The sequence below is a fragment of the Anser brachyrhynchus genome (genome assembly GCF_964034855.1).
Source record: "Anser brachyrhynchus genome assembly, chromosome: 11".
Lineage (NCBI taxonomy): Eukaryota > Metazoa > Chordata > Aves > Anseriformes > Anatidae > Anser > Anser brachyrhynchus.
Window position 1 is genome coordinate 2,065,074 of NC_137706.1, and position 105,936 is coordinate 2,171,009.

At 39.7% G+C, this 105,936-nt stretch overlaps 2 protein-coding genes and 1 long non-coding RNA gene across 10 annotated transcripts; 1 reads left to right on the forward strand and 2 right to left on the reverse strand.

Moving 5' to 3' along the window:
- The first annotated feature begins 27,548 nt into the window (after window positions 1-27,548).
- On the forward strand, window positions 27,549-74,145 carry TNFAIP8L3 (TNF alpha induced protein 8 like 3). The gene is made up of 2 exons (XM_080607136.1): window positions 27,549-28,412; window positions 71,076-74,145. The coding sequence occupies exons 1-2, from the start codon at window positions 28,223-28,225 to the stop codon at window positions 71,636-71,638; spliced, it is 753 nt and encodes a 250-aa protein (XP_080463262.1). The 5' UTR covers window positions 27,549-28,222; the 3' UTR covers window positions 71,639-74,145.
- On the reverse strand, window positions 28,419-60,096 carry LOC308200802. 2 transcript variants are annotated; one of them, XR_013955817.1, is made up of 3 exons: window positions 45,384-60,096; window positions 30,221-30,299; window positions 28,419-29,524 (listed from the first exon to the last, which is right to left on the reverse strand). It is a non-coding gene; the product is annotated as an uncharacterized lncRNA (long non-coding RNA). The 2 variants fall into 2 exon arrangements; XR_013955818.1 differs by having other exon boundaries at window positions 38,327-60,096.
- Window positions 74,146-80,101: 5,956 nt separating the features above from the next.
- AP4E1 (adaptor related protein complex 4 subunit epsilon 1) lies at window positions 80,102-103,376 on the reverse strand. 7 transcript variants are annotated; one of them, XM_080607101.1, is made up of 21 exons: window positions 103,170-103,376; window positions 102,771-102,842; window positions 101,814-101,937; window positions 99,536-99,609; window positions 98,117-98,238; window positions 97,415-97,574; window positions 96,729-96,895; window positions 96,050-96,123; window positions 93,272-93,394; window positions 93,077-93,186; window positions 92,650-92,789; window positions 91,422-91,534; window positions 91,165-91,283; window positions 89,777-90,079; window positions 88,946-89,060; window positions 87,697-87,832; window positions 86,337-86,592; window positions 85,007-85,582; window positions 83,436-83,620; window positions 82,552-82,709; window positions 80,102-82,114 (listed from the first exon to the last, which is right to left on the reverse strand). In XM_080607101.1, the coding sequence occupies exons 1-21, from the start codon at window positions 103,311-103,313 to the stop codon at window positions 81,954-81,956; spliced, it is 3,432 nt and encodes a 1,143-aa protein (XP_080463227.1). In that variant the 5' UTR covers window positions 103,314-103,376; the 3' UTR covers window positions 80,102-81,953. The 7 variants fall into 7 exon arrangements, with proteins under 7 accessions (XP_080463227.1, XP_080463228.1, XP_080463232.1 ...); XM_080607102.1 differs by having other exon boundaries at window positions 102,608-102,842; window positions 103,170-103,246; XM_080607106.1 differs by lacking the exons at window positions 102,771-102,842; window positions 103,170-103,376 and adding exons at window positions 100,349-100,384; window positions 100,932-101,049.
- Between the last annotated feature and the right edge of the window lie 2,560 nt (window positions 103,377-105,936).

Here is a 105,936-nt window from a genome sequence, read left to right on the forward strand (position 1 = left end):
GTCTACTATTATAGTAAACTCTAAACTTTGAGGCATTAAAACAGTATGCAGAAATAACCTTGTTTTTGTAAGTCCAATGTTTCTGAACATAGACCTTTAGTTTTATAGCATAGATAAGATATCAACAGTTCTACACACAGTATAAATAATGTCATTCAAATGCAAAAATGTGTTAAAAAATCTTACAGAACTGATCTTTTTAGAGTATATGTTGTGAACTACGATCACCCTTAAATAAAACTACTGCTTTCATAAAATGAGATGATGCTACATTGTTCATATATGTGCTATCATCTCATTAGCTGCAGATAACTTTGAGTACAAATTTACTTAAAAGATCCATGAGTCAACATTGCGCTCTGAACAGGGTCCAGCAGATGGCACACACAGAAAATTTATTCATGCAACAAGAACAAATTCACATATTAGCAAAGTCCCTGTTGATGTACAAAAGCTAAACACCAGACTTCTGTGGTCTTATTCAGCTACTAAACACTTCTACAGGAAGAGGTGGAGTCCTTCCAAAGTCATTGAAAACGTACAGGTGGAGACAAAACTAACCACCAATAATGTGGACAGACCTTACTAGGATTATTCCAATCAGTACTGCCATTAGAGCATTATTTTCACATATCAGCTTTTACTAAAACAGTTCTCGCAGTCTGCCTGAGCGAAATCTATATTCATCATTTGGCACCAAGGTTGATAGAACCCTGCTTAGTAAGTTCCAAAATGATTTCTGAGAAACTGCAGAGGTCTGTTGGGGTTTTAAACATAATTCTGCCTAACTGAATTTGATGTCTTTCTACTATTTCCCGTTCCCTTAATTTGATGTTTTTATATGCTATTTTACTCTGTTGCTAGGTAAATTTAATTTAGTGTCTCTATGACATTCTTCCATAGTCCACAGTATAACAGGAATCTCTAATGAAACAGAGTCTATGAAGGAAAGTTGATTTTTGTGTATTGATTGATCCTTCAATATGTAATGCAGGTCCTAATACTTCATGTGGCCTCACCATGCTTATACAAGTAGTTACAAGCTTATCAGCCCAAGAACTCACCAGATCTTCATAACAACTCTTTATTCTTTAAACAATGGCTGGACAAAATCAAGACCAGTGAACTCAGCTGCAAAAAAAGGGTACATTTGGCACAATGTGCACAAATACATTAAGCTGCCTGATTAGCACTGAAAATACCTCCCATAGGATTTCAACCATTTCATTCCTCCTTAGTTTTAGAAGAGCTGATTAGCATCTCATTCAATGCTTTATAAACTTATCCTTACCTTATAATGATATGGAGATGGAGCTGAATTTCATTCTCCGTTTATCAGTCATTGAAAGACTCTTGGCAAGTAATTACATATCTTAACAGCTGTATTCAGAAACTGCACCTTCTAACAACTGTAAGCATATTTGTACTTCTATTCCCCCTTATTCACTCAGCAAACATTAGAAGAAACTATTATTCAACACTGAAAAAATATAACAGAGACATGGGAAGATTATAAATCAGTATTAATATAATATTAAGTATGGTGTTAACTGCATTAAGAAAATTGCCACTTACTTCCATTTCAGAAAGCACATAATTAAATTTTGTAAAAGGATTAGATCCAGCTACTGCATGAATACTAAAGCAGCTGCAAATGGATCTTTTTGTGTTTGATGTGAACAGAAATGTTTTCAAATGAAATTTCATCAGCTCTGATGCATAAATAAAATTGAAATTATATTCATTGATCTCATCTTCCTTCTTGCAAGAAGGATAATGCAAAGAAGATAGATTCATACCATAGAAATGTCATCATTCCATTATATTATTTCACCTTAGGGTTTCAAAGCACACTCTGAGTATCAATTAAGTCTTCAAGACAGAACTGACTTGCTAAATGCTCTCCAGAGAGAAGTTATAGCAAAAAACAATAGAATAGGTAACTCAAAAGCTAAATGCTCGAGGACCCCCTCACTTAGCTGACAAACTTTGGTCAAAACCCTAGGACACTGGGACCATAACCCAATTAAAATGCCTTTGCCTAGATGCCAGGATATACGGCCAGAGTCTGCATCTATGAGGTTGTACGCACAGTATGAGTAAATAAGATTATGTGTACAGTAAATATTTGTCTAGCACCACATAAATTGTATGATCAAACAATTTAACTAAAGGAAATACATAATCCACAACAATACTTCAGTTAGAACATATAGTAAGGCTTGATAGCAGAATGGTACAGAGTGGGAGAGAAGAAAAAAGAAAAGCAAGTTGATTTATTGCAAATGTGTATATGTGGCCCCAGGAAACCTACAGGTGAAGCTGACACCATCAGGATCAACAGCTCCTTGTCAGAACTCAGGACACTAATGTCTTGTAACACTCCACCTAGGGAAGAATAACCATCAACGTTGGGTCTTTACACATAACTGAGATGAGAGGAAAACACTGCAAGAAGGGTATATACAGCTTGCTAAAAAGTACCAGCTGCAACTCATTGTTTACTTATTAAGTAGATTACCAACAAAATATTGGATCACACCATGCATTTCCCTTCATAGCTGGCAAGTATCCTGCTTAACATAACTAATGCAAGAACATCACATTTTATTTTTTTAACATCTACTTAAAACTGCATCAAGAAATTACAACTCCTCATTTTCAGTTCTAGCTACACACTAAAGCTCTTTGCCATAGCAGATGAATGTCACCTAAAAATACAAAAGTCTGTTGAAGTTTTCTTAAATTTGAGTCATTTATCGTCAATCAATTCTGAAAAGCACTGTAGGAAATGTATTGCAACCCAAAAAGGATACATTGTTCTGCAGAACTATATCTTACAGGGTTAAAAGGTTTTCATGCAGTGTGCTAGTACAAAACATTGTCATGAGACCATAGAATCATAGAATCATTTAGATTGGAAAAGACAGTGACCTTTGCAACTCACAGAACAAGGAATTTTATACAGACTACACAAAGACATATTCCCTAGCGAGCAGTCCCTCCTGAGCTTGCTCTCTGCTCTTTGGAGACCACACTCGTCCTCAAAAGCCCTGTGGAAGAGCTGGATTTTAAGAAGACCAATGCGCTGAAATTTAGCTGTCATCACTAACAATAGGATCCGAGTTCAGATAACAGTGTAACCATATTTCATGGAAGAATTGGTAATGATGCAGTAATGATGTGTAGGAATAGTCTCCAAACATTATAATCTATTGAAGGCCCAAGTTTGCAATGTTCTTTAAGTTATGAAGCTAAAGATTATCAACTTGTGAGCTTCTCAAAGCATACTATTAGACCTGCTCAAATTTAAATAATAATATTAATAAAATTATTGAATATTCTGTTTGAAGTTTGCTAACATGAATCTATTTTCACAGTTCTTTATCGGGTGGTGGGGCAGGAAGAGATAGATATTCATCTGAGAATTCAAGGAACTCTCTGTAGAATAGAGCATAGGGACAGAACATGAACAGAGCAATAGAAGATTAAACCAATTCAAAATGCTGTTTCAGCATTTGGCTTCTGAAGAGGCTGATTAATTAGCATGGTGTATTTGTGTCACCACAGTCTTTCAAACAAAATACCACAGACAGGACTTGGATCAGAGTAAAAACCCATAATGAATATTATTGCAATGGAGCCTTTGCAAGTCCAATGACTGTTTATATACGAGTCCACAGTTTGAAAAGTCAAAAAATAAACTGAAGTGTGACATTTATTCACCAAGCCTTTTTAGAACTTGCGGTTTATAGCTGTTGATTTCAATATCCTGAGCAAGTCTAATGAACTGTAAAGTATAAATCCCACTGACTGCATAAATGCTATGATTTCTTCTGAGAACAAGGAAAACTTAATTCTAAAAATATTTTAGAGTTCAAAAAAATTAAGATAGCAAAGGCATAATATTATTCTAATGTTAGTTAGAAATGAACAGCAGTATTTATGTACAGCCTAAATTCTAGAGCAAGTTTTCCTTCAGCCTGTTACCTAGTTTATGCTTAACCCCATCTGCAAAGCAGTGCCATTATTACTTTTCATAGTATTTTAATTCTGAAATCTTAATGCTGTACTTTGTGCAATCTGTTTTTGCGCACCAACTCCAAACATTTTCTAATACTTTTGCAATGATTATTCCATTGTAATACATATTTTACTATTTTATAACTACTTCCTATTTGCAGATTTGTTGTGTTATTTCATTACACTGATCATCTATTCTTCTGCAGCATTCTGAAACTTTACATTTACTTATCCACCCAATTTTCAGTAACATTACAATGGAATACAGTTACAACAGCTTAACTGATTTATCAAGGAAGACAGTTTCCAGAGCAGTCTTATGCTGCATACTATATAACATTTAGACTTTGATCTCTTTTAAGTTCCATGTAGAAATCCTGTATCATAATTATTGCATTTTACACACACTTTTTTCACTAGTAAATATCTGAAGCAACACGACTGCTGTACTGAAGGCCTCCAAAGCAGTGTGTTTTTATAGCATAAAACTACATGAAACCAAAGGTTTTAATGCATGCTTTGAGATAAACATGAGGCCACATGAAAGATTCAAGGCCTGTTGGCATAGGTTAAAAGAGCGTAGAATCAAAAATCAAATTTGTTAAAGTAAGTTCCAATAATAAGACGATATATTTCACCAAGGAAATTTTCACCTAATTGACTGCATATGACCTCAGCTGGCTAAGCTGTTCAGGAAGACTTCTTTTAACAGTTAACCAGTTCGCTCTTGAATTCCTTCAGATAGGAAGTCTGAGCACCTAACAATGTGCCTGATTAGCATTTTGAAATCTCATCGTTCTGATTTTTCTTCATCACCTTGTCATGTACAAATTCATATGCGGACCTACCAAGTCATCAAAACTTACTTCATTCTCACAAGTCCTTTTTATCTTCTGTTAAAATCATCACCTCCTGTTTTGGCCTGCTTTCCTGTCTCTGCCTGCAACCAATGCAATTGCACTTTCCCTCCTCTGCTGTTCTCCACTATTTTCTTTCACTTTTGAGGCTTTCCTTAACACACCTCATTCCACCCCTATTCTTCTCCACTTTCTCTGGATCGTGTTATTTTAAACAGTGAAAATCTTCTATATGGTAAGGACCAGAATTCCTCTGTATTCTGTTGCTATGTGGTAAGGAAGAGAATTCCTCCATACAACCATAACTAAGTTCTGCATAGATTATGTTAGGTCTTAAGTAAGGTATCGAGATGCTTCCAGTAAATTTAAGAGGGATTTTGTTTGAGTAAAAACACCAAATTGAAACATCTACTATTGTTACCCTGTTCTTTGAAAGACGCCAGATTACTACTGATTCTCTGACATAATAGTCTTGCTAGATTTTAAACAATAAAAAAAAAAAAAGCAATATTGAAACAGATTAAATTGTTATCTTTAGACTGAAATTCACCCTTGCTTGTAAGGTAAGTGCTTATTTCCACCCCATCTGAATCTCAAGGAAAAAAAATCCATTTTAAAGGACAAAATAAAGTGTAAATTTTAAGGAATTCACTGAATTATATGGGCCTTGCATAGAAATAGGTTCTGAAAGTTAATTGAGCCTTCTTCAGTCTGAAGCCAAGTACAGAAAAGTCTACTAAGTTCTGTAAATAGCGCTTTTTTTTTAATTCTATTAAATTAGATTTCTTGAATAATTTTCTTCAGACATGCTAAATAAGTTGTAGAGAATTTTTTATAGAATTTCAGAGAGCTATTTCATAAATATTCAGGATCAATAAGAAGTGTTATATGCTGAAATAATTTTGTACCTTACTAAATAATTTTGGTTATTACAACTATTTAAAAAAATAGAAGATTAACTAGGCAGTCAAATGAGGAAGGGCTAACTAGATGACCTGAATAATGCAAACCCATACACCGTAGTTGCTAACTTCTACCAGCTCATGCTAACGTTTTTTAAAATGACTGCCTTGGACCTTTTAATAACAAGTACTGGGATGAATACATGCATTAATATCATCGTCTACAGTAGTATTCCTTTATTTTCTTATTATTTCTAGATAGCAACATTGCTTGCATGCAAGCTATACGAGGAATTACTTTTTTTTTTTTTTTACAAATACTCTTAATTGAAAATGTTTGCTAAACTAAACAAACCAAATACTCTTAATCGAAAAGTTTGCTAAACTAAACAAACCAAACTACACATATTCTCCAGCTCTTCATTCTCCAGCTCATTAAACAACAGCAAGAATAGAATTAATTTAACACCTAAAATAAGTTTCCTTGCAGTTTGGGGAGCAGGGCATAGCAGAGAGGAATGTGACATTCTGTTTGTGCAGAACAGCAGTCCTACTCTCTGGAGTCATGGGACTTTATGATAATCTCAGCCTTTTTAGGAAACAAAACTTTCCAATTCAATTTTGCACAAAAACATTTAAAAGGAAGCAAAAGGTCTCTCTCTCTCTTTTTTTTTCTTTTTTTTTTTTTTAAGATGCAACATTTATAATTTAAAATGTCATTTGATGCATTATATTTTGGAGAGGGAAAACAGAAAGCAAGACTGATTTTGCGTTGCTCTAATGTAGTACTATTACATGTTGTACCTCATTCATTTCCAGTTGCTGATATGTTAGAAGAAGAAATCTCTGGTTTTTGAATGGGATAAAGAGTAAAATAAATAAATAAATAAATTCATGCTATCATAATCTACACCCAGCCTATGGACAAAGCAAGAACCATTGTTGTAAAGTACAACGCCAACTCAAACCCACAGATCTAACCATCAATAAAACACATTTTGAATTCAGTGTCAAGTTAGGCTTTGAGGAAAAAAAGTCACTCACATTTTAAATGAAAAAAGTAACATTAGACCATAGTATTTACCATAGGTACAGAAAAACACATAGGATCCCTTTATAGTCTGCAAGTATGGAATGCTAGATGAATCTGCATTTCTTTATTTGTACAAAATAACATGGCAGGCAATAGCAGAGAAGTTCAATAATTTCATCCTAAACCTTACTTATTAACAGTTATGACAAAATACACAACATCAAACTTTGTGCATATAGGTCTCAGAGTGAAAGACAAAGGTAAATTGGAGATCAAGAATGGACAGAAATCTGGGAAATCAAAGTTCCCAAATCGAGGCAGGATTTTTCCTTTTAGTCAGAATATATTTTTCCTCTAAGGAGTTGAAACCTTGCCTTACTAAGAGAGATTCCTTTTCTTTGCATGCCATCATATGTTTGAATACATGTAGTAAATCGAACTGCTTATTTGCAGTCATCTCCTTCTGCTCATGCATCAGAATTTATCTTTTCAGTATTAACTATTTTACAAGAAAGACATCTTGCTGTTCTCTTGTCTTTTCTGCTAGATTAATCTTCTTTTCACCTTTGCAACTGTTATTAGCTGAGAATAAACAGGGAGCTAATTTTACATGAGACATCCAGTTCCAAGGAAAGTCTAAACCATCTGGAATGGATGTGAGAGGATTCTTGACACTCAGTTTTATTAGGCTCCCATATGGTCCTGAATTATTCTTTTTTTGCAGAATAGCAAAGTGACAATATACCACAGCAAGATTTTCTGCATCAAAGCTCATTTCCCCCAGCATTATTGTGTTGTACTATGAGGTACATGACCTACTTTGTTTATTTCACTTTATCTGGTCAGCCTGTTAATGCCACTACAGGATAAATAGGCTACTGCTAAAACAAAATGATGTAGTGTCACTTCCTGCCAGGTAAAAATGAAAATACCTCACACTGGCAGTCTCAGTTTCCCTCAAGAAATAAGGGAAGTCAAATGTAGGTCACTTAAATAAATATCCCATCACAACAAACTAATGCTATTACTATCAAACTACCAAGTCCGATCCATTAGTTCTTTTTAAAGACCTGAATAATTGGGTGGTGGAAGCATCTTCTTCCAGAGTTAACTATTTTTTCTGCTATCATTTGGAGTCACATCTTAAATTATTTTCTTCCAGCCTCTCTGCATCTTGATTTCAGGCTGATCAGTAGTAACAGATGTTTTAAAAGAACATTAGGAACAGGGATACTTTTATCTTCATCTTTTTAGAGCCTAGACTGATCTATAGTTCTACTGTTATGGTCTAGCACAAAGTGATTCAGAAAAATATCTATTAAAAGACCAATCCTCAATCCACACAATATTCTAAAGACATTTGTGTGATAAATTTTCCAAACTAGAGATCAGATATAGTAACGTCATCAGATTGCTATTTTCTTGTCCTTTGCTGTTACAGAACACACCAACCATGACAAATGAAAGCCATTCAATAGTAGAGCAGTATGTCAGGTTCCTGCTTTCCAAAATGTTTGCCATTGGGGGGGGGGGGGGGGGAGTTGGGGGGGAGAGAATCCTTTTACACTATACTAAAAAAAAAAAAAATGTGGAAATCATTTCAATGGAAAAAGCAGCTTCATTTCCACATCATCCTATCCTTATATCGCTTAATATTTCATTGCCACACCTGAATGAGCTGTATGTTTACAACAAAGACTGGAGAATTAATTATGCTTTTAGCTGAGAACAGGGAAAAAAAAAAATGTTACCTGAAACATAATCCTAAGTAAAAGCAAAAGCTTACAAACAATAGCTTTAGTAGTACAACCGGAGATCATAAATTCCATCTCTAATGACCCTTGTTCTTTGTAATCGAGTACTGATGACTACAGGACTTACATGAAGCCCCTTGAAGGCAGAGAAAGGTTTTTCTTTCATGCACTTTAGCTCAAGCTTTTTATGTTTTATAAAAATTAAAAAAGACTGGTCAGTGACAGGGCAAAGTAAAAATGGAAAAACGTATCAGACTGAAAACATTTAGAAATCTGAATCCTTCCTGCACTACCAAAAGCATTTTAAAAAGCCTGAACGAAATTCCACCATCACCACTGTGTTGCTTGCAGGAGCAGGCACCTTAACATCATTTACTGCAGGAGCAGGTTGCTCTCCTGATGCTCCCTGTCAGTCTCAAGAACCAGCAGTCTAACTTTCATCAGGATCTTTTCCTATTTAACACATGCTGTTGACACAGAAACCTGAGGGTCTACTACTTTATGTCCCATCTACGTTTTGCTTTGTTCAAGTCAGCTAGCTGCCTGGACACAATGGCTGGCTTTAATAGTACTAGGAAGTCTTGTGGAGTGTCCTCTTTCCTCTCTTATCAAAGTTCTCCCTTTTGCCACTCTGACATTTCAGACACTGTAGTTCTTAAAACTAGGTATCACATAGGACATATTGTACTGATCTCAAAGTCAGATGGCAATTGGAGCTATTACATCACCACAGCAAGCTTTGAAATGTTCTTTTATCAAAATTACAGTTGTCCTTTATGAGTCCTATTGGAACAACATGGCCTAATGGTCCTACAAAACAACGAGAAAAAAAAATTCGTTCTCTCCTGACTGCCTGTTCCTACTCCATCTCCATCTCTTGAGAAGTTTTTACGGATTGTACTCCTTCCCCTTGCTTTTCATTTAAGTTGGTATATGACTGTTCAAAAATCTTTTGTCTTGCATCAAACCTCAGAGACTTGCCCCATCGCAGCAACAAGTAATAAGTGACTACATTTCACATAATTCTCCACAGTGTTTCACTCAAACTAGATGTAGAATTCTACAGAATCCAGTAGACAAGACAAAAAAAATACATAGAATTCATTGATTAGACTATGGAAATTCTTGATGAAACATGTACAGTAGTCAATAGGTTCTCTCTCTGCCACATCTATTAACATATTTGTCATAACATGGAATTATTTTGCCTTAAAGTTGAAGGAAGTTTTTGTAGTGGGGAATATATTTTTTTCTGCCAAATACTACACTTTATTTAAAAAAAAAAAAATCAGACCCTTTATTGCACATAAGTGACAAACTCTAATGCATACCTTATTAAAGTCAAAGTTTTACTGAAATATAATGAATCAGACCATTAGTCCACTGCATTTTGATCGAAATTAAAGGCTTATTGAAATGGTATTTAATTTTTAGTGGGAATTTTATGCATTTGGCATTTTTGCTCTTTCAAAACTCCCATACTGTATTACCAAATCACTCTTTCTTTCTTCCCAGCATTATATACTTCCTACTACTCCATAAGGTTTCAGCATTTTTTTCATAATACAATACAATTGTATTATGTTTTAATCTATTTTATGTTTATATTAAGGTTGTCTCTAAGGATTAAACAGGGAATCGATATATATTTAGTTGCCTGCTGTATTTCCACTGCTCAATAGATGTCAAAGTACTACAGCTATATTCAATGTAGCTGAAGTTATGTATGATGCACTGAGCAGACTAATATTTCAGTAGAGGTTTTTCTGGGAGTATAAAGGAGAGGATTTTCCTTGTCCAAGGCCTTCACTAATGCATGTTCATATCATCTTATAATAATCTACAAAATCACTACAAAATAATAATGAATAAGACTTAAAACTAGTATATATTATATAATAGCATTCTAGACTTGGGGTTATTCTCATGCTGTTCAAGGTCATAGCTGGCCATTAGCCACCTTTGCAGCAAGGGCACTTTGTTGGCCCCAGGTCCTTTTCTACAAGGCTGCTCTCCAGCTGGGCAGCCCCCAGCCTATACTGATGCATGAGGTTATTCCTTTCCAGGTGCACGACTTGGCACTTCCCCCCTTGTTGACTTTCATAAACATAAGGTATCCCTCAGAGGAAGCAGATTCCTTGAGGAACAAAGCTTGGCTGCGGGCAAATGTTGACAAGGGAGAAGGGTGAGTGATTCACCTTAAGGGGGAACCTTAGAAGCATTTGACTGAGTACAGAACACCCACCCCATACCCCAAGACCCTGCAGTAAGTCTCATGCACACCTTTACCATTCTCGGATCTTTAACTAAGTGACTGTTTCTATTGTAGCAAATTCTTTTAAATCATTGTGTTAATTGACTAATACTTAAATACTGACTAAGAGCTGTTAAAAATCATACAATCTGATCTTGTTATTTACCATAAAAGTATATAATAAAGCCTTAATTACTGCTACATTAAAGTTGTGTAAAATCAACAAACTCGAGGGGTAAATTATGTGTGCATTAGATATATGCTGTTCAGCCATGCCTATCTTTTAGTTAGCCTGAATCTGTCGTTTCCCAAGCCCTACTCAACAACACTTTCCCTAAGACTCAAATGCAATTAAAACCTATTTTAGGAAGGAAGAACAACTAATACTTGGCACTCACAAAAGGAATCATAATTTTGGAGGGACTGGAGGGTAAATCTCCAACAAACTTTGTTTTAAGAGCAAAATCTTTATAAAGTCAATTTTAAAATATAAAATCTTTACATTACATTCCTGAATAATCTGCTTAAAAGAATTTGTTGTTTGGTCAGTCATCACAACACAGTTACCATGGCATTTTCCTGCCTACCAAATACAGCTGAAATACCAGATTCTCAGACTAATGTCTAGTTAGACAACCCATGAAGTAGAAGACAAACTGTAAAATTCTGATATCCTGGACTGTTATATGTAAAGAAGAATTTATTATGAAGTGCCAAATTAAACACACTTTCTTGACCCTGCAAGTCCAAAAGGGCTGATATGCAACAATTACTTTGATATAGAGGCCAGAAACATTAAATCAACTCTCAGTACCTACTGGGCAGCAAAATAACTGGTCAGCTGGGAGTAATTCAGCAACTTATATATATATTTGATTAATTCACCTGAAATAATAAAACTTGTATGAGAGCTTTCCTGCATTTCAGAGAGAGTTCTGACCTGAGAGCAGTCATTGGTTTGTTGTTTCTCCACCCACAAATGCACATGCTCACACGTGCACACCAGATCAACCAGTTGACAAAGATCTACACATAAAAAAGAAGAAAGGACTTCTTTTGGCAACTCTTCTGATGCACTGTGTTGTGACACTGCTGCCTTGGAATAAGTCAAGAAGAAGAAATTTGGATGATAAATATACAGTATGGATTTATTTCTGATCTGTGAAGAAGGTGAAAACCTGTAGATTTACAAAGCTATTATGTGTAATACTACTCACAATTTTTCTGGGACTGGATACAATGGACTTGATTTGATCCTGATTTCTCTTCTTTGCTTAAAACAGAACAGGCCAAACATGAAATCACTTGTCTAGTCTTCCAAGCCTTGTTGGGTTCAAACAATTTCATTAAGATAAAATATTAGTGATAGAATAATGTCCCAGGGAAAGATCAAAAGTTCAATGTTCTGGAACTGGCACTGGGATTATGTTGCATCCTTTCATACACTGCATTTAGGCAATTGACAGTTGTGCTTCAAAGATTAAAAGTGATCTCAATTCATTGGCAATTATGCAAAGAACATGGATCAGAAAATGAAACTCTGCTACAGGATAAAAATGAACACATCGATTGAGTTTTGTTTTTTTAGTTAATTTGTTTTGTTTTCTTTTTGTTAATCTGTTTCTATTTTTAGTGTTATTTTCCTCTCTGTTCAATAATGGAGGGGAGGGGAGGGGATGTCGGCATCCAAACTTGAGCCCCTGTATGTAGAACTGAGTTTCCATTGCTGCACGTTAGAAAACTGGGTGATAATTTTTTCCAGTTTTATTTAAACTTTGCCATGGGACATCTGTTCTTGTGTGCTGTGTTATATTATTAACAATTTCTGCATACTTTTACAGGACAATCATTTTGAAACAATGTTCCTGCTTTAACTTAAGTATTCTACAACGTGCGTTTTAAAAATCAAAATGCCAGCACAGCCCTCTCCCTTCATTATAGTAACAGCTGGGTTTCTATTTCTAAATTGAGGATGTAAGAAGAAACCAGATGTAGTGCTATTACTAACTGCAGTGACAAACTTAGGTACTTAACGGTCTGTTACACAGAACAAATAGGAAATACTTGCTCCCTGCTAACTCTCTGGAATTGGTGAATGATAAATGGGATCCAGTTCCAAATCATTCCAGATACTTTCTTTTAAGAGCCAAAACCCATTTGCAGCACTCTTTCCTATGGCAAGATCAGCCCTTGTTCTCCATTTTGTACAAAAGGGAGATTGGCCAAGGGTGGAAACAATCATTCCTTTTCCAATCAAATTTCAGTGAGTTTATGTAATTGAGGCTGAACTTTGGAGAGCTTTCATTTGAAGCTTTAAAATTAACACTGTAAAGACAAGCTAATCGTTTAATCCATCATACAGCATTAAGTCAATATAACATTGTATTTGTAGAGCCGGTTGTGAATTTCTAATAAAATATCTTTTCATCTGAAAATGCCATTTGCTGAAACTGAACGTTTTCCCCAGAAGCTATTTTCTGCCAAGAAAGTATCCACAGGCCGACAGCACTATTTGACAGAAGGGAGAGATTAATCCCAAAGGTAAGATTGGTTTATTTAAAGCTGTTCTTTCTGTTGGCAGAAACTTAGGTTGAAGCCTCTACTTTAATGAACATTTCCATTCTGTTTTATTTCACAGTTTAGGGGAGAGAAAAAAAAAATAGAAAGAAAAAATGATGTAAAAAAGTTTCCAGACTAACACAAATTGTGCTAAAATTTAAATCATGGTTAAAAAAAAAAAAAAAAAAAGAGCAGCTTAACCAGATTCCTAAATGCTGCTATAAAACTACAAGCATAATTCACTGAAGAAATCTAGAAGAATTGAATTAGTAGCTGAAACCCAAGGTTGTGTGCCAAATTAAATGAAATGTCCTTACCAGAATAACCACTGTAGATTTTAAAGGAAACACAATAAACACTTGAAGCATTTGCACTGTACTGTTGCCATTCATGCCAACTTCAGCACCAGAACCTTGGGCTGGTATCAAAAATACTGACTAGTGGACTAGCGCTTTTTAACACTAATTTGTCATGAGGTAACAAAACATTTGCCATCTGAATGATACTCCGAGGATTAAGAGAAGTCGTAATATTTCAGATTTTATTTTCTGAAAAAGCCTTAATGTTCAGACCAACAGAATGAATAACTGCAGAAGAAACACCATTACACTTTAAAGTAACTTTATTTTTTTTTTCCTCCAGAAAACTGAGTGGAAAATTGACCAATATTCCACTGAATTAGATTACTACCTCTTTGGCAAAAGCTCATCCTTGTTTCATGTGTTGTAATGCCTCAAGACACTATCAATAGTTACCTAAAAATGTAAAAACATACATTTCTACTACTGTGTCAGATATGATAAAAATGTGGCAGTGAAGTCAGTGCAGTATGTTGGCTTAAAGCATACATGGCTTTAAAGCACAACAGCTATTACTAATAAGCAGCCTCTGTAGACACTTATTTTAACACATATTTACCAAAATGAATGTTTGGTTTTTTTTGAAGTGTCTAATGTGACTGAAAGAAAATATAGAAAGTTATTTTAAAATGTAAGGAGCAAGAAAACATTAAAGTTTTTTTTTTATTAGTTTCAAACATTTTTAACAAGTGTAAAACTCAGCAATGTACTGTATAATAATGAAATTGACTGAATTAATGCACTGTCTGGGGCTGAAGGAAGAAGAAGAGACCGGAGAACAACTGAGAACTTTGGGCCACGGATGTACAGAATGAGTGCTAATCCTCTCCACCAGATCTCTGGATTGATCAATCCAGTGTAGCAATGATACAGGGAAGGTGAAAAATGGAGTCTGACCCATAAGTCATGGGCTTGGTTATCATTCAAAATAAATTACAACTTTATGACACAAACAGCACATAGAGCTTTCTTGTGACACAAAAAATGCTAACGAGCATTCCTTATTGCACTACTTAGTTTATAGATGATTTGAACTGATTTAAAGTGGATACAGATCTAATGCAATTGAACTTACTTCATCAGAGAATACCTTTGTATTGCTCATTACCGAAACAGTTTTATTTTAGCAACTAATACTAAAAGCAAAAGCTTGGAAAAAATTGGAAATTCTCTTACACTAAAAAAATTTTTTAAAATAAATAAGTTAAACTGTCAAACCTTACTGGACTTTGTTCACCTCTGCTACCAGTCTGAAGAATTAACATTTCCACTGGGAGACCTTCATCTGGGAGGAAAAAAATAAAATAATCAGATATACTTTTAAACTTGCTACTATGCCAATAATCCAGCTGTGTTACTATGGCAGACAATGCAATGGGAGTGACATCCCCATCATAATAAACAGCTAAAAGAGAGACAATTTCATTACAAACTAAAATGAACATTTTGTCAGCTGTTACTATAATACACAAATGCTGAAAATAGGGTCTCACAAATAATGATAAATATTCATTAGGACATCATTACAAGGCTATGAAAAACATGGCTCAAATTGAGCTCACATTGCTTGCATAGCTGTATTACAAGTCATGTAACCTTCTCTTTAGATGCTAACTCTTAACTGATTCAGATAAATCATTTGCCCTAAATATCAGTAGGCTATGTAGATGTTCAGGATTTCACTGCAGAATGTTAGTGCCTTGCAGAACTGAGCTTTTTTAAAGAGTAACAAAAGGAGAAGAGTACAGGCAGATGGTAGGCAGCCAGGGAAAAGTCATGCTGGGTTGCCTGAGCAGCTAAAAAGAAACAGAGGGAGATAGTCCGGCACACTCATTGTAGAGGAGAAAAGGGGAAAACTTGGGGGGTATCATGCACAGTTTGCTTCTGTTCCTCCTGTTCCCTGAAGTGCAAGAGGTCAGAACAGAATGAAAGTTGGCAAAGGAAAAAATGGCAGCCCTAGTCCATTCACATACCAACAGCACTTGACACAAACACCTCTTTCCTCACTGCCGTTGTCACTGCTTAGGCTGTAAGCTTGTCTAAGTTTCTGTACCGAAGTTATTTTAGCCATTCATGGAGTAAGCAGATAACAAAATAAAGAAGAGAAATTACTAGGCCAAGGGTGCCTTAAGAGATACTGTCTCAACACATCTCCATTTGACCAGGTATAACAATGTTCTTGAAAAGCTGTGCACGACAAGTCAACTTTCATTATAGGAGAACTGCATCTGCTGCTGTACATCTCACGTTCAATTGTTCAAGGAACTAAGACAGCATAGACCTATTCACTTATTTTGGCAAGCTATATTTCTGTCATTTTAGCTCTCTTCACTGGCTCTTGGGAGGAGAGGGTGGGTCAGAATCGGACAGCACAGTGTCAATAAGGACAAAAGCCAAGCTTCAGCATTTACAGAGAGGCAGAGGAGAGGACAGCCAGGCCTGCTTTTTCCAGTGACATGAAGTCAGCTCAGCTCTGTTACCAATCCACATCCTACATGCTGTACATGGAAACCTCATTTATCATGGTGAATTACACTGTTCAGCAGCTACCCAGAATGGAAACAAAAAAGGCCACATACCCTCACATTGTGTCAAGCTTAGCAGATATATTTCTGCTATGGACCCTCTGAGTTGCCATGATGTTAGAAAGAAATGTGGTGTCTCCAACACCCTGACTGTGCAACAACCACTTGGTTTCTAGGGGCTGCTAACGCCACCACCCACAAAGGTTTACAAGTCAACAACGGAGATATAAATCATTGTGAAGAAAACGTAGTCTAAATAATCATAACAAGAACTCTCTTAAAATATCAGTTTTACTTTGTAAATAACACGAAGCATCAAAACTATGAAAACTTTCAGCCGGTTTGTGTCTGCCATGAATTGACAAATTACAGTTTTAAGCAACTAGTACAGCCCTCCACCTGCTGGCTAAACTTAGCGTATGCAGCGTGCAAGGCCAATACAAATTTTAAGTATGAACACTCATTGTCTCAGTTTAGTCCGATTACAAGATAACACACCTTTGCTCATACTTTATTCAAGGAGATTTTTATCAGCTGGTAGATTATAAAAATTAAAGGCTCGAAGTTATAAACAACGCTGCTCCGTATAAGAAAAAAGTGCTGGAAAATTGGATAGACCCACCAATTTAAAAATCAAGACGTAAGGTACTAACAAAACTATTTGCTCTTTTCCCTATATTTTTTACATAAGCACTCTGCATTGTACCCCATTTGGTTACCAGTTTACCAAAGTAGTCTGGCAAGAAAACAAAATGAGAATACCTATTTTGAGAATATGAAATTCATGAAAGGCATATTTCTCTTGAACTGTACCTAAAAAAGCACTTTAATAACAACAGGTGAAATCTGAAAAAGAGGCTAGGCAAAAATTCCCCATTATCTTGAGTGGATTTGGGAGTGAGAAAACAAGAGCCAAACAAAAACAGACCACCGCCTACAACAGGAGGTTGAATTTTTAACGATCAAGTATCTGGAATAATTTCAGGATTATTCCAGGAAACGTTACATTTCCCACTCAACCCTGGAACTTCACCTATCTAAGGGCACAGGAAAGGAGAGAATTTCTTCATAAATCAGAAATAAGAGAAACAGTGAATAAAGGCTGAGTCATCATAACCAAAACTTCAGCTTCCACCTACACCTCTTACACATGCACATACACACACAAGATGAACAGCATTGTTTATGAATACTGACACATCTTAATATCAGATGAGTCATTATAGAAGGTATTTCAGGATTCATTTTATCACAGCATGTGACAGGGATATAACAAATGGACTGCTTAAATCCAGCCTACGTATGCTTTGTCCAATGCTTCATAAGGTTACCTTTTTCCTACAGTATATATTTTTCAATAACAAGAAGATCTCATTTAAACAAAAGTCCACTTCTGGAACTGAACCTGTTTTCCTAAAGTAAGTTGGACTAGTGTTCAGCGTGATCCTGTTTTCTCTACAGTGGTAATTGTAGATATAAGAAATGCAAGAGTGTATATTTTCACTTCTACCTCTAAAGTCCATCCTTAACTTTGGAAAAAAATTAAAAAGTTACATAACCAGTTAACTAAGGATTGCATCTCCCTACTAGTTCCTGTAGTTCACACCAGGATTTGATTGCAACAGTGCCTCAACTGAACATTTGGATCAGTCCTCATTCCTACTCTGTGATGCTGTGGGGAGGTGACAGCAACACCACAGGCTCCATGCCTCCTTCACAGAGTTAAATGCTGCTCATTAGAACTCCTGCACTCCTAGAACTCGTTAAAACAAAGAATACTTAGTCCTTCAGTAAAAAAACAGGATTAGCCAGGTCCAGCATTACCCCAGATAAAACATTTTTAATTCCAGGACATCATCATCTACTATAGATCCTTCTCTTGAAATTCATACTACCCCATTAGAAGTGCATGTTAGTACCTGACTTTACCAAAGCCCTAAAAAGGTTTAATAGGGACATGTGGTCTCATTAATAGGACTGAGGTTTGTTGTGCATGATTTCTTGGTAACTATGGGGTACAGTCACAGTTCATTGTCCTTTAAAGTGATGTGAATTTTATTCCCTTACCTAATCAACTAGTATGCTTGCTTTGGACACCGATGTTCTCCTGCAACACTGAAGTTTGCAGACCTTTTGATGTCTTTACACTTTCCTTCGTATTCTTTCATTATAGCACCTGTTGTAGCAGTTGATCTGCCCTTAGGCTTGTGATATTCACAATGAATCTACAGTGACTCAACTTGCCACACATTTTAACTGTTGATACAGAGCTGAAGCATTGTTATATAACCAACTCATGGATGCTACCTGAAATGTCATTTTGCTTCTGATCTCAGTAATGAACTGGGTTTCTTAACCTTGCACAGAGAAAGAGGGCTTAGATTTTTACATTCTGAAACACACAGTGATGTCTTGTCTGATTTTGCTCACATGCTGCCAGTCAAATCATACCAGGCCATGAGTGCTCCACATCAGCACTGTTCCTCTGCCAAAGGACAATTCCTTTATGGTATTCAGTGCTTCTGATGAGATGCTGAGCCTCTGCTTCTAGCTGCTTGCCCTAAAGTGGGAAATGTTCAGCCCCTCCTGTGCATGGATCTTTATTTGGTACTCATTTCAGATCCACCAGACACTGTAATTTTAATCTGACAAGATGCTTGGTAGAAAAGTTATAGTAACGGCTGGGTTATCTTTGACTTGAAACTGCCTTGCAGATAATGGAACTCATTCTCCCTTGCTTACAACTTCGTGTCTATTTTTTTCCCCCTCCCCAAAACAGGAGCATAACATGCCCCTCTGACAAACATTACATCCTCTTTTCTGTCTTTAGCATAGACAAAGCTTTGGCATAGTTCTGCTTTGAGTGGGACAATGGAGTGCTTGAGCTCCAGAGGTGCCTTCCAACCTGAAATATCCTATAATCCTAAAATACTTTTCCTATTACAGATTGTTCAGGCTGATTGGCAACCACAGATGCTACAATAGTTAATTGTAACACTGTTGTAATATAATGCATTGTATAAGTGTTTTATAGGTCCTTTTCTTTGTACATCTTTAACAAATTAAGCAGTGAAAGAGTAAAGCAAGCCATCATGCAGTGAAAGCAATTTGAGACTTGAAGCGTATTACAGTTAAGTTTCTGCACTGCAGTTCTGTTTTCAAGCCCCACCTCACTATAGGTCTTTGGCATGGAGCAGTGAGGAAAGCCAGGAATTCAAGGTATTTTCCTTCGCTTCAGAAAGGACATTAGGATTTCTTTGCACTGAAATAGCAGAAACAGCAGTCACGATCTCTTTGTTTCCCTCACACAAATTACACTCATAGCAGCAGATAAGTAACAAACAGTTCTCTTTTCCCCAATCACATCCAGACATGAGCAGCAAAAGAGAACCTACCAAGCAAGACTCAATAGTCAAGATTTCTCTTTCCAAGTATGTGTCAAAACAGCTGATGGCATTCTTCTACTGCCATATGCAAACACTAGTCTTACAATACTTGTTCTAGTCCAATATCCACATCCCAGAGCACTCTCACCTACCGAAGTTGTTTAGAATTCATCAGGTTTTAACCAAATACCATTCCCTAGGATACGCTCTTCCACAGCCACGAGCAAATAAGTTGAGATTAACGCAGCACCCTGCCCTCCCTGCCTCACCTTTGAGCAAAATACACTGGGAGTGTAATGCAGGAAACTCCACATGCTTCTCCACTAGTCATGAGCCAGATGGAGCTGGTAACTGCACACAAGGCCAAAGCAAGAGCGCAGCATTTCTCCCAATCCAAGGGCTTTGCAATGATGTTCCGCACTCAAGGCAGGCTTGATAATAGAAAAAGTACCAGCGAGTCTTTCCTTCCCTGTCGCTTCACCACCACTGGCCTAGGTGACATGGTAATACGACCCAGCAGACCATTAGTTTTTAATCTCAGCTGATCAGATTTCATGAAAACTAAGAGACCCTCTCCCAGTGCACCCACAGATTAATGCATGAAATGTGAGGGAAAGAGGGCTTCAGTTGTCCTACTTGAACAACATGAAGTCATCATCTCTGTGTTGCTTTTACGTCTCTGAAATGAAATGGAGGCCAAGCTGAACTCTCAAAGTGTTCATTCAATGTAGATACCAAGATTTCATCCTTAGAGTGATTCACTGCATGCTGAAAGGCTCTATAGGTCTGCTTTAGAGTTCAAGATTGTTATTTTTTTTCATATTCAAGTCATACTAAAGCACAGACTTTCCATGTCTTATCCAAGTTTTTCCATAAAATCATCTGTTAAGGAAAAATTGTTGTCAGATGAGTTGTCAGATGAAGAAATGATTCTGCCTAAAAACACATAGCCATCATGATTGCAGGAGCAGCTCTACTTCAAAAAAAAAAAAAAAAAAAAGAAGGACACAGTGTGATAGGTTTCCTTCGTTTAGGGGTTGCTAAGGGTAAATAGTCTGTTGTTCACTGGGAGACTGGGGGAATTTATCACAGTCCTTTAAATTCTGTTTCCTTCAAGATCCCAGCAGTACCAAAAAGGCCTTTTATGCATATTCTCGAGCCTTCCAGCCCTGCTACCTTAGCTGCAAAGCACAGAGGCCCCAACATCTATAATCCAAAAGTTTAATCATACAAAAGTAAAGGATGCAGGGCTATATATCTACAGGCAAATCAGTACAGTCCAAGTTGAATTCAAGGCATTTGTATATTGTATTTAAGGGTACAGAGTCCCTCAAACGTGTGCAAGAGAAATAATTCACCCGGAAGTGGTCTGGACAGCAAGTTTCTAAGTAATTTCATTCTCTTTACTGGGAATGTTGTAGGACTACATGTAATCTAATTGTCTGTGTTGCATGTTCCTAAGACTACCCATAAAATGCAATATTATGTCTGGGTTGATGATATTTGCTTATTTATAGGTAGGTGGCTAGCAGAATGCCTTTTGCCATGCTCTTGGAAATGGTCATGAAGTAATGGCCACACACTCTCAGATGAGGATGTTTCCATACTGTCCTAAAAATCACATCAAGCTCTATAGAAACCATCACTTGTAGCAAATTCCGTGGATTTTAGTGAACTGTTCCACAAAAAAAAATAATCCGAAAGGCAATCATAGATGGCAAAATATGATTCCCTTTAGTCCAAAGGGCGCTACAGTGTTTAACAGAAGTTCTGTACCAAGACTGATCTTGGCTGCTGTTTCACTTCTTCACTCACAGGTGTATCACTCCTGAATTGAAGTCCATTCTCTTTCCAATGTCTAAATAAGTCATATGGCTCTAAAACAGGAGTCACAACATCCTGCATAAAGGAGCACCAGATCTAGTCAGCTGCAAAACACTGTATACTTTTCCTAATAATACCTAATTTGAAAAATTCTACTAAATTAAATGTGCAGCTCTTTGTGGGCCTTGGTATTTTCCATTTGTAAGAAAGCATGACCTACCAGATCCTAACAATTTAGGATGTCTAGGCAACACTAGGATGTGAATAAATATTAGCCTTCAAAACTCCACAATATGAAGTGTACGATGGGTTGTTTTTTCTGTGTTGGAGAGGAGAAGAAAGAAATACAGAAAAAAATACAAAAATAATTTGTTATGCACTTATGTATACCACAAAAGTCATGACTATAAACTACGTGGATATTTGCACAAAGAACAGAACTGGACACATTAATGAAATAACTGATGCTAACTACAAAACCACCCTGAAGAGACAGCATGGTGTAGGTCCGCCTCAGTTTCCTAGCAACAAGATTTTCTCTGCTTTCTCAGAGTATCATGAAGTTGTGGAATCCTCCTCCTACACATAATCTGAAGACAGGGATGACCCATCTTACAGACTAGAAGCTGAAAACACTTTCAAAGCCTACTGAAACACAGCTCAGTAACAAGCAGCATCTGTTGCTGGTTTAGCTCTATTTTACTTGCATCTTAGCCATGGTCAAATACTTAAATGTAGCAATCAGATAATCAGCCCTGGTAAGTAATAACACAATCCAACAAAACATGGAAAGAAAAAGAATGGGACATTAGAATAACTTCATTGACCACCCCAAAAATGAAAAGTAATTAAGTAATTTCCAGATAGAGTAGTAGAGGGGAAAGTGGTTTCAACTGGCAGCTGTCCACTAGCTTTCTCTAGATAGCATCAGAATGAGGTCAAACCCCCCCCCACCCCCCAAAAAAGTCAAAAAAATTAAAAGCCAATTCCCTCATATATCCTGTACTTTACAGTGACTCCTACAAAAAAAAACATCTTCATTTTCCCAGCGCAGAACAGAGAAAGGAGGAAGAAGATTCATGTTTTGGCTAACTGGTCTTATCCTTTAATATTATTAGAGTCTCACCTGTAATGAAATTTAAAATTACAGGTAAAATAAGCAACTAATTTATTAGAGTTTTAAAATAATAATGCCTCACTCCCTGCTCATTAAAACATGAGAAGATCATGGCCTTACTCATTAAATTTCTACACAATTTCCTCAGAAGAATTTTTCCACCAACAGAATTAATAGGTGCATTGTCACTTCTAGAAGACTGCTTTCATTTCCTCCATTGCTTAGAATTGCAAATTCTTGCATTCATAACATTGTAATCTATAGCAAATTGCATACACAATTTGCCAGCTGGGCATCCTTCTAAGCACAGGACAAATTACTATCCCCAAAAGAGTGGTAAAGTATCTTTAAAATAATAATAATCACTAAAGTAGTACAAGACTACAAAATGCTCAGGCAGTTCTAATTAATGCTCAATATGGAAAACCATATTCTACAAGCAAAATCCTATTTTCTATTTAATGGAGTAGAAAAGTAACACTCTTATGGACAAAGTCTGGACATGAACATTTATGCCATTCAGCTCTGATGGGAGTCTTGTTTCTATAAGGTGAGAGGAAACAGAATAACATATTACTTTAGGGAAGAAGGAGGTAAAAACAAAAAAGACAAAAAGCGGGCACTAATCATGTCGTGCTGGTCTCCTAACCCAAAATATAGATGTTAGTAAGCTTGCCTCCCAACTTAACTACACCTTCTTTGACCGTTGCCTTCTTTGTACTGTGTTGCATCAGCACAATGAGAAAAATACCTATTGCTCCTTCTTTCTCTCTTAGTACAAACAGTCAGAATTTGGATCAGATTTCTTAGTTAGATCAGTTTCTTACTGTTCCCAACAAGCTTTTCTTTGCTAGTTAACCCACAGTCACAGCCTATTTTAAACTGGTTAAAAATACCAACACCTGACAAAACTATCTTTTCTGATAACCTACCAAGAGTAATGCATTTCAGCATGGTTGTAAATTGGACAAGAGTACGGTTTTTTAAACCTATTTTATTTCTTTTGGGATAACTGAAGCTAAATTTCAGTCCTTGCTTTAAATTTCATACACCAAAAATATCACAGTATAGTTTAGCACCAGGCTGCAGTCTCAGTTTCTGACTGCTTCCTCAGCTCTTCTTTAAGAAAAGTCCACACCACAAAGACAGAAAGCAATTCAGCAAGTCCAATGGTTAAAAATAAATCCATATGAGAGTAACTATTCAGAACTGATGTCCTACCACCCCTTACTGTAGCCAATATATATATATATAGCCAAAATACTGCAGTATTTCATATTTATCTCCCCAACACAGGATACACATGCACTGCCTAAATCAGATGATTCAAAAACCTAGACCTTTGAATATCTACTGGCACATGAGTTAGAACTGAAGTAATACAGACATCTCATTCATTAGTTGAATTTCAAATCACATATGAATAGCATTTGTGGGTCACCAGCAGATGTATTATTGCAAGAAAACATTATTAAAAATGCATGCAAATGTATATACACGTGTGCCCTGTCTAGCTTCTAGACTTTGGTAACATTCTCATAGCTCATGGGATGAAAAATTTGCTGACATAGAAACTACCGATCCTTGATATTGGTTATTCAAGTTTTGTCAGTAAGATGCAGATAGATTTTAGATTTTTTCCTAGTTTCTTTGTGATGTCAGCATACATGTATCTATTATATGAAGATAGCTATCACAGTACTTTTTGTGAGTACACCAGCCTGTGGGAGATGCTGCTCTGTTGAATACACACAGTATCAATAGCAATTGGTTATGAAAGACAATACCATAAATTGTGAAGCAAAACATTAGGGATCAATTTTAGAAACACTACATCCGAAGGTAGACACAATGTTTAAATAATGTTAAAAAGTGATCTGTGAGATCAAAAAATACGATCTCTATTTAGAACCAAAACAAAGATGTAATCCTACCCATGAGCATCCACAGTCTAAAACACACAGGTCAAACACAAACATGGTAGTGGAGAGGAGGGTCTGTGATTTAATAGTGGAAAGAAATGAGAGACTGCTTCATGGGATAGGCTTTAAGGCTAGTTTGAAGGAGGAAAGGATAAGTAGCAAGGCACAGAGGCAGCTTGCCAGTCTTTTACTGGGCAGAAACAGAAAACATGAGTTCAGATAGGGCTCAAGGTAGGGATCAAAATATACAGATAGAAGTCTGTGCTTCACATTTGACTTGAAAAAAAAAATATATAATACCATTCGTCTTATTTCACAATAGCCCTGTATGAATAAATATATTAGATACAGATGCTATCATAGCTGGGCTACCTAAGTATTTATAATACAGTGAAACTGTATCCGTATGAACATACAAGCATAATTTACAGACAGAACAGTGAAAAAAAGCATGAAACCTAAAAGCTCTCACAGGCAGATCTCCAGCACCTGGTTACAATGAGCAGGCAAAGACGGATTTCAGATAAGTTCCATATGGAATGAAGATCAAGACCAGATGGAGCTGAAATGCGAATGGAGGGGCCATACCACGATGTAGCCACTACTGACAGCGTCATGTAACTGGGAATACCCACCACGCAGGGGGCATTCCAGCCGACTATGTTACCAGCTCCCCTGGTAAGTCATATTTGTAGAGCTTTGCTGGCAAATGTATTAACTGAGTCTTGAGAAAAAAAAACATTCTCGTTTCTAAATATACTAACAATCTTTACGTCTACCCTGGTAATAAAGAAAACAGTCACAGAGCTACAGTCGGAGCTTTAGCTTATAACAATGAGTATGTAATTGCACAATTTATACTAAATGTAAAAAAAATAAAGAAAAAAAAGAAATCATGAAATGTCAACTTTCTCCATGTGGAGTTTCATTTAATATGCATCTAGCTAGTACATATATTGCTGTTAATAAAGCTTTTGTGTTCTTCTCTGCACTAGTATTGAGTGGAAACTATGAAACTCAAAGCTCCAAGCATACGGAACTTTCCAGGTCACATGTTAAGCCAAGTGCTGGACTCTGCTGGGCAGACAACATTAAGAGGGAAAAAACTGAATTCTAACCATATGTTTTGAAATGAAACAATATACTAATTCTGTTATAGCTGAAGACCTCAGTGTCTGCTTTACAGTTAGCAGCAATAAAGAGAGAAAGTAATATTGAAATAGCATTTGCTGTGGAATAGAAAGTAATTACAGCATAGAAATGAGAATGCCCAATGAATATATCACAAGTCTGATGCAATACAATATTAAGTTATACCATTTCCATCACAATATTTATTGGTTTGCTTATACAAGAGTAAAAAAAATAATAAAAAAAAATGACAAGAATTAGAATATGTGGGATTCAGTTTTCACGTCAGCTATTCCAAGCCAAGATTTTCATGTTTCAGAAGATCATGAAAAACAATCTGTCCTTTTACCAACTGAACTACAATCAGAGAAGTAAGACTATTGAGAGTTTAACATTTAAGCGCAATTATAGTAAAAAGTCCACACAGAAAATTGGGTAAAGCTAGTGCCTATAATATCTTGGAAGTGCAGATACAGCTGCATTGTGCTAAGCTCATTACATGACACAGAATACATCGTACCAGGCAGCCCTCTTGGCTACTGGAGAAACAGGATGTGCTCCACTGCACACATGCCCCTGCAGCAACCATTTTGTTTTTTGCTTGCCGAATTACACTGATTGTCATTAGAAAGTCAGAATTTGTTCAGGTTGGAAATTACCATTAGAATTTCACACAACCCAAGACAGTCCAAAAAATAAATTGAATTTAAATACAAACTTACTCTTCCCATTAGACTTAAACCACCATCTTCTTTTATTGGGGAGAGATTTTAGTTTCAATTCCTACTGGTAAAAAGCAAATAAAGAAAGCAAGAGAGACACAGATTGAACTCTTTCCAGCTTTCAGATTCTGTTCTTGGTGCAGAATTTGGGATTAACTTTTGTGACTGTTAAACTGTTAAGCAGCAGGTGTTTTCCTGCTACTGTGTCATTTATATCATGCGTGTAGATTCCCTGTAATCAATACATTGTGCACAACAATTCAGATTTTGCATTTGTTCTTCCTCACAATGGAATCACAGATTCACTAAAATTTAAATGTTATTTCTCATACTAACTTATTGGATTTTAATGAGCAGTAATGCCATTTAAAATTTAATGAAAGCAATTACAAACAAAAGTCAAAGTTTGTTTCCATGGAACTGAAAACAAAGGCACTCTCTTAATACTACAGACCCAGTATCTGACAGCAACTTGCCAAGTTGTTTTACATCTACTTTCCACTCTAGACATTGAAGGTTTTTTGTCAAAATTTGCTAAATAAAAATATAAGCAAATGGAAACTAAGCCTTTTATACCAAGTTAAGTCTTGCAAACTGTCTAAATTCAAGATACCAGGGTGTATTCTAGAGCCATTCTAACCATTTTATAGTTATTCTAGAACTTTCGACGTCCCAGTGTCGAAAGTTGCGGGTGTGTTTTGTTGTTGCTTTTTTGTTTGTTTTTGTCACAGTACACACTAACAGAGAAAGTCTTTACATTTATTAAGAATGTTAGGCATAGTCTGATGACAATAGATAACTTCATACGTGCAGCTTCAAAGCAATGTCCGGGTATTACTGTCTCCAGCAACATGAAGATCTGCATGTTTTCTGGTGAGAGGAGTTACAGAGTAAAGAAAGAAAGAAGGATCTGTGGTCTACAACTACAGGAATAAGCCTCTGGTCTGCAGACTGGGGTAGTCTACAGACAGGTCACTGACTAGCTCTCATGACATGACATACCTGAGGCTCAGATAAATCTATGAGGCGTGTTTTAGGGTGACATTTAGTTCCCAGATAGAAAAGTTGTCTTGCTACTTTGCTGGGACTTTTGCATTAGAATTAAGGTAGAAAACGAAGTAGAAAGAAAAGTAAGAAGTAGAAAGAAGAGCAACCAGGGACAGAGACCTACCCAAGCTTGTCAGAACTGACCAAGTGGCCTCAACCACCTGAATTAGGAGATGGCTCAGGGCTGTAGCAGCCTGTGGGACATGTGCAAAGTGTGTCAGGTCTAAACTATAGAGTTTTCAGACTCAGAGTTCAAAACGATCTTCCAACATAGCCTTTATTTACCAAACGTTGCCAGCAAGCAACAGCAAACTGGCAGCTCCAAAATTCACTTCAATATTCCCCTGGGCACTTGCTGAGTGCTACGTATCTGCTGGCCTCCACCGCTCTAACGACAGATTATAAAGAAAACGGAGAGATTAAGGGGAGGGAGCTGTGAAGAGAGAAAGCAATGACTGAAGGTCGGGGCTATGCCCACAGGAAAAGACAGCCCGTGTGAAGGACTGTCACTTCAGCCTTTCTCACACCCCTTAGCTCTGCCTCTGGAGCCTACCCGAGCCCACAAGGGGAGGCCACAGCCGCCGGGATGCCTCCGGGCAGCCCCACTCCATGTCCCTGAGGCGGCAGCGGGCCCGAGGCCGCGGCCACAGCGTTAAGTCCAGGGAGCCACGGGCGGCTCCAAACTTGTGTAACAGGCTGTGAGACGAACCCGGCTCTCCGCCGCGCCCCCGCTGCCTCCTCCCCTCGCCGGAGCCCGCCCGTCTCCGCTCCCCCTTGGCAGCCAATGGCACTGAGCGAGGTGGCTGCATGTGTTGGCGCCGACCCAGCGCCCGGGCTAAGAGGAGAGGAGGAGGCAGCAGGCGCTGCTGGTCGCTCGCTCCCGCCTCTCCTGACAGCGGCGGCCAGCCGCCCCCTCGGTCCCTCCGCCCCGCCGGTACCCGCAGCATGGACTCGGACTCCGGGGAGCTCAGCGAAGGCGAGCTGGTCTCACCAGCAGGTAAGGGGGGAGATGCTGCCTGCGGGACCGCTGCCGGCCGGCCCCCGGTGAGGCTGGGGCTGACTGAAGGAAGGGGTCTCCCGCCCCGCCGCCGCCGCCTCGGAGCATTTCGCACGGCAGCTGCCGCGCCGGGCTGAGGGGCTGCGCGCGGGGGAGGCGACGCCGCCGCCGTCCCGCTGTGGTGAGTGGGCGGCTGCCGCCCGGCACCAGCCACGCCAACCGCCCGACCTCTCGGGAAGGCAGGGACCGGGCAGAGGCGAGCAGCCTCCCGCCGCCCGCCAGCCCCACTCAGGAGGGGTCCGGCCCGGCTCCTCTTTGCCCCCGGCAGCCTCCTGCCCCGGGTAGGGGAGAGAGCTACCCTGCAGCTCATGCAGTTCAGGCATGTCGTGCCAGGCGGTTGAATTAGCAGCGTTGGCATCAATCTGATCCATTGTGCCTTATGTCCAGAGGCTGCAAAGTTCTCTGGGTTTGGCTAGTTTCTTGCTGCCGCTGCGGGACTCCAGCAGTTAGCCTGTGTGCAGGAGGGGGGACTGCTCCTCAGAGACCAGGCGTGCCGGGCCCCCAGGCCGCTCAGCTTCTGGTTTCAAGAGTCCTAACTTGTCACCAAAAAACCATAAAAATGCTGCTGTTCAGCTGCAGCCTGCATAGTTCTTAGATGAGACAGAAGGAGAAAATAAAAAAAATCTCTCTGCCATTTCCAAATCTCCACATTCCTAAGTCCTACGCAAAACAGCAGCAAACCGTTGCTGATGTGCTGTAATCAAAGGGTGTCCTGCGTAAGCAGTAAACGGGGCCAAACTTGCCTCAAGCCCTGTATGTATAGAAGTATATTTGTGCTACCAGCACAGCTGGCCCACTGGCAACCAGCTCAGGGCCACCCTGTACCCCTTCACGCATACCTTCAGTCGGCAGCGTTACCACCGTCGGGATGCAGGCTGCGGCGGTGTCACACGCAGCTGGACGTGACAGGCACTGGGCGAGGACGGGCGCAAGGTGCGGGAGGGACATGCATGACCCCAGCTTCCCACGGGGGAAGTCACAGGTACCTTCTCTGAAGGCGTTTAACTGGCAGGAGACAAGCAAGCGCAACTGGAATAATGTCAGGAGCTGTCCTAGAGATCATCGTAAACACAGATAGAAAGTTACTGTACTACATCATGAGATCATCTTTGAGAAAAATCAAAGCTAGCCAGATCATGGTGAAAATGTCATTTTATCCCAGCTGTCATCTCCTCCTCCTCTTCCTCATCCCCTTCCAAGAAAAGGTTTCTACACCAAACATTTTAACCAGTAAAAAAAAAAAAAAGTGCCAAATAATCTGTGAAATCTTTTAACTGTCCTGTTAACACAGGAGTGGTAAACAATTGAAGGAAATCATGTAGGGAACCTGCTTTTAGCAAGGGGGGTGGACTCGATCTCCAGAGGGCCCTTCCAACCCCTACGATTCTGTGATAAAATAAATAGGTGTCTTCTCGTCTAACCTAACACAGGCTTCAGACCAATTCAGTTTTAACTACTAAAGGTGTTTATTCTTGACATTATTTTTTTTCTTACTCAAAATCTAAAGAAATTAGACTTTTAAGAGGTTGTACAGCTCCTTATGTTCGTAGAGGTCGGTTATGCTGAAGGTACTAACAAAGACCACCAACAGTTGCACTTCTCATCCAAATATACAAAGCAGTGCACGGAGTGTAAATTACAAGCATTACATTTATAGAGAAATTAATGTGATATAGCTCTTGCCAACAACTTGCTCCTGTTGCAAATAGATTTTTCTTTTAAATAAATTAAAAATAACTATAGATTACCGTGCTTTTTATGTCATCACTTGCTAGCTGCCAAGAGCTGATGTTCATCGTTCTTCTCTACACCTTTTCCTTCCTTGTACTAAGAGAAGAAAAATTTGGTATTTTAACCATACATGGCACGTGCCAATGCAGTAGAATAAAACTGGAACAGAGTGAGAACTTAGTGGTTTTGTCTTAATGGCTTGCCATCAGTCTTTCCTACACTAAAGAATTATTACATGCTGTTTGTATCCCCCATCATCCTCTTCTGAGTTTTTTGTTTTGGATTTCATTTGGTCCCTTTTCTGTACTCTGCCATATGTGCAGTGCTGTATCTCTCTGGCCGTGGGTGTTCAGGCATCCTGCTGTCAGTCACTGCTGCAGTCACAGAAACAGAGGGGCTGCAGCGTGGGTTTCAGTCACCACCTTGCTCAGGGAACTGTCATACCCCACAGACCCAGTGACCAGAGGCATTCTGCCTGCAGATTAATAGGGCAAGCAGAGAGCATTGGATAAATATTCAGGATGAAGTCCTAGTAATGGTCTGATTATGGCCAGTGATTTTAGAACAGCTAGGGTTTTGTACTGAAAGTGACACGTCAACTTGAACATCTAGCTTATTCTCCTTTACCAGCCTCCACACTCAAAGAACATAAAGCAATGACTTCACCTTGCACAGCTATAAGCCTCTTATGGCCACTGCCCACTTTTCAAGTTGTCCAACTGTTCAAACCCAGCACGATAATTTCTCTCTAGGGCTTCACGATGCTAATGCAATACAGATGTTTAAAAGCACATCCCACTTAAGGGCTTGCGTTCCTCCTACAGTACGTACTGAGCCTTCTGCTCTGTCCTGCTGGAACAGCCCCTCTACCATTGCTGGGACTCGGGCAGCGTGAACAGGACAGGACAGCAAGGTTCCTTGCACACCCCCACCATCTGCCACACGTGCTTAGCTTCCAAGAGCCAGCTGGAGTCTTGCTCCGAGATCCCAGCAGCCTCATTTCCTTTAATAGCCCACTTAAAGCTGAGTCTCCAAGGAAGCAGAAGTATTTTTTCCCCGTCTTCTGAATCTGTTGTCACGATAGCATCTTTATATTTCTTTGGTGCAAGCAAAAAGCTCCTTATATGTGAGTATCTTAAGATACTAGCTGTACTTAAAAACAACACAAAACCAAAAACCCCACACCTCAGCACACAAGAACATCCAGCTCCACAACCTTGGCTTCCATCAGACCAGACTCCTCACATCCATTACTGCTTTGTATTGAGCTGGCTGCATAGTCAAAGATTACATTTTTTCCCCCACAAAAAATTACTCATGAGATAGACCCCTACTAAAAAAAAAAAAAAAAATCAAAATAAGAAAAAAAATATATGCTTACTAGCACTACCTTTGGTGAAGTTTCTCAAATTTTATTCTATGACAGTAGTGTTTCTTGTCCTAAAGATAAGCTTTCAGGATATGAATGAGTAATCCTAGAACAGAACATTGTTCACATTTTATGTCCACCTATTCAGAGGTGTGGGATTTCTTTTTTTCTTTTTTTTTCTTTTTTTTTTTTTTAAAAAAAAAGTTCTTAAGAAGAGCAATGGATTTTTTTTTCTAGTTCTTTCACAGGCACCCTACCACATGAAAGTATGATTCTATGTGCCATCTTTTAGACTAGCATTTCACAAAAATCCAGGTCATCTCCAGCAGCAATCATTTAGCAGTGGCTCTGAGGATTCTGCATGCAAGTGAAAGGCAACAGACCTTCATTTGGTGTGCATTGTCTTAGGTTCCTCAGCTAAAACAGGCAGGAATTCTGCCATATAGTTCTAATGCAATATTGCTTTAAGCCTTTCTACAAGCTACTAGGTCAGAACATAGGTTTTCATGCTTACTTAATGAACTATTATGCTACACTAGCATATGATATCTAGATGCTTAAGTGCCTGTATTGTCTCTGCAACAATATTGTTTATTTTTAATAAGTTTACCATATCCCAGAGAATAAACTGTTGCCGGTGCCTTCCTTCCCACTGAAGTCAAGAGAAATTTGGCCTAGGAAAGAGAGCAACTTGTGCTCCAAGTAGAGCTGTAAATTGGTGATAGGATTTTTTTTTTTGGAACATTAACACTGTGGAGCCTACAGGTTTGTGTGATGCCAGGGAGAACAAGATGAAAACAGCCTTATCACCAGCCTGGCATCCATGAAGACAGTGGGAGTTTTATATTCTTCAGCAGGGCCAAGATCTTACCCTGTGACTCCCAGCACAAAAAGATTAACACATTTTAAATTTGATAAATTATCTGAACTCTACCCTGAGGAATAAATATGCTCTTAGTAAAAACAACAACAGATTTAAATATTATTTAATGCTGTAAAACAGCCACGACAGACGTGAATAATGTTTTTGGACCTGTAATATTATTTGATTCACAATGCTTAGCAAATAATGCTTTCTGGAAATTATTTATCGTGATATATAAACTGACTGCACATTTGTGATACTAATCTTTTGAGCCTTTTGCATATTTTAACACCATTTTACACAGCTAAATGCCATTGAAGTGCTAATATACTCTTGTAAATAGAAGATTAATTAGAAAGATATAAGGTGTCCATAAGGTATGTGGCACTATGCAAAAACTGTTGAAGACATTGCATAAGTGCAAGTAGGCATTTTGTAATTCTCTTCACAGTATCTTGCTGGTCTTTTTTTTTTTTTTAAATCATGACAAAGTATACTTTGCCCGAGGGAACGCCTGTGTCTTTGAATAGGGAGAATTTTAACAAAATGTTTCACTTTTTATGTAAAAGGTCCAAGTCACATATGCAAAAAAAATTTACTGGACTTTAGACAAGCAGGCAGAAGTGGTAGATAACAGCATGTTGTAAGTTTTGAAGCTAGAGGAAAAAACAACACTATTTTTAGTAGAAGCTGCAGACTCTACTGAATGTTTCTGAATTAAGTGCTTTCTACCAGCTAACAAAGGATTCTCCCTTCCCTTCTGCTGAAAAAGAAAAAAAGCTAGTTGAAAAGAGATGGACGGACAAGAACTAGCATGTCTGAGGGTCCCATACCCTAAACCCTCTTAAAGAGCTTGGATCAAACTGCCAACTAAGGCAAGCATAGCAGAGACACTCAGATACAAGACAGAGCAGGCAAGAGACACCTCAGGATCATAAGGCAATTCCCGCGAAAGAGCAGCGGCCAGGGCAGGCGCATGACCTGAGAGCCTGACTGGGTAAGTTTTCTCGGACCATTCTGCTCTTCCCTCCAGGAAAGACATGGGCTTTCTGGGATTTACATACAGACCCCTCCTTAGCAAAATGACCGTCAGACTGGGAGTCTTATCCAACTGAAAAAAAAAAAACACTTCAAAAGGCAAGACTCCACTCGTGCTGTGTTGGTAGTACAGACCATAAATAATCCTATTTTTGTTAAGCTGAATAGACAATTTGGTTGAGTAGGTCAACCTCTTCAGGCTTCTGTTTTTTAAAATCAAGTGGAAATAAGAACTTCATGAAGCACTTCACTGAAACCAAAGGTCACCTGCTTGAGCATCTGTGGACCAGACTGCTAAGCAGCAGCAGTGGATAGATAGCATATGAAATAATACCCTTTTTCAGTAGCTTTGATGTGCTCCAGTAGGGAATTTGTACCTTAAGAAAAACTCAACCTTCTTGCACTTATCAAAAATGAAAAACAAAGATCAAGATTTTCCTCCTACATTTGACAGGATGGCATATCGAACCATGTGGTCTCAGAAGAACCAGTCATCATGAAGAAGACTGACTCTCGGGCAGTGAGAACAGGCACATGAAGGATCTCATGTTATCTTACTGAATAAATATTTGAGATTCTTAATCAGATTTACTCACTTTCAGGGCAGAGCATGCTAGTGCCAAACACAAACAAATGGCAGACAAAAGCCAGCCATGACTTCACCAAATCAGAGAGCTCCTGTTTCTCAGGCACAGAAATAGACTTTACACTTAGATGAATATATGAAGGGCCCTAAACTGAGGTGTTCACACCTGAACATATGTTTCTAGCAGTCTAAACAGAAAGTCTCTACTTTAAAAAATAAAATAAGATTAGTGGATATGGACAAACCTTGGAGCAAACATTTGACGCCAGTTCATAGATGGGAATATGAAGCCGTACCCTGTCACAGCAGTCAGTGATTATTCCTGTCTGCCCTGCCAAAAGCCTGGAATGACAGTGAGTTCCATTTCATAGGACATTTTGGCAATAGCATATGTGCTGTATAAAGCTATATATATGTCTCCTCAAAAATAACTCATACTTTGAAGAGATGTGTCTTTCATCTTTCTTTGCATCTACACCAAAGACTAAAAAGTCATGGCAGGAAGAGTAGGTCACTTTTTTTTTTCGTAAAGAAAGGAAAAAGAACAAAGCTATAAGCCCTAGGTAAAAAGGAAGATGGTAGGCCAGGTGGATTCACAAGTACATCAGCCTAGGTGGTAGGGAGTTCTAAAGACCTGGCCTTCCTGAGAAGCCATTTTGCTGTTTGCATTTTACTCGGTATCACTTGGGGTGACAGGCCCTGCCAGGCCCCAGGAAAGCAGGTGAATCCTCTAGCTTCCTAAAAGCACTTACTGTCTTTTCTAATAAGCTAAGCAAGGCCTGGCTGTGGGCCCAAGCAGCGGTACACTAAACTGTTCATCTATTAATATATATTTTGTCACTGTTCCAGCCCATGCCAGATAGCCTCCCACAAAATGTCCTGGCATGAGACGGAAGATAACAGTGGCCAGTATGAATTAAACAACATTTGCAGTGTGGGAAAAAATTCAGCTTGCATCCAGATGGCAGTACTCTGGTGTGTACAACAGGTTCTGTCCCAGTTTACTTACAGGTGTAGACCCAGTGGTCAGAGCAGGCCGCAGCCTTTGCCATGACAGTGACTTCTGGTGCACCACTCGCAGGTGCCCAGGCTGGCAGGTTGCTTGTGGGTCTCTCTCAGAGCAGCTGCCTTGGGTTAAGACCAGGGTTTAGAGCCTTGCCCAGTCAGAGTTGAGTTATTTGCCGTTTCCCTGCAGAAATCTCTTTGCCAGTTAGCTTTTGGGAAGGCATCTTATAAGCTGACAGAAGTTTAGTTCAAGGAGACCTATGGAAAGCTGGGCCAAAATTGCTGTGGTAATTATGATTTAGGTCTCTGGTATAAAACTTCCTCTTGAGAAGCCAAACTGAGCTCAGGCCCTGCCTGGTAGCCAATGATTTTATACTCTTAAGGGCAGCCATCTTTTATGAAATAGACTGCAAAGAGCAAAAGTTACTTCTCTGTCCTTTCCAGTGGACATTAATCCCTCTTTGGTAGAGATTCTGCTGTCAGTCAAAGTTTGGTAGTGCTATCTAGCCTCCCTAGCCTAGGTTTGATTAACATCTATCAACATAATAACAGATGGAAGATTATTTAAACCTATGATATGAAATAATCATTTTGCCATGAAGACATTCCTCTGGTCTTCTTACTGGTGCTGTTTAATATGAAATGTAATCTTCTGAAACACAAATACTATAAATTAGCAAAATTTACCTCATTACCACCAAAAAACATTTTATTTCTGGCATTAATTTTGTTTATCCAAGCAGCTTGTGTTACAAGGAGAAAAAAGAAAAAAAAAGAAAAAAAAACAAGTTTTCCTCTCTTTGAAGACATATTAACACTATTACTGTGTCACTGTTTCCTCTCCAAATAGTTTTCCATTTGTTTCTACAGCATTTAATTTATGTGGTGAAATCACTGACAGATGCAGATCAAAGAATTGCACGTTTCTTGGACTTTTGAAAGTGAGGTTCTTGGGGAGGTTATTTATTTTAAAGACAACCATCTTTCAGATGATGTTTCCAATAAAAACTTTGTACCACAGTGTTATGTCAGATGAATGTCGATGCTTTTTGTTTGCTTGCGTTTAATTTTAAACTTTGTGTATTTGTGCACTATTTCTCCCTCACTCTTAAAACAGAGGGAAGTAGGCAAGAGGTATCAGGAATGACCTTTGTGGTCACTTCAAAGCAAGTTATAGTTGGTGTTGCACTATTTTGATACTTACTACTGTTTTGATGCATCTTTTCTTTAAAAGCTTCTCCTAACAGTGGAGAATATTAACCATAGATGCAAAAATAACCAGTACAGTCATGACATGCAGCTACTGGATTTCTTAGAAAATAAAGAATCAGTGAGGGGAAAATATTAGCTTGGATTACAGATTTAGGAATGGAATAAAAAGTTCACAAGCCTAAATATATGTGAAGACTACTTCCATGAACTCTGTGGAGTGCCAGTATGCCCTTTCTTACCAACTTAGACTAATTGGTGCCCTTTAAATATACCAGGCACTATAACAGTAAAGAAGGAAATGTTTGTTCAGCGATTGTATCCGGTCTCTATCAGAAGCCAGCTTCTACCGTGGAAAGCTAGCCAGAGAGAACTCCTAGCCAGGCTCAGGCTTTTTCCTCATCTGTATTTGTTTGTGAAAGCGTATTTCCATGTCAGTTCTTAAAGGTTGATGTCAGGTATCACCCTGCATAAGAAGGAATGACATAGCACTTTGTATCCTCAGAGCAGATACATCTGAGATTTCACTCTTGCCAGCCCCCTGCTTTCCCCAAGAAGAGACCAATATGTTCATCCAAAACAGTCACCGCTGGTATGTCTCCACAGAGTACTTCCTTTACAGAAATCATACAGAATTGAAGGAAAGCCAAGAACAAATCATCTTTTTTAAGGACAGATGAATACCAGCGTTCACCATAATTCCATGATTCAAACATTAAATTTTGGATTGAATCGGATTCCTAAGGGCTTAGAGCAGTCCCAGCACTCAGTTTTTAATCAGCCAGTACCCTCCAGACCAGGATACCTCTTGCAGCCCAGAGGACTATTTCCAAATTGTGAACTAGGTTTCTTTTTAATGGGTTTTTATCTCGCCCAACAAGCCTAAAAGAAAGTTTTGCTGATTTTTCTCAGTGCTAAGTGTTTAAAAAAGTATTAAAGAAAAGCTAGAAAGTAGCTACTTTCAGTGTTAAAGTTGCTACTTGCAATAGCTTGTACCAGTAAAAGGGGATGTTTTGACTACACTAACAACAGTGAATGGAACTGCTCCCTGGGAGGATATACAGGGCTTGAAATAAAGCTCAGTGCATGCAGCCTGCTGTGGCACGCAGAAGGGAAGGAAGGTCAAAAGCCCCCTTACACCCACCCTTTCACTGCCACATGCTACTGAAGAGGTTAAGTCCTTTGTACAAATGGAAAAACAACCTTTTGGATATTTTCTCCAACTTCTAACCTCTGGAATCTTTTTTGCTTTTCGCACATCCTTGCCTCTTGAGCTAACATTTTGTGTTCCTTCTCCAAATACCCACATCTTTCTAGCCTTACTGATCTCATTTCCCCTGTGCATCAGCCAATACACTACTTTCACAAACCTCAATTGCTCCAATCTCAATCCGATTCCTCATGCTTAACTCATTTCTTTTCAAACATTCTTGGATTTATGAGTTCTGCCCCTATGAAATAGGACAAACACTGTTCCCTCCATGAAAGGGAAAACTGATGGGAGTAGGATATCGTCTTGTCTTAATTACAGGTATTAGAAACAGATCTGCTATGCCAGAACTAACCTGCCTCCTCTGGAAAACAAACAACCCAGACAGTGGGCTTGCAAATAACATAGGCATCATCCTGATTAACAAGGCACGTCAACTAAAGGAAAGTTTGATCTTGAAATATTGGAGCAGATAAATAAGACATTTGCTAGAAAATGAGAATACAATAATACCTCCACAGGAAACAGCAGCTTCTCTCTTACTTCCAGAATGCATTCTGGAACACCTACTTGGAGAAACAGCACTCTCACCCCATAAGATCAGATCACTGGGCTTGAACAGCAGGTCCAGGGGCAGAATTACATTTCTCTGCAGACAGCAGACTGTGGCTGTCACTGATCAAATGAGGTCAAAGGAGGACACTGCTTTCTAGTGACATAGCTTAATTACAAGGAATAAAGGAAGCAGAGCAGAACCCCTCCCATGTTTACCAACATATTCTCAAGTGTTTTAATGAAAAAGTTTGAATGAATAGATATTGTGAGAGGATTCAGAAGTTACCTCCAGGAAGCAAGCAGAAACTTTCAGCAGCTGCTAAGAAGCAGTGAAGGCGAGAGATGCTTATGGAAGCAAAATTATTCTGTCATCAAGATGAGGAGAGTAAAGACAGACACAAGGGATGTATTAAGGAAAGGTGGTGTAGCGGGGAAGTTGCCAAGGAGGAGCAGGTTCACCCGAACACCAGCATAGCAGCTGCATCCACTTTTCCTCTCTACCACTGATCTGGCTGAGCTGAACCAAACTAGCATCAGCTGAATCTGTCCCTTGAAGGGCCAGCAGCCACCCTGACACCTAGTCTTTGCCTTCAGCAGAGAGGAGTCGCTCACTCTTACTTTGGAGACTGCCTTATCTTTGTGGTTTTCCTTTGCCTGAGACTGAGTTTGGAGTAGATGTGACTCCTGACAGGTTAGCAAAGTTTAGCACGCATGTACAGCACTGTCAAGCACAGAGACCAAGGAAGCTACTCTGTCTCCCACTCTTCCAACGCAAGGGTGATTTGAAACAGAGTCCTTATCTTGCACCGGGGTATCTCTCTGGATCACGTTCCTCAAATGCCAGACCCACCCTCATTTTTCCTCAGTCAGGAGCATCTTGCAAGTGACCTGCCAGCACACAGGAGGATACCTGATCCTACCCAGCAGGCAGGGAGAGCACAGCTCTGCTCTGGGGCAGCCCCACACAGCATCTCTTCCCTGTTTACATGTCCCAGCACAACACAAAGGTTGCAAAATCATATAATGTATTCATATCTTCAGATCTGTGCAGCTTTGAAACTCCCTCAAGAACCATGTCCACGCTTTCCCATCCATACACAGAAGACAAGTAACAGTTGCTCTGCCTTGCTTAGAGCTCTGTATAATCACCTTTTGGATCTTCTCTCGGAAAATATTGCCTTAGCAACAGCTGAGCAGTACTAAGACAGCGATGTGCAGGAAGGGAGTTTAGGGTGATTGGGAAACCACTGTTCTATGAAAATGTGAAAAATATTGAATAGAGTTTAATTTCCTTGAAGTTACTGTAGTCAGTGACAAGGAAGTAAAAAGCTACACATGAAATACCTCTGGCTGTGCACCATGAAGTTTGACTAGACATACCAAATAACCAATGCAGGCAGCCATGACTATAGGAGGGTTTTTTGATTATATACTCATCACTGAAACAGCTTTTCTACATTTATAAAGTTCCTTTTTCCTCATAGCCACATTTGAAGGAAATTCAGATAGCATGTGTGCTGTTATACTAAACACTAGTTGTGGAATGTTTCATTTCTTCCCTCACTTCTACGGAAGCTAAAGCAGTAGTTATGTTTCCTAATAGGGTTTATAATTTAGGGACAGCTGACACCTCTTAGTCAGTTTATCAGTGACCAAAAGACAATTCTGTTTGCTCATATGTTATTAAAGAGGTTGAAAATGAATCCTTAAATAAGTACTTAGCTTGCTTTTAAAGCAATACCACTTCTTTACCATGAAAGTCATAAAAATACACATGACATCACAGAACTTAAAGGTTCACAACTTTGGTTGTTGAAAGCTTTACAGCTATCTGCTTTGATTCATTTGGTTTGAAACTTGGCTTGGTCTAAAACTTTTTGAGGCTAAAAACATTTTTTTATGGACAGCATGCGACAGAGTATAGCTAGGCCTTTTTTTTTTTTGCCGACCTTAGAGTGAGCAAAAGTGATTTTCTTCAACTACTGAAATGCTATATGTAGAAGAAAAACTAAATAATTCCAAGTCACGGGCTTCAATAGTTCTTTATTTTGCTTTTTACAATAAAGTCTAGAGAGGAATGCAGTAAACAATATAAAAGCAATCTCCTTCATAAAAATGCATACAGCATCAGAAGCAGCTTAGTAGTTAAAGAGAACAGTGATCTGCAAAATGGAAGCCATTCTTCTGTTGGTTCACGTTTTTTCACTCTAATAATGATCATACTCTGGGAGATGCACATCAGTAAATCAGATGTTTAAGACAAGGTTTAAGTACTTTTTAACAAGTCATTAGACCTAAATAAGGGGTAGGTTCTTCATCTCTCAAGAGGTACAGTTGGAATAACAGCTCTGGGGAAGAAGAGAACGTTACAGACCATTTTTGTGCCATCAAAATTGTACCCTTCTGGTGGGGATTAATCTCTGCCTCCCCACTCTTGCCTCTGAGGAGCCTTATGGCTGGGAAGCTGCCTTCCTGGGCAGCTTCCAGGAACACACAACACTGCTGCTATGCCACGGAAGTCCTGCACCTTGACACTTTGCAACTATTTCTCAGGCCTTGAGAGACTGAATTCTGCCAGGAGTTAAAGTAGACTCTCGTGGTGAGTTGGGTTTTTTGTTTTGTTTTCTTATTTGGTGGCATTGTTTTGTTTTTAGCAGATAAGTATTTATACACATGCAAACGTATAATATAGGTATTTGAAATACCAAAGAAGTGGCCAGTTCTGCAATACCACAGTCAGCCACATACAGAGACATCACAGATGAAGCATTAGATGGCTACAGGTAAAGGGTGTAGGTGAGATACTCCCAGGATACACACAGATGTCAGATCTCAACAGTTGGGATGCTGATTTGTGGTTTACATAATTTAGAGTTGTTCTAGCAGAGTACACATTGATACACATGTGCAGAGTAACAGGAAAAAAGGCAATATTTAAGAAACTCCACTGTCTTTCATTTGGAAAGAGAAGAAAATATTTATGGCCAAGATTTTCTTTTTTGTTTTTTCATCATTAAAATTGTGGCAGGATTCCTTTCTTCATGTAACATCCCAGTAGGAGTGTGTACTAATGATACTATACTCACATTAAGCCTGGACTTTAAAAAGATATTAACTGTTTGGCTACCAATTTTATGCATTGGTGGAGATAACTGTCATCTGTATATCTTCTAAAACAAGATTTGCTGCTTTAGTTTTCTAAGTAACACTTTCCTGAATTTCAGTGAAAGGGATTTGAAATTTAAATACATGTATTAACATACTGTAAAGATATCAGTATACTTTCCCTTTGAAAAGATATCATATGGGAGGTTGTGCATACGGATGATAAATTACTGGACTGACAGCAGGGTCTTAATCACACCCTTAGGGAAGTATTTCAGTTGCATCTTTCTCCTCCTATTTCTGGTCTGCTTCATCCATTTACCTTTATCCTTTTTAGGTCATAAATATTTTTTGTTATGAGTCTGTGCAGTAAGGATCCCGATGGTTTATTAAGAGCTAGTAAAAACTAATACCAGTGAAGTTCATGGTCACTGCAAGTATATTTACAGGTATCTAATGAGAAAGCTTCAGTCCCTAAGAACACCTCTGAAGTTGAAAACTTGAATATGAAAAATACATATGCATTCGACACTGTCTTCTAGAAATGTTTTATAAGAGGCTGCAGTTTGAGAATTAATTTCTTAACCACACTTGACTTTGTTATGTTAAGCAGATGACTGCAATTTTACTTTTTTTTTTTCTTCAAACTAATGCTACGGCATGGCATGAGACAGTAAAGGAATGTTACAAACCAAAGTAGAAAAACCTTACTACATTTTTAGCAATTTAGCTAGAGAGAAAACACTCATGTTCTTCCTCAGCTTTTCATTGCTTCCTATTTAGACCATCTAGCTCTCTGGCAGTAAAAGCATGTGTAGAATAAAAATAGCTCCAAATTGTGGGTTCCGTTGAGTAGTAGTGTTTCTCCTCCCCCTCCTAATACATGAACCTCTTACTGAAATGAAGAAAGCCTTTCACCCAAAGAAAATTTACCAGAACAAAAGAAATCTGCCAAAATTAATGTGCTCATGACTGCTGGCATAATTTCCAGTATAATTTTTTCAAAATACAGGGTGGGATCAAGCACAAAAAAGAGATCACAATCAGCAGTGGTAGGATGTAGGCTTTCTTCCATGACTGTGATGCACACACCATGGTATAAGTCCGTAGTTCCCCCGAGAAACCCACTCTAAGTCAGAACAAGAACTGTTTCCCAGAGCACCTAGATTCATTCTATTTTCATAACCTGAGCTCCTCACAGTGTTCTACCACAGTTTGAGTGGACTTCTCATATAAAACCCAAGGTCCACCTACAGCATAATAAAAGATGAAAGAAACTTCTCTGGCCTACTGGTCTTGTCTCAGAGAAAGGAATGCATTATATGACTGATAACTTCTTTCAAGCTCACATTTCTCTGTAAAATAGATACTGAAACAATACACAGTGATTCAAAGCCTAGTTCAGCAAAGGAAACAAAGATTTTCTACACCAAACCAAATTGTTATCCTCACTTTACTTTTTATATGAGCAGACAATAAGTTTTACCAAAGATGTCCTAAACACCTCATTTTCAAAACTGGCAGCCTGTTAGATACAAGCTCCAATCTTTCTGAAAAAAGCTCACTACTCCAGTTAGTATCTATGTAGATAGCCCATCAGTCCTGACAATGGCCAAGCAACCCTTGCTGGCTTTAACTTCAGAGCTTCTGAACCTTGTTGGTTGATCAGTTGCCTGAATCACCAAATTGCAAGTGATTTTAACACAAACATTGATTTCCAAAACATAAATACAGACAGGTTATGTGCATAGGCTCATCGAGACACAGCTGAAAAGAGATTAAGGAAAACCACTTGATTCTTTTCCTCTAAACCAACCCAGAGATTTGTCTCCTCCTCTGCAGCTAGCTTGAAAGCTATAGACTGTGTTTAACTATGAAATCAAGCGTGCATCCCTTGTATCTTATGCTATCAGGCCACATTCATATGAGTTTTTAAATACATAATCCATTCTGACCTCACTAGATTCAACTGAGATTATTCCCCCTTCTCACTCCCAACACCACCTCAGATATTACTGGTTCTTAGCTGATACAGAAGGCATTGCCCTATAGACTGCCTTCACGTGTCCAGAAGCTAATGTTCCTTCAGAAAGCCAGGTGCAGCCACCTTCTGTGCCAGCTGGCTTTGGAAGCAGAAAAAGAGCTCATCTAAGTCATCAGCAAACTATACCTGGAGGTCTGTCGATAACATCTTCTATTTGCATATTATGTAGCCTTGAGCATAAGAGCCATTATTGACAGCTAGATGAACACACACACTTTTAAATAAGAGAAGCCTATCTTTCTATAGGTAGTTGTAAATGAAAATTGCCCAGTGCCTAGAGACACTTTGTGGGTGTAAATTACACCTTTAAAAAGAGAAATGTGTTTTTCTACTCAATTAGAAGTACACCATCTATTCCAAGCCTAGAGACTGATTACATGTTGTTTTTACAGCATAACACTACAGTGAGGCCAACAGGCAAATTAATACTGAGTGCAGTTGCTGAGGAGCAGATACACTTTCTGGCAAACCTGAGAGTGTCATTTTATACATTAAACATCTGTTTTGTCTTTTTTTTTATGATTATTTTCATCTTGTTACAACAAAACCATATATGGTAGGAAAAAGTCTTACTAAACAGAGCTGTTCCTGAAGTGACTCAAGATGGATGGTCTGTTTAGTCTATCTTAGAAATCTGATTTTCAATGAAAAAAAGGAATGTTAGAACTTATGAATTATACGTAGCCTTACTCTTTTGTGATACTGCTAGAAGTCTCCCCTAGAAAGGAGTCCTGTTGTGAATGCCAGCCTCATCCTGACCCATATGGGAAACACTTGGGACTCTTCAGCCTTACTCCCGCAGACTTTAGTTTCCATGCAAGTAAGGGAGGTGAGGTCTTGCAGGTGGTTGCTCAGCTGAACACTCCAGGGATCAGGCCTTGAGGTGTTCTGCTGAGTCTGTAACCAGGAATACCAAACCTTTAATTTAGTTTTTATGAAGTCAAAATATGGCAAGGCCAAGAAGGCAGCCTCTCGTAAACTCTAGACTACAGAAGGAGAAAGACACAGGCTGCCCTGGGGAGAGAGGACACCAAACCAAGTAGTCTTGCCTTCCTTTTACCTGCAAGCCACTCAATAGGTGCAAAAGATTTGGACCTTCTGAACACAAAGATTCTTAAGCTTTATCATATGAGGGGACAAGGAGGAACATACTTATCCTCTCAAAGTCAGCAGGCTACAAAGTCAACGTGGCTACGCAAGAAGAGTACCATAATTGAAATACAATGCATGAACAAGACTACTACAGAAGGCAATTGGCATGATGTTCAGCTATTCAGCTGCCAGAAATAAACTAATCAAGCCTTGATGATACTCATTTGAATACTAGGGGGGTTAGACATTCATCTGCCTCTTAAATCAAAATGAAATACCTCAACAGAAAGCAATTAAAATATTACATGACAGTACTTCAGGGAGCATTTTAGCTTACAGTACCAGGGAACATTCTTTCACTGAACACCACTCAAGCATGAAGCATGTACTTGTTTCTACTGGTTAGCGGAGCAGCTTCCTCTCTCTTACCTCTGCTTCCCCCACCACTGCTAAAGAGAACCTTCAGTTGAAAAAAAATAAAAATTAAAAAAAAAATCCTTCAAATACGTAATTGAAAAGTTTAGTGGATGTGTTACCACACATAATGTCTCCAGAGGTCACTCCTTGGTTCATGCAGGACTTTGCAGAATGCCCTTCTGGATGCTGCTATCAGTTTGTAACTAAAGAATTACAGCTTGAAGTTTTTGTATGTTTAGGTTGGCTTCTTTCAGCAAAAGCAACAGCTTACATAGTCGATCGGAGCCTTTTGCAGTTCCATGAGATAATGAAACAGAGCTATACTGGCCACCCAAACACTAGCTCCACCTGTACCACTTGGCTTCTTCTTTTGACCCAAAAGCCAGAACAACATAGCCAGACCACAGAAATCCTATACACATGCACTGCTTCCCATAGCGCTGCAAAGTCACTCTGTCACAAACATTTTCAGGGCAGGCCCCAGTAGCCATTCTGGGCTGCACAGAACACACACCAAGTCAGACCAGGGCCCCCTCCAGCCCAGCACCAAACACGAGGACAGAAACAGCCCCAAGAACATCATGCTTCCTGCACAGAAACACTCACACAGTCTCCAACAACTAAGAGACCCAAAACCTCCCAGCTTAGACACCACACCAGTAGCACTAAGGACCCACACACCCACCTCACAAGTTGTGCATCCCAAGTGCAAGTCTTCCACGGCCACCTTCTCCTCCCCACTCCCACCCACCTCTTCTATTTCAGGCACCAAGTGCAGCTGTTCAGTAATGCCCTTGTTGTGCTGATGGGCAGCACCTTGTACTATGGTCGGCAGCAATCCCCTTTGGCCCAGACATCCTGCCCCACTGCAGAAAGAAAGCCCTATGGAAGATAAATGCCCTCACTGCATACTGGCCTCACTGTTCTTCCCTCTTTCTGTGGCAGAAACTCCATGAAATCGGAGTGCCAGCTGTCAGACTGTTTTTTGAATTCTGTTAATGTTTTTGAAAACTAGTCACACCATTGTTTGTCTTGCAGTGTAAAATTACTTAATATATAAAATAAGTATCTTCAGAATACAGTAAAACAATTTAAGTGCTCAAAATACTTTATTAACATCATGAGGAAAGACACAGTTACTAATTTTGCTATTAATAATTACTTTTTTCTTGTGTGGTATTGGAACAGGGCCTGACCTTGCAGTTTTACTTTGGTAAAAGTGAGCAGTTAGTGATAGACGAGTCATTATCTGAGAAGAAAGCAGAAAAATACTTTTCTAATGAAATTTTACAAGTTTTCTGGAGTGACAAGTAGCTAGCAGATATTATCATCTCAGTGGAAATTAAATTCTTAAGTGCTATCTCGGACCGTACAAGTCACACTGTTGGAGCCTGCAAAGGGACATAGCAGTGGAGCAGGAAAATGGAAGTCTTAAATTAATTGACTACCACATTAGCAGGTAATCTAGGTGGAAGTTTTCAATGTGGAAATGATGCTGTTTGGGTCTCTCTTGCACATCTTTCACCATATCTTTGCTGGTTGCTAAGAAACAGCAACGTGCCGGCACAGCAATCAGTCCTCCTCCATTCTCAGTGGTGGTTAATTGGCCTCTGTGCGAAGCTGGCTTCCGAGCATGAGAAAAACTTTGTGTTTACATACAGAAAACAACTGGAGAACAGAAGGTCTGTGCTAAGTAAAATGTTCAAATGGCATAAAGCTTTGGAAAGTTCACATTTACCGGAATATTTTATAATACTTGTGTCTAACAAAGGAATCGTGATTAGCTGTGTCCCAAAATCTGTCCTTTTGCAAACTTTAATGAAAATTCCCAGCTTGAGTGTGAAATCCAGTGGCTACAAAGACAAAGATTATGTGACTGGTTAAATTAAAAATAATGGGGGGTGTTCTCTGAGGTGGATAGCAGATATAGCATAAAGAGGTTTACAGCTTAAGAGAAGTAAAAGATGCTGCTGGTATTTTTTTAAGAAAATTTGAAGGTATAGTTTTTGTATGGAAACAAAGAATCTGGTACAAATTATGTGGGGATACAACTGTTTAGGTTACATAAATATACCTGTTTATTCTTGTCATCTGCATTTCTGATTTGTTTGAATAAATGTAAACATCATGGTATTGAACAGAAGTCTTAGCTTTTTCATTTGCTAGGAAATTTTCCGCTACTGCTTTTGTTGTACATAGTTGTAATCAAAGGATTTTATCATTTGATTTCCAAGCATGAGGGATAACTTTGTATTTCGTTATGAAAGAAGAATGAACAAGTGCCTGCTATTTTAAGGCTCAGGACAGATTTCTCATTATCTTTCTAAAAAACTTGTGGCAGCAGCAGTACTACTTTTATACTAAGTCAAGTAAGGGAATTCTAAATACCTCAGAAACCGGTTGCCTTTAAAGATAACCATTAAGAAGACATATACAGTGAATCAGACTTTAGGGTCTATAACCGTAATACTGCAAAAAAAATACTGAAACTTGTCTAATGAGATCCTGCTAGATCCTGCGAAGTGAATAGCTGCTTGTGGGCCAGACGGATTTCTGCCTGCAGCACCCACAATGGACTACCTGGGTGTCTCTAATGGCATCTAAAAAGAGGGATAAAGAGTGTCAGACTGCTACTGGCCAGGGAGATTACCAAATGAGAAAAGTTAGGTGTTGTACATGAATGCTTGTAAAGATAGATAACTTACTTTCTAAAGTGACTGTGGGGGAAATCCAAAATACAGGTCAGAATCACTTCATCTTGGATGTTATCTAAGGACAATCCTATAGGAAATGTTTTAATTAGGACATCACCTTTCCAATGCTTGAGAAATTGAAATGTAGAAGAGGCAGGTAGCTCTGATTCCAGCTGTGATATCAAACAAGAAATCCTGCTGTGTACGATTTTGTATGATTTTCATAACTTCTGCTTGGGGGAGGAGGGAGGTCACTTGTTTATGTTTCATTTTTCTTTTCCTAATGAGCTATTACGGAATGACATTTCTAACACAAATGCAGTGGACTTCTCAGTTCTCACTGAGCAGAGATTCAGATTATCTAGGTGCTAAGTGTTAACATTAATAGCTGGCTAGGTCTCCACTCTGTTAGATAGCCTTCATTTTAGTGGCTATCTACTAAAGCTAACATGCTGTGTGGTGACAGCTTTTTAAGCAGGATGCATTCTGCAACCAGAAATGAAAGCTATCTGTGGTCAGTATGCTTTGAAAGCTTTCAAATTATAAAAATGTAGAAAATGTTTTAAATCCTTATTCTAAAGTTATCATTCATTATCAGTCAAGCCTCTGTTTTCTTTCCTCTCCATAAAGGTACAAAGATTGATACATCTTGTAAGAAATCAATGATTATTTCATTTTACTACTGATTGGGATGTCAAAGGGCTTTTCAGATGTATTGTAAATAAACAATTTGACAGAGGCCACATTGGCAGTGACCCAAAAAGAAACTATGATAATTTTTGGAGCTGCTGAGTGCTATTTTGGAAATTAGCTGAAAAACTAGCTGTTGTCAAAGCAGCAGAGGAAGGTAAAACCATACAATCAGTGGGATGGCTGCAGCCCTGATGTAGCAGAGAAAGATATGTTGCACAGGCCCAGCACATAATGAAATGAGTGAATTGAGCAGAACTGGGGTGAGAGGGGGATAAGGCTTTCCCTCCTCCCACTCCTTCCTCTATCTTGTCCCAGCTGTGACCACGAAATTCATAGGGGTAAAAAAGGTTCTCTGTTAGACATGCTTCAGTAAGGACCTAAGGTCCATATACTAGTAAGGGCTTAAGTTGGCCTTAAGCAATTTGAAGTTTTGCAGGGATTCTCTACATGTTCCATTACTGCCAGATAATACAGTATTAAAAATAAAAATTGAAAAAAAAAATAAAACCTTCAATTCTACCTATAAATGACTATTTGTGGTTGATCTTGGTTGGTAAGAGTTTTATGGAAACTTGCTGGCTTGTGAGACCGCAGTTTGAAAAAGCACAGTGGATGTTCCACAAAAATCCATTTAAGGGCATGTGTTTAAACTACATGGAGATGTATTTTAATGTCATTGCCCTGTGAATGTCATTGTGGAGCTGTAGTGAGGTGTGGTGCAATTCAATGGAATGGTGGGTTTTGCTGCTGATCCCCAAACCTGTGCATCACTTGATTGTAAGGAATGTTATCTGGGGGACTGACAGCCCTAACGAGCCTAACGTAGTGGCTTTAATGTATCTTTTGTGATATTGATCTGTGAGCAAAACTAACTATGAGTCAGAGTAGCTCAGCTGCAATAATTATAGGCTCATCCACTGACTTAGTGCTAATTGGTGATACCTGACAGACCGCCTGTCTTCTGGCTTGCTCCTAAGCTCTTTTAGAGTAAGAACTACGTTCGTAGGGAACAGCCACAGTTCTTGCCATCCACATGCAATATAAGGGAAAAGTAGAGATGCTCTGCACATGATCAAGATCCATGCCCCTGCTCAGGGTGCGTCCTTCATGACCATAATTCCATCAATCTCTGCAAGGCCTACCAACTTACAATCTCCGCATAGAAACAGTTGCATTTTTATGAAAGCATCAGTTCAGGTGGTAGTTCTATGCCCAGAAAACTTGAGGGACTGAAACCAACCTAAAAAGCACATGCTGAAAACAGTAGATTGTTCAGTGAGTGCCAACCCCGTAATATATGGTCCCACAGAACAGCATGAGGGTATAATTCCAGTCAGTAGGAACTGCAGTTTGGGTAAACCTGTGCGCTGCCTGCACGTCCAAGTGCTGTTGAACATTGTTTCAGGGAAGTTCTCGTAAAGGCTGGTGGAGATGTGGATGCATGACAAATGGATTTGGCTTCCTGAATCCACTGGCTAAAACTCCTATGTATGGTGCAAGCAACGATAGCCGCTGTTACAGCACATGAATTGTCATAGCAGAAAGGGAGGAGCTGGCAGGACATACAGACACTAGGCAAGGACTGCATTCCTGCATTCCCAGTGGCATTTTTTGGCAGGTCTCTGTGGTCCAGTGTTTCAGCTTTCAAAAGGAGCTTTTGGAAAAAAGGCTATGGAATAGCCACTCGGTTTCCAGACAGAAAGCAGCAGTTCAGACCCACCAATTGCAGATTCTTTTTAGAGAACAACCCTAGAAATGAGTCAGTGAAAAGCAAAGCACAGAATAAGCTGCTGTTTCAATGGACAACTGAGAAATACACTTGTGGTGGGTTATTTCTGTCATTCTTGTACAAGAATTGTTTCCATCATTTTAAATCATTTTTCCAAGTAACACAATCTGGTTTCATTTTCCAGCTAAATGGAGGAGAAACCTTTAACTCTTGAAAACAATTGTCAGTAACTAGATGCAGCTAAGTAAATGTGCCAGGTACCCACGTAAGCCTGCTATCTACTCCAAAGTGCTGGAAAAGGGAAATAGTTATCTGAGGGGCAAACTTAAAATAGGCAAACCCAGCAATACAGACAGTCCTTATGTACTCCAGAGGAGACAAACTCCTTCAGCTAGAACAAAGATCCCTGTAGCAGCAATGACTATAGCCAGCTATGGGAAGACTGATCTGCCAAGGAGTAAACACATCCCAGTTCTCTACTGCAGTGATTTTCAATGTTTTGTTTCATTTTTGCAGATTACTTAACCTTTCTTCAGCTGAGAGCATTTACATAGTAAAATTAAGCCAGTAATTGGCTAGGATTTCTTAATTACCTTTTTCACTGACACCTTGGAAAAGGTTCATGAGCTGCTCTGGTCTGGGTATGTCCACTCAGGTCTACAGTCTAGGACTACCTAGGTAAGTAACTTTCTTTAATAGTTTTTACTGAGAAAATAAACCTAAACCTCTGTAGAGGGTTATGATTTTTTTTTTTTTTTTTACTCTGTAGAGAGCTGGTACAAGTGCTATATAGCACATGTGCTGTGATGCATAGGTGATGTAAAACCTCTCTGTAAGCATCTGAACTTCATCCAACACAAGTGGGAATGGAAGTGCTTTGTGGTTTAATGGATTTCTTTTTTTAACGTTTGGCACTTTTGTTTTTAATTAATTTGTCTTTATTCCCCTGCTAATAAATTAGGTCATGGAGTTACACCTATTTCCTTCCATAGCTTAAGCAGCGTAGGTGCTACCACAGAGGTCAGTGTTTTCTGCACTGCTCTGTTTTCTGCAGTTTTTTGAACACGGTCATTATCAAAGGCTGAACAATGCAGATATAAATGAGCCATCAGAAGTTATAAGCTTTGAAGCTCTGTATAACTGGTCCTAACTAAAAGCAAGAACTTAAGCATTACCAGCAGCAGTTACATGGACAAGAAAGAAACCTTTTATGTAGAGAGCGCCTACAGAGAGACTCCTACTGATCACCACTGCATGAAAGAATACCAAAGAGGAGATGTGTGAGACTTCTGTTGCACAAGGTTAATACATTGTCTACTTGAATCATGAACAACAGAAGAACAAACACAGAACACTGAGAAGTTAATAAGGAAAAGTCAGTCCGATTTAATTGGAAAGCATCACTTGGCTAGCTTCTTTAGTAATTGTTGGAAGCCATCCCAACTCTTTATATATTTAGAAGTGATGTAATTCAACTCATAAATAATTTCTTAATAAGCAACAGTTCTTCCAAAGTATGTGATTTAATCTTGCAGTATTTGAGAAATAGGACTATATTTAGTGCTTCCGCCATTTAGAACATTTTATGACAACAATAATTTATCCTTTGTTTATTTTAGAATTAGGGTAACCCAATAAATGCATTTGGTATCCTATGAGGTGACAAAGGCTTTGGACAGTGGATAATAAATGCTGAAGGAATTAATACTGTCAATCCTGTGGTGGCAGAGAGATGAAGTTATAATATGATTATGGAAATCTACAGAAGTGTTTGCAAGATTAGACACAGTTAAAAAGCAAAGTCTTTACACTGCTGAAAAACTGGCAAAATCTAATGGTACTATGTTCTGATTAAGAATGAAAAGTTTCCTGAGAAAATTTAAAATACACATGTGTATGTATATGTATGTACACATGGACAGCTTTGTGTGTGTGCCAGAAGGGCACTGAGTCCTCAAACCAAGGTCAATATCAGCTCTGTTAATTTGAAGAGGAGCAAAGAGCTGGATTCCCAATTGCACAACAGGAACTCACTTTTTCAGCCAAAATCTATGCAGCAAAGCTAATGCAAACAATAGGCACTGGAAGAAAGGGCTGTCTGACAGCCTGGGAGAATGACAAGAAATCCTGTGGAATTCTGTCCAAAAGACATGCATTTCCAACAATATGTCAACCCTTCCACATTTTCAAAGTAGTTTAATAAGAAAGTTCCCTGCTTATATTAAAGCTAGAGATAGCCTGTAATTTATGAATTTCCCTCCGCTCAATTGAATAAGTAGTTACAGCCATAATGTATGTCCAGTTTCAAGTCCTTTTAGGTCCGGAGTAATTACCATTCTTCAGTGAATCTATTAAAAGTCTGATGAGGGCAGTGCTCCCTCCCTTGCTATACAAATGTAGTGGTTTATCAGCAGAGATGCAAGCATGCCAGTTTACACCAGAGGACTTGGCTTCATATTTTAGGATGAGCAAACAACAGTTTCAGAGGCTGGAACTGCACCTTGGGGCAGGAGAAAAGGAAAAACTGCAAACGAATTTTGATTCAGGAGTTATGTTTTCCTACGACTTCAGTGCAAATTTCAGCAATGCTCTGACTCATCTTTGGGATATTAGTCAATATGACAATTAAACATTAGCTTGTATGAACAGAGTTACCTTTGTGCAGGCAAAAATTTAAGACACATTTGGAAGATATGGGGGGAAAACAAATCATTTTTTTTAATTCTATTTTACACTAAATTCTACTCATTTCACTCAGAGTAACCTATAAATGACTAAGCTATTTACATGAGTAAGTTTAAGCAGGGCTTGGCTGTGAAGTCCCTCGCTGTTAAAGCAGTATGTTTTGATTAGTTTCAACTTTCGGTTTAAAAAAGAAAACAAATAGTACTGAAAATCAGCGAGGTGCCAAGGCTGGAAACCTGGAGTCTCCTGAGCCACCAGTCTTTCCAGTCAGGGCACTGCTGCAGAGCAGGGTTTTAAGAGCTGTTCTCTGGCGCTGGAGAAAGAAATGGCTTTTCATTCATTTTCTTCCCACTTCGGGGGGGTTAGTCAGGACTAACGGAGTACAATACGTTCATTATTGTACCTGTTTGGAGGAGAAGGATTCTATATTTCCACGTGCAGGTGGCTTTGCTGGTGTTACTAACCTCTTGCAGTTAGTCAGGGCTGCAAAAACATCACTCCTTGGTTTGCCCCGCTCACGCTCAGCTCATTCCATTCAGTTCTGCACATCTCAATTAGGGAAAGCACACCAAACAGCTTTACTCCGCAGAACTTGGTCATTAACAGCATGCTGCTGCCGAATGTTGCAAACTCTGCAATGAATCAGAGGAATTTTTTTCCACTGAGCGTTTTAAAGGCTCCACACAGACATATCTTGCCATAAAATTGAGTTGAGCATTGTCACTTCCCCAAGTAAACATCAAGTCTGAAACATTCAGGCAGCGGTGGCCATCTTAAGCTGTAACTCCAAAAATACAGCAAAAGTCAGCAACTAGAGGTAAATGACACTTTGGGAATTGTTATAATTACAAATGCTTTTGAGGGGAAAACCACACACTCTGTGTTGCATGAGAAAGAAAGATGAAGCTGTTAGAGGAAAGTGATGACCCTTCTGCATTCAGAGCTGTACTTCCTTGTTAACCCGAGGATGGAGGTTGCATCTATAAATCTGCTGTTTCCCATGCCAACATTTCCGTACAGGTTCCTTACCAGTAAAACAAAGCATTTCCTTACTGTGACAGTGACCAAGGTACAAAAGTGTACCAAGAGCCCCATTTGTTAAATTCTGTGCAGTCTCCCTATCTTATCTGAAGCAGCCAATGTATTAGTGCTTAAATGGCATAAGGAGGTCCTCATGAAAGATACCTTACTGACAAACCTCAGACTGCCCTGTATTTAGCTGCCAATTACCAAAAGCAGTCCCTGGCCACTTGAATTGACCGTGGCCCCTGGAGCAGTAGCACAGCCCACTCCTGTGGCCAGAAGAGCAGCAGCTGTGGTGTCAGAGTTGTAAGCCCACCTTGGAACTGTTTCCACCTCTGCGCTACTGCTGCTCAGGTATCGGGTATCGTGGGATGAATCAAAGCTGAAGCAGGGGATTATGTGTACACTGAATAATTAATATTAAACAAGCAATCCAAAAGAACATTATTTTGTAGAAAGCCTGTGGGAAGAAGAAATCAATTTAGCTTGCATCTTTGCAGCTAAAGAAAATAAAGCAGGTATGTTTTGCAAAGGGGATGAATAAAACAAGAAATGCTTCTATTAATGCAATACAAAACGTCTATTCAACAAAGAGCAAGCTAATGCACTATGTGTTGTTCAGTACTGTCTAATCTTTCCTCATCCAAATAGGGATGGTTTTTGGTTTGTTTGCTTTTACGGTGTTCCTGGTCAAACAAATATCTGTGTGGTCGTACAATCAAGTAGGAAAATAAAAAAAAATCACATTGAACTCCCTACAAGATACTGAATTTCATAGAAATACACCCTTATTATTTGGATCATGCAAGACATTGTAAGAGGTCTCAACTAGCTTTGGCACTTTTTTTTTGGTAAAAAAGTCTATTTTTTTTCTACAACAAAGAAAGAGGGGAGAAGATTACACAAGTAGGACTTTTAGAACAGAGTGTGATTACGGTCACCCATATTTAACCAGAACACATTAACTAGCATATGGGATAAGAATGACAGCCAAAAAATTACATAGAACTAAGAGTTCCAGAGATCTTATAAATCATGAGAGCTTGGTGGAATTACCTTATATTATTTCAAAACTTTGTTATTATGGTGTTGGGGTTGTTTTTTGGTTTGGTTTGGTTTTGTTTTGTTTTAAATCATCCACTGCAGACATTTCTTCATTTGTATCTCTCAGGCAGTTTTCTCATTTGCTGCTGTTTTGGTGACCCGTGCCTTTTGTCCCTTCGCCTTTAAAACTAAAGGAAGGACAACAACATTGAAAGTCACTCTTAATCCAGCTACTGATACAAGTGATTTATAGTCCTGTATTCCAGATTAATTGCATTATAATCTTATGAAAACAAGAAGGAAGAATGAGGCAAGAACAAGCACAGTAAAATTTAAGATTGTTCTGTTTGAGAAGTTGTCATAGTAAAAAGTAAACATAACTAAAGGAAACCAGAAAGTCCTTCTCTGTGTTTACTGATCCAGTCCCCAGTCTGGAAGATCAGAACCCAAAGATGCCAAAGACAAGCTTTTGGAATTCAGGACATTAATTCAGGCAGAAGCCACTGTGCAATGCATGGTTACCCTCTGGTAGCTGTGGGAAATTAGAATGATAACACCAAATATCTTGTACAGAGATGATAGAGTCTGAGAAATATGGTGCAGTGAATCACAAACACAAACCACACACTGGTTGAAATGCCGCCTCTTTAAATAGCAAGTTCCCTCTAAAAAAATTAGGGAAGAGCACCTGCTGGGTATTAAATCAGTCATGGATGAAAAGTAGTTGGAGTCAAGCCTGAGCACACCATGGAAAATAGGGAAGCATCCTTGGAAAAATAATCTGCCTATTATCATATATAATATCAGAATTTTACATAGCCACCTTAGGATATTACCATTGACATGAGCAAGCACTATTTCATGAAAGACTGAATACAGCAAAACAATTCTGGTCTATGCAAAAGGAGGTGGAATGATGTCCTAAAGTTCCTTGTTAGTTTGCAGCTGTAGAATCTACAGGTATTTCAGAAGCAGATCCTCAGAAGCATTTCATCCAGCAAGTGCTGCATGATATACAAAGAAACTTTGTAAAGAAAATAAGAACAAATATTTTCTTTAAGCGTTCTGTTTTCTGTAGTTTATCTGAGCAGAAATCTAGATAACTGTGTTATCACATCTTAGCCATTTATTTCCATTTTCCTAAAATTATCTTTATAAAGAAAATGAAGGACAGCTACCTCCAGATGCATATAGTTTCATTGATTCTTATGTCAATAAATAGGACTACATAATGCTTGGGGAGTTGAGTTTTTCTTTTTAAATAAAGGTCCTTTACATGTAAATGCAAATAGGGTAACTTAGTAACACAAGAATGCATTATAGGCCTATCTAAACATTCAGGTGTATATTTTTCCAGTATTGAAATTTGCCAAATTATTTTATGGCTTTGGTCTGTTTTTTTTTTTTTTGTTTGTTTTACTCTGTGTTAAAGCAGGCAGCCATAGAATTGCCAAGCAGCTCTGGAAGTTTCTGGACCATACTCATCACAATGTTAGTGAGATTTATCAGCCTGCATTTGTCCAGTGTACAAAGCAATGCAATTAATGCAGCTGTCCAGATTAAGAAAATCAGTGCTGCCCCAATTAAATTCTTGGAGTATCACATTTATAGATTTGCTATAAACAGCATTGATATTTACAGTTAACCAAAAGTCACTGGGTACATCCCAAGACAGTAACTGAAGGGCGGTTTGTATCCTATGTGCAAATTCCAGGTGAAAAAAAAGCGTCAGCCAACTCTGAACACAAACGTGGGCCAATACTTAAGCAAAGACAACTGACTTGGTTCTTTTTAACCCTCACCCCAAGTGACGCCGTTTGTCAGAAATCTCACAAGCTCTAACGTGCTGCTTAGATTTCACTGTGTAAGTCTCTCACCATGTAAGAGAGCACATTCTGTCATTGAGCTTTATTTCTTTGATAAAAGCTTGCCACAAGTTTTTTGCCACACGTATGTTAAAGTCAAGTGTCAACTGATGCAACATTATGCCAGCACCACTGGGCTGTGCTTAATGAGAGTTCACACAGTGGGAGGCTAGTCTGAGAGGCTCATGGGGGTGCCCATTTGCCATAAGAAAATGCGCACTTTAACATTTATCATCACATTAGGGCAGGCTGTTACGGGTAAAGCAGTGTGGAGAGCTTTGCATGCATTTTCTGTGTAAGATGGAGCGTTTAACATCTGGGGAAAGGACATTGAAAAGCAGGTAATGGTAAATTGATTGCAGGCTTTTGGCTTGAGGAAAGGCCAGGCAGTCCCCCCAAGGGATGGGGGAGCACCGTCGTGGCAGCAGCACCCCAACTAGTCGTGAGACACCTGTAGCTAGGGAAGGCATGATGCTTCCAGCAGCCAAAATGCAGGTGAAACGAGCTCACCCCAAAGGCAGAGATCCTCAGCAGCTCCACCAGGCTTGGAGGAAGAGAACAGACTGCTGCAAAAATAAATTATCTGAGTAGACTTGGAAGGTGACAGGGGGGATAAAAATAAAGCACACTAGCTCTTGAGTTTAGCAGCCAATATAGCCGGCCTCACCTTAGTGGAGCTGAGATATACTTCTGCTCAGCGCTTTGCCGTGGGAAGCCTCAAGTCTATCGCAGGGTGGGAAACAATAACATCACACTAGCAGCGCAAATTAGCAATAATTAAAATGAAGAAAAAAAGGGCTTCTATTACACACCAACATTAAACTCGTAATGTTGAATATATAGTGTGCTGTATCTGTATGAACAGGGCAGCAAACTTCTTTTTTGGCCTGTGTCATCCTAGGAAGTTTCTTTAACTTTCCTAGCAATTGTCATTCATTTAAATGATATGTTATATTTCAGGATATCAGTCAACCTGATTACTCAATAGAGTTTATTTAAATGTTACTGCTAACATTTTATTCCCTATGAGCAATATAGAAATATTTATATAAGTGGAGCACAAGAGCTGGATTATTCTTTTCCAGGATTTGTGGTACAAACAGGAAACTCTTGAGATTTTGGCATGAGAATTCATAGTGACGAATGACACCTATGTGGCCATTCCTTCTTAATGTTCCATTCATCATTTAAAAGCATACAAATATATCATTTGATTGAAGGCTCCTCAGGCGGTGACTGCTTTCTGCTCCTTGTTTATGTAATTAGATTTGCATGGCCTTGGATCACACTATGACAACCACAGGAACTACAAAGATGCTGTTTCAGGAAAAGCTGAAACCTACAAAAGCACATGAACATGGTAGTCTTCTTTCTCTAGACAGGCAAATCATATGGATCCCTAGACCCTCCTGCTAAAAAGCATCAGGCCTTTTGTCAGAATTAGGGCCCACATGGTCTGGCCTATTCTTACCTGACAAGAGTCCCCCTAGGCAGGGTGCCTGTACGCAGCAGTACAGAGCAGAACCATGAAATCCCCTCTTCAGGAAAGGCAGCAGTATTTTTCTTCATTGTAGAGAAAGTTGATTGTGAAACATGAAACTGGACAGAATCCAGTTTGTTTCTACCAGCTGGGTGAGAGATAAGAAGCAGGGCTTGCCCCACTTCTTCTGGCAGAATGAGCCCTGGAGGCAGCAGATCCTTAAGAGAACTGAGAAATGCCAGCTTAGGTCTCTAGGAAAGAAGGACTCGCCAAGTCCCAATAGCGGAAGAAACCAAGTAGTGTTTCCCTCAGATGACATCTGGGATGTCTAAGGAAGCCCCACACGGGGTGGCCACTCTGAATGCTATACCTAATCCAGCAGAGACCAGGCAGGTCAAACATACTCAGCAGCTTTCTAGGCCAGCCTCAAGGAGGTGCCTATGCTTAGAATCACCCAGGAGGAAAAGCAGCTTATCCTTGGTTCTTTAGTTTGTTTAGAAAGTCTTGGTTTCTTTAGCATGCACTGGAGAATCTAAAAATTTTGGATATTAGAAACAGCAAAATAGAACAAATACCTTCAGAGGTAGCAGTTGTTTTGCTGGAATTAATTACTTGAGAAAGCACAAACTTTAGCAGAACTGAGGAATTGTTATTCTACTTCTTAACCAGATACAGAGGCAGCAGCTCTGCTGGCATATGAAACAGCAAGATGAGAACAGCACAGGGGCTGTGCTACATTTTTCTCCTAATATTAAGCTGGGCCTCATTCAGGATATGTAGTCTCTCTAGAGACTGTTGTGACTGCTGTATTCGGAGGTAACATTCCTGCGTGATACTGGGTATTCAGCAGGATGGTTTTAGTACATGTGTAGTTATCAGCACAAATAATCTCAGTACGTGTGTACTCAGACTCCACAGAACTGAAGTCTCATGAGGGACAGCATTCTGCATAGCTGTGTTTATTAGAGGCTTGTCTGAGGATTTTCTTTGGGTAACATAATCAGTGGATTTTTCCCTCTGCAAATTGAACCCCAATTCCATATAGGTGCATTAACGTATGAGAATACATAGAAAGCATCACTGTTAATTATGTTCCTCATCAGAATGAGACAGACCTCCTAAGAGCTGTCTTGAACATTTCAATACTTCTCTAGCATCTTTTCCCTTTCTGCTCTCCTGAAATAAAGGGTTGCACTTACAGTGAACCTCTCCACCATGGGTGGTACAGCTACTGCTGTTAAACTGTTATTAGAGTCTCCTTGATGACAGAGGAAGCGTCCCTGTTATCAGGATGTTCCTCCTGGCTTGATGTTTTACAACATATAAACAATGAACAAATTAAAAGCATGAAAACAGATTACCACCATTGGCATTTATCCTCTAAAGGAGCTCTGACTGTCAGATACTATTTATGTTACTTGGGTCAATTACATAGCTGTGAAAGTATCAATGCCATGCTTATCACTTCAGTTTAAAGCTGTAACAAGAAAACCATCATCTGTAGTCTAGTTTGTCCTCCCACTTTTTCCAGTACAGCCTCAGGATTTTTCCTTCATTAGAATAAGACAAGACACTAGCTTTTGGTAGATATTATTCATGCAGATTTTGAACCAAGGAGGAACAGAATCAACATATAAATCCACCTTTTTGAGCTTTGTATCCTTCCACAGAAAATAATCTTTTGCTCTTCTTATTGTTAGATTTGGCTTTATATTCATTTGGGTATACTAAGGTTTTCATGGTGTAACAATTCACATCCTTTACATTAAAGAAAAGGCTGGATAAAACTGGTCTTTATAACAGGATTTCAGAGAACAGTTAGGAGAATTTAGCAGGTGGTCTAGTTCATGTGGATAGATACATAACAGTATACATTTCTACATGCACACCCCACAAGCCATCTCCTATTCCATTTCAGTGCTTTGTGCATCTTGACAGGGCACTTGACCCATGCTGCGGGTGAGCAGCACAGAGCAGATCACCCAGAGGACACATCGAAGTCCAGATCAGACTTCATCTAAAAGGAGAACAGGATTATAAATCACATCTGAGGCACGCAGCATTGTGGGCTTTCTTCCTACCAGTAAGTCCCCAAACGTTTGCACAAAGACTTGTAAGAGATGGAGAGTGTGATGAATCCCAGCTGCATTGCATTGACCAGTATTAATTTTTCCTTCAGGCAGAAGTTTTCCATCCAGAATCTGGGTTGGCCATCTCCCCAGCAGCTAGTCTTCTCCAGAGACAGTTTAAAAAGAAAAAAAAAGTAAAGGATTCCACAAAGCCTAATATTCTGTAACAGTAAAAATACTTTTAAATAAAAAGAAAAAAATGACCAGGCAAACAGTGGAGTATTGTTTTAAGCACTAAGTAAATGGAGAAACTTCTAGATCTGTTGTCCTTTTGGGAAAGAGAGTAAACAGTCATAGCAGCTTCTCTTTAAGCATTCATGTCTTTTGACTTTTCAATTTCAGCTCTGCTGTTGTTAAGAAATACTTTTCTAAAAGTTTCAGTCTAAAAACAAGACATTGATTTATCCCTGAGCTGACAGTATTGAAAGATTCAGTTTAGATCTTACTTTTAAAGGTATGCATAGTGCCTTGTGTGGGCAGCTATTTCAGTATAATGTGCTTAATCTGGTCTCAGCTGAAGGAAAAAAAATGAACTAAAAGGAAAAGGAATTTACTCTTAGGCTTCTCAGCCAGGATAAGCAGAGGACTTTTTTTTTTTAAATTGCAACACTATTGGCTCATTTGTCACTATACCACTGAACTGTCATTAAAGATGAACTTTATGCTATCAATCCTGAGTAATGTAATGATGTAGCAAGCAGGTTTTGTTTCAGCACAGGGTAGAACTCTAAGTGAAACTTCAAACTTTCAATACGGGGGAAAAAACACTTAATGAGTTAAAAGAAAGCAGACCGGCCACCAGTCAAGCACTGATATTATCAGTTCTCACTCAGAGAGGGAGGGTGCCCTCAGGTCTCACAGACTTGCAAAAGCAATATTCCCATCTGGTATTGCACCTTTGTTATAAAGCTACAGCACACAACATCAGCTAATTGCTGCTGAGCAAAATAAAACTTTCTGCTTCAAATAGCAATGAAATTTCTCCGCGCAGTTTACGAGGGCAGAGCATGGGCTGATGTCTTATAGCCTATTATGGTAAAGCATAGGTTAGAGTAACCAAGGCAAAGCACTCCATCCTGCAGGCACCATGAGTGGGAAACTGGGCAAAAACCAAGAGAGGTTCTGCAACCAGGAGGGTCACTACAACAGCGAGCAGCCAATTAGCTTGGAGCACATGTTCACCCTGAAAAAAATCACATAGTTACAATAAAAAAAAGCTAGAGAAGTTAAAGTCCTTTTCTCTCCCTGAATATTCCCAGACTAGGGATTAAGATTTTTGACTGCACTTATTAATACATTAAGTATCTTTGCAAACCTAGGCCTTCACATTCTTGGAAGGAAAAGCTTTTATAAATACACAGACATAGGCAGCACCCACATACCTTGTAAGTAATGATGCTGAGACATACAAAATACTATCACTAAGCATGACTCAAGGTATAGGTTCAAAAGAATATTTTTCTTAATTGACTTACACACCTGCTGAGTCAATTCTAACAAAGCTATTTATTTTTTTAATTAAAAAGCCACAGGAAAAACTTGACTTCAAGCTCCTTCATACCCCTAGCAAGCCTTAACACTTGCAGCAGGTTTAGCATCCTTAGTTTTCTTTAAGGATAGGTCTCATCATGAGACGTCTGTTCCAGCTGTATGACTCAACAGTTTTAAATACATTATGATCAGCCTGGAGTGTCCGCTCCTATCTTGGGAAAGTTGCCTGCTATCTTCCCCTCATTTGACTTTATTTTAAGCAGAGTTTGGAAGCATGGCTGGAGCTAATTGTGAAAAAATCAACAGTTTCTTTGGTGTTTTATTTAGAGAGCCACAGTATTTTCTCCTCAGATATACCACATCTATGCCATTATTTAATTTCCCTCTTGTCCATCACCTTCCTAATTCAAAACCTAGTTATCAAGCAGTTATGAAGGAAGTAAAACAACAGCATATGGTGTTCACAAAAATGTCTTCCTCATTCTCCAGATACGCTGACGCCATTCATTCAAATCAACCCCAAGCTGAAGCAGCTTCCCTTGGCCTCTTCCCATTTATGCACACACCAATGTTCAGTGTTCCTCCTGCCCATCTGGGGTTTGCACTGTGTCAGTGTCCTCAAAACATTTCAAGCAAACAGGACTGCCCAAATATCTTCAGTTTAAAAATAATGAATTACATTTTGCCTCCAATTGCTCCCCTTACGTGGGACAAGGTGGGCTATTTTGGATGCCTCTGACCAGCATGATGGAGGACAGTGACGAGAACCATATGCTGTGCAGAGCTGCTGCTTCAGTTCCGCAGGGACATGGTGCCATCAACGCACCCTCACCTCTCCCTGGGGAGCCTGCTTGGTCAGCAACTGCTTGGCACCTTCTGCAGTCACAGCCTATTGGGTTTTAATCAGTTATTCACTTTGACCTTGTTCAGACATACTTTTTCCCCCATTTTCTTGCAGCCTCATACCACACTACAGAGCAATGCCATCTTTGAGTTTCACAGCATCCTTGGACCAGCCGTCCTTGGGGTCCTGATTGCTTGCTTTCTCACGGAATTTTGTACATCCCTAGAGCGTAGATGTAGTTATTTTTCATGCCATTCTTAATATATCAGAGTCAAAAATAGAATTACTCCATGTAAAAGGCAAGGGGATTGTATCTCTGGAGAAGGAGCAGTTACTGCAACAAGAAACAGCTTCAAGCACAAAAATAAACCCTCAGTTTTCTTCCTGAGCACATGAGAAATGGGGGAAAGAAAAATCAGTGAACCAGAACCCAATAGCCTGTTTAATCACACATACTGCAGAGGCCTCGTTTAATATTTAGAGATGATATTGCAAAGCCTTGCTCTCCTAACATATTACTATATTCCTACCGAGAATCAGTGGCTCCCGTGTGATAAAGAGACTGCTGGGGAAGGAATAAAAAGCATCTGAGCTACAGATGCTCTGCAAAGCCTACACCTCCTGTTAGCCAGGAGCTATGAGTGTGGTAATTACTGAATGCAAACACCACAAGATCCCAAATAACTCCATAGCCCTCATCTTCGCTCGCACTGCCAGTGGAGGATATTAAAGAACACGCAGGAAAGAACCTAAAGTCATTCATGAAATCGGGCTGGGCTCCCTTAAGACCCATTACAAGCACCACAGTGTTCAGAGGTGAAAGCAGGGTGTAGCTGCTCCCAGGCTCCAAATCCTCGCCTACACCAGGAAAGCAGCCAGAGGTTGAATCAGGAGGTTTGCTTCTGGGCCTCTGCAAGCAAGTGCTCAGAGCAGAGACCCAAAAGGCATAAAGCACCTGCCACACTGCTCAACGCTCTCAGTCCTGGCTCCATTTCTCCTTTCCTCCTCTTGGAGGGGCAGGCTGTTTGTTTTGAAGAGATGAGTTGTCCCTGCACTCCAGCAGCAAGAATGACTGTGTATTGAACACAGAAAGCCTCGACAGCTTTAGGTGAGGTCATTCTAGCTCCTGCATCTCCTATGCTTGAATGATGCAGGCAGGTTTTCTATTTTTCAGTGCTTGCAATTTTAATTTTCCCCAAGTTTTTGCACAAAATGGAATCTGCCAGCCTGGAAACTGATCATGAAGTAGCACTGCAAGCAAGTTCTGCCAGTCATCTACAAGGAGTTGCCACAATAGTTGCATCTATGTAAAAAAAGGGTAGTTACAGATCTTGAAAGCTTTATCATGGATTATAAGAGACTCAGTGGCAAATAGTACCTTTGCAAGAAGATCTTTTCTAGGTAATCATTACATGTGTTGAAGAATATGTTGGTCATATCCTTCTAAACAAGTCTGGCGTGTTTTTTTCCCCTTAACAAGAGAATTGTCTTACTGTTCCTTATATGTAAGATGTTCTCCCAAAGAACATGTCCTGTCTAAGCAGGAAGCAGTTTCTTAGCACATAAGGAACTTATTACTGTCCTGTTATGAAAGTCACATGTCCTGACATTAAAACAAATTTAATTTTCTATAGCAATAATTACTTGTGTAATTAGACTTTTAAAAAATAAGGTAATTTTGTGATTAACAAAAAGTACATCACCTTTAAAAAGAAGAGGGTGTAGGAGTCACAGGAAATGTGATGAATTGTGGGGAAGATGCAATTAAGCACAAAATATTTCAGAGACTGTAGTAAAACGCTGAGTTGATGCCCAGAATTTACAGGATAGCATATATTAAAAAAAAAATCGCAGCTTGAAGGTGAAAAAAATCCCCACTAATTCTAGATGTCCTCTACTGCCTGCACAGAGCTCTCTGCTGGTTTCCAAGCTATCCATATCTACTGAGGAACCTGCTCTTGTGTTGTGAATACATCAGCATGTTTCTCTTCTCTAAAAGGTTTTTGGTTAAAGTTACCATTTAAAGAAAAACATTGCCATTATAACCATAAATTATTTCCATCTCAAAATATAGGAATAGGATCAATGATAATTGATGATTGCCACTCCTCCTGCACAGCCAGACCTGAGCTACTCGTATGCAGGGCTGGGGTTTCCCACTAAGAGCAGTTTCCCCCTACAGTCCCCTTCCCTAAAGCTCAGCCCCAGCAAAGTCTTGGTTTGTTATGGCACCATCTGCTGCAAATACCCCCCTTATCGAAGCTTGCTGTCAGTGTGCAAGTGTTTTGTCTTGCAGCATCAGCCAGAGTTAAACTTTGTTGAGTATGGATGTTCAGTCTCTTTGATGTATTTTGCACTTGCTATTAAAGTGAGTAACATTGAAAGACTTTAAACCTGTTTATAAAATATAGTGATTAGTTTATCAAAAACTTTCAGTTGTATAGCAAAGCTTAAACACCACTATTTTATTAGCACTTGTGGCAGTGAGACTTACTCATCTCTGCAATACCTGAGCATTTCCAGATAAGAAAAAGCTTGTTCATAGTCTGTGTGCAGCACCCTGAGGCTCACGCAAGACCTTTGCATTGCTTACACTTGCCAGAAGTCAGCCAGACATTTGCTGCCTTGCCACAGCTTCCCTGTGTGTCACCAAACAGGAGGCGCAGAGCTTAAACCAAGTGTTTGAAAATCAGTCCTCAAAGGTACCAACACTGCAATTAGACGTTAGCAGCCTGCTTTAGATCTTGGTTCTGATATATGTTATCAGATTAGCAAAATTAAGGGTTTGGCAGCCATTCTCAGAGGTGTGACTTGGCTGCCCACATGCCTTGCTTGTCCTCTGCAGGCTGCCCCCAGAGACACCCCTGCAGCAGCATGGTCACTGCAGCATCCCTCCACTTGGGACACAGCACATGAGGATGGTCCTCACTGAGCCTTTTTGTCAGGGGTTGGCTCCTGCCTCACAAGCTATCAGGACATGACTGGGGCGAAACACCTCATTTGTCTGGAGACACAGCAGCTGTGCAGTCACAGCACCGCACCAGCTGCCACGTAGCCAGGGCAGTTCCTGAAGGCCACCACACAAAGGCCCAGTTCCAGCCACAGGACAACACTGTTATCCAGACTCCCCTTGCCAGCTCCTGCCTTTAGACACAGCAGCACAGACTGATTCACATCCAGCTTCTGGGGGGGCAGCAGGAAAAGCACTTGGCCAGCCCCAGCGGATCAGGTGGAAGCAACAACTGAGCTGCTCCTCCCTGGCTGCAGCCCGGAGGCCAGGCAGAGGCGCTGGCAGCAGCTTGGCTGCTCTGTCTGCACGGCTCTTCACTGCTGAAAGAGCTCCTCAGCTCCTCTGCCAGGCACTGAAAGGCTCACTCCATTATGCAGCAACATTATATTAGTAAAGTATTTCAGCAGCTGGCTTGTGTTTTGAAAATAAGATTATCACTAGGCATCTCCAGTTCTGAGGTCCCCAGAAAGTGCCTTTTTTTTTTCTGTGGAGTGATTGCTACTTGCACGAAGCAAAGTGTTCTTTCCCCTCCCCCCCCCCCCCCCCCCCCCCCTTCCATTCAGTGACATTTCCTCTGTACGGGGCTGTTGCTGCCATTTCAGCCTGACTTCAGAAGTTTGGGTACTGGTATTTGGCCCCAGGGCTGTGTAATTATCACTCCTGAACCTCCCATTCCCCTGCAGAAGTGAGCAGCCCCCTTATGCTCGTGGTAACCATTAAGAAGTGCTAAAAGTTCGAGCGCGCCGGCCCCCTGTGCTTATACATGTTTAAATTGGCCCTCCCTGAAGGCTGATATATTCCATCTGGTCTATTGGATTTCTTGGCTTAAAGTTACTGGAAACACTGAATGTTTCTTCTGCAGTGATCCCATAGCTGTCCAAGAGCAATACACATACTTACAGCCAGCGAGCTGTACTAAAACACTGTGGGAGAAGTACTTCTATACTTTTTTCCCCTGCCTGGTCTTAGAGCTATTTTGAAATCCCAAGTTCCACCATTTGCTTTTTCTAACCTATCTTACGGCGTAAGTGATACATGAAGGATAAGTACAATGCGCAAGTTTGCTGCTTGCTACTTCTAAATGTTTTATCTGATGGTTGCACACTGAGCAATAAGAGGTTTCTGTTATTTATTTTACATATTCTTCTTTCTAAAATAGCACTAGCTTGTTCTTGTGTTTATAATTTTACCTAACAGGTTAATAAAACTTCCTGCTCTTATTTTCCACAAGCATTATTTATGCTTTGTAAACTATTTATGTCAAGAAAGAGACAGGCGACCAGGCTATACTTAAACAAGCTGTCAGCAACAGCAGCAACGTTTGATCAGCCATGTAGTTATCCACTGCTCATTTAACACCCCATAGGAGTGGTATAGAATCATCTAGTTTGGGAAAGCCTTTAAGATCATCATGTCCAGCCATCGCCCTGACCTACCAAGTCCCATCATTAAGCCTCACCTCAGTGCCACACCTCATGATACAGCCTGCACAGTGCTATGGCTTACAATACCACTGCCTCATTCATTCTCATCAGCACCTGCACTCCCTAGGCTCTGGGGCAGGTGTAGCACTATCTTAAGACACACAGATGCATTCAAACTGGGTCACATGAATCACTGAGGTCATGAACACAGCACATCCCTTTTGTGCACAGGTGGGCCCATTCCCCCAGCAATTTCCACAATACAGATCTCTCTTACAGCAGCAGACTCAGAGGGTATATCTGTCCTTTGAGTTAGTCCATCTCCCCCAGGCCCGAGCACTGCTAGCAGCTGGATGGATGCCCACATTTCCAGCAGCTTTGCTGACTCCTTGAAGCCTGCTTCTTGCTGCAGATGCTGCATTGCATTTGAAAATTGAGGATTCAGGAATATTAAAAATAATTCAGCCTCTTCATCATCTTTGTTTTCTTATGTACTTCTCTCTTGTTCAGTTCAAGGCACAGCTCTTTGCTAACTTAGAGGACAGCTACAGCACCGAGGCAGGGACCTTTCCTGACCCTCTTCTCCCCCCAGCCCCTCAATGCCCTCAGCCCCCTCCTGCAGCTTATGGCAGCCCCACTCACCTCTGTGGGACGCATGCAGGCTCACCAGGTGCCCCACAAACATGCACTTCAACACAGACCCAAAAGCACAGCACACCACCTGCTGCCAGAGGCTGGCAGTGTAACTCAGCATGGTATTATACTCCTCGTTTCAATGGGCAATAACACACACAGCTGTCATTGGCTTTAGCTGAGGTGGAGTCAGCAGCCGAGCTGGTTGATGAACTGGCACAAGCTGCAGCAGGCACCGTAGTAACAATTCCCAGTGTCAGACAAGCAAACTTAACTCCACAGGTGGGACAAAACCAGATAAATTGCTTCATATCCCCTTATCTTCAAAGCAAGCCTGTTAATACACTTAGCAGAAAATCTGCAGTTGGCAAACTCTACCAAATCTGAAGATCAGCTCCTTCCCCGCAGATTTTTACCTGTGAACAAGCCCTCCCTCCAGAGCTCACAGCAATACATCTTTCAGCCTCTTGCCAGGGAGAAAATAGCCTGGCTGCAAGACTTTTTTAAGGCTTTGGCTAAGGGAGCTAAGTGAGAGTGAAATGGATTCATCTGCTCAGGGTAGTTGTTTCCACGTCCACGTCATTGCTTCCAGAAAGTCAGCCACACTCTCTCCCATGCTTGTACTGTCTCTGCTGTCATGTATATACTGGATGAATGGCTATTTACATGAAAATGCAGTCGCTGAGCATTTAGTTCTAACCATTTGTACTTGGCACAGCCATCGTTTTGAGAATATTACAGATGCTCTTGCCTTTTAATCTCAAAAACTCTGAAAATACTTATAAAACTCAGATATCCCCTCTGTAGAGTCACTGAACTCTTTCCACACTTCTGCTATTAGGCAATCCTGTTATTAGGCAAGCCTGTTATTAAGTTTAGTGGATGGAAGGCGTCCTTGTCCCGCTCGGCATTGCGTGCAGGAGCTGGTCCCAGCCAGTTGAGTTGAGCACGGTGCTGACTGTGTGCCGCCAGGCCCTGCCATGCCAGCTGTGGGGAGCCCTCCGGTCACCCCGGCTGCCCCGGCCTGGCGCCAGAAAGGGTTTGGTATCGCCGCTGTGGAAATACGGGTCTGGGGAGGTGCATTTTCTGAAGGGTGGGAGATTGCTGTGGGATCGATCCCTTCGCATGGACTTTTGGAATAGCTTTTATCATATACGACTCTTCAGATGGTTTAGAGATGAGTGCAAATCTGGAGGCAAAACCCATCCCTGCTTTAGTGAAAACTCTGGTGCCAGGATTTCTGTAACAGAGGCTAACCACTACCCAGCGAAGTGGCATGCTTAGGGGATGCATTTTCTTCTTCAGGTTTGGTGTAATGTTCCTGAAGCTAATGGCATCTATAATGCTGTTGCTGATCTGTTTTGCTACAAAACAGAAAACAGAAGTGCTGCCTGTGGGAGGCAAAGACGTTTAAAGGGAAATGTGCTGCTGGAAGAAAAGTCTTCCACTGTAAACCTGCAGTCCCCACAGAAGCTAGACCTTAATGATGTGGCTAACCGCCTGTGGGCTTTGAGAGCCCGCTGGTGGCCAGGCCACTGCCGGCCCCCCCCCATGGACGCCCTGGTATCCGTGTGTGGGGCTGGGTGCGTGTGTGGGGTCTGGCCAGGCCTTCAGGCCCTGCTTCACCTCACGCCACAGCCCAGCAGCATGTCAGCACAGCTTTCGTGCTGTGAGGGCCGAGCACGGAGGGGCCCAGCCGGGCTGGCGGCTGGGAAATACAACACAGTGGCTGAATTAGCATGAATACCAGTCAAATTAATATTATAAAAGCTTACTGCAGTTATTTGCAGGTTCTGATCAAAACAGATACTGAACAACCGCATCCACTTGATTAATAGCAAACACTTGCTACAGAAACAGACACTAATACTAATCTTCCATTTTACTGTGTTTAGCGCACATAATTATTCATCACAGATACTATTTATATACCCCTGTACTGCAAAGTGAAAGAAAGCTTTTGTCTTGTTTTTTATCATTTTGAGATTAAATCCAAGTTTTTCTATTTCCTCCAGTCAGCAGATCAGGCCCACAATTTTCTCTCCAAATGACAGGCAATTCTTTTAAGTGTGTTGAATTATTTTTTTCCAGGTGGTGGTTCAGCTGAAATTAAATGATACTCTATTCTGTTGCTCAGTAGTACAGCTGTAGCACACAGGGAAAGATGACAACTTTAACGTGACATTCTAGCGAACATGGAAAACAGTTTTTAAACAGAGGACTTTAAATTCTCGGTGCTACTTACTGCTGCCTCATGCGACAATGTAGGAAGCACCGAGAGGGAAGGGAGGCTGGGGTGAGAGCACAGCAGCATGAGCAAAGGTCATATAGAATGCTGTGATACAAGCACACGTGTAGAGTGCAATACCCCAGGCTCTACCACAACCACTGACGAATCCCTGCTGGACAACTGAACTGCAGCACGGCTGCTGCAGGCACGCGTTCATGCCCTGATGGCTGGAAGGAGCCTCACGAGCTCAGCCAAAAACCCACTCAGGCTCCAAAATCCAATCAGCACAGGAAGGTTTGATTTTATTTATTTTTTTTAATCTCTTAGTGGTCCAGTTCCCCAGCAGCTGGCAAAGGGCACAATTACTCCATTCCCCTCACATCAGACCAAGCTCCCCCAGCTACACTCGTCACTCGTCACTGTTTTGGTACGATGACAAAGTGCCCTTGGCTCCTACAGGGACTCCACTGCAGCAGTACTAAACTGGGTGATTATTTCATATGAGACGTTTCTGTTTCCTTTAGTCTGGCCACATAGGGTCAGTTAAAAAACTTTAAGGTGAAAAGCAGAGGAAGGTCAAATTAAGCTCTACCAGTATTTATAGAGCTTCGTTGGATAAAGTTCATTAACAGTAGCCACATGCTCCAAAGGAACTATGTGGTCAGGTTCTATCCTGAGTGGAACCTGCAAAGATACGTAAAAGAGAGAAAAATCCAAGATATTTACGTTTATTTGACAACTGTCCAGCAAATAGCTGAGGTATTTTCATCTGGCAGGAACTGCATGCACTGAAGCACCAACGTTTTGCAAAAATCACAGCCTAGAGTTTTGTAAATTGGTAATAAACTGGAACTGTGGAGATGAAAGCAAAAGAAATGCCCAGCTCCGATTTACTAGCCTTTATATGCCGCTGCTGTCTGACCACGGAGCAACAGTGTCTCCTAGTGGCCAAAAGAATAATTCTTTCAGGTTCACGCATGTGTTTGCGGGTATTGTGTTTTGCTTCTCCGTGATAGCTTATTTACCTTCATAAGCACCTCTCAACGAATCTCTCTGCCAATAAAGCTTTAACATTGAACTACGGAATAGAAAAGGCTTTGCTATTGAGCCGGTGACTAGAAAAGAGGTGGCATAGGTATCCCCCACCACAAAATCCTATTCGTCACTTGTAAGCAAAAATCCTCAATGACAAGACCTGAAACATGGATGTCTGAAAGTCCATGGATATACTTGGGAATTCAGTGTTGCAAATGTTCCTGTTACTGCAAATCATGACCATACGTAACAATCAATTAAATAAGCAACACCTCAGTTAAACACGAGTACTACTTTTCTTACCTGTTTGTGAAAATGATTCACCAAATAAAATTAACATTTTCTCTTTTCTCTGCTATCCCGAAACAGGTCCTGATTGTTTCAGTTCCAAGAATCTTGCACTGCAAGCCCAGAAAAAGATCCTGAGCAAAATGGCCACTAAAACCATGGCTAACATGCTAATCGATGACACAAGCAGTGAAATCTTTGATGAGCTGTACAAGGTAACAAAGGAACACACCAGAAACAAAAAGGAAGCCCATAAAATTATGAAAGACCTGATTAAAGTGGCAATAAAAATCGGGATCCTCTATCGAAATAATCAGTTCAACCAAGAAGAAATGGAAATCGTAGACAAGTTCAGGAAGAAGCTGAACCAAACTGCCATGACAATTGTCAGTTTCTACGAGGTAGAATACACTTTTGATAGGAATGTTCTTGCAGAACTTCTGAATGAGTGTAAAGACCTTGTGCATGAACTAGTAGATCGACACCTGACACCGAGATCCCATGGGCGTATCAACCACGTCTTCAATCATTTTGCAGATGTGGAATTTCTAACTGCCCTGTACAGTCTCGATGGGGATTGTCGGCCATACCTCAAAAAGATCTGCGATGGCATCAACAAACTACTTGATGAGAAGATCCTCTGAAACTACACTCAGAAACAAGAAATCAACCAAAAACTTCTGTGTAGAACTGGCCACCCTTCATGAGCTGTGGTGAGCACGTGAGCTTCCTTTCTACTGTTCTTGCTACAGTCTCCAGCAGGAGCCTGAAGGTGCTCACTTGGCTCAAAATGAAGTGGAACACCTAAATCAGAAAGCTATCAATGTTAATGTTTTGTTCACAGATAATTGAGTCTTCTCCAAGGAGTGGCATGAACAAGGCTGCTGACGTGTGTTGTTCAGAAATAGATTGCTATACATCATGATCTTACTAGCTTTGTGGTCAAGGCTGAGCATAGGAAAGAAAGTAAGCTCCAATGCATGGCTGTGTAAAAATAAGTGATGGAAAAAGAGCAATGCATGGAATTTACCCCCCAGGCTGTCCTTGGTGTGTATGTTTTTATTATTCCCACACTAATTGAAAAGGCTTAGACAGAAGGTAGGGCTCTCATGGATTAAGCTCTCTCCTTTCGAATGGATCAGGAATCAATGTGAGAATGCATCTCTGATTTCACATGGTATTTAAGTCTACTAGGGGATAACAAATAATACAAATTGAGTAGAAGTGGTAGAAAATTTAAAGAGCTGTTCCATGAAACAATGTTCTCATTAGAGATTTTTGGTTTATACCTTCTAATAAGAGAAGATTTCATTTTAATTTTGAAAAGCAGCTCAGTGTTTCAAGCTCAAAGGTAATTAGAAAATTAGACAAAGTACTACAACATTGGTACTCCCTCTCAGATTTTGGGTATTTGGTAACATAGCTGAGTTTAGGCTGAAGGTTATGCTGCTCTTTGTGCTCTTACTGTTTTGCCTGGCAGAGCAAAACACTCAGCAAAGATTTTGAAATTGCACTTGTGAAGAAATCAGTGGATCTATAAAGCAATGTTAACATCTCATATCCTCAAAAGATAACATTCAGCCTAGGTAAAATGGTTTACCATACCCATGATGTGAATTTGTGCCTACAGTAAAACAGAATTGTGACAAAAAAGGACCTCCATCTGCTATGCTTGCAGTGCCATCTTAGTGCAGAATATCCACAGCCTTCTTAAATCCAGTGACTCTGGTGAGTTTCATAAACAAGCTATTTGTTTTGTTTTTAAATGAAATATACAGATGTCTTGAAACCAAAAACATTTTGAAAAGAGATACTGGTTTCTTGAAAGTTTTGTTGGGATAAAGGGAGAACCAGAGCAGAGCAGATACTCCAGCTTGCTGCTTGCAGGATCTCGCAGCTCAGATGATGGTGCTGCCTGTCCCTAAGTAGGGGGAGCATGGGCAGAAATCTCTCCTCTCCTTGCTTTCTGCGTCTTATCCCACAGACTCACCTCAGTCTGCTGAGGCTTCAATGTCACATAGCATCTCCTTTACTATGACACAGAGCAGACAATCCCATTACCTAGAGAAAACACCTTTCATCTTTCATATATTATAATACAGAGACTTATGTACTTTAAAATTGACATAATGCAAGAAGCCATTCCTCTCTAAGGAAAACTTCCAAGGGTTATCACCCATTACTTCAAGATAACAAAAATTTATATTTTCCCATTAAACTCTTAAATAATGTGGTGGTAGAGAAAACTTTTCAAAATTTTATTTTCATTCTTCTCTTTCCTCATCCCAGAATAGCTGTAACTCATCTCTTGCAAAAGCAATTTTAACCATTCTACTGACTTTCATACAGGTAAGAATACACATACCTAGATCACGTATTCACTACGGTTTGGACAAGAACCGTTTTTATCTGTTCCTAGGAGAATGCATTTTGGAGCACAGGAGGAACACTAAAAATGGCAGCACGAGACATTACCAGAGCAGTTTGTAATGATGTAATTTTCCCTCATGTTTCCTTCAACCATAAAAGTATATTTAGTAGCAATTAAGGTAAACTGTTCTTTTGCAGCACAGCACAGTAATAGTGTATAAACTTTTGGGATGGAAAGTCTATTAAGATTTGCCTTACAAGGTTGCAAGTTGAGACATTTGCAGAGCCATATTTACATGCACCATTAGCTGCATTCTTTCTCAGAGCACATACTTGTCAACTGATGCTTTCGAATAGTAGTTATTATATCCAACACTCCTGTCCCAGTGCACGTCAGATTCTGCGTGTTTGTTTCTCTTGTGGCAAACAAATATAAGATGTTGTTTTTTAAAGCCAGACAAAAAGATTATTCAACATCGAAGATATCCAAAAAGAAAGGGATATCCTATGTATGTGACTTCCTTTTTGTGCATTGCAAGTATCAATATTCAAAATCTGATATTTTAGACAGGCCAGCTGAACATCTGTCATTTACAAATCTGAGTAGCCTTAATGAAATAAAATGTTTTTGAACATTTCTCATACTTGCCTATCTGGTATATTCATTGTTTACTTTTGTACTAGTAGTGTGGTATGTAATGACATTGCTAATGGGCAATGTCCAGGTCACTTTAAGTACATGATGTATTATCATATTTGTGGATTAAAGATGTGTAATTACTGTCCTTTTTCCTTTTGATTTATTTTTCTACCATCCAATGTGAACTCAAATTAAACAATAAGAGGCAGGAATGGATGTAATCTAACTTTTGCTACCTTCAACTGTTCAACCTAAAAGGTCTACCTCCAGCAAGACATACAGAAGGGTAATCATTGTAGGTGACTCCCTTCTCAGGGGAACAGAGGGCCCAATTTGTCGGCCTGACCCTACCCGTAGGGAAGTCTGCTGCCTCCCTGGAGCCAGGGTCAGGGATGTCGCCAGAAAGCTTCCCAACCTGGTTTGCCCCTCTGACTACTATCTGCTTTTGATAGTCCAGGCTGGCAGTGATAATATTGAAGAGAGAAGCCTGAAGGCTATCAAACGGGACTTTAGGGGACTGGAACGGTTAGTGGATGGAGCGGGAGTACAGGTGGTGTTTTCATCCATCCCTACAGTGGCAGGGAGGGGTACAGAGAGGACACGGAAAGCCCACCTGATAAACATGTGGCTCAGAGGCTGGTGCCAACACAGAAATTTTGTTTTTTTTGACCATGGGGCGCTTTACTTGGCACCCGGCCTGATGGCCACAGACGGGTCCCTATCTCTAAGGGGAAAACGGATCCTAGCCTAGGAGCTGGCAGGGCTCATTGAGAGGGCTTTAAACTAGGTAAGAAGGGGGATGGGGCTGAAATAAGGCTTGTTAGAGGTGTGCCAGGGGGAACAATGACAAGTCCGAGGGAGAAGGCAATGGCCCAACTGAAGTGCATCTACACTAATGCACGCAGCATGGGTAACAAACAAGAGGAGCTGGAAGCCATCATGCAGCAGGCAGGCTATGACTTGGTTGCCATCACGGAAACGTGGTGGGACCACTCTCATGACTGGAGTGCTGCAATATCTGGCTATAGGCTCTTCAGAAGGGACAGGCAGCACAGAAGGGGTGGTGGTGTGGCTCTCTATATTAGAGAGTGTTTTGATGTTGTGGAACTATAGGTTGGGAATGATAAGGTTGAGTCCCTATGGGTTAGGATCAGCGGGAAGGCCAACAAGGCAAGCATCCTGGTGGGGGTCTGTTATAGACCGCCAAACCAGGATGAGGAGACGGATGAGGAGTTCTACAGGCAGCTGGCAGAAGTTGCGAAGTCGTCAGCGCTTGTTCTCGTGGGGGACTTCAACTTCCCAGACATATCCCGGAAGCACAACACAGCCCAGAGAAAGCAGTCTGGGCGGTTTCTGGAGAGCGTGGAAGATAGCTTCCTGACGCAGCTGGTTAGTGAGCCTACCAGGGGAGGTGCCCCGCTAGACCTTCTGTTCACAAACAGAGAAGGACTGGTGGGAGAGGTGGCGGTCGGGAGCTGTCTTAGGCAGAGTGACCATGAAATGGTAGAGTTCTCTATTCTTGGCGAAGTCAGGAAGGGGATCAGTAAAACCGCTGTCTTGGACTTCCGGAGGGCTGACTTTGAGCTGCTCAGGACACTGGTTGGCAGAGTCCCTTGGGAGGTGGTTCTGAAGGGTAGAGGAGACCAGGAAGGCTGGGCACTCTTCAAGAAGGAAATCTTAATGGCTCAGGAGCGGTCTGTCCCCACGTGCCCAAAGACAAGCCGGCGCGGAAGAAGACCGGCCTGGCTGAACAGAGAGTTGTGGCTTTAGCTTGGGAGAAAAAAGAGGGCTTATAATCTTTGGAAAAGAGGGCAGGCCACTCAGGAGGACTATAAGGATGTTGCGAGGCTGTGCAGGGACAAAATTAGAAAAGCCAAAGCTCATCTGGAGCTCAATCTGGCTACTGCCATTAAAGATAACAAAAAATGTTCTTATAAATACATCAACACAAAAAGGAGGACTAAGGAGAATCTCCGTCCTTTACTGGATGCGGGGGGAAACTTAGTTATAAGAGATGAGGAAAAGGCTGAGATGCTTAATGTCTTCTTTGCCTCAGTCTTTAGTGGCAAAACCAGTTGTTCTCTGGATACCCAGTACCCTGAGCTGGTGGAAGGGGATGGGGAGCAGGATGTGGCCCTCATAATCCACGAGGAAATGGTTGGCAACCTGCTACAGAACTTGGACGTACGCAAGTCGATGGGGCCGGATGGGATCCACCCGAGGGTACTGAGGGAACTGGCGGAGGAGCTGGCCAAGCCGCTTTCCATCATTTATCGGCAGCCCTGGCTATCAGGGGAGGTCCCAGTCGACTGGCGGCTAGCAAACGTGACGCCCATCTACAAGAAGGGCCGGAGGGTAGACCCGGGGAACTATAGGCCTGTTAGTTTGACCTCAGTGCCAGGGAAGCTCATGGAGCAGATTATCTTGAGTGTCATCACGCGGCACTTGCAGGGCAACCAGGCGATCGGGCCCAGTCAGCATGGGTTTATGAAAGGCAGGTCCTGCTTGACGAACCTGATCTCCTTCTATTACAAAGTGACTTGCTTGGTGGATGAGGGGAAGGCTGTGGATGTGGTCTACCTTGATTTCAGTAAGTCTTTTGACACCGTTTCCCACAACATTCTCCTCAAGAAACTGGCTGCTCATGGCTTGGACTGGCGTACGCTTCGTTGGGTTAGAAACTGGCTGGAGAGCCAGGCCCAAAGAGTTGTGGTGAATGGAGTCAAATCCAGTTGGAGGCCGGTCACTAGTGGAGTCCCCCAGGGCTCAGTACTGGGGCCAGTCCTCTTTAATATCTTTATCGATGATCTGGATGAGGGGATCGAGTGCACCCTCAGTAAGTTTGCAGATGACACCAAGTTAGGTGCATGTGTCGACCTGCTCGAGGGTAGGAAGGCTCTGCAGGAGGATCTGGATAGGCTGGACCGATGGGCTGAGGTCAACTGTATGAAGTTCAACAAGGCCAAGTGCCGGGACCTGCACCTGGGGCGCAACGACCCCAAGCAGCGCTACAGGCTGGGAGATGAGTGGTTGGAAAGCTGCCTGGCAGAGAAGGACCTGGGAGTGTTGGTTGATAGTCGGCTGAATATGAGCCAGCAGTGTGCTCAGGTGGCCAAGAAGGCCAACAGCATCCTGGCTTATATAAGAAGCAGTGTGGCCAGCAGGGCTAGGGAAGTGATTGTCCCCCTGTACTCAGCTCTGGTGAGGCCGCACCTCAAGTACTGTGTTCAGTTTTGGGCCCCTCACTACAAGAAGGACATGGAGGTGCTCAGGAGAGTCCAGAGAAGGGCAACGAAGCTGGTGAGGGGTCTGGAGAACAAGTCTTATGAGGAGCAGCTGAGGGAGCTGGGATTGTTCAGCTTGGAGGAGGCCCAGGGGTGACCTTATCGCTCTCTGTAGATTCCTTAAAGGAGGCTGTAGAGAGGTGGGGGTTGGTCTATTCTCCCACGTGCCTGGTGACAGGACGAGGGGGAATGGGCTAAAGTTGCACCAGGGGAGGTTTAGGTTGGATATTAGGAAGAACTTCTTTACTGAAAGGGTTGTTAGGCATCGGAATGGGCTGCCCAGGGAAGTGGTTGAGTCACCATCCCTGGAGGTCTTTAAAAGATGTTTAGATGTAGAGCTTAGTGATATGGTTTAGTGGAGGACTTGTTAGTGTTAGGTCAGAGGTTGGACTAGGTGACCTTGCAGGTCTCTTCCAACCTTGACGATTCTGTGATTCTGTCTTTGAAGGGCAGGTTTTGTGAAAGTAGGAGGTAGGTATGCAGACAATTTACGTGTTTAAAAGAAAACTGGAAACTCCCATTTCTGTTGCATCACATGCACACAACACAAACACGCATCAGCAACAAAGGAAAGTTCTGTTTTCCACCAAGTTCTTGAGCAGTTGACCTGAGGGCTGATGCTGGCTCCATGTGTTCTGCGCTATGGTCAAGGGTTTTGGGTTCAGAACCCCCCGCACAAACCCCATGGAGGAAAGTGCACAAGCTTCTGCCTTCAGGGCCCTGGCTGTCCCCAGGCACATCCTGAGCGGTGCCAAGATACTCTCGCAGTCTGTGTCAAGGTCAGAGCACTTGTAACGCACCCTGATCTAGCTCTCTACCAAGCACCTTCTTGCAAGTTTTCCATTATTTATTTAGTTCCTGTTCAGCTGTGACTTCAGTTAGAAGACACATCCCTGACACCTTTCAAGTCCCTACCCTAAACAAGGTAGATACTGGAACTTAAAAGAATGTTTTAACAACAGCGATCATATATTCCTCTGTCCTTATTCCCAGAAAAGGCAAACAGTTTTGGCTGAAAGAGCTGATTTGCAAACAACTCACATGGCAATTAGACCAGAAGCAATTAAAGAGTAGCAGAAATAGAACTGCAAACTACCTTAAAAGGCAAGTTTAAGGCGACCTTAATAAGTGGTACTTCAAGTACCACTGCTGGTAAAACATTGCTCTCAGGTTAATTTTATTAATCATACCATGGCAGGACACAATATTCTCTGCTTCATCACTGTCAACTTTATTACAGAGAAAAACATGAAAATTCAAGAAACTCTCAAGAGTAATCACTTCTGGCATCCTAACGAAATTCTACACATACCACAGAGCAGTACATTGCACTGAACATGTAAACTCATTTGAGTTAGAAAAACATTCTCATAGGAAGGCATATAAAGTACTGCCCCTGAAAAGAACCAAAAGGTAAAACACCATTACCTCTTATCACAGCAACAGGATTGTAAAAGCAAGTCTTAACTGGATGACTTCAGCAGATCTATTTTTACCTGGTATGATACAAGCAACACCAGAAAAATACAATACAGATTCTTACCACACAGGAAAGATAATACAGCTTTTTATGCTGGAGAAAAAAAAATTAATAGTACAAGATAACCATCTTCCCAATATTTAGAATCATCAGTGTCATTTCTGAGCTACTCACAAGTACAGAAGAACCTCTGGACAGTGCTATACATTACATAAGTTTATCCTCTTAGCTCCTTACATGATGCAAAGGAGGTTGGAATACCCAACAGAAAGTACTATGGAAGTGGGAGATTAGATATACGTTTAGGAAAAAACACTGCATCATACTGCCCTGCTGCACTTCCACCAATTTTCAGACCAAAATGTTTCATTAAAAATATTTGAAAATACTTTGGGAAAAGGAGGAAATCAATAAAAACAGGTAAAATACTGATCCCATATGATAATTTATCTGTTGACTCCAAAACGGTCTGAACTCCAAGATGCCCATGGCACACAGCAGTAAAACAGTGGAGTCTCCTGCTACCAAGAGTTTTTATGCAAAACACTGTTCAACTGCCATTTCAGAAAGGTCAGTAAGCTCTGAACAGCTTCTAGATCCTTCTTGAAAGAGAAATCCTTCATGCTAACAGGATTATGTGCTCTGTTCTTTCTAGCCTACTTCTACACATTTCATTTTCCCAGAAAATGTGTTAATCCTTCAAGACCTAATAAGCCAAAGAAAAGAAACCAACACACATACTCCCTCTTAAAGTTTAAACAAACTCCCTGCCTACACACACCTCCCAACCCAAGAAATTCTAGACAAGTAGATTGCAGCACTGCTTTACCAAGACATGCACAGGGGATGAAGGTCAAGGCCAAAGCCCACTGCTTAGTAAAACTGCAAACAAGATTCCACATGGCTGCATTTTTACCAGGAACTGCTCTCAGATGTTGTCTGAGCCTATACATTCAGGTGTTAATACAGCTGTTAATTTAGGTGCTTGCTCCCTTACCAGTTTGCCCCTTCAGCCTTCCCTATAATAGATAAGTTACTCACTCTAGAAATCTCAGTCCTGTGTAGGAAAAACATTCTGTTTTTCTTAAGTCTGAGGAATATAACTGTAAGGCAAAGTATGCAGAAAAAGGCATAGGACAGATTGCAAGCTTTGAAACCTTAGCCAGGAACTTCAAAAAATGTTTAATGACTATCAAGCTTTTTTGTGTGTGTGTGGTTTTTGTTTGTTTTATTAAACTGAATTTTATTAAACTACAAGAAATGTAAAGATGGTAATAGATTAAGAAAATTATGTGCTGGGCACTCTAGAAATAAAGACTAGCACAGGTACAAATCCTGCAAAACCCTTTATGTGATGTAAGCACAACATTTAGAACTGAATATTTACAGCTTAAAGTACAGTATTCATACAGTGAGAAAGGTCATAGGATTTACATGAGTTACAGAAGGCTTTTTTTTTTTTTTTTTTACTTTTTAAACAGTAGGACATTGAACAACTCCGTGCTGAAATGGTTTAAATGCATAAGGCCAGAAACAGATATTTCCATTACAGTTCATGTAATTACAAAAGTCTAATTGTATAACACAAGTCTGATTTACCAGCAGAGAAACAGTTTGCTGGAAGTTATTCCACTATAAATCAGTTTTCATTTATATAAACTGTCTCGAAGTAACAAGTAAACATTAAAGTACGCAGAACATTAAGTATATTTACAGGTTCAGTGCACTTCAGATTTCTCAACAAGGAGGTACTGAAACAGCAATAAAAAGTAGCTTTGATTATAATAATACAAGTGGCTTGACTTAAACAAAAAAGAAATCATCAGCGCACATTAACATTCTTATGGTGATTTCATGAACATTTACCAAAACACTAGCAAACAACACTTTATTTTCCTTTACCACCAGTGCTTATTGGGTGAGAATCAATAAAACTGAAAGATAACAAAAGAATTTCCTTGTTAGCATTCAATTTCACGTTAGTATACATGAAGGAGACAATTCTATTGTAGAATCCATTTACACCACATCTGTACTGTCTGTACAATCTTTCATGTTTTAAAATAAAAACATAAGCAATTATAAATATTTTAAAGTATTAAAGATCTCATTTAACGTCTAAATAAAGATTGCTGGATTTTCAAGACTGAAGTTATTTCAGGAAGAGACAATCCAAACGTTTATCATGATTGCTGGACTGATTTAGATCTCATATGCCTTAGTGCTGCTAGTAGACACACACACACCCCACATCTGTCATTCTCAGTCATACTCAAGCTATTAATGATTAGAAAATAAAAATGAGAGTTCCCTCCACATAAATTTTCATGGACGGAGATACAAGCCAGATTAAATACGCATGATTAAGACTGACAGGCAGTGAACATACCCACAAGCCAACTACCCCAGCTCACTGCTCTCAGACTTATCTACGCAATATATCTCTGGACATACTCAAGATTCAGTGACTGCTGCAGAGCCCTGGAGAAACAGTGCGACTGAAACATGATGCAGGAAGAACTGCAGACAGGAAGTCACCTGAAGAGCCTCAGATCATACCCGAGATGCTTCCATACAATTTCACATGCCTGCCTCCTACCAAGACCCTACTTAGATGTCAACACTTAAATGGGAAACAAAGGTAATGAGGTGTTACTCAGATCTTACTTTTAAAGCATGATTTTGTTGCTATGTAAGTTACTTGTGTCTTGTTAGGTGTCTTGTTGCCAGCAATGTTTAAAAACAATTTTAGACAAGTTCTCAAAATAATCAGGTGATCCTGGTAAGTGTTCAAGTCTGAGAACATAATAGATTTATTTTGTTTAAAGTTATATTTAAGTAGTTGCTATGAGAAATTAGAGTTGGCATCTAAAAAAGCTGCGTAATGAAAATAAATACTTTCAGTCATTTATAATAAAATTAAGAAATGTACATTACACTCAAACAGGTAACAATACTTTAATGGATTACTCCTTAGTCACTGTACAGTCCTGAGTATGTTTCTGCAGGCATGTTAGGTCATCATTCTTCCCCCACAAGTCCATATAACATATGCCATTTGGAAGAAAGTTTAATACTTCTGAAAAGCAGTATCTTAACTTAGCTTTGGTAATTATCAGTGCAACAATAGAAATCTTTCATTTGCTTTTCACAAACCAATTAATTTAAGGCAGGCACTGTTGTTATTAGGATTCTTCCATCACCTTTTGACACTGATAGAGCAGACCATCTGGAAGAGCTGAACAAGGCGATCTGAACCACAAGGCCAGCATCCCTGAGTATGTACGACAGTGCAGCAGACAGGGCACGGATGGAAGCAGCTGGCATGCCAATATTCCCTCATTACCTTAGAACAACAGAGGTCACAGAAAAAAATGAAAGAACAAAATGAAAGAACAATTAGATATAGCTATAGTATAGTTCACAAAAACTATTTTTCTCTCAAACTTCTGTTCTCTTCTACTCTCATCCCCAAAAACGTATGCCTCCTGCATGTAATTCCAGATTCATTTGTAGAATTGTTTCATTCCCATATTTTTGCCCTATCCAAAACTCTTCAGTGGAATAGTTTGCTCCCTTGTAAAATCTGCTGTTTGCTGTATACTTGTACCTTGCTATCAACCTTCACAAAGGTCTGAGTAAGGCCAGTGAAGTCCTTAGGAGAGCATCCCTGCATTTACCATACACCCAGATGTTCACTGCCTTGAACTGTAAAGTACCTGCTTCCATAAATTTATTTTCCTAGGAAAAATGGTTGTAAGCAACCTTACAGGTTTCACTCACCTATAATATCTACTATGTGGAGTTTCAGCTTCTGTTGCAGCGTACTCAGAGCTGCTGAGAGGGAATCTTGAGAAGGCAACATTTTTATATTCTGTTTCACATCATTGGAAAGGGACAACCACAGCTTCCCAAAGTCTTCTGTAGTCATTTCCATTGGCCTAAAGTTCAGCACAAATCACAGTAAAATAAAAAATTCTTCTGAATAAATTTGGTCTCCTAAAAATAAATTCCATATCCAAAAGCAACTGAACAGAGCAAGCAACAAACAAATGCAGATGAGTTTAAGGAAACCGCTGCTCTTCCCAGCTTATTGTTAAAAAGTTTCTATTTTTTTAAAATTTAGAAATCTAAAGCAAGGAATAGATTATTCTATATAAGTAAAAGACCAAAGTGAATGACCTTGAGATACCTGCCCAATGAAAAAGTTCATCTAGCAAATAGCCTACTGAAAAAAAGACTTCTCCCCCCCACGCAAGAGTTGTCTACTTTCTCACGTAATGTATGGGACTCCGCAACTGAAATAAGTGATTTGAGTACACACATTTATATTTTGTGGTATTTAAAAACAGCATGCCCTTCTTACCCTCCTGTTCATTTAGTTCTCAAAACCACATTCCACGTTTCAAGGCTATTCCAACCTGCAGCTACAGTCAGCATTCTTTCTGGGTTTGTACGTCTTCCTGGATCACCACCACCCCCCTTTTTCTTTTTTTAAAGTATGAAAATAACAAATTACTATTATTATTAGCAGTAATTTCTGTTGGATTAAAATTAGCTGCTCAAGATGAACCCTTGTATTTTCATAGTCAATACCAAAACCATCCTGCACTTGTCTAATACTTACTTGAATAGACACACTTTTTTTAAAACTGCAGCTTATTTACCTGATGAAATCCAACAATGATAAAGTTACTGAAAATTCAAGGCAAGATTCCATCTCTGACTGATAACTAATGGAGCCAGGAAGAATTCCCTGTGTACAGATTTTGTCCATCCAAACATATTTCTGGCAATGTTCCACACTCTGAGCTTCAATTACAGAGAACTGGTGGGCAGGACTCTCCAAAATCTGCATTTTCAAAAGGAATGTAGAATATTTCAATACTGCTTGTCAAGTTGTGGAAAGGGCTATGGTACAGCTATAAAACTGTGTAAGTGCTTTTTATTTCAACTGATTTTTCTTGGACTACTGTGGCCAGCAAACAGAGCTACCATTCCTCAGTTCTCATCAAGGATAATCATTAGCATCTACAAAAGCATTATGAGAATTAAAACTGAGGAAATTGACCTCTTCTTGCTATTTGACCCTTTTTTTTTTTTTTGAGTGATTGCTCTGAGAGGCAGAACCTGAATTCTGTAGTTCAGTCCCAAACTAAACTAATATAGAAGAGCAAGAAGCATTGCCACATACCCAAAGCAGCTTCAATTATGTAATAAAAGCAGAATGTTGAGAAATCATCCCCAATAACGAGGATAACTTCAAGGCTGCTCAGCAGTCCTTGGCCTCTCCAAACAAACTAGCAACACAGACCACAACCATAAATACGTAGGATATTAAACGAATTACTAGGAAAAAAAAAACAAACACTAGATGTTCATTTCCTATCAATACTATGGCAGATTTATGTAAGCTAGAAATCAGAAGGAAAAAGGCTTCCTAGCTGAGGAACTGCTAATTGGTTAACTCAATTATAAACCAAACATTTGACTTAATTCTTGTCCTGTTATCACTTGCTGAGTGTCTACAAAAGGTTTTATAATTCTGTCCTTCTTCCAGTAAAATTCATGGAGTCATGCCAATATATGTTTCTTAAACAACTATTAAAAAGTTTCGTTCAAGGCAATCACATGCTTTTACCAGCTGTATTTAAATCCCAGATATAGCTGATCTCAAAATAAACTGACTCCTCTCCAACATCAACCACATGCGTAAGAACAAGAATGAAATATAACTGAGGTCTTTGAAAAGAAAACCAAAGCTTCACAATTTTATGATGCAGTTTTTTCCTTCACATGTCTGCCTACCAGATAAATACAAATAATGACCGCACAAGCCCAACAGCCACAGAAATAAAGTTAGTGATTTTTCTGGCAACTCAGGTCATACCATTCTGAGTGTTCCTGGTTAGGCTTGCATTCAGTTTCAAAATCAAGGAAGAAGCTGAATTCAGAACTGAAGAATCATACATATTTGTTATAGAGAAGCAAACAGTAGGAAATGAAATCAAAGTGAATAAGAAAACTGAGATGCTAAATCAAATGACATTTTAAGTTTAGTACTGAGACTTCTTTCACTACCCTTTAGGAGATAAGTAATAGCCATACCACAGGTTTTAAGGCCATTTTTAGAGAAAAAGGCACATCTATTATATTAAACTAAATATGACACACTGAAATGCAAACAAAAGCAAAAAATTCCAAGTAAATTTGAAATAATGGAAATTAAGTTTCTTACCTGAAAGTGTTCTGCTTTTTCAAACACTAAGTTCACAGCATTAAGTGCAGAACCCTTTTTATTTGAAGCAAACACAGCGAGCAACAAAGAGTCATCTTTCCACACCTTACATAAATACAGAGCTAAGGCATCACTCTGACAAAGTTCCACTACTTCGGAGTGAGGGAGCTCTTCTAGTTCTTTTGGTAAGGAAGGGACCGACGATGTTTTGTTGGCACTTTCACACAAAGCACTTGAAGAAGGCTGAAAAATTTCAATATTACTATCAGCAAACAAAGACAACGGTGATAGCCTACTATCTGAAAGTCTGTCATTCAGCCCAGGCTTTTTAAGGGACTGAGGTGTTTCAAATGCTAAGTTATCTTCCACAGTATCTGAAGAACAGAGGGAAGGTTTTCTTAATCTTGTGTGTTTATTTCCCTCACAGTCTTCCTTGTTAACAGGCACTGTATCAAGTAAGGGACCAAAAGTTGAAGCATCACTGTTTTGGATGTCTGATGCCTCCTCACTGTTTTGGGTTTCATTTATCTTTGATTTTCTTTTGAACTTCTGAGTAGCCACGTCCATTTTCCCCATCTGAAAAAGAAAAAAAAATGGAGACGGAGGGAGCTCCCAGCAATACGCTGTGTAACTTAACAATGAAACAGAAGCAGCAAAGGCAAATAATGACCAACAAATCAGTTCAGATGACAAATACAAACAGACTGCAAACATGTTAATGGATCTAGTAACAGGCTTTTGTTAAATTTTTTAAGGGGTGTTGGATTAGTCTATAATGCAAGAATGATGCTAGGTTCTCCCCAACAAATTGACAGTTCTTATTAAAAGCAGCTACGGGTAAACATTTTCTGGTTAGAACAATAAATAAATGCCAAAACGTGAGTGAAATAATTTGATAATGCTAGTCTTATAAAGATTACTTAATGGTGAATTCTTCAATCTTTCACATTATTATCATACATAAAGGCATTGAAATAGGATGCCAAACTAGCTTTACAGCCAAATGAGTGCCAGCAGCTCTGTGCAACTGGGGTCAAAGAACAGTTGTTAGTGAAAACTGAAAACAAAACCTGAAGGTAAACAGAAGGAAGTTCTAGTCACTGAATGAAATCTACTTCAGAGGTTGTTTGGTCAAGTAGCATCCAACCAGTTCCACGTTCGTAACAAGTTATCAGATTACAAAGGTCATTTCATAGTTTTTCACTGATGTGGATCATTCACCTAGCTTTCCAAAATGCTGATTTGATCTCTATTTGCATAAAAGTATTTTTAATTGTAAATAATGTTAAATACGAACTTCAGGCTGGTAAGTCACAGAAGAATCACTTACCAGACTGACACCAGCATTTGATCCCAGCCCAACAAACAATGTCGATGCTAACTGCTGCTTTTCTTTTTCTTCCTCAGAGAAGCTGGAAACTTGATCAGACTGAGATGCAGAAGGATCAGTCACCCGTCCTGCTAGTAAGTTGTCACAAGAAGCAGCCTGTGGCTCATCTGGTTTCCCAGCTTTGCTTTCTTTCTTTGGAAGATAGCCTTCTTTGCCCCACAACTTCCTTATTCCCTCAAGTTTCAGAGTATTTGTCCTAAAAAAAAGCAAACAAAACAAGACTGTGTGAACATCATTTTCATAAAAGCATGCCAGCACTCTGCTCTAAACACCATCTGCAGGTTTGATACTCTGATATACACAGGGAGTAGTGGAACACAAATGCTTTTCTATCTGCATAAAGTTCTATGTTAATAATGTCATTCATCACTTAAAGCATCCTGCAAATGCAAATACAAACTACGCTATAAAGTAGGCATAGATACCTTCAGCCAGTAGTAGACTGCATTTGTCAACTCAGTTTCAGATTACTTTTATAACATGCTCGAATAACATTTTCAGAGTGAATACAAGCAACACAGTATCTGTATTTCTCTCCAGGAGAAAAACTGTGGGAATCTCTAAGTATCTTTAAATAGTTCCACTGCTGATTCTTTAAAAACAATGTAAGTTAATGTTAATATAAGAGGCTGAAAGTTATGAGACTTAGAAAGTATTTCTTGTAAGATGTGTTCAAGTTCTTGTACAACCTAAACTCCAATAGAGGTAAATTCAGACACAGGCTAAGTGCTGCAACTCTTTCACCTAAAAGCCTCGCTCATTTTTTTTTACACAAGCTGATTGAAAAACTCAAGAAAGGTTCCACAGTTTCCTGTATGCCCATCTACCAGGGTATAAATGATGTAACTAATTTTTATGGAACTACAAAGATAGAATTTATTTGTACTGTTCTAAAACTTAAGAGTATCTTACACAGCAAATCTTAGCCTTATTTTGATCTAAGAAGGTTTCCTTAAAAGGCACATTACTTTAAGCACATAAAAAGCAAACGTGGCCTATAAAAAACTGAAAGAATCCAGAAGAAACACTTAATCATCAGTTAATCCTGTCTCAATTTTACTGCATTATCATTTAACCTGTTGCTCATGAAGAACATGAAAAAACAGTTTAACTGTGTTAGCCTATTTTCTAGTTATTTCAGTGAAGATGCTATCCTACATTTCTTCTTACATGATAGAAGTTTGCAAGTTAAATAGTATTCTTTAGTTCCATTTAATGAAGCAAAGAGGCAGCAAAGGCATATGATAATGACAAGGACATAAGTTTAAATGTATTTCATTTAAAATGAAAAGTAACTCACTCTTTATGCCCAGTCTCAGCACTGTTACCCGACGTATCAGACCCAAAAGATAAACCAGTGGGGGACTGTCTGCCAGTGATGCCAGATGAGGACACACTTGAAGCAAATGATAAACCATAAGGTTCAAAATTCAGAGCTGCAAGACAGACAATCTTTTAGAGTTATAGTAAGGCACAAAAAGGTAAGAATTTTTTTTTTTTCTGAAAATTGATATGCTGTACATATCTCAAGCTTCCCAGTCAGGATCCTATCCTCATTAAAAACAGATGTGTCCACTCTGAAGTAACTTCCATTTAGACACAAAAGGATGTATCTAAAAACATGTATTGATTTGGTAGCACTTAATTTTAATTTTACCATTTTAATTACTACAATTATACAGAACACTTTTTTAGTTTAGTATCTAGTTTAGTATCACTAAAACAACTGCCAATCCTTTCTATTTGTAGAGCAAAATACTGCACCAGATCTAGATAAATAAGCTTTTCCACTTGTTCATGCACCTACGTAACACATTTTTGAGTCCACAGCAGCATGTCCGTGTATCACCATCTGTTTTGCAAACATTCTTGACACCTTGGGTGATAACTTGCTTTCAATAAGACTGGAAAATCAGGATGCAGGACCACCCATCTTACCCATGCTTTACCAATCAAAATGTAGTCTGAATACCTTCTAAAAATTGTTTTGGACTATAACTTAACATAAACAGTCACTGTTATGTAAGAAGCAGAGCACAGACTCTTGACTACAGCCCTGAAACTACTAATGGGTGCACAGTCCCTTTCTCTTATCTCCACTCAGCCCTACACTTTTTTCTTCCCAAATAAAGAAACAAGGCAGAACTGCTGCGCATCTGGGATGAGAAAGGTCTGCTGACAAAGGAGGAGACAATACTAAGTACTAAGGAAGTGTCCTGTTCCATAAAAAAAGCAAGAAGGAATGCATACGAGGGGCTTTGTGATAATCAGCAGCCATATTCAGATTCAAACGCTACCAACCTGTAAAAATTGGTTAACTATAAAGAACGTCAAAATAAACTTAGCAAAGTCACCTTCCATAATATTTATGAGCATTCTTCCTAACCTCTATCTTACCTCCTAGATTTCTAAACCAGTGGAAGATGCTAATCAACACTTGTTATTACTGAGAAAAAACAGCAATCCAATTTAATTCTTACAATGTTTTCACTGCAAAAATGTAAGCACACTGAAAACAGTGGACTGTAAAATGGAAGTTCTGCAGTCACCTTTTTCCTGAGAAAGCTTCTCCTCTTGTCTCTGGTGATGAGGCTTATATGGCGCTGCACCATGGCTAAGTCCCTCAACCACAAACCCATCCAGAAAAGATAAGGAAGCATCTACCTACGCAGAATTAAGAAAAATGAGAAAGCGATGAATATATTTCCTATACACAAGCCTGACGTTACCAGAAGAAAACTGTCTTATCAGCAAGATTAGGATCTTCTGTCTTACTTCCCATACCTACTAGTAAAGCTGCTGTATTCCTCAGGCCTATGAAAATGTTTTATGTACAGAAATTATTAAGCAAGTCTGTTGAAAAAGATTTGTAACTTAAATTAGCTCTTCCAATATTGACTTTTTGTCTAAAAAAGTACAGAGGGGAGTTTTCTCAAAATGGCTGACCCACCATTATATGAAAATATTGAAGTCAAAAAAAAAAGAGAGACCCATTCTTAAAACACCAGCAGTATCAATACTATTTTCCCTCATTCCAGTGCAAATGTTACTAGTTTCTAAATGGGAAGCAAAGCCTTTTAATCAGAAAGCTGTACCATATCACTAAAACAGGTCTACCTATAAAAAAAATCAATGTATGCAGTTGTAATTTTGTTAAAGCTACTTCAGCTTACTGAATACCATGTTCTGTACTTAATGATAGAGCCAAAGATTCATCACATCTGAAAAAGTATATTTCTCAAAACCCACTTTAAGGAGACTAAACACTGACGCTAGTCAGAACTGTCAAATAATTCATTTTGAAAACACCTTCTGCCAAATACTTAACCCCCTAGAACTACAAATTAGTTCAGGAACAACACACACTGCAGCTATCTTACCACCACATCATTGCAACTAGCATCAAATGGAAGCAAGTTTTTCATCAATACTTTGTCTTCACACAGATGCTTCAATTCAAAGGCATGTTGTCTCATGCAAGTATCTAGAGAGCTACTGAATTCTTTGATTAGTTTGTCAATCGTTTTAGAGCAGGAGGTGCGTGATGCTATCTTGGTGACTGCAGCCATAATCCATGCTTTAGTGTCAGAGGTAACAAAAGTCTTCTTCAGCAAGCTGTGTAGCCTTGTCAAAATAATTTCTGGATCAACATCTGTAGCAAGGCTGGAATATTCCCCCAAGACCTATGCACAATGAACAGAGAAAATACACACTTAAGACACAGTAGTGCATTCAGTTTTTAAGTTAGTATGTAGGAACAAATAGTAACACAAAATCCACCTCACATTTGAAAAAGTATCACAGATGCTGAAATAACTAATCTCAGAACTTCCTATTCAAATAAAAGGAAAGCAAGAGATCCTGTGTAAGGGGATACCTCTCTACCAGATTTGGACTCCTAGCATTTATTTATTTTTTAACATCTTTTTCACTTTAAAGCTGCCTACATTAAGTAACTGACCCATAGCAGTACAGCAGTCAGTACCACCATGCTGGCTCCAACTGCTCCAATCTGCTACTGGTTTAATCACTGGTGTATGAAGGTCGTAACTGCTTTCAGTAGCATCAGAAAAGCAATCTGAACATCCAAATGCATATCACGAAGGCATTCCAGTCCTACTGCAGAAAAACAGCTCTATCAAGCCTACACAATTGACTAAACTGTCTCCAAACTGCTTGAATGAGACAAGGTCTTAAACACGTTCTAAATGATTTCTCTATCATGGCAAATGCTTGAGACGATCTTTGTGTTTTTCTCTGTAGTTTCGAACTCCGAGTTTCTTGAAGATCAAATAGCTGTTCAAAAAGAAAGCTAAACAGTGATCAGGCCCTTACAAAAAATGGTTTGTTCATACTGCGGCCTCTTCCTTGGACGGTAGCTGAATATTAAACAAGTGCCAAAAAATACTATCACAGGACTCAGACAGTTAACTACAAGGCTAAAACTGCTTTTCATAACCGCATCTGGCCTAACTCTGATAAAGACAGAAAGGCTCTCAGCATGCAGGCAGATTCGTATGGCTGCTAAGCCATTCCAATAGTGAACTGCCTTGAAAGGGAGCACATCAGCTTTTTGATAAACTAGGACAAGTTAAATAGTTCTCATGCACCAGAAGAGGTCATTATATTTCAGTGTATTATCTCGACTTCAAGTAAAAATACAATAATCATTACTAAAACAGTTAAAAACATTTATTAAAAACATCACCACCTTTGACAGTTTGTTCACATCTGTGTGCTCAATTTTCACCATAGGTGTCTACCTTACCCAAATCATTACTTGTAGGAATTTCTGTGGATAGAATGTATTTTCCTCTTCAAGTAATGTTAAATAAGATCGTACTGCATACGTCCGTAGCTGTTCATCTTCTTTTCTATCATCAAATCCTAGAGAGGAAAACAATGCATATTTTGCTTGAAATGCAAATGCCACCTGCATCAACTACTATGTGTCAGTGTATTCTAAGAAAGCAAGCCAGACAATTAATTAACAGATATAATTCTTCAGAGCACTCGGTGAGTTACCTTCAGCCAAAAGCCTCAGAAAGTTGTTTGGGATGTCAGGATGCAGAGCATCACCTCCAACTGAAAACACTGCATTCATTGTTTGGATGAACCACCCATTGTCAGGGGCATACCTGTCCAGATGTTAAGGAATGAAGTGCTGAGGCATAACTTTTTTTTTCCTTTTTAGTTTGCTAATAAATACATCAAGTTGTGAATGAATAAATAAACAATAGAGTGAAAAAGAATGGTTTAAGCAGACTTCACGCAGTAGGGAGACATTCACACAAGGACTTAGTTCTGAAAACCTGCTCTATTTTGTTTCAAGCTCACACTTGTCCCATGCTAGCTTTCTAAAACCCTTTTTTTTTTTTTTTTTTTGAGTTTATCAAGTATTATTTGATCAATGATAGATGGGCTCTTCTTTTCAGCACCATTTTGCTGTTGTTTTGCTGAAGAAAAATAAACATTTAGAAGTACTCCATAGAAAGCAATGTTGCTTTTTATATATTTAAAATTTAAACAGCCTTTGCTAACTCTGGAGGTTAAGAAACATTATTTTTGTCTATCCTCAAACAAATCCTGAAAATGCACACCACTGAATGGAAATTTTCAACAGTACATAAAAATGAGTACAGCTTGTTTGTTTGCTGGCTGTTTTGTTTTTGTACTACCGTCTGTGCCATACAAATGGAATGGTAAGGTACTTCCCCACTATAAACAGCTTAAAACCCAAATATCAGACAAGAATACACACAGAGAATCAAGCAATGGCAAGTCTCACAGCAATGCCCACCATATACCAAACGCCTAACCATCATTTATCTTCCATGCATAGTTGATCAATCTTTATTTACATGAAAATGTTATCTTCAAATCTATAAACCAATGAAGAGTTATCTAGCAGAGAGATCATTCTCACAATTACAGAACAGCACTCAAAATAGCAATGAGGCATCTCCCTATACAGTAGCACAGGACTTCCAAGTTTTAAATTACAAATACAAGGTTTAAATACTAAACCCCAAAGCCAAAATGAAGAATTTTGAGTGCTATTACTCCCGGAGAAATATAACACTCTAGTCATTTTTATACAAATTTTCTTTTGCTTATTTTTTTTTGCATTTGAAAGAGTGGAAACTGCACATATAACAACTTGATTAAAAAGATCACAAAAGATGCTTTGAAAGGTACAAATGTAACAATTGGCTGAGCTCCGACTCAAGGCTTCTAAAAAATAAAAGGATATTTCTCAGCAAGTTCTGCTACTTTGCCAGCTAAGGTGACGACAGCATATTCTTCCTTGCCTTCTCTTAAGTAGTCAAGCATCTTCTGAACTATGACAGTCACATTCTGTCCATTTGTAATTCTATAAAGAATCTCTAAAGTCTGAAAGAGAAAGCAAAAGATTTCATTGGTTCTGATGACTCAAAACAGTAATCAGGCAAAACAAAAACACCTTAGCACAATGCCAAATTGAGCAACTGTCTTTACTTGGCAAGTCTTAAATGAAGCATGCTTCTTACCTGCACAGTTTGTCTCAAGTACTGATAGAGAGAGCAGTTATAAACAATATTAATGTGACACAATATGCTTCTTACACTATTCGTTTTAGAAAACTTACCACCCATCTTACACAGTAACTTCATTGGTTGTTTTTTGAAAAATTCACTGACCTCCTTTTTAATAATAGGATCTGGGTGGTCCAGACATTCAATTATTGTCATCTGGTGCTGAAGTGCCAGATTAGGATCCTGCTGAATAACACAGGTCAGAGCCTTTAAACCTAGAATATAAGCGATTGAAAATTATATACAAGAATATGCACCATTATGGCAAAACTGAAAACTTGTTAATGAAATCATCCTTACCTAAGTATTTCAAATTAATTTTGGGTGACAAAACAAATTTTCCAATACACTTGGCAGCCTTTTCGAGTAGTTCAGATTTGGGGTGAATTGTATAAATTGTTTGGACACATTCAAACAAGATGGCTAGGGAAAAAGAAGCAAATAGTATGTATTAAATAATTCTATTATGTAAAACTTAACAAGCAAACAGACATACACACTAGTATGATAAAATTACAAGACTGAATGCAGTCCACTTAATATTTTAAAGCAGTCTTGTACCTTACTCAAGTGTCTACTTCCAAAGAGCTGAGTAACCCATAATTTCAGCTTTTAAGCAGATACTTTGTACACAAATACATTTCCTTTCTGCAAACAAAGGATATTCTCACTGTACATACTCCATTCAACTTAGAAATACACAGCTAACACTATAGTACAGATTTAATTACATATCCTAACAGCAGATATATTCCTTTTCTCATAATCCACTAATATAAAAGAGCAAATCATGGTCATTCTTGTTTAGGTGGCTGAAATATTACCACACACATGCAGTGAAGCAAGAAGAGTTTGGCAGACAATTTGCCATTACTCAAAAAAAAGAATGAACTGAGAACAAAGTAGAACATAAAATGGCATGGGGACCAGTTCAGGTGTATGTTGAATCAAAATTTTTTGCACAAAAGCAACATGCACCTCAACTTTTACTGGGTGTCTGAAGTCCACAGAAGAGATTAAATTCTTACAGAATCAAAAAAGAAAACAAAACTAATACAACATTTTAGTTACAGTGTACAAAAGTGTTTGAGTAATTTAAGTGATTACATATTTCCATCACTTTGCATTTGGATCTGCTTTAGCTCATTGACTGTAACAAGGAACTGCAGTGCTGAACTAAACTGCAGAGTACCTGCTTATGTAATAACAGGATGAAAGACCATCTCCTTTTATATATATATTTTAATATATTTTAAAATAATTTAATACTTAAATATTACTATAATGATTGTTATATCTATTAATATTTCTTCATTCTTGTATTATAATATAATGAAATTATTTAATATTGTTAAATTAATATTATTTGTGGTATGTATATGTATACACACGTATACATATGCACAGACACTGATTAATTTGATTAGTCTTTGCCACTCCACATACAACTTTGTCTTTAGAAGTTCTTCCAACCTTGAAGTCTCCTATAGTAGCTCAAGTGAGCAGACTGTGACAGTCTTTAGATTACGGATTTGAGGCAGAATATTTTTCAATAATTCATGATTTCTTAGTTACAGCAGTAAACCTAAATCATCACAAGAAGAGAAATGCTGTTCCTGAGTTTAAAAACTCTGCATAGCTGAGAAAAAGGTAGAAGTGAACTGAACGATGCACAAAAAAAATATTTAATCCAAGTTAACTGTCTACAACAACCAAGAAACATACAATAACTAAGAATTTTTTGTAAAAAAGAATAATCAGTTATAATCTTCTTTGATCTGGTATCACTGAGTAATATTTTATAAAGAGTTGATTGCACGTGAACAAGAGTTACTTATCTAAATTCTGTCATTGAATAAATCATGATAAACTGCTCACTTTGGCACCTTAAGCACTTAACACAAGTCTACAGTTTAACTTACTAACTCCAAGTGCAAACTGTCTTTATTATAAGGAAACATTCTTCCCAGTATCTTGTATGTTCTTGTCTCATAGAAGCAATAAACTGAATATACAGAACATATGACAGGTACTTTCTCACATATTATTTACTACAAGACAATACTTTCCTCCCTACACTCCTTTTTGGTGGAGCTTACACAATGTTCAGAAAATAGGTACAAAGCAGGCATTACACTAGATCTAGAGTTCTGGTCCACATTCCCCTTTTAAAGTCAGTTATAAAACGTCTCAAATTTCCTCTCCATCCCATCAGCACAGGTACTTTGGCATCACCTATGGGGCTTTACTTTAACAATAAAATAACGGTATTGAGCTTTTTTTGTCCTTAATATACTGTGAAGCGGCTCCCAGGTGTAGGGCTCTAGAACATCAGATCTGGGTGCTTAGATGCTCTAAGGTCTTGCAGAAGGGAAGGCAAAGAAAAATCCAAATAAATTACTCTGCTTCTTATTAGAAAACCTTAACAATGCAATTATTCCTTTTGATTTTGTTCTAGCAACAAATACAGCTTTCCCTGCAGAAAGGATAATGAAATGAACATAGTTTTAAAAAACTCTAAACTGAGATGTGTGCCAAAAACACCTTTTCACAGGCACTGCTATCACTGAATAAAAACAACACTTCCAGAATTAACTGTTGCTATAAAAAAAGCCATATACAGCTGTAGAGAGCTGATGCTGTCACTTGCACACGTACTGCCTTTCTTAGAGCAGAGAAAATATCAATGGCTGAAGATCTAAGCATTTCTAATAAACAGGACTGTGTCACTAGGATTTTTCTTTTACTATTTATTTCAGCTTGGACAATGTTGAGAGCTTTCATGAAGAAGCTAATTTCCTATATTTAAGGGCAAGGGCAACACAAACATAAGATAAAGGCCTTTTAGTCAAGACAAATTCCCTCTAAATAAGTATGTTTTACTTCAGTAATAAGAAACTGCTGTTCAGAAATATATTACTTGTTCTACGATTTACTAGTCAAACACCTAAGAATACATTTGTTGTACATTAAGAACAATTAGATTTTTCAGAAGTGCTGCATATGTATTTAGCACGATCAAGTACTCATTTTCAACCTTTCCAAATACTGGTAATTATATAAAAGACCCTCACCCACCATATGTAATATTATGATTTATTTCTGCTCTTCTTAAAGATTCATCCAGAACATCATACATCAATTCGCTTGTCCTGTTTAACAAGAAATATTTAAAATTCTTATTTGCAGCATGTAGTCTTAATTTCCAAACAGCCCAAACACCAATATTAAAATCTGCAATGCAAATTATTTGTATCCACAGATTCAGTTTAAGATGTTAGAACTCTATAAGCTATCTCTAAATGACATACAACGTTTGCAGCTTTCAAAAGAAACATTTACCGTATAACAAGAAAAACTCTTCCGTTTTACCATATCACAAGAAAAACAAAAGCGTTGGGTAAAAAAAAAAAAAGGAAAAAAGATCACAGATAACTAGGCAATCCCGAAATTATACAATTTTTTAAATTATCTTTACTGTGGAACTTACCCAGTTGCCTCATAACCTAGTAACATAATTTTCAGAAAATATATTTCAATAATATTCCTTAATTAATTGCATAGCCAATCCAGAAGCTGAGAAACTAATTTCTCTATTTAAAAAGTATCTTCTCAATGGTTAATAATGAATTAATGCATAAAAAGTACAACTCTGAAATCCTTTTACAAAAAGACAGAAAGGTTGTCTATGAGATACTGTTCATAACTATATTCTTTGTGCATTCAGAGTATTAATTACAGAGAAAGACCTGGTTACCTTGGATCATCTTTTCCTAACAGCCCTAATATTCTTAAAAGCTGAATTTGTAACCATGGCGCTGGCACACTGTGATAGTTGAAGTCAATAGGAAGCTTGCCTCCCACTACCTGCTTCAGGATCATTACAAAACTCTCTGTCAAATCCTTATATCCAGATGAGTTTTCCTACATAAGAAAGAAATACAATTCAAATACTTTAATATAGCAACTCAAAGTACAATATATAAATTGAATACAATCAAAGTGGCCAATATTTTACTTCTTTAAATCAAACTTCTACTCTCATCCCTGAACATCTACAAGCTCCTCATTTTAAAGCATTTGTTTCTTGCACTTTTGCAAAAAAAAAAAAGTGAATTTAACTTCAAGGCAATGGAAAAAAAAAATTACAGTCAAATTATTTCAGTGAACCCTTTAACATACCGCAGAAGTTAATCTTGGTCTCTAGCTAAGGATGCAAATGACACTGATCATTTGGATTATGCAAGAAGTCAATCCGTCAAACTAGATTGAGAGCTAGTGTGAACAAATACAACATATCCATGATCACGTAAGTTAACTTGTCTAACAAGTACACTTCTGTAGCAAGATTTTGCTAAAAAGCTTCTGTACAGTATAGCGTGCTTCAAATGAAGAAACATGAATAGCTGCTGGGTTCAGATGTGCTTCTAATTCTTTGCCTACCTTAATCATTTCAAGATAAATATGCAAAGAAGCAGCCATGACTCCAACATCCCTGTCACATAAGGCTTTCCGGAACTTATCATGAATATGCTGGACTTGGTTAGGAGCAATGAGATAGAATTTATATAAAGCTTGAACAGCCTTTCTTCGGATAATTTCCCTGAAGAGAAATGAGATTTACACAAAACAAAATCAAGATGTTGTGTCCTTTAAGTACCTGACTTAGCAAAACAACTTGCACTTCTTATTTCTACAGTAAACTTACTCATAGTATGTTATCTGCTAGGTATGAGATTATATAAATAATCGAATTAAGGTTATGCATATCTGCAAATATACTTAAACCAATAAGGTTATAGAAAGAGCTTTATAAAAAAACCAAACAAGCAATGACAGGATCCCAGTCTGATTCTCCGCTTATTCTACAAATACCTACATATATTTGTTAAAAAGACTCCAGCAGACAAGGTAAATTACATTTACCTATCAAAAGCGGTTATTAAAAAAAATACCTGTTCAGTGCTCAGTCAAGGGTGCAAATAAATGAGACAAGAATAAAAGAGAAACTAAGAGGAACAATTTCTGAAAGTAATGACAAGAAAGATCAAATCAGAGAAAAAACATCAGTTTACTAAAACCACCTACAAGCTTAAGCTATTCAACCTTATGAGGCCACTTGCAGTTGTGTAAATGAATACGTACTTCGAATGTTGGAGCTTGTCTTCTATTAAGGGAAGAACAGCTGGAATCATCTCCCGTGGAAAGATCTGGCTGACAACAGTTAATGCCATGCACACCTCTACAAGGTTAGTGCTCTGTAAGTCCTATTACAAACATTGAAATAAGACAGTCATTCTTCATTTAGACTTCAATTTTGTACAGACATAGCCCAAACTTTTTGCAAGAAGGCTGGATCCAGCTCACCTACAGCAAGCATCCTGCTGCCAGCCATGATATTGTCTACTTGAAGTGTCATCTCTCACTGAGCTAACCAGGCTCTTTCCCACTTTTATACAGTAACAAGCAACTTCTCACACTCACATTATAGAACTACATTCTTATTCTAAATTTATGTGAGATCAACAGAGAGCTACAATCAGCATTTGCTTACTGAAAGAGTTTGATGATCATAAAACTAAACTGAGTCCCTAGTTGGAGAAGTACATGAGTCACTTTACATTGAAGTTAACAGTATTCTCTCTAGTGCCTTTGATCTAGCCCAAACAATTCATAAAGAAAAGATGAGCAAGCTCAGTAATAGTACCAATTACATATTTTTACACTCAATTAAGACATTATCTATGCCCTAAAAAGAGAATGCAAATTACACATGACATTCTACAAATGAGGAAGAATTTAAAAATTCCCTATCTGTCCCAAATACAACTAAAAATAGTAGATGCAGCTCATTGTAACCTTACATCAAAGGAAGCACGGATGGATTCATGAAACAGGATTAGAATTATTTTTCAAAACAAATTAAACATGTTTAAGATTTCCAGCTCACATCAGTATTTACTCCAGCCATTTACCACAGTGAGGTTTCAGTGCTTGTTTTGGTTTAGCTCTTTGAGGACTCTTATTTCTCACTTCTTTCCATAACCCTACCAGTTTCAAAACAGATTTTTAAAGATTATGTTTCCATCACAACAGCAAAACAAGTACCATTTTCAGTTTATAAGTTTCTGTGACTTCTACCTACTGTGACATCAAAGTAATCACTACATATAAGGGATGTAAGTTACAATTGTTCCATGTACTAACACAGAAGATGACACCTATGAAATATTACTAGGTAATGGATTTTCAGTGTCACTCCAAAGCATATTTTCAGTTTCTCTCTATCAAAATAACTCAAAGAAGCCAACGGATACTTTATGTCAACTAAAAGCAATTCATTCCAATATGTATGCATGGCTCCTTCTGGAGTTTAAAACTATAAGCAAAGTTTGATGGTATTTCTCCTGGGTAAAATTTAAGAAAATATGGATTCAATAAAACGAATGCCAAGATTAAACAAAAAAGAGATATAACTAGTGAGTACACAGCTGAGATGCGTGGCTTAAAATGGAAGAATTGGTCCAAGGTTAGTTAACCTCCAAACCTTCAAAAGCACTGTACCTTCACAACTGTGTTGACAAGTAGAAGCAGCAGTTCATGATTTTCATGGAGAAATAAAGAAACAGCCAAGTAACCTATAAAAGAAATCAGCCTCCATTACTACTTACAATCAATAAGCAACTTCAAGATAGAAAACTTAAGCATGTCTGTAATACAAGAGTTAACTCAAAAAAAAAAACAAAGTAGTTAAAAAGCCACTGATGGATGGCAGTAGCTCATGTTTTAAGAATCAAGACTTCCTTTTCTTTCCAAGCAAACCTACTGTATTTAAGTTGCAGTAAAGCTCGATAAGTAATGGCTAAGAAACCACTTGCTGTGAGAAGTAAGATACTGTTAGGAGCTAGAGAGCAGTAAAGAACATCGTGAGAAATCACTTTCTACATAGTGAATGTCTCCTCTGCTGACAAAAGTATATTCCTAATCAAATGCACTTCCTTATATTTGTTTCTCTTTCTTCAAAAGATAAAGTTCAGTTTCGAATATAATTCTGCACTCCAAGTTGAACATAACATTATTTCACCACCCTATGCCAAAGCCTCCCTGGTTATTTATTAACAAAGAAGAAACAATTCCAAAAGCCCAGAAGAGAAGCCTACCAGAAACCTTTTTCTTCAGAGAAAGAAAATCCTCTTCCTTTCAAACTAAGGGAGTTAAAGCAGGGACTAGGAGAGTGTGTCACCACTCAGACATATACTGTAATTATTTGTATTAGAGGTGGATCTTAGTCAGGAAAGGCTTGGCTCTTTTAGGACTTAGAGATCAAAATGAACAACTTAAATTGTAGTGTCTGGACTATCAGACACTTGAACCTACCTGCTTGTGGAACTACGCTTCATCAGTTTAGCAAACCTGTAAAAATGTAGTTCACTTTCATTCATCGAGGCTAATATTGAGTAAGAGAATAACTTAATAATATCTTAATTAAATCAACTGACAACGGTTCCTTAAAGACCTTGGTATATGGCACCAAGAACAGACAAGGTCAACCTTATGTATCACACACAGCTGCAAAGCAAAATAAACAAACAAACCACATACACTCTTGATAACATCTTTTTGTCAGATCAAAGCTTAAGGGCTCTTTGTGTCTGGGGAACTTTAAGTCCCTTCATTTAAAAAAAAAAAGTTGCTTCACCAAAACCTACTTAAAAGGAACCCTAGCATGGCAAGGTCTCAAACTGATTAAACTGATTAATAACAAGACACACTGGTTCTTGACACTTACAGAGGTCATATAAAGTTTTCTTCAAAACAGCTTACCACCTGCCCTCCCAGGTTTGGTGAAGATTGAAAATCTTAGTCACTACCAGAGCATCTGTGCACTGGCTTTCATTATTCGGGGAAAAAACAACTTTAAATCATCACTTGTAACGCATTTTCTCAGAAACTCCAATACTTGAGTGGATGATCCAGATGAAATTCAAACAAAGGATATCAAACAAGCATATCCCGCAAGACACTGCCTTCCTTCTGTGTATGCAGACATAGTATTGCTTGGAGTTAAACCATTTTCTCTGCAAACAAGAAGAAATGTCTTCACTAGGCAGTTGAACCAGCAACTGCAAGAAATTCTCCAGACGAGACAGGCTCACAGCTACTTCAAACAAAATCTAGTCGAAAATGTTTTATAGCCACACGGGCAGGGAAGGAAATCAGCTCCATGAAAATTCAAAGAAATCTGAAATAGCCTTTCAGATTTCTTCAAGAACGTCTACACCTATGCTCTAAGGATCTCGCCATTTGACTCATTTCTTACAACTGTTTCTAAACTAAAGAATATTACAGTCACCAAAACAGATAAAAATATTTCATTTATTGCTGTTAGCAAAGTGGCCTTAAGCTCATTACAAAAATTCTAAAGAAATATCTGCAAGTTAAATGCTGGGAAACCAGTACTGTGCTTGCGGTAATTGTCTGACATCAACAGTTTGTTCTAACTTTGTACTCTAATGCTCAAAACAAAGTCTGATCCTGACAGAAACTCATATTCAGCTTAGATTTAGTTTTTAGCTGTGTTTCTTGGAAATTACTTGTTTATTAGAGCTGCATTTCAAAACACTGAAAGAACAACCAATGACTTATTTTCCCTTGCCTTCCATTATAAAAGTTCACAAACTAGGGATTTAGTTATTTTCAGAAAGAGGAAAGACTACAAAATGAAACCATGAAAGTAGAAGAACACTTTGAATAAGCTGTATTTTTACATGAGTTATAAGTTCTACGAAACTTTAAGAACACTGTTTGAAAACGTTACAGGGCTACAACCGCATACACGTACCAACTCTTTTCTCCAAAAGATTTCCTTGCTGTGCAAGCTTGATTGCATGGATATATCCAAAGGAAGATTCATATCCCAGCATTTCACAATAGATGAGTCTCACCATACATTCTTTCATCAGTCTCTGAAATACCAAAAGTAAATTATTGAAGGTTTCTAGTCAGCCTTGTTTCACGTTCTTCGCTGCTCTAATGGAGTGGAGGAGTCCGATATGTAGCTTCATAGACGTTTCCTATATATACATTCACAAAACCAGGGTGTTTCTAATTTTTTTGTTGTTGTTATAAACATTCTTTTGTGAATCAATAATGATTTTTGACCACAACAGCAGAACTCTCCATATAGGTCCCTCAAAGCTGTTATCTAATTTTGATTACCATGCATATAATCAACACCAAATTATAACTTAAAAAATATTATGAAATTATCTAAGTGTTAGATATCACACTGTTAACGCAATCTTTAACCAGTCACTACACTACTGACCTAGGATGGGTTACCACTATATATGAAGTAAGACTTTATTTTTTCCTTCAAATCTGCACTAATTAACCCAAACCAGACATATACATCAAGTCCTAGAACTCAGACGTGAGCAACAGCACATACGACAAAGCAGAGCTTCTTACATTGCAAAAACTACTTATAAGAACAATGTCAGACTGCAGAGAACATTATTTGATAGAAATACTTCATCACACAACTTTTTTCCTACATTATTTGAGAGCACAGTATGACCTGACTCTGAATATGATATTGTCCCAATTTGTTAATAAAGAATAGAATGACAGTACCCTCACTATTTTAACCAGGCTCCAAATACATTGACATCTGTACTTTTTAATGGTGATGATTATGTGTCTATGCTGTAGATAATCTGTTCACAAGGCAAAAAGAGTGGGGTGCACTGTTTCCTTCGCTTTGTGTCCACTGCTCCTGCAGACTAACAGGACTTACAAGCGTAGTGGTGGGGGCAGAAACCATTGCTTTCAAACTGGCTATCTCCTGCTGGATTAGCTTTTCTTCTTCCTAGAAAAAGAAATTAATCCTACTTTAAACCTTACATAAGTTTGGAGGCGAAACATGAAGTAAATAATGGTTATTCATTTACGAGGATCTCACAGGCTGCTCAGCACCAGCGCACCCTCACCACTGAGGGCAGAGCCACGCTCCCTGCTGCAGGCACGGAGCACCGCTGCTGATACCCACCCACGTCCCACGTCCCGCCCCGCAGCCCCCCACGATGTGGGGGCACATCCACCGCCGGGCTCGTAGCCCACCCAGCCGCAGCCCCGGGGACCCGGAGCCTCTGTGGGGCGAGAGGGAAGGAGGAGGGAGCAAGGCCCCGGCGCGTACATGCTTGGAGGTGAGCGCCGTGATGCTCCTGATGAGGCTGCCGAGCCGCGAGGTGGCCGGCAGGCGGCCGGGGCCGGCAGCGGGGTGCTGCGGGCCCAGCAGGGCGGGCAGCGCGCTCAGCGTGCGCTCCACCACGTCGCTCATGGCGCCGCCTGCCGCGCCGCCCGGAAGTCAGGGGCCCGGCCCGCGACGAGGCCGCGTCCACCTCGGCGCCCGCTTCCGGGGCCGCCCCGCGGCGGGACAACGCACGGGGCCGCCAGGGGGCGCTGCGGCGGGAACCGGGGTGGGAGGGGCTCGGTGGGCGGGGCTAGATTGTGGGCGGGGTGGCGGTGCGCGGGGCTCGCTGCCCTGGGGGGCCGTGAGGGGAGGCCCCGCCCCTTTTCCGTGCAAGGGGCTCTCCGGAACGAAATTCGCTCGTTTTTTTCTCGTTTTTCTCTCAGCCCAAAAGAGCTTTGGTGGGGGCAGTGGTTGGATGGATTTTTCTTCTAGCAGTGGTGGGAGAGAAGCTGAGGTGGTCAAATTGCAAAGAAAAAATCTCTGGAGAAAAAAAAACGGAGAAAAAAGATTCTCCGTCCCCAAGACACGGCAGGTAAAGAAACCGTGAAGGTGGTGGGAGCCAGGGGCTGGCTTCCTGTCAGAAAAACAGCCGAACAGGGGCAGGCTGAGGGCAGAAGCTTTAAAATTGTTAAACTTGGTGTTTCTGGGACGCCGAGTTAAAAGATTTATACTGGTAGTTTTTAAAGGTTTTCTTCGTTTTAAGAAATGCATTGGCTAAGAATATCTCAACAAAGAGTCACTCATACAAAGACAGAATATTATCTCACAGAAGCTGAAAAACCTTGTAAGCCTTGAGGACCAAACCTATAAGCACAGCAAGCTGGGAGAATCACAGAATCACAGAATTTTCTAGGTTGGAAGAGACCTGCAAGGTCACCTAGTCCAACCTCTGACCTAACACTAACAAGTCCTCCACTAACCCATATCACTAAGCTCTACATCTAAATGTCTTTCAAAGACCTCCAGGGATGGTGACTCAACCACTTCCCTGGGCAGTCCATTCCAATGCCTAACAGCCCTTTCCGTAAAGAAGTTCTTCCTAATATCCAACCTAAACCACCCCTGGTGCAACTTTAGCCCATTCCCCCTCGTCCTGTCACCAGGCACGTGGGAGAATAGACCAACCCCCACCTTGCTACAGCCTCCTGTAATGTACCTATAGAGAGCGATAAGGTCACCTCTGAGCCTCCTCTTCTCCAGGCTGAACAAGCCCAGCTCCCTCAGCCGCTCCTCGTAAGACTTGTTCTCCAGACCCCTCACCAGCTTTGTTACCCTTCTCTGGACTCTCCCGAGCACCTCGACGTCCTTCTTGTAGTGAGGGGCCCAAAACTGAACACAGTACTTGAGGTGCAGCCTCACCAGAGCCGAGTACAGGGGGACAATCACTTCCCAAGACCTGCTGGCCACACTGCTTCTTATATAAGCCAGGATGCTGTTGGCCTTCTTGGCCACCTGAGCACACTGCTGGCTCATATTCAGCTGACTATCAACCAACACTCCCAGGTCCTTCTCTGCCAGGCAGCTTTCCGACCACTCATCTCCCAGCCTGTAGCGCTGCTTGGGGTCGTTGTGCCCCAGGTGCAGGTCCCGGCACTTGGCCTTGTTGAACTTCATACAGTTGACCTCAGCCCATCGGTCCAGCCTATCCAGATCCTCCTGCAGAGCCTTCCTACCCTCGAGCAGGCCGACACATGCACCTAACTTGGTGTCATCTGCAAACTTACTGAGGGTGTACTCGATCCCCTCATCCAGATCATCGATAAAGATATTAAAGAGGACTGGCCCCAGTACTGAGCCCTGGGGGACTCCACTAGTGACCGGCCTCCAACTGGATTTGACTCCATTCACCACAACTCTTTGGGCCTGGCTCTCCAGCCAGTTTCTAACCCAACGAAGCGTACGCCAGTGCAAGCCATGAGCAGCCAGTTTCTTGAGGAGAATGTTGTGGGAAACGGTGTCAAAAGACTTACTGAAATCAAGGTAGACCAGATCCACAGCCTTCCCCTCATCCACCAAGTGCGTCACTTTGTCATAGAAGGAGATCAGGTTCGTCAAGCAGGACCTGCCTTTCATAAACCCATGCTGACTGGGCCTGATCGCCTGGTTGCCCTGCAAGTGCCGCGTGATGACCCTCAAGATAATCTGCTCCATGAGCTTCCCTGGCACTGAGGTCAAACTAACAGGCCTATAGTTCCCCGGGTCTACCCTCCGGCCCTTCTTGTAGATGGGCGTCACGTTTGCTAGCCGCCAGTTGACTGGGACCTCCCCTGATAGCCAGGGCTGCCGATAAATGATGGAAAGCGGCTTGGCCAGCTCCTCCGCCAGTTCCCTCAGTACCCTCGGGTGGATCCCATCCGGCCCCATCAACTTGCGTACGTCCAAGTGCTGTAGCAGGTCGCCAACCATTTCCTCGTGGATTATGAGGGCCACATCCTGCTCCCCATCCCCTTCCACCAGCTCAGGGTACTGGGTATCCAGAGAACAACTGGTTTTGCCACTAAAGACTGAGGCAAAGAAGACATTAAGCATCTCAGCCTTTTCCTCATCTCTTGTAACTAAGTTTCCCCCCGCATCCAGTAAAGGACGGAGATTCTCCTTAGTCCTCCTTTTTGTGTTGATGTATTTATAAGAACATTTTTTGTTATCTTTAATGGCAGTAGCCAGATTGAGCTCCAGATGAGCTTTGGCCTTTCTAATTTTGTCTCTGCAC

Excerpts from the sequence above, each read along its gene's own strand:
- TNFAIP8L3 (XM_080607136.1), top strand. The coding sequence starts at position 28,223 with ATGTGTTGGCGCCGACCCAGCGCCCGGGCTAAGAGGAGAGGAGGAGGC. Across the intron at positions 28,413-71,075 it reads CGAGCTGGTCTCACCAGCAG|GTCCTGATTGTTTCAGTTCC; the intron begins GTAAGGGGGGAG and ends ATCCCGAAACAG.
- AP4E1 (XM_080607101.1), bottom strand. The coding sequence starts at position 103,313 with ATGAGCGACGTGGTGGAGCGCACGCTGAGCGCGCTGCCCGCCCTGCTG. Across the intron at positions 91,535-92,649 it reads GTAGCAGAACTTGCTGAGAA|GTATGCCCCTGACAATGGGT; the intron begins ATATCCTTTTAT and ends ACATCTGGACAG. Across the intron at positions 86,593-87,696 it reads GCTGAGACTGGGCATAAAGA|GACAAATACTCTGAAACTTG; the intron begins GTGAGTTACTTT and ends GCTTTTTTTTAG.